The 144,179-nt window shown below is 27.2% G+C and overlaps 5 protein-coding genes across 8 annotated transcripts; 2 read left to right on the forward strand and 3 right to left on the reverse strand.

Moving 5' to 3' along the window:
• Positions 1-18,157: 18,157 nt before the first annotated feature.
• LOC135926493 (uncharacterized) lies at positions 18,158-68,188 on the reverse strand. Of its 2 annotated transcripts, XM_065462382.1 has the most exons (29): positions 68,061-68,188; positions 66,753-67,790; positions 56,082-56,246; positions 53,657-53,785; positions 52,738-52,969; positions 52,493-52,608; positions 52,142-52,296; positions 50,104-50,314; positions 49,580-49,700; positions 48,894-49,132; positions 47,497-47,986; positions 46,193-46,378; positions 45,845-45,918; positions 45,574-45,673; positions 45,168-45,490; positions 44,759-45,050; positions 43,351-43,493; positions 43,037-43,161; positions 42,564-42,741; positions 41,744-42,481; positions 40,622-40,915; positions 39,840-40,037; positions 38,807-39,455; positions 35,025-35,130; positions 34,302-34,487; positions 20,864-20,998; positions 20,475-20,600; positions 19,519-19,667; positions 18,158-19,137 (listed from the first exon to the last, which is right to left on the reverse strand). In XM_065462382.1, exons 1-29 carry the CDS (start codon positions 68,146-68,148, stop codon positions 18,393-18,395), a joined length of 7,731 nt encoding a protein of 2,576 aa, XP_065318454.1. In that variant the 5' UTR covers positions 68,149-68,188; the 3' UTR covers positions 18,158-18,392. The 2 variants fall into 2 exon arrangements, with proteins under 2 accessions (XP_065318454.1, XP_065318455.1); XM_065462383.1 differs by lacking the exons at positions 18,158-19,137; positions 19,519-19,667; positions 20,475-20,600; positions 20,864-20,998; positions 35,025-35,130 and having other exon boundaries at positions 34,382-34,487.
• A 5,961-nt stretch (positions 68,189-74,149) lies between these two features.
• Positions 74,150-104,117, forward strand: LOC135927190 (tyrosine 3-monooxygenase-like). 3 transcript variants are annotated; one of them, XM_065463141.1, is made up of 14 exons: positions 74,150-74,348; positions 90,615-90,710; positions 91,485-91,704; positions 93,516-93,643; positions 94,198-94,507; positions 96,110-96,201; positions 96,964-97,031; positions 97,248-97,301; positions 97,393-97,538; positions 97,664-97,799; positions 97,955-98,081; positions 98,164-98,259; positions 100,462-100,595; positions 103,630-104,116. In XM_065463141.1, exons 2-14 carry the CDS (start codon positions 90,615-90,617, stop codon positions 103,805-103,807), a joined length of 1,785 nt encoding a protein of 594 aa, XP_065319213.1. In that variant the 5' UTR covers positions 74,150-74,348; the 3' UTR covers positions 103,808-104,116. The 3 variants fall into 3 exon arrangements, with proteins under 3 accessions (XP_065319213.1, XP_065319215.1, XP_065319214.1); XM_065463142.1 differs by lacking the exon at positions 74,150-74,348 and adding an exon at positions 90,350-90,451; XM_065463143.1 differs by lacking the exon at positions 90,615-90,710 and having other exon boundaries at positions 103,630-104,117.
• LOC135926691 (uncharacterized) lies at positions 81,209-81,880 on the reverse strand. Its single transcript, XM_065462623.1, has one exon. It carries the CDS (start codon positions 81,878-81,880, stop codon positions 81,209-81,211), a length of 672 nt encoding a protein of 223 aa, XP_065318695.1.
• A 3,137-nt stretch (positions 104,118-107,254) lies between the features above and the next one.
• Positions 107,255-112,731, forward strand: LOC135926692 (tyrosine 3-monooxygenase-like). Its single transcript, XM_065462624.1, has 10 exons — positions 107,255-107,279; positions 107,724-107,815; positions 108,159-108,226; positions 109,985-110,038; positions 110,159-110,304; positions 110,506-110,641; positions 110,735-110,861; positions 110,939-111,034; positions 112,231-112,364; positions 112,484-112,731. Exons 1-10 carry the CDS (start codon positions 107,255-107,257, stop codon positions 112,620-112,622), a joined length of 1,017 nt encoding a protein of 338 aa, XP_065318696.1. The 3' UTR covers positions 112,623-112,731.
• A 2,044-nt stretch (positions 112,732-114,775) lies between these two features.
• On the reverse strand, positions 114,776-119,555 carry LOC135926693 (CUB and peptidase domain-containing protein 2-like). Its single transcript, XM_065462625.1, has 6 exons — positions 119,471-119,555; positions 118,123-118,322; positions 117,658-117,755; positions 116,671-116,939; positions 115,758-115,927; positions 114,776-114,925 (listed from the first exon to the last, which is right to left on the reverse strand). The coding sequence occupies exons 1-6, from the start codon at positions 119,553-119,555 to the stop codon at positions 114,776-114,778; spliced, it is 972 nt and encodes a 323-aa protein (XP_065318697.1).
• Positions 119,556-144,179: the final 24,624 nt, after the last annotated feature.

Raw genomic sequence — 144,179 nt, forward strand, 5'->3', positions numbered from 1 at the left:
CCCACCACTCTAACAAATTATCCACCTTAAATGTTTCATCTATTTTTTTATTTATGTAATTATAATATTCATCATCGGGTATTGACATTTTACCAGAATTACCATCGCCCCATTTGTCATAAAACGATTCAGTTTGTTTAACAACAGTCCTAATTTGACTGGTCGATGGTATTTCATTTACTTCCTGAGCCTCTTGTAATTTAATATAATCTTTTATATAGTTTTCCGTCATTTTGCGATCTGTCCCTGACTACATACGTAATTGCTTGAATTTGGGACAGAGAAAAAGAGAAATAAAATGATACTTGTGTACGGGTTTAGGGCCGGGCCTGCAGGTCTCTGATATATTCAATCAGAAATGGATAATCACGTAAGAAAATATTTATATTACATGGGTAGGTTCTTAAGAATCTAGATACAGATGTGAAAAAATTAATCTTAGATACAGATACTAGTATTTTTTTCAAAATATCAAAATAAAATTAGAATAGTTTATAAAATATAGTTTTTACTATTTATTTGTGAAGAACATAACATATTCATTTAGTAAGAATGAATATTTACAATAATTAATAAAATATTTAATGATGAGTTAATATATCAGGTATTTTAATATCAGTAATAGCCCATTCTTATAGATAGGGAAGGGAGACTAATATTTTTAAGTTGAAATATTAATTTGTAAAAGAGTATTTATAATAGATATATTATTTTATAAGATAATCAAAATTTTCAAATAATTTATTAGACCTTTGCCATTTTGGCATACATAGCATGTACCAAAACCAAATAACCTTCCAATTGAATTTGATGAAGATATTACAGTATATTTATAAAAAAATGTTATTTGTATTATTGAAATCAGCAACACTTATTTCACCAAAAAAATAATTTTCTTTATTAGATATTAAATCTATTGATATTATAGTTTTGATTATATACTATGATACTACATTTAGGGCTTTTTGAAAGTATTCTTTAATTCATATCTTAAAATATTGGTGTGATATTCATATCAAAAAAAAGCCTCATTATATTCAAATTATTGGAAAATATTTTCTTAAATTTTGTACATACCATCTAAAGCATGAATTTTTAAGAAAACCTATGCTCCTTATAGCCACATATAAATAATATATTTTAAATATGTTTAACAAAATTTGTGTTTAGCCCTTTATCATTTTTATGTTTATACAGATTTTATATCCAGCCTTTTTAACTTTTATTTAAAAAAAATTTCCATTTAAAATTTTAAGATTAGGATTTGATTCATGGGAACTTATTTCCATAACTTAAAGTTCACAACCTTCTTCTTCACTACCATCCTGCAAATTAAAATATATTACATAAAATTGGTAATGATATTCTGTCGAGTTACATTTATACAGAGATCCAAACCGAAAAGAATATCGGTTCGGATAAATATAAAGGTTCAGGTTCAATTAAAAATAACGCTTCAGGTTCAGTTTTAATCCCTGCATTTATATATAAAATGTATTCTTTACTAATTTCGTTTGGGTTATTTTATATCCATTTATTATCTTAATATAAGTTTTAAATTTTTCAGTTAATTTTGGTCGTCGATATATTTAAAATATGGCGGAAAAGAATAAGGAAATTGATACAATATTCTTGAAGAAAATAAGATATATGCTGTGATATGTAAAATTTTAAATATGAATATTAAAAAGAATCTGTATCTTTTGCCAAGAAAATTAAAATGAAAAAGATGCAAGATTTTTTTCAGAATAAAGGATCTTAGATACAGATACTAGTATCTTATTAAAAATGTCAAATGTATCTTGTATTTTAGATACAAATATTTGTGGTACTGCACAACTCTGATTACAATTGATATTATGATCAATGATTGAGCAGTATAAAACAAATAATTATAAAGTGTTAACAGTCTAATTTTGTTGACCTTTATCTTTAAATGATCAGAAAGAATAAATATATTTAATTTTAATTATTAATCTTATTTCAAAAAGGCAATGATGGAGAAGATAGATGTGAAGCCATGCTCTTCATTGCTTAGATTACAGAATAATTTTTCAGTTAATTCAGCAGTAAATGAATTGAGCCTTATCAGTTAGATTACAATTTATCAACTATAATGATAATTTTTTAGTTGGGGAGGAAGACCTTATTTCTCAAAGGTTGTTAAAATCATTTCAGGGGCATCTTTTAGAAGATTATTCGCCTAGAAAAGTTATTGGGGATGGCAATTGTTTTTATCGTTTGTCTCTAGCAATTTTTGGTCATGAGGAGGAACATCTCTACATGAGACTCTTGACAGCAATTGAAATAATAATTAATAGAAAGTATTATGATATAGATGATAAATTTTACAGTAGTAATAAAACAATAAGTGATGAAAGAATTTCCACTACTGATTACAATCATATTTTAAATGATTCATTGATGGTAGGAGGCTGGGCACAAATAATGCATCTTTATGCATCAAGTGCAGCTTTGAAAAAGCATTTCAATCTTATTGTCCACCTTCTAATCGTGGGATGTATAGCGCCTATACCACACCAGTATATGGGCGGGCCGTAAGAAGAACAAGTTCAATTAACTTAGTTTTTATGTGGTCGAGTTTAAATTACCCCGATAAATTGGCGAATTTTAAACCAAATCATTTCTGTTACCTACAATCATTACCATCGAGTCCTCCACCAACTATTAGTCATTTGTTACCTAGAATTGATGTAGCACCATTTATATTTCCATTAATTGAAAATAATTCCCAACATATTTTTCCACCACCAATCGAATATCCGCCTATTATTAGCTATTTACCAACTATTTTATCTGATGATGATTTACTATTCGATTCTCCAATTTCTGTTGACAACGATTCTCCACCTATCTCACCTTCAATCAAATCCCTGTCTAGTATGAGTCATTTATCACATATTTCATCATTAGCAGACCATAATCCTCCACATATTTTTCAACCTCTAATCAATTCCCCATCTAGTATCGCTTGTTTATCACCCGTTTTGATGCCAGCTATCCTTAATGATTCACCATTCATATTTCCATCTTCAGTTAACAATAATTCTCCAACTATTACTAATTTATCATCAATTGTTAGTAGCAGCTTACCTTTTCTAGACACCGATATTATTATGAATATGTTATTGAATCCCATAAATATTCTAGAATCAATATCAACCGGTATCAAAAACAATGTTATATTTACAATAAGTAATAAAGAGAATATGATTTTGAAAGAAAGGGGTAAAAAAATTAGTATATAGCGATGATTGTGGCGCGTGGACTGGTACATCCACAGGTACAACAAAAAATTATTATAGTATAAATATCAATGATAATACAATTAGCAGTGGTCCTATGGTTACTAAGGATGGCTTATTTGGCAAGTCCACCACAAAACGATATAATCATATATTTATTGAAGCAAAACCACAACCAAATCCTCAGGATTTGGTAATTTTAAATCGTTATTATACAAAATTGAAAAATTGTGAAACGTATAAAAGAAGAATATGCCATTTAGTTAAATATTTAAACAGCTCAGTTCATCTTATTCAATCTATATTTATAGTTAAATACATAGGAACATATCCAGGGTTGTTTCCACATGGAAACAGCAGAAACTACTTAGGGGTTTTACCTACAATCATTACCATCGAGTCCTCCACCAATTATTAGTCATTTGTTACCTAGAATTGATGTAGCACCATTTATATTTCCATTAGTTGAAAATAATTCCCAACATATTTTTCCACCACCAATCGAATATCCGCCTATTATTAGCTATTTACCAACTATTTTATCTGATGATGATTTACTATTCGATTCTCCAATTTCTGTTGACAACGATTCTCCACCTATCTCACCTTCAATCAAATCCCTGTCTAGTATGAGTCATTTATCACATATTTCATCATCAGCAGACCATAATCCTCCACATATTTTTCAACCTCTAATCAATTCCCCATCTAGTATCGCTTGTTTATCACCCGTTTTGATGCCAGCTATCCTTAATGATTCACCATTCATATTTCCATCTTCAGTTAACAATAATTCTCCAACTATTACTAATTTATCATCAATTGTTAGTAGCAGCTTACCTTTTCTAGACACCGATATTATTATGAATATGTTATTGAATCCCATAAATATTCTAGAATCAATATCAACCGGTATCAAAAACAATGTTATATTTACAATAAGTAATAAAGAGAATATGATTTTGAAAGAAAGGGGTAAAAAAATTAGTATATAGCGATGATTGTGGCGCGTGGACTGGTACATCCACAGGTACAACAAAAAATTATTATAGTATAAATATCAATGATAATACAATTAGCAGTGGTCCTATGGTTACTAAGGATGGCTTATTTGGCAAGTCCACCACAAAACGATATAATCATATATTTATTGAAGCAAAACCACAACCAAATCCTCAGGATTTGGTAATTTTAAATCGTTATTATACAAAATTGAAAAATTGTGAAACGTATAAAAGAAGAATAAGCCATTTAGATAAATATTAAAACAGCTCAGTTCATCTTATTCAATCTATATTTATAGTTAAATACATAGGAACATATCCAGGGTTGTTTCCACATGGAAACAGCAGAAACTACTTAGGGGTTTATAGTGGTACCCTAGTATGTATAATGCGACAAATTAAGGAAAAGGTAGTGCATCAGCCTTCAAAAGACGAGTACCAAGATTTAATAGCTAATGAAGAAAATTATTTTACTCCCAGAGATATCAAACAAATTCGTAATATAAAATTTAACGAATTGCATAAAAATGATTCTTGTTATTTGAAAAATTTTTCTGACCAGATAAATGAATTACTAAAAAATATTCATAAATGTCCAATATTAAAAAAAATAGATATAAGCCCAGACAGAGTATGTTCGCTAATATTATATACTAGTTTAATGTTAGATAATATTAAATATATTTGTTCTCAAGATTTTCCTAGTATTATAGGTGTTGATAAAACTTTTAATTTAGGTCCCTTGTTTGTGACGACAACAGTTTTCAAGAATCGAGTGCTCATGTCTAAATATTCACAGGATCATCCTATATTATTTGGTCCTATATTTTTGCATGGCAGCTCTGATTATGAAACTTTTAACATTTTCTTTTCGCACTTGTAAGGCGTCTTCAAAAAATATAAAATAAATGTTGAAAATCTTATATTCGGCAGCGATGAGGAGCTAGGTTTAATAACTTCGTTAAGAAAGAATTTTAGTAATTCTACACATATATTTTGCACCTATCATATGAAAAAGAATCTAAACTTATTTTTACAGGATAAAGAGGGAATGGATTCAAGGACAAGGGAAGATATTGTAACTAAAATTTTTGGCAAAGGACATGTATTTTTATTAAGCGATAAAATCTTTGGAGAAAAGGTTGAAAAACTGCGAGATTATTGTAGAGATAAACAGTTTATGCCAGTTTAAAAAATATTTTATTTTTATATGTATATTTACCTTTAAAAAATAAGGTGATATCGTATTTTTATACTAACAATAACTGCGAATCTTTAAATAATGTGTTAAAAATAAAGTTTAACCGAGATTCTACAACACCTATGCATATGATGGTCAATAAAATTTATGAATTAAGTTTAGCACAAAAAAAAGATTTTGAAAGAGCCCTTCTTGGTATGGGAAATTAACAAAAAAGTATGATGTGACAAAAATTAGTCATGAATGGGACCAGATAAGTGACGATCAACGTAAAAAATGCTTAAATCACTTAGTACAAATAAACGAAAAAAAATTACCTCGACATGTGGTGGATTGACATTAATTCAACCTACAGGATCTAAAAAACCGTGTCAATCTAAAAGATCTAGATCAGATAGAATTAGAGCCTAGTTATTATAGTTCCTACATAAAAATTAACCAGTAGGCACTAATTTATTTCAGAATTAATTTATCCAAAGGCCCTTTTTAGGGCCATAACACTCAAAGGCCCTTTTTAGAGCCATAAAACCCAAAGGCCATTTTTAGGGCCATAACACCCAAAGGCCCTTTTTAGGGCCACTCAACCAAAAGTTAACTACAAAATCCAAAGACCCTTTTCATGGTCATTTAAACAATCAAATTATATTACTTTAACGATTAACTTAACAAAACAAAATTTGTAGAAAAAGAAATACATGGACGCTTAACCCACCAACAATTCTCATTAGATATTAGCCTACGTTAAAACCCCAAGTTATTATATCTCAGAATAGCAAACAAAGTCTTTCGAAATCAACTGAAAATTCGAACAAATACACCAATCCCCCCCCCCTCTCCATTCTTTAATTAAAACCAATATATCATTTTACAAATAAAATATAACGACATTTATAAAATTACCGGAATCCCTTATCTAAATTATATATTTCCCCTAAAAATGGTAAATCTTTATACATTATATACATTTTTATGCTAGGTGTAAAATAATCTTTTATAAACATTATATTTGCGATAAAATTTTTCTGTGATATCTTATTTATTAGAATGATATTATTGTATGTTAATATTGTAATTGGCAATAAAAACAAGGTGGCTATTTATAAAAAAGATCAATATCAAGAGTGTTGTAAACGAACGCGTTCATTGTTCGTTTTTGAAAAAAGGTGATGAACGGCGTTCCTTTTTTTTTGACGAACTTTGAACGTGAACGCGTTCCTTTTCTTTGATGAACGCGTTCAATTTTACGTTTGTTCAATTTTAAAAACACTTTTTATTTTTATTTATTTGAAAAATTAATATTAATCCGCATTTTTTTATATTTTTATTTATTTGAAAAATTAATATTAAAAAAGTCTTATATTTTTTAATCAGCTGTTTTTACTTTTTCCTCTTTCATATTGCAATTAACATACCATAACGTGCTACTGCTAGAGAAGATAAGATTAAAGTTTATTAATTACATGGATATAAATATTTCATCATCAAATTCTGAAAATCAAAATTCAATATTAGATGAATTAGAATTACCATGGCCCAAATATCAAAAATATTTCACTGTTTTAAAATCAAAAGGTAATTCAATAGTTTTTAGTATAGCTAACGCTGTATTAACTGCCAAGCGTTCATGCCTATCAGATGAAAATTTTGAAAAGCAATTATTATTAAAAATTAATAAGAAAAATTTTTTATAAATTTATTTTTTTATCGCTCTATTATATTGTATTTATAATTATATTATCAAAATAAAAATATTATTTTTTATCATGGCTAATATATTGTGTTGAAAAATATAAGGCATTTATTTATATTAAATTAAATTTAAAAAAAAATTTATCATAAAATTTTGAACGCATGAACGCGTTCATGAACTTGAACGCGTTCCTTTTTTTGAATTTGAACGTGAACGTGTTCGATTTTTGTCAATGAACGTTGAACGCGAACGCGTTCGATTTTTTTAAAAATGTTTACAGCACTAATATCAAGTATGCAAAAATTATTTAAAAAAATTAATTTATCTTACTTTAACTATTAAAATGTGATCATATGTAATTTATAAAAACCTATATTTGTTCTTGCAATTTTTCTAATGATAGATAATATATGGAATTTAGCCTACTTTTTATTTTAAGTAATAATACAATATTAGAATATAATAAAACAAAAAATAATTTTAAATTTTTTTATAAAATAATAATACGCAATCTTGCGGATTTAATATTATTAAAATTTATAATTTAATTATTAATATTTTTAATATAATTATATTAAAAGATTTAAACGATTTATTATGAGATAAAAGATAATTCAACTATTAATGTATATTTCTTTATTATTGAATATATCTAAAAATTTAATTTTTTATAAGTTATTTATATCATAGGAAAATGGATCTCACTAAAAATAAAAGATAATATATAAAAAATTTTACCTATGCAATCGCAGTTTGCTCAAACCCAAAAAATTATCATAAAAAAATAACATAAAAAAAATAACAAATTTTTAAAAATTGATTACTTTTAAAAATTATGGATCAGGATGACATTATTTTCATTCTTGGATGATTCCACAAACTTTGAATCATCACTATTGAATAGTCAATCTCAATTTGGTGAAGATCTTCAGGTAAATTAATATTTCTGTTAGCTAGGTTATAAAATCATATAAATGATAATTTTTTAAAGATATTAGATGAAAGTTTGATCCCGTTGAAATCTAGCAATGATCTTTGCAAAAAAATATTTGTGGAAACACCGAAGAAAGGGCATAGGAAAGGCTCCCTGTGTAATAGAACATATTGCATAAGTACATCAACAAGTAATTTTATTTTAATTTATAAAAGACGTAAAATTATTAGGCCGAAAATTTGTAACGAACGATGATTATAATTAATATATTTTTTTTACCTTGTTTAACCTTCGTTTTTAAGTAATAAGATTAGTATTGTTAAATAGCTGGGCCAAACCAACTTAGCCCTAAACTAGTCAGTTTTTGAGTCGAAAAATCGACTCAGACTCAAGTCAGCTCAGTAGTTGGCTCAAGCCGACTTTTGAGCAGAAATTTATTTATTTGTGAATAAGAATTTTAATATTATAATTATGTAGAAATAGTGTGCCATCTCTATTTTGAGGGAAAATTTAAGCTAGCTCGATAAGCAACATGAGTGAGCTAGGTAAATTTGTCCCATAACTCTTAGATAGCACTATACCCCTGGCCCGAACCCTATTTTTTAAAAAATAATTTCGATTAGGGCCTAATATATTTTTTTCGAACAGGGTCGGGCTTAAATTTTTATCTTGCGATATCATTAAATTTTGTCAAATAAATTGATATATTTAATTCTTGTTAGAAGCCAGGCGCTATTATTCTTTATAGAATATATTTTTTATTTTAAATATGGATATAACAAAAATTTAGAGAATATTTCATCATATATTTTTATTATTTAAAATAAATTTCAAAATGTAGATATTTTATACAGATTATAATATTAAAAATTTTTACTGTACTCTAAAAAAAAGTAATTTAACAATTACATAAAATATAAGTGATTCTTATGCAAATAATGATAAATATAAGACGATATTTTCAAATATAAATATACTCAGTACTTTGTATTTACCGGTCAAATGCGAAAATTCAAATAAATGTTTTTTTAAGTTAATATTAACTTTATTTTGAATATAATAGTAGAATGAATCGATATTATCAATTTTTTAAATTCATTGTAATTCAATAACTAACGTTTAGCTCTCGGTAGTGTTTTGATTCATATTCAATATTATCATTTTCTTTAATATTTTTAACGATTTTCCTGATGTCAAGATCTTCAATCGATTTCTATTTTAGTAAGAATATCCCAAATTAACCTATTTCTTTCTAAAAAAAAATAAAACTAGGAATTGGTAGTCTCTTAATTGGGCATGGTTGGCAAATGGAATTGATTATTTCTTACGGAAATTACTGATTACTATATAACTAATAAACATGTCGTTTATACTTCTGAAATTAATTATATCACTTAAAATAATTTAGTCACCACCACCTTCGGGGACCTAAAAATAATACATTATGATAATATGTATTTATATCATTTTTCTCTTTTTAAACATATTTTTAATATTTTTTTCTTCAGATTTTTTTTAGAGGGTTTGACCAGGTCAATTGATTGAATATGACTTGTCAATTGACCGACTTGCCAACCCTGATTAATTGCATAAATTTTATGAATTAATACAAAAATTATATAAATGTTATAATTAAGAATTCATTTTATGAAAAAATTTGATTATGAGGTTACTTTTCTTTGAGATTTGGATAATTCATTTAGAATCAAATTTTTATCTATAATAATCTCCTTATAAATATTTAATAGGGTTACATTTAAATGTTTTTTACCGGTGGTATCTCTAAAATAAGTTTTTAACCTTTTTAAAGTTGAAAAAGATCTTTCATTAGTGAAGATACGAATTGGTAGGGAAGCTAAAATAATTAATAATGTTTTGATATTTTAGGCAGGGAATCTAAAATGCAATTACACATGGAAAGAAGTTGCATAACATTTTTTGGTTTTAAAGAATACTCTATTCTGTCAAGATTTTTTTACCAAAATTCGATATCACAAAGTAACTATCATATGTGAGACTACTGAATCAGCGTAAAAGATTTTCTTACTATCCTCTCGTGTTTCAAATGTAATCAACAGTTAGACTCGACCGGCAAAAGAAAATAAAACTTTTTAATATAAAATTATGAATAGTATTCTTTTCTTTTCTTTAATTGAAATAAAAATTTATCAATAAGGGGAATGTTAATATGACCGACTAATACTAACCTTTAAATTGTTTTTTTTATGTTGATATAAATTGATTTTTTTTTATAAATTGATAGATTCATTTTTTTATATAAATTTTGATATACTAATATGAAAATTGTTATATAAAGCAGATTCTTTTTTAGTTTAAGAAAAATGTAAATTTTGTCGTTCCTGGTCTCCATATCTCATCAATTGTTTATTTTCTTCTGTTTTCCTGCCTCTTTGCCTTTCTACATGTTTCACGGTTGTATCATCTTCTGTTTTTTTCGTTTAAAGAAATATTTTCAACTTTAGCAATTATATTTTCTTTCAATTCTAATTCTTCAAAATCATCTCTTAAAGTAAGAACTTCTTCTAATGTAATGTTTTCTTTTAACGTAATTTTCTGCCTAATATTTTTGCTGATTGACGAAATTTTTACTTTTTCAATAACTCTACTATCACTTAGCAAACATTCATTTTTTAAAATGCATAATCTACTTACCCAATCGATGTAACTTTCGTTTTTACCTTGTACAGCTGCGTTAAATAATAATAAGTTGGAACTTGTAGATTTCCTCGGGTGTAATAACCTGAATTTTTCAATCAATATCGATGGATTGATGAAGTCGGTAGGTGAACATATCGATTTAAGCTTGATATATACCTCATCTGGTAGTCTTCTTGTAAAGGAACCTGCTTTTTCAATGTCCGAGATCTGAGTGTCCTTGAAGATGTCTTCGAATCCACTCAAAAAAAAGATCGCCATTGCCTGCGTATATTGGAAATTCAATATTTATATTAACATTATTATTGGGAATCTGTTTCATATTTATTTACGATTTCCTCGAATATGTAGCGGAGCTGCCACCATAAAGTATTTTAGAAAACTCGTATCATTACATCAAATATTCTAAAATACTTTAGGGAATAAAAATGTTTATTTTATAAAAATCCTTAATCGCAGATGCATCAATATTTAGGCGATTGGATTGTCTAGAAACTACTGTTTATATTTTAATTTCTATATTAAAAAATAAATTATTATGTAAAAAAAAATTTTAAAGCAAAAAAAATATATATGAGGCAGCTTGCATGGTACACAAATTCTAGATTATTTTATTATATTCTTTCTAAATAGTAAATATAAATATAAACTTTGGCTCAAAATGGCACTCGAGAAGTTCCAGTGCATGCTTGATCCAACTCCTGAGTGGACTTGAGCCTGAGCCAATTTTTACGACTCTAACTCAAGGTCTGAGCAGTAAAAACTCACCTTTTAACAACACTATCTAAAATTTTAGTTTTTTTGCAATTTCAAAAAATTTTAGTATTTTATTGTGTCATAATTAACATTTATTTCAAATAGGGTGTTAATTTTTTAAATATTTTTTATTTCAAAATATACAGAAATATCATAATACATTACTAATAAGCAGAGTTGTTAATGCTCCTTTTTAAAAGTAGCTAACTCCCGCTCCCGCTTCTACCTTCTCAAGAGGAGCTAGCTCCCGCTACCGCTACTACATTTTTAAAAGGAGCTAGCTCCCGCTTCAAGTAATGGAGTGCCACTCCATAACCGCTCCTTTGATTTTTATTTTTTTTAGAAGATATACGAAACAAAATCATATTATTTTATCAAAAATTTTTATTTATATTAAAATCTATCAAAATATTTATAACCTTTTATTAGCATTTAAAAGTAATAAATTTTTTAAATTAGAATCTAACAAACATTCATGCCTCTCCCCTAAGACCTCTTTTGCAATGCTAAATAGGCCCTCCTCAAGAGCACTAGAGGGAAGCGAGTTATTATATTTTATAAAGATATTTTTTAATTAAGGGAATTTTTCAAAAATAGTAATTTTGGTATCATTATTTAAAAAAATTTGTCCAATATATTAACTTCCTGATGGTCAATTTCATGGAATCCAAAAAAATCTTCTAAATCATTTTGTTAAAAGAAAGATTTTTTACTTTTAGATGCTTTTTTAGATTGAAGCTGCTCACTTTTGAAAATTAAATAGTTTTCAAACACAAAAGACATTTTGCCCTTATACCTGTTTGATCATTTTGGATTAAAAACTTTTAGAAGTTTAAAATATTTTTTGTATGATGGAAATGGAAATTCGATTTCTTCATTTATGTTCTCTAAATCCATAATATCTAAAATTATTTTTTGTTGAATATCTATAAAATAAATATTGACTTATAAGATTTTCCAAAAAATTTTCAATATAAAGAGGAAAAACTTGATATATAATATTTAAAATGATTAGATGATAAATCAATATAAAACTCGGCTAAACATTTAATAATGGATAAATTTAAATTAAATAAAATTTTATTTTTATTGAATTTTAATTAACAAATATTATTAATATTTATAAAATAATTTAATTTATACATTAAATTTAAAGGAGCGGTGGATCCATTCTATAAAATAACGTGCGAAGTAAGTTCTGCGTCAACATCTACAATTGGGATGTCAGCATTGTATCTGGATAATATTGTGAATTCGTTATCGCTTGCGGAATCACATAAAAATAGCATAATAAAAAATGCTGCAAATAAAATGAAGGATAAATGTTATATTTATACGAATATTTAACCACATTTGCAAATTATCTCATTTCTTGATCCAAGAATCAAAAAAACCTTTTTACCAATTTTCCTAAAGAACCTTGGCTATTATGAAAAATTTAAAAGAATATTTTATGACTACAATATATCGAAATCAATATATGAATTCGAAAAAGAGGAAAATAACGAATCAAATTTAATGTCTGTTAGTATTTTGAACGAGCTAAGAAGGTAAATATAAACACTTAATTTAGAATACTCATTATAAAACCTCCTAAATAACATTTTTAAAACTTAATAGGAGAGACTAAATTTAAATATTATGCTTACATTTAACAAAATTTATAACAGTTATTGGAGTTAATAAAAATATTTATTTAAAAAAATAAAGTCCTAAGAATTTATAAAATTAATAAAAACATATCGTTGCAAAATAGGCATTTTTAAAATAGGTTTGTTACAAGGTTTTACAAAAGATTCGACGATATAATAATTAGTTAATTTAAATATTTTATATTAAGGAATGCGTACATTATACCAAATCTAGCTATAGAATAAATCGAAGAATACCTAGCAGATCCGGTAGCTCAAACGCCGTTGATATAGTGGATTGGTGGTGTAGAAACTCGAAACGTTTTCCAAAGCTCTCGACAATGGCCAAAGATTACTTATCCCAACAATCTACGTCCGTAGCCAGCGAACGTATTTTTTCTAGGGCCGGCGCCACTATTACTAAGAAAAGGAATCGAATGTCAGCGACAACTTTGAAACAATGACTATGTGTGAATTCGTGGGATGTTAACATTTTAAATTTGCGCGAAGAATATTTTATGTAATTTATTTTATGAATATAAAATTTTTATTTTTTATTTATGAAAATAATAAAGATATTGAAAATGTGGCGTATTATATATTTTGTATTTGCAAATTTTTTGCTTATAAAATGTAAAATAGCCTATTTACGATAAATAAATAATTCTAAAGATATCTTATAAATTAAAAATTGTTATTATAATTTCCAAAAAGAAAGGGAGAGGGGTTCATAAATAAAAATAATTTAATTCCTAATTAGTAGCATCTCTTAAGATCTAAATGTTTCAAAATTTTGTCTATGATAATATTTTTAAGCACGAATATTATGCTTTTGGATAAGTCATTCACACAATTACCAAAGAAAAAAAAATCAATTTAAAATTATAATTTATAATGAAGCAGTGGTAGATAGTATTTATGGGGTAAGGACTGTAGTAATAGGAATTTATTATGATTTATGATTACATATTATAGATATTGATGATAAGTTTTTTATTGATTATATATATAGATATTTATGAATATAATAATTTGTAAGGTTCAATGCCTAACAGATATAAGGGAAACATTGTTATTTTTATGATGTAACTTCATATGAATGAATAATGGACGTCCGAGAATTGCATGTATGTAATTTAAATACACTAATATTACGAATGAATGGAACATATAAATTGGCGTATTATGGCTGAATCAACTCGTTATTTAAATAATATGTAAATATAATAAATGTTTGTAAAACTCATAAATTATAAAAAATAGTTCAAAATTTGTAATTATTTCCAAGATCTTAAATCAAATAATTATAATCTTGCGTTTCAAATTTCCCAAATTTGATGTAAAATATGTCAAGTAATTATATAAAAGAAATTTATCATATTTTAAAATTAGGGAAAATTCATTTATCCGAATGCCGTAAATTTAAAAATGGGATCCTTGCTGAACTTGTCCCGTCTTTTCTTATTAACTACCAATCTCCTGAATAGTTTCAAATGATATACTCATATTTTATACCCTCAACCCCAAGTTAAAAAAAAGAATAAAATAATAGCAGTATTAAAATTTTACGAGACCCTAAGGCTTAGAATATTTTTCTAATATCAAAAACTTTTTGCATGGCTCAAAACAAGTATATAATATTTTATTTATAGATTTTTATGCATGAAGTTAAAAAGTAATGAAATTAGAAATTACTTAATGAACCCAAAAGTTTTAAAACATCTTTCCAATATCAAATTTATATAAATAAACTTAAAACAAAGATCTAAAATATAATTTTTCGTCGTCGAATAAATTATAATGGCAGTGACACCATATTAATGTTCCAAAGGTTTAAAAAAATCTTTATAATATCATAAACTTTTTATTGGGTTCTAACATAAAGAAATAGTTTTTTTTATCATTTTACAATTCACACATAAAGTTTAGAAAAATGGCACTATAAATTTATATATAAACATAAAAGTTTTGAACATCTTTTCAATATTAAAAACTATTAACTAGGATAAAAACAAAGTTTTATAAAATTTTCATAATTTTTTCCTCGTGGACTAAATTATAATAACAGTGATAATTTCTTACTAAACCCAAAAGTTTTAGATCATTTTTTGGTATTAAAATTTTTACTAGGCTTAAGACAAATTTTTTTTTTTATAATTTTGTTCCTCGTGGTAAAATATAGTGGAAGTGACAATTTATTACTATATTCAAAATTTTTAGAACATCTCAGTGTTAATAACTTTAAACTACGCTTAAAATAAATTTAAAAAAAATTTTAACATTAATTTTTCCTAGTGGAGTAAAATATAATTGCCGTGCCCATTCATTACTAGACCGAAAGGTTCTTAAACATCTTTTAATACATAATATTCAAAGGTTTAAAACAACATCTTAAAAAAATGCATAATTTTTTCCCTCGTGGTAAAATATAGTGGAAGTGCCAATTTATTACTAGACTTAATAGAACATCTCTTTAGTATGAAAAACTTTAAACTACCCTTAAAATAAATTTTTTAAAAATTTTAACATATTTTTTCCTCTTGGAGTAAAATATAATGGCAGTGCCAATTTATTACTAGACTCAGAGGTATTAAAACATCTTTTTAGTATCAAAAACGCTTAACTTAACTTAAAACAACGTTTTAAAAAATTTCCTTCTTTCCTTGAGGAACACAATAAAATGGCAGTCCCAATTTATTATTAGACTTGATATTTTATAACATGTTTTTACCATAAATAAAAAACTTTTAACAAGTATTAAAACAACATTTAAAAAAAAATCATAAATTTTTTCCTCGTGGAGTAAAATATGATAGTGGCAACTTATTACTAGACCCAAAAGTTTATGGATATCTTTCCAGTATCAAAAACTTTTAATTAGGCTTTAATAAAATTTTAAAAAATTTTCATAATTATTTTTCCTCGTGGGGTAAAATATAATAATAGTGCCAATTTATTACTAACCCAAAAGTTTTAGGACATCTTTCTAATATCAAAAACCATAAATTAGGCCTAAATATTTTTTTAAATTTTCACATTTATTGTTTCCTCGTGGAGTATAATATAATGGCAGTGTTCATTTATTACTAGTCCCAAAGGTTTTAGAACATTATACTAGTATCTAAAACTTTTAACTAGGCTTAAGATATGATTTTATTTACAATTTATTTTTTCCTCATGGAATAAGATATAATAACAGTGACAATTTATTACTAGAACCAAAGATTTTTGAACATCTTTCTAATATCAAAAACATTGAACCCGGATTAAAACAAACTGGTTTAATTAATATATATTTTTTTGACCCAGTTAGCCAACCCAACAGGACGACCCAGCACGCGAACCCAGCATGCCGACCAGATGGGTCGGCTCATGAGACCTTATGGCGGGTCGGGTCTGATCTATGGCTAAATTGGTTTGCTCGGGTTAAGGGTCGTTTTTCTCGGCTCAAACCTTGCTGGGTTTTCGGCCAAGCCGACCCGATCGGGCAATTTAACAACACTAGATTTGGAGAATGCATATGTACTGTCCAGAAATTATTAAATATTTTAATGATTTACATAATACATTTTATCAATGTTTTATCTTTTAAAATAAATAAATATTTAATATGACTATTTATGTTTTTACTGGAGCCTCTATCTGACAAAATATTTTCTTCGGGGCAAATTCCCCCCCCCCTCTCCAACTTATATCTACCCGTCTAAATAAAAATCCACCGTCATCGGCTAATATTCTTCCGCTAATAATCACAAGTTTTTTCATTAAGTGCCGTATTTTCTTCATAATTATAAAAAAAATTACTTAAATTATCAAACTGCAAACTATAAAAAATTGTGAATCTAAAATAGTTTTAGATTATGAATTAAAAACCCTTTTCTCATCAACAATGCATTTATATATGTTTTTATCATATTCTAATAATAAGTTTAACATGCGCTAAAATAGAGAAATTACCCAGCAGAAGACATATATTATTTAATAATTAATGCACTTATGTATTTTAGCTTCCGACATTTAATTTCTCCATTTTCATAATAGGAAATATATATCATATAAATATATACATAAAATATTAGGAAGTTTATCGTACATAATTATTATACTCATCATACATTATAAAACATATAATAAAATATCCATATATATAATCATTAGTAACTGACAAATATAACACATAATATGTAAATAAAATATTACAATAAATTACTCTTTTACTACATGCACCACTTAAATATATATATATAAGGCTTCACCCTCTACCCCAGTTCAGGATTTTTTTAAAACTCAGCCAACTTCGGCCATACATGTAGGGTTCTATCTCCTAAAAATAATCCTAGATGAAATGGCTTATTAACAGATTTTAATTTAGATATTAATGTCCAAGCAGCGCTTTTAATAATTTAATATTGGGAACACTCAAGTAATTCAGCTGTAAATATAACTTTTTTCCGAGGATATGAGTAGATATTTGATTTAATAACTCTTAAAATCGCAGATTGATGAACAAGTCTATTCTAAATAATATTTTTGATTGATAATAACAATTATACTCGATTATAAATTAATTAAAAAGGATTAAAACTTGGATTATAGTAAAAATATTTATCTAATTCCAAAGGAATTTAATCAACTTAATAAATTTTAAAAAAATCAAACACATTGTCAACTTGCAGTAGTTGATTAGAATGGAAGATATATTTAAAAAATAATTATTAAATGTTAAAACACATGTCATAATACAAATGTGACACAAACAAGTTTTCCATTTTATTAATTAATTCCAAAAGTCACCTCGTAACGATTCATTCTTAGAAAATTTGAGCAAATATAAAATAAAAAAAAATCTATAAATGCAGTGCAGTTTATATGTATAATATTTTGAATATAAATTTTAAAAAATAATCTAAAAAGCAAATAAATAATTTTTTTCATGAGGCTGAGATTCGATAATCAACGTAGATTTGATATACTAATTTTTAAAAATGTATATAATTTTTATAAAAAATTATTTAAACGCGTATATAAAATTTCGCTTCAATCATAATTTTTAAAATATCGTATAATAAATAAGACTCACGCAAAAATGCAAAAGTTTCAATTCAAAAATATTTCTTTTTTTTTCGCGAAACTAAAATAATATGTACATACTATTATTTATCATCTTATTAATATCTAACATCAATAATAAAATGCAATAAACATAAAATGGTAAAAATAAATTACTTAGAAAATTATAAGATAACATGATTATCATGACTGTCGACGACGACTTCAATCAATCCAATATCTTTCGAATAAATAACATTCTCTCCCATAATATCTTCTATAACATCCAAATCCTGTCGCCTTAAATGCGTGTCTGAAGTGATAAAGTTATGGTCCGTTTTGTCGAAATTATTGACTAATTTGCCCAAGTTTTCACCTGTGTGGTGAAGTTGTTCTTCTTTGGGAGAATCTTTATAACGATTCGCGGTACATGTTTGAGGCGTGGACAGGTAGTTGTTAGCTTCGCCGCCATCTTCAATAAAACTGACGTCGGTAATGTTAACACTAGGTGTGTCATCTTGTTGGCCGTCACTCATTTTGACGTTACCCTGAACGTTTTCTTTATCGCTATGACAATTATCGTATGTATTAGTCCTATTACGATGAATTCCCTTTTTTGGGAGAGATAATCGAAATGATTTGGGAGTGCGAAGCGAATTTCCGGCATAAAACGTCTCCACAAAAGATTTTTTGTCGTCGTTGATATTTTTATCATCCGAAATTATGGGCAAAGCGAGATATTTTTGCAAATATCTCCCCAGGCACCTATACAAAAAGGCGTATTGATGCTCGTTTTGAATCATACCGGGCCGGAAGCGTCTCATTTCCTTGACGGATTCGAATATATCGATCTTGTTACAATCGGAATGAGATATCAATTGAATCATACGATCCAAGCAGATGAAAGCCCCGCTTCTACCCACTCCGGCACTATAGAAAGAGAAATGAAGAAAAAAAAACATATATGACTATATAATTTTAATATAAAGTGACTTTGTGAGGACGATTATGTTGAGGGAAAAGAAGGTTTACTCGGCATTTTATCTTTTCGTATTTATCAAGTTAGCCTTAAACTCCTCATAAATATATAATAAATTAAAAAATCAGTTAATATTGTGGGCTCAGACAATTTTAGAATGTAATTTGAACAAACTATATAAGCAGGTACCATGATATTGTATATCCTCATAAAGATGAGTTTCTCTGTTAAGTACCTATAAGGTTTTGCAATCTTTATCATCACAATATATAAGCTAGTGGTTGGAGATTCTCATTTCTTTAAAAAAAATTTTAAAAATATTTTATTAAAACCTGCAATGAACAGTAATCGGTCTTTTTCCGTATGGTATTTGACGGCGAAAACTAAGAATAAAATCTAAGACAGTGTCTGGGTCTTGAGGAATCCCAAAATCTGGCCAAGCTTTATAATAGAAATGTTTTACCAGTCTGAATTGCGAACCCTTCAATTTTGTATTTAAAAAAAAAAGGATTTTATATAGAAAAAATATATTTTATTCGTCATATATCTTCTAAAACTTCTTTAAAACGCCCGGAACAGAATATATGGAGTTGAGAAACAATAGATTTTGAATTTTAAACACAAAACAAAGATTATAACAAAAAAACTTAACCTTTTTTAATTTAATTAAAAAGAGGAAGTTAGTTCACAACGTCCTGCAAAACCGGCCCAAATTTTTTAAGATAGTTTTTTAAACTATAAATTTTTGGGTACGGTTTTTTTTGTAGGAGATACAGTTACAAGAATACCAAAATAAATCTAGATTATTTAGATAATATAATTATTTTAATTTTTTAAATCCAAAAATAGTACATGCAAAAAAATATTTCTTCAGGACTTTTCTATTTTTTGCCATAATTTACAGCCGGAAACGATCATTACAGCCTCGGGTTTTTACTTATTAGATAATATAGCCATACTTTGAAAAGGGTATATAAAATTAACTCGCGTCTACGCGTAGAGGATTTTCTTTGGCACGCGTCTATAGAATGAGGTACAGCACCAATTCATATTTAAATACATACCCTATCTGTCTTTTCCAGGAACCCCCAACAAAAAATTCAACAGATTTGAAACTAATAAATATCAAAAAAAAATATGAGACTGAGGAACCAGAGATAGCTTAATGCGGAAATCTTTAAATGTACAACTCAGGATTAGGAAAGAGAGAGAGAGTAAAAAAATAAATCATTTATATACAACCAAATTTAATGGATAAGGTAAAATTTAAGAAATCGTTCTATCTTACCAAAGTTATTTTGATATCAGTCTCGATCCAATGTTCGAAATGAATTTCATTTGAGATATCGACAAGTATATCGCCATACAACTTTTCTTCGCTATCACTAGTAGGCCAATACCTTACGCATTTGTCCTAAATCACAAATTTAATAAATATATATTTTTTTAAAATCTTCAGTTAAACTCGTTTGAATTCCGAAACAAAAAATCAACAGAATTGATCAAATAATTACTGTATGAGTGTTCCGATATTTTAATAAATAAAATCTATACCTCTAAAAAAAGAAACCAATAAATCTCTAACAAATCATCATCCTTTAAATAATGTCTGCGCAAGAATTATAGAATCCTACTCAAAAATTCAATTTTTTGGGGAAAAAATTTAATAAATCTCACCTTTCCGGATTCGTTGAAGCGAGTCAACATGAGTATCACGCGACAATTCTGTTCCCAAATCATTCGCCAAAAGTCGACTATAGTTCGGATGAGTGGGCCCTGAGTAGCGATATACTCTTGCTTCGAATTGAGACCCTTTTAGAATTTATAGTAATGTATATATCTTGTAAATGATATTTATATCCGAATTTTCGCATTTATTCATGCATTATACACAATACATTTTTTTTTTAAAAAAAAAACAGATCTTAATAGATCAGAAAATGGTCCTTTCAGAAGGTCCGTGAAGTTGGCCGAACAATTGAAGCACTAACGATGAATCATATGTCATTTTTTAGTGCTTGTTAGTGCTTCAATCCGTATAGTAGCTGAATTTAATGAAAAAAAGTTATAAGCAAAAATAAAAATTTGTGCCAACTTCACGCTTAAAAGTCGATTGGAAGCACTAACGATGAAACTAATATCATTCTTTAGTGCTTCGTTAGTAGAGGTTAGTGCTTCAATCAGTTCCGAAGCCGAATTTAAGAATAAAAAGTTATTAGCAATATAAAAACTATGACGTCACGATTTAGGCGTGAAGTTGGCCAAACTTTTGGAAGCACTAACGATGAAATTTATATCATTCTTTAGTGCTTCGTTAGTAGAGGTTAGTGCTTCAATCAGTTCCGTAGCCGAATTTAAGAATAAAAAGTTATTCACGAAAAAAACAAAAATAAACAAATAATGGCGACGTGCCAAAACAAAAACTAGAGTAGTACTAAACATCCGGTTTTCGCTATTATTTAGTGCTTATTTAGTATATTTAAATTCCGTAATTTATTTTATTAACCGTCATATGAAAAAATTGTAACACGCTAAATAAATTTTTAGAGGTCAAATTTCGGCTAGAAAATTATGAAAGCACTAACGATGAAACATATATCAATTTTTAGTGCTTGTTAGTGCTTCAATCCGTATAGTAGCCGAATTAAAGAAAAAAAAGTTATAAGCAGAAATAAAAATTTGTGCCAACTTCACGCTTAAAAGTCGATTGGAAGCACTAACGATGAAACTAATATCATTCTTTAGTGCTTCGTTAGTAGAGGTTAGTGTTTCAATCTATTTTGTAGCCGAATTTATGAATAAAAAGTTATTCACGAAAAAAACAAAAATAAACAAATATTGGCGACGTGCCAAAACAAAAACTATAGGTGTACTAAACATCCGGTTTTCGCCATTATTTAGTGCTTAATTAATGTATTTATATTCCATTATTAATTTACTTAACCGCCTTATAAAAAAAGTTATAAGGTAAATAAAAACTATGACGTCACGATTTAGGCGTGAAGTTGGCCGAACTTTTGGAAGCACTAACGATGAAACTTATATCATTCTTTAGTGCTTCGTTAGTAGAGGTTAGTGCTTCAATCAGTTCCGTAGCCGAATTTAAGAATAAAGTTATTCACGAAATAAACAAATAATGGCGACGTGCCAAAACAAACACAAACACTATAGGAGTTCTAAACATCCGGTTTTGGCCATTATTTAGTGCTTAATTAGTATTTTTAAATTCTGTAATTTATTTTGTTAACCGTCATATGAAAAAATTGTAACACGCAAAAGAAATTTTTAGAGGTCAAATTTCGGCTAGAAAATTATGAAAGCACTAACGATGAAACATATATCATTCTTTAGTGCTTCGTTAGTAGAGGTTAGTGCTTCAATCAGTTTTGTAGCTGAATTTAAGAATAAAAAGTTATTTGCGAAAAAAAAAATAATGGCGACGTGCCAAAACAAATAATGGCGACGTGCCAAAACAAAAACTATGATAGTACTAAACATCCGGTTTTCGCCATTATTTAGTGCTTAATTAGTATATTTATTATCCGTAATTTATTTTGTTAACCGTTATGAAAAAATTGTAACAAGCTTAAATAATTTTTAGAGGTCAAATTTCGGCTAGAAAATTATGAAATTTTTTAAATTTAGAAAATATAAATTTAAAATTTTTTTTTCTTCAAATATAGTTGAATATTTTATTTTGTGTATATAATAATCTATAATGACAAGTAAAAACACAATACATATAATAATAATTATAACATACATAATGTTAATTTTGTGAGAAAATATTATATTTTAAAATTGTATTCTCGTTTTAGTTTTGAGTATGAGTGTTCGGAAATTGGCATCTTTTATTTTTATATAAATAGAGAAAAGATAAAAATATATTTAAATTAATCCCGACAACCAAGTTCCAAAAAATCATGCATATGATTATAAAAGTTTGTAAAATTGTACGTATGTACCGATTTAATATCGAAGCAGTGGCGTATCAAGGATTTTCCTGTAGGGGGAGGGGGAATTTTTTCCTAATCTCCCTTAGCTGTACCTAGGCCAGCTTTCCCCCGGCCTTAGGCCGGGTCATATGTTTTAGCTATTTTATTAAATGATTTATAATTGTTTTACCTTTTTATTTATAATTTAAAGCCAAGATATAATAATGTGCTGTAACCATCTTGATGGATGATGCTAAGGTGAATTTATAAATTGCTTCAGTTTGTAATGCCAACTAAATTCAATTTTAAGGTTGGGATGGTAAGGTGGATTTATAATTGGGGAGATGTTACTTCTGATGTGTATAAAAAAAGATGGAGTTGCTTGATTAAGGTTATTTCAATTGGTCATTGATATAATAGATGAATAGTCAAATAGGTTTTGTTAGTTGGTATTATCTATTTAGTCTGTTGTTTTCTACTTAGAGAATATGAGGTCACATTATATTGGTAATTATAATTTGATTTTTAACTTTCATGAAAAATTTGCCAATTCTTCCAGAATATTTTGTTTTAATTGGTCAAGATGATTATACAGGAGAATAGAAATTAATACTTATTTTTAAAGCCATTTATGAACTGTTCATGAATATGGTAATTTTTCTGTTATATTGCTGGATTCAATTTTATGAGGTTGGGTGACATAATGATGATGTTAAGGTGAATTTGTGGTTGCTGTAGAAGATGTTACTTTATATCTCTATTGTTTCTCTTTAAAAAGAGTGTCAAATGTCATAAATGCTTGAAGATATAATAATGTGCTGTAACCATCTTGATGGATGATGCTAAGGTAAATTTATAAATTGCTTCAATTTGCAATGCCAACTAAATTCAATTTTAAGGTTGGGATGTTAAGGTGGATTTATAATTGGGGAGATGTTACTTTTTACTATATTAGGATTTCTTTAATTTTTGAATATCACTTACACTTTATTCTACTGCAGAATGTATGACTTATAAAGTAATGAAAAATTATAGTCAATTTAATATTAATAAAATAGTTTCTTGACTTTATAACGACTTTTGTTTTAAACTTTACATAGAAATGAATCAATAATATTCTTTGTTTTTTCGATTTTCAAAACCGTTAGGTGTTCTAAACGGTTAATCTTATTTTGAGGTAACAGAGGTAATTTATATATTTTTTCTTTGAGTAACGGTTAAATTTTTTTATGACATTTGACACTCTTTTTAAAGAGAAACAATAGAGATATAAAGTAACATCTTCTACAGCAACCACAAATTCACCTTAACATCATCATTATGTCACCCAACCTCATAAAATTGAATCCAGCAATATAACAGAATGTTGTAAAGGAAAACTAATTGGAATCTTAACAACAATTATGTACCAACAATAAATCCGGTCTATTTTCTCTATTAAATCAAACATGTCTATTCTTCAAGAGGATTCAATTCCAAAGAAAGGGATAATTTAACTTCAAACATTAATATTCAAAAGTCTTCTCAATCCACCCAATTTAGACTCAAGGATTGCCTCCCTTTTTTTTCACCAGAAGTTATCTTACTTTCTTCTTTTTTTTCAATACTTATTTTTAAAACTTATTAAACAACTTGTTTTTAAAAATAACTTTTAATCTTCAATTAGTTCAACACTTATAATATATCAATAAATTTACATATAGACTTTTTAATATTTAACATTATAACCAATTTAACACTTATTTTATACATTCACGAATTTCCATATTGATTCATCTTATAACATTTAAATATTCAATAAATTCACATATTTTTTTAAACAACATTTAGCTTTCAATTAATTTAACACTTATATATATATTTATTCTTTCTTTCATTCACAACTATAATCACATATTCTCTTTTTACATGCACATTTTTTCTTTGTACACATTTATTCCTCACAATTGAACCAAATTAATTTTTTTTTTCTTTTTACTTTTTCATTTATATACTCTTCAAGACTCAAATTCTCTCACATTCCTTTTTATATCCCCATTAATACAAAATAATATTTCTTCTCCCTTTCATAAACATACCCAAAATAATTTTTTTTTCTCCCCTTTTATATATTGTTTCTTTTTAACAACATTCAACATTTCAACTAATTTAACATTTACATATATATATATATTTTTATTCTTTCATAATCACAACTCTCTTTTTACATGCATAATATTTTTTTTTTTATTTGTACACATTTATTCCTCACAATTGAGCCAAATCTTTTCTTTTTTTTACTTTCTTATATATATATTCTTCAGGACTCAAATTATCTTACGTTCTTTGTAATATCCCCATAAATACAACATAATTTTTCTTTTCCATTTCATAAACATACCCTAAATAATTATCTTTTTTTCTCCCTTTTATATATGTTCCTCAGTCTTTCAATCTTTTATTTACTTTAACCATTACATTTATTAAAACAAATAACCAACCTCTATCAAACACCAACCAACCCCAACAACCTTTATGCCCATTCTTTCCTCTCATATTTAATAACCTTATTTTTACAACATCATTATTCTCTGCAGATTATTTCTTCCTAGTCTCTGTCACATCGCCATTCTCAACACAATTATTCACAACCTTTCTTTATCCACACAATGGAACGCTGCCCCACGTGTTCCAAAAACATAAAAATCACCAAATCCGGCCTTTTCACCAAGCACAAATCCAAAGGCAGTGCTTGTCCTGAGCCTGGAAAGCGTCCTTCCCCTCCTTTCCAAAATCCCCTCTCCATTTTTTCTACTCACAGTTATACTTCCACCTCATCCAATAACGCCCACATACCAACCACATCAGACACATTCATTTCCCTCCCACCTACCACTCACGTCGACATCATTAACTTTCTAAAATCCGACAAACCTCCCATTATTTCTAGAATTCCCAAAGGCTCTAGAATACAAGTAGCCAAAGCTCTCTCTACCTGTCTTCATTCACTATTAAATAACTTTTCCTCTCTAGATCATTGGCTCAAACTTTTTTCATTTTCTTTCACGACTCTCCAACCTCCCAATCCTGAGATTCACAAATCTTTAACCCAACAAATTAAAGACGCAACCATACACCCCCTCACCCTCACATCCACTTTTTCTCCTCATAATTCTAAAAAACTTTCCAGCCTCCAATTAAAGGCTAAGATAATTTCTAACAAAATAAACAATCTAAACATCAAATCTGCTCTCCGCTTACTAGCATCTGACGACTCAATTGCAACCAGTAATGAGGAGAGCTACAACAAACTTAAACTTAAGCACCCTCCTGGAGGTGACCTCATACCTCTCCTCCGCCCAACATATTTCCCACTAATTTCACCCCCGTCGAGGTGCGCAAAAATATCCTATCCTTTCATCACGACTCCTCGCCCAGGTATGATGGGCTTCGCCCCATCTTCCTCCAGGACCTTACATCCCCCCTCATAGTCAGCCAGGTCCCTATTTTACAGAATCTAACAACATTCTGCAACAAAATTGCACATGGACCTGTTCCCGAATCCATCAGGCCACTCCTGTTCGGCGCTAAATTAATCGCACTCGAAAAGCCGAACAAGGACATCCGGCCGATAGCGATCGGGACCGTATTCCGTCGCCTCGTTGCTAAACTCATAGCTTCCAAAATTAAGGACAACGCAGCCTTAATTTTAGCACCCCATCAACTCGGTATTGGCATCCAGGGAGGTTGCGAAATAGCCACACACGCTACTCGCATCCATCTCCAAACCAACCCTAGTGACGAAATCCTCGTCAAAATTGATTTTTCTAACGCCTTCAACTCCATTCGCCGTTCCCACTTTCTTCCACAAATATACCACTCATTTCCCACCTTCTCCCAATTTTTCCACTCCTGCTATTCCAAGCCATCTCATCTCCAATTCAACAACTACTTACTTTCATCATCTGAAGGGATCCAGCAAGGCGATCCTCTAGGCTCGATACTTTTCTGCATTGGAATCAACGAAATGGTCAAAAACATTTCTACCAACTGCAATCTTCCACTCCACACTTGGTACATCAACGACGGAATGTTCTGCGGCTCCCCTCACGAGGTCGCCAAGGCCCTCGCCATCATTAATACACATTCCGCCGCAATTGGACTTTCACTTAATGAACAAAAAACCGAGATCTGTCCACTTCATTGTTCCATCCCACCCATAACTTCCTTACAACCGAGCTATCATCCCTCACTCATCTCGGCTCACCTGTCGGTGGCTTGCAATCCATTAATCACTTCTTCTCTAACGCATCATCTAGCTTACTTCATTTCAAAAACATCTCTAAATTTCTCCCTCGCCATCAAGCATTTTTTCTCCTCAAAAACTTTTACTACATTCCTAAAATTCTTTACGCTCTTCGATCCACCTCAATCTTTAAATTTGCCGACTCACTAAAATCATTTGAAACTTCCGTCAAATCTCTTGCCGCAGAGATCCTTAATCTTCGCTTCAACCATAATTCATGGCTACAAGCATCACTTCCATGCAAGCTCGGGGGCATCGGCTTACGCTCACCTTTAACTCTTTCCATCAGTGGATTCGTCGCCTCCCGCCATCTCATCTGACTCACACATTAGCCAGCTTTCTCACTTTCCTGACCCATTATTAGCTGAAGCCCAGACCATTTGGGACAATTCCGTTGTCCCAAACACTCCTCGACCCTCCTCCTGTTTACAGAGAGACTGGGATACTCCACTCAACGAAGGCTCCGTCGCTTACCTAAAATCGAGCCTTCATGACGACGATCTCACAGTCTTTCACCAATTAAACCAAGGATCGGGTTACGAGTTTCTGGAAACTATACCCTCCAACAACCTCGACTTATTGCTGACCGCTGACGAGCTAAGATTTGCCATTGGATTACGGCTCAATTGCGAAATTGTTCTACCATACCAATGCAAACACTGCGAAACCAGCGTCGATCGCAAGGGCAGACATTGCCTCCATTGCCGCTTTTGCCGAGGCCGTTTTCCACGGCATACCAATTGCAATGACATCATATTGCGCGCTCTCAAATCCGCAGGCATTCCATCAAGACTTGAACCGACCGGCATTTTTAGATCCGACGGAAAACGTCCTGATGGAATGTCCTTGATTCCTTGGTCAAGGGGCCAGCTGCTAGTCTGGACTTCACCTGCATAGACCCAAATGCACCATCCAACCACAACGTCGATGCCCTCGCTCTAGCAGAAACTCGTAAAACTATCAAATATAGTTCCATAGACCCCTCTTTCTTATTCATACCTATCGCCTGCTCTACTCTTACCACCTTCGGTAGCAAAGCTCTAAGTTTTTTTAAAGAATTAGGCAAACGGATTCGGGAAAAAACCGATCAGCCTAAAGAGTCCCTTTTCTTACGACAAAGACTTGCTACCGCCATCATTCGCTCTAACTACCTAAGTTTCATCTCTTCCATTGAATAATCTCCTATGTCTATGCTCTCTCTCTCCCTTCTCTTTCCTAGTTTCCATTCTTTTATCCCTTACCCTCTTTCGCAAATTATATTTTTATATTTTTTTTACCTTTATTAATTTTACCATATAAAAAAATTTATTATTTACTATAAACTTTTGATAACATATTATATCAGCAACTATTGAAATAAAGAGAGAATTTACCCGTCAAAAAAAAAAATTAAGTTATTATTGTTAGATGAGAGTTTTTAATACCGACCTTATTTACCCCATTAACTAATCACATTCACTCCCCATATTTATTACACTTTTGATATAGATTTCGTATTTCAATTTTTTTAGAAAATTCACGAAATAAAAAAAAGAACACAAATAAATATTCTTAAATATAATTTAAATGGTATTTAGAATTTTCATTTTATTACTAAAATAATTAACCACACATGTGATTAATTAATCTAATCTATTATAAATATTTTATAATTTTTTTTACTGCCATTAAAATAATTTAAAAAAAATTTGTATTCTGAAATGTAACAAGTAAATTTATAAAATTTTGTTAATTATTATATAATGTTTTTTATTCATTTAATGACCATCAAGCCAATCGGCATTTAATAAAGAAATGATTTAAAATAATCTTCCATAATTTTTATATATTTAGGACGGTAGGGAAGGTAACATCTTGCAAATAACGGGGATAAATAAATGGTGGGGAATCAGGGATAGCAATATCTTAAAAAATGATTAGGAAAAAAAAATACAAGGTTTACCTCGAGAAATAATTGTTAGAGAAATATTTTAAATTTTAATATGTAGCTTAATAATAGTTCTTTAATATGACATACAAAGTAAAAATCGAAATCCCCGCAAATTCTTAATGTTTTATCAAATAAATATGATATAAATTGAGAACTGCTTATTGATATTGGGCAAGATTTGATCACACGCTTATTCCTTTTATTTTATTAATAATTTTTTTTTAATTAACATTTTTAATTTATTATAATCGACAATTCCAAAAATATTTTCAATATACAAACATGAAATTAATAATAACAAGGTTTAAAAAAAATCATAATCATTACTTCTAATCCTTTCCCAAAGGATGATCGGAATTTTTATTTTCATCATCGCTCTGCCCTAGCATGAGCTCTTCCATTCTTTGGACTTCCGATGATGTCCTTGAATGAGCTTGCTGTCTTATCCCACTTGTCGAGGCTTTATCACCTGTTTCCGACAAAGGAATCCTGATTGTGTTAGCCACCGACTCTTTTGGTAATCCCGCGAGGGCATTATCGGTTCTCCTAAATCTTCTTCTTGGCAAAGATGCATTTTCTCGACAATTGAATATTTTATGTCCCAGACGACCACACAAGAAGCACGTTGGAAGAGTACGTTCTTGTTGCCTAAATACCGCATTTCGTTCTAAATGAATACCTCCGGTACGAATAAACGGGGCACTGTAGAGTCGGGACACATTAGGTACATTTCGACTAGTGATAATCGGTTGAATAATAGGTATGTTAGGAATCTCTTGCTGTGACATCCACATTTCTAACCAGGAGTCTGCTAGTGGGTTACCTAGATTCGACTGGTTTACCTACATCGAGGCATAAAATATTACTATAAAAATGTTTCCCGCTATTAGATATTTTTTCACGATCCCCCCCCCCCCTTTAAAAAATCAAAATCTACTCTTAATAAAGTAGATTTATCCATCTTTCATTTTATACAAAACAATCGACTTTTAAGCGTGAAGTTAGCACAAATTTTTATTTTTGCTTATAACTTTTTTTACTTAAATTCGGCTACTATACGGATTGAAGCACTAACAAGCACTAACGAAGCACTAAAAAATGACATATGATTCATCGTTAGTGCTTCCAATTGTTCGGCCAACTAAGAGTAATTTGTGTGAAAAGAATTGATTTTTTTTGTATAAAATGAAAGATGGATAAATCTACTTTATTAAGAGTAGATTTTGATTTTTTAAAGGGGGGGGGGGGATCGTGAAAAAATATCTAATAGCGGGAAACATTTTTATAGTAATATTTTATGCCTCGATGTAGGTAAACCAGTCGAATCTAGGTAACCCACTAGCAGACTCCTGGTTAGAAATGTGGATGTCACAGCAAGAGATTCCTAACATACCTATTGTTCAACCAATTATCACTAGTCGAAATGTACCTAATGTGTCCCGACTCTACAGTGCCCCGTTTATTCGTACCGGAGGTATTCATTTAGAACGAAATGCGGTATTTAGGCAACAAGAACGTACTCTTCCAACGTGCTTCTTGTGTGGTCGTCTGGGACATAAAATATTCAATTGTCGAGAAAATGCATCTTTGCCAAGAAGAAGATTTAGAAGAACCGATAATGCCCTCGCGGGATTACCAAAAGAGTCGGTGGCTAACACAATCAGGATTCCTTTGTCGGAAACAGGTGATAAAGCCTCGACAAGTGGGATAAGACAGCAAGCTCATTCAAGGACATCATCGGAAGTCCAAAGAATGGAAGAGCTCATGCTAGGGCAGAGCGATGATGAAAATAAAAATTCCAATCATCCTTTGGGAAAGGATTAGAAGTAATGATTATGATTTTTTTTAAACCTTGTTATTATTAATTTCATGTTTGTATATTGAAAATATTTTTGGAATTGTCGATTATAATAAATTAAAAATGTTAATTAAAAAAAAATTATTAATAAAATAAAAGGAATAAGCGTGTGATCAAATCTTGCCCAATATCAATAAGCAGTTCTCAATTTATATCATATTTATTTGATAAAACATTAAGAATTTGCGGGGATTTCGATTTTTACTTTGTATGTCATATTAAAGAACTATTATTAAGCTACATATTAAAATTTAAAATATTTCTCTAACAATTATTTCTCGAGGTAAACCTTGTATTTTTTTTTCCTAATCATTTTTTAAGATATTGCTATCCCTGATTCCCCACCATTTATTTATCCCCGTTATTTGCAAGATGTTACCTTCCCTACCGTCCTAAATATATAAAAATTATGGAAGATTATTTTAAATCATTTCTTTATTAAATGCCGATTGGCTTGATGGTCATTAAATGAATAAAAAACATTATATAATAATTAACAAAATTTTATAAATTTACTTGTTACATTTCAGAATACAAATTTTTTTAAAATTATTTTAATGGCAGTAAAAAAAATTATAAAATAGTTATAATAGATTAGATTAATTAATCACATGTGTGGTTAATTATTTTAGTAATAAAATGAAAATTCTAAATACCATTTAAATTATATTTAAGAATATTTATTTGTGTTCTTTTTTTTATTTCGTGAATTTTCTAAAAAAATTGAAATACGAAATCTATATCAAAAGTGTAATAAATATGGGGAGTGATTGTGATTAGTTAATGGGGTAAATAATGTCGGTATTAAAAACTCTCATCTAACAATAATAACTTAATTTGGCTTTAAATTATAAATAAAAAGGTAAAACAATTATAAATCATTTAATAAAATAGCTAAAACATATGACCCGGCCGAAGGCCGGGTGAAAGCTGGCCTAGGTACAGCTAAGGGAGATTAGGAAAAAATTCTCCCTCCCCCTACAGGAAATACCTTGATACGCCATTGCTTCGATATTAAATCGGTACATACGTACAATTTTACAAACTTTTATAATCATATGCATGATTTTTTGGAACTTGGTTGTCGGGATTAATTTAAATATATTTTTATCTTTTCTCTATTTATATAAAAATAAAAGATGCCAATTTCCGAACACTCATACTCAAAACTAAAACGAAAATACAATTTTAAAATATAATATTTTCTCACAAAATTAACATTATGTATGTTATAATTATTATTATATGTATTGTGTTTTTACTTGTCATTATAGATTATTATATACACAAAATAAAATATTCAACTATATTTGAAGAAAAAAAAATTTTAAATTTATATTTTCTAAATTTAAAAAAAAAAAATTTTATTAATTGGTTTGGGATTTGTAAACTAAATTTTTTTATTGGGTTGTTGCTATTAAGTATTGATATGGCACTGCTGAATCAGGGTAACTGAATTCCTGCTGAATCAGGGTAACTGAATTCCTGCATATATTATGAATAATGAGATCTAAATGTAACTGAAATTTTTGGTAAAAATATTAAAATTTTTTCGAATAAAATAAAAATTTGTAAAAGGAAAAATTTGTATTTTGTTTATTTTGATAATAACTATATTCTTAAATTCGGCTACAAAACTGATTGAAGCACTAACCTTTACTAACGAAGCATTAAAGAATGATATAAGTTTCATCGTTAGTGCTTTCATAATTTTCTAGCCGAAATTTGACCTCTAAAAATTATTTTAGCGTGTTACAATTTTTTCATAACGGTTAACAAAATAAATTACGGATAATAAATATACTAATTAAGCACTAAATAATGGCGAAAACCGGATGTTTATTACTATCATAGTTTTTGTTTTGGCACGTCGCCATTATTTGTTTTTTTAGCAAATAAATTTTTATTCTTAAATTCGGCTTCGGAACTGATTGAAGCACTAACCTCTACTAACGAAGCACTAAAGAATGATATAAGTTTCATCGTTAGTGCTTCCAAAAGTTCGGCCAACTTCACGCCTAAATCGTGACGTCATAGTTTTTATTTTGCTAATAACTTTTTATTCTTAAATTCGGCTACGGAACTGATTGAAGCACTAACCTCTACTAACGAAGCACTAAAGAATGATATAAGTTTCATCGTTAGTGCTTTCATAATTTTCCAGCCGAAATTTGACCTCTAAAAATTTCTTTAGCGTGTTACAATTTTTTCATATGACGGTTAACAAAATAAATTACGGAATTTAAATACACTAATTAAGCACTAAATAATGGCGAAAACCGGATATTTAGTACTACTCTAGTTTTTGTATTGGCACGTCGCCATTATTTGTTTATTTTTGTTTTTTTCGTAAATAACTTTTTATTCTTAAATTCGGCTATGGAACTGATTGAAGCACTAACCTCTACTAACGAAGCACTAAAGAATGATATAAGTTTCATCGTTAGTGCTTTCAAAAGTTCGGCCAACTTCACGCTTAAATCGTGATGTCATAATTTTTATTTACCTTATAACTTTTTTTTATAAGGCTAAAGTAAATTAATAATGGAATTTAAATACATTAATTAAGCACTAAATAATGGCGAAAACCGGATGTTTAGTACTCCTATAGTTTTTGTTTTGGCACGTCGCCAATATTTGTTTATTTTTGTTTTTTTCGTGAATAACTTTTTTTCATAAATTCGGCTACATGAAGCACTAACCTCTACTAACGAAGCACTAAAGAATGATAAGTTTCATCGTTAGTGCTTCCAATCGACTTTTAAGCGTGAAGTTGGCACAAATTTTTATTTTTGCTTATAACTTTTTTCCCTTAAATTCGGCTACTATACGGATTGAAGCACTAACAAGCACTAACGAAGCACTAAAAAATGACATATGATTCATCGTTAGTGCTTCCAATTGTTCGGCCAACTCCACGGACCTCCTTTCAGAATATGTTGCGCTTAAAATGCGATATATAGTGGGAGAAAAATTATTACTTTAAAAGGCACATATTACTATAACGAATTCCTGAAAAAGACTAGCTTATACGGGCTGGAACACATTTTAATCGTTAAAAAAAATATATATGTAAACGGAAAAAAAGAAAGAAGTTGATTTGATACCGGAATGTAATTGGAGTTGATATAATCGGAATCTTGACCTGTATCGGTGCTTTGTTTGAGCATGAGCGGAAGCAACTTGACGCGGGAATGGTCGTAAGGAAGTATGTTGGTGAACCTATTTTTGTTGGCGTTACATTTCAGGCTCGCGGCTATACAACTTTGGCCTTTTCCCACGTATCTCAACTCCTTAAAATTAAAAAAAATTTTTTGTGTGAATAAAATATACGATCATAATGTGTATTCAGTTTAAGTTAGTTACAGGGGATTCTCATTCTCATTCGCTAAAGCTAAATAAATAAATACTATGTCAAACTTCCTTAGAAAATTATGGTGTTCTTACATAAAAATTAATCTGAAGAGGAATGTATTCAAAAAATTGAGTGGCAAAATAAATTTTTATGGGTATTATTACAAAAAAAAATTGAAGGTTGGGGGGGGGATATAAAAATTTTGCTTTCCTTACAGAGGGCGACACTGCCAAACAACTTGCAAAAATTATTTTATATGTCTGCCCAATAAACCTCATGCGGCGATTCAGGCCACGCCGAACTCTTCGGCTGATCCCCGCAATACCTATTTGGTATGGCGGAAACGTAAATAAATTAAATTACCTCCTCCAAATTGAGACTCAAAATTAATAAATAATTATTGCAAATATAACAACTTCAATAATATCATTAGCGCGCAAAAATTATTATTGATTAAAAATATATAATACGAAACCTCGAATTCTTCAGCAAAACCGATATCTCCATCGGCAGAGAGTTCTTTTATTTTGGCCATAAAATCCTGGATTTTTATAGGTTCGTGTGTTGGCGATTGTCCGTTGCTAATAATAATTTTAAAAAAATATACATTATTGATTAATTATTATTAGTAATATAACCAAACGATTTTTTTTCAAAATTCAATGGAAAGAATTGATTTATAAAAAGTATGATATTAAATGGGCTTCGCAAAAGTACCCCGCTGACGTCCTCACTGCTTACGACAAAAAAGGAAAAATGTATTACTTTTATTAACGTAGTTAAACTGGTCAACTGAGTTGACTTAACCGAAACTCGAGTCAAGTTCGGCTACTATATTTTTTTTGCATTACAAGGAAAAGACATGTAAGAAAGTTTCAACTACTATATTTTGGACGATGTGGTAATGGAAAGAAATTCTAAGAACTCTAGGGCCTTTTACTCTAGAAATAAAATTTTTAAAAAAATTAAACGATTTTGTTTTGGCTTTATTTCTCTATTTTAATTCAAAATTGCCAGTATTTTTAAATAATACTTTTTCTCAGGATAAGAAAATCAGTATTTTATTAATTTTACCAGTATAAATATTAATATGTCAGTATAAGATTTTCAGTAAATATCAGAATTTTTATAGATTAACCAATAAATATATTTTTTAGCACTATTTAAATTGATTTGTCAGTGAACATATTTATTTTTTTCTTCATTATTTTAATTATATTCCTAGAAATATAAGATCATTATTTCAGTCATGCAAACAATTATTATCATGCTGAAAACAATAATAATCAATAATCATTGTTAATATCATAATAAAATATTGTTAAATTCCCCCTTTAAAAAAATGCTGATTTTATCTTTATCATTTTTAAAATAATTCTCAAAAGTTTTCGCATAAAAACCATAAGGTCCTCATCTTCATAAAATTCAAAATTCATGTCCTGTCGATTGCGCTAAGTTTTAATGGCCGAATATATTGCTAATATATAATATAGCGTTGTTAAACGGCTCGATTTCAACTGATTTTTAAAAACGGCTAACTCAAAATATTGCCTATGCCTCAAGATTTTGATAATAGATGCTCAAACGTGCCATCTACGAACAAAATTTTAAAACTCGAATGATAATTTTCTGTGTAAAATATTGAGTTAGCCGTTTTTAAAAATAAGCTCAAAACGAGTCGTTTTAACAATACCATGCTAAAATAACATAATTAACATTTCAGACGTACGCAGGAGTTCGTTGTGTGGAGAGGGTGGGGAGATTAAATTTATTTATAAAAATTATTCTAGGGGTCATTTAAGAATATTTTAAGCTTTATGTATTTGTCAAGATTAGTGACAAGTGTTGTTAATCGATTTGAGCCGATTTTTAAAATGGCTAACTCAATATTTTATCAAAAAAAATATAACGCATGCCAGGAGATTTTGCTCATATATGGAGCAAAGGATTGAGCATCTATTAGTGAAATCTCAAGGCTTAGGCAATATTTTCATGGCTAAAAATCTTGGGTTAGCCGTTTTTAAAAATCGAGCCATTTAACATCAACTACTAGTGACGTTAAAATATTGAAAATATCTAATAAACAAATTCAAATTAATTATAAAGTATTAAATGAATCGGCATAATAATCATAAAATTAATGTCTCGATAAAGAACTTTGTAAAAAAGTATTAAATTTTTTAGGCATATAAAATTTGATTTATATATTTTAAATTATATTTAAAAAAAAAATATTCTTAAGAATGATTGTATTTATATAAATTTCCAAAATATTCATCAAAAAAAAATACGGTGTATCTAAAAATTGCAAAAAATATATTTAAGAAGCATATTTATAAATTTATAATTTCAATATTCTTGGAATGAGCTAATTTTTCAGTAATTCCATCAGTACTTTGTGTTAACTAATTATGCATATTAAAAAGGGCTAACACACATCCAACTTATTTCTAGAGGTCTGTATTACTTATGAAGATTTTGCTCATAGATGACACAAAGGTTTGGACATCTATTAGCGAAATCTCGAGAATTAGACAATATTTGGTTCTTATAAATAGACTCAAATCGAACCATTTAATAAAGTAATATCTAAGGTATGTTTTAATTCTTGTTAAAGAAGGAAATATTCTTTCATTGGTAGAAAGTTATAAATTAATTTTTATGCATTAGGAAAATAGTCTTAGATATGTTATAAATTATCCAAAGCATTTATAGCATTTTTTGGAATATTTTTATCAACCATATTTAACCTTTTATACCATAGTTTGCAATAAGCTAGTAAAGCATCAGGGGATACTTTAACATCCCTCACAATAAAAATATACCATATATTTAATTTTTTTCTCTAACAAAGTTTGAAATAAGGATTCTGCGGTATTAATATTTTCAGATTTGTAAGTGTTGTCTGATTAATTAAGAACCTTTCATTCATTTTAGTTATAAAAATATCAATGAGAGGAAGAGATTTATTCTATGGCATTCTTCAACTGATCCTATAAATAGTGGAACGATGAGATTGCCTTGTTGCGAGTCGAGATAGATGAATATTCTTTTCATAGAGCTCTGCTTGACTCATCAACGACATTATAAAAATCGCCATCTACATTTGCCCTAATTTCCTTAAGTTACAATATAATGTTTTCAGCTATTCTCATAATTTCAATCACATCGATTTCATTTTTTTGAAATATTTTACTTAAGTTTTGCAGTGAAAAAGTTTCGAATGATTTGAGAAATTTTAAAATGATAGATAAATATAATGCCAAGGGAAAATTCGAAATCGATATTAATTCAAAGAATTAATTAGTAATTATTTATGCTGTGAATTTGATAAATAAATATAAATTGGAATATATATGCAATAAGAGGTAGTAATCAGTAATATTTTTGAAAGATATTTTAGCTAGAGATCTGCAAAGTTAGGCCCGACCCGCCAAGCTCGGGCCTAATTTTATTTAAAATAATCGGGTTCGGGCCGGGCCTAATATTTTTTTATAAAAATTCGGGCCGGGTTGGGTCGGATCTTGAAATTTTTTTTAAATATATCTAAATTTATCAATTTTATATTGAATTTTTTATGTAAAATAAAAATATTTTATTTTATTTATTGAAACTAAACGACATATAACATATGTCTTTTATTTTGAGTAATTACAAAAATTAATTTATATATTTAAATAAATTAGAACCGGGCCGGGCCGATAAAAAATTCGGGTTCGGGCCGGGCCGACAAAACTTTTATAAAAAAAATTTCGGGCCGGGCCGGGCTTGAAAAATTAGGCCAGATGCTGGTCACTAATTTTAACCGCTATCTAGATTTTTTGGCTTTGGGATGGGATTTGCCCCCCCCCCCGCTGCGTTTGCGCTTGACAAGATTATAATAGTCATAATAATATTAATACATATGAGTTATTGACAAGTAATCAGGCTTGGACATAGCTTCAAATAAATTTTACAAGAGTTTGGTGATAGAACAATATAAGAATCAAGCTCGAAAGCTAGGGTAATAAAAAATTTGTGAGATTTAAGAAATATATATATAGAGCAGAATAAAAATTGCTGAGTAAGTGTTAACAAAATGGACTTACAATTTTTTTTAAAGATGTTTTATCAAAAGAAGAAAAAAATATTAAGTAAGTCATTCCTTTTCTAGTATAAATGTTTCAAATTTTTATGATATTTCCTCATATCAAGCTCATTTCACTCCCTTAAAATCTTTTTACGGGGAAAAATAACTCAAAAGCAAATTGTATTTACAAAAAGTAGCTTTCAGCAGATTCGAAGCACAGAGTCGTGGGCGCTACAGAACACACAGGTTTGGCCCACATATGGTTTCCCGTTGTACCTCGATCATCCACATCCTCGTTATCGAGTCGGCTCTCACCGCAGAAATTATGGCTCTCCGAGGAAAAAGAGGTGTTGGTTCCTAGGTTAGAAAAGCCGACCCCATTATTTTTACGATCGTTGGCGAGGACTTTTGTTCGCCGGTTCATAGAGGTAGTTAACGATAAAAAACGATTTTTTATTTTAGCCAAGCATTTATTTCCGCTCCCTCCGCCCACTTCTTTATTATCATTAATGCAACACCTATTTCCGGAAATATTATCATTGGCGTGAGGAACCCTTCCGTTATTTGAATAAGGGGAAGTTAAATCGTCGAAGCCGCTACCGTTTTGCGCGTCAAATTCGAAGGAAGGGTTTTCGATATGATAGGAAATCCTTTCTTGTCGGCTGTTTCTGTTCAAGAAAGAACGTCGGACCGAATTCATATTTTGGCTGAGAAAGTTGTTGAGCCCGTTTTTACATTGAGCCGTAGAGCGAAAAGGTTCACCATCTTTCCCGTTTAAAAAGCAGCTGTTATTCTTGTTCTTGGAGTTAGAGATAAAATTCGTTTTGAAACTTAGTTCTGATTTTTTTTTTTAATATTAAATAAGTAAAATAAAATTAACGAAAATATGATTTTTTTTTTTAACTCCCCTATCAAAATTTGATTTACTTTTCATAAGCAATAATGTATTACTTACGAAAATTAGATGTAACATAAAATTGGAAATTGAAATAGTTGTAGCGCCCTTCCCATTAATAGGGATGAGTCACTTAGTTTAATTTAAAGCAACTCTAAGGAGGGTACATTCAAAGTTAAAAAAATTTTCAAGAAAAAATGTTTCTCTATTAATTTTTATTAAAATAAAATTTTGACAAAAGAAAAAGAGAGAAAAAAGATAAGTGATAACAACGAATAAATAGATAATACACAAAAAAAATAAAGAGAAAATTAAAAGTATGAAACCATTGATATCCCATTTTTTGAGAGCGATATAAGTCAGACCAACTGATATTAGAATCAAAATACCGGCGATCGTGCTAACGATAACAGTGATAGTTATCGATTGGCGGGCATTGACTTGATTGACAGGAGAAGAATACTTGACAGCTGAGAGAAGCAATTCTTGCTTTTTGATTTCTGAGGCTTTTTTAGTAGGGATATCTGGTGGTGAGCACATGGTAAAATTTATTAAAGTCTTTGAATTACATATATATATATATTATATAATAAGAAAAATAATTAATGATAAAGTTGGCGAAAATTTTAGGGTAAAGATATATAACTCAAAGCAAACAACGCCCCACTATACAATAACACCTCTCTCCAATTATATAATGATAACTATTTCTAGATTTTGATCGTCATAAAGGAAATAGCTTGGACTAATTTATGGTTTTTTTTCCTTTATAATTTCTATTTTGCAAGCTTGAGTCTAAAAATCTGTATCAAAATATTTAATGGATCCGAGTTATCACGCTTAAAGCGCTAAATATCCTAATTTTACAATCTATATTTTTTTTATTAGGCTGAAAAAGAAATATTATAAAGCGGGTTAAACTACAATGCATATGAGAGACCTGAAGGGCGAGCAGCGCAAATGGTACCTCTCTGATGTATATATAAAAAATTCTCTTTAAAAAATAGATATTATACAAAAAATTTAAATAACAAACGGAATAATTTATAAGAGCTCAAATTTGATTTTTAAAAAAAATGTTTAAAAATGGTTTAATGTGTAATTTTACCTCGAGGAGTAAATAAAATTGGGTCAGAATAGACGGTATCGGTATATAGATCAGGAGTGGTAAAAGCTCTAAGCTTGAATCGGTATTCGAAAACTAATTCATCGTCGCTATCAACATCGTGGTTATCGGGAATCATGTAAGGCGGTAACCCGTCACAATCGAATTCATTATCGAATTTTTCGTGCGAAGTGACGTCACTGTCACGAGACCTTGATAGCGTATTAAGTTTCCGATAATCGGTATGGTTTGTAGCTAATATGGAATACGAGGACGAATTGCATCGACTATACGGTCCTATATTACAAAATGAACGGGTTTTTGTTTGAAAATATAATCGTGAATATTGATTGGCCTCATAAAGCAAAGAACGAACTAAAATAGGTAGCCTAGCCGTTCCACTAGGTTCCAATTTTTTATAATCGGTTTCCGATACTTATTAATTCAAATATTTTTTTATTCTAAACGTTCCGAGAAAGCTATTTCATGAGAACCCGGAAGCTTCCAGAAGGTACTCTTTAAAAAAAAAATCATTTCTAGTTCAATTCCCCCGTTTTTCTAAAATATGACACTCTTTGGTTCTTAAAACTTTCAGCGTCCCTGAATACATCAAGGAATAACGTAAGACATCATATAAACTTTATATAAAATAATTTAATTTTCCCGATTTTTCTAATAAAAGAAGAATAAAAAGTTTAAACGTATTAACATTATCTGTCCAATGGAACAGGTAAGGCGTGTAATACGTAAACTTTTTATTTATTTTTTGAGTTTGGGCGTGCGCTCAGAATATTTTCTTAAAAGTCAAATCGCTTGATGAGATGAAAGGAACAAATTTATACATCTTTTTTCATAATGACAGTTACGACGACATTAATAAGTAACGTAACGGCGTTTACTTATTTTAAAAGCAACGTAACTACATTACTTATTTTAAAAGTAACGTGAGACCAAAATGTAATGACGTTACTATTTGAGTAACGACAAAAGCTCTACCTTATTTTATTCTTTCATTAGTTAAGATGACCATTTCTACATTTTTTTTATTGAACAAAAAAGTGCACAGAGTTAAAATATAAATTTATGTTTTATTATTTATTTATTATTATAATAAAAAGGTCTCACCTATAACGTAAAAGATCCAAATAGTCTCGGCCGACTTAAATGAATAATATGGTTCATCTCTCGAGATAACCTTTGGCGAAACTTTATCGTAAGATTTGATGACGGAAGATAAACTTATTATTTTGCGTTTAGTTCGATCTTTGAACCCATAAATCCTACCATTGTTTTTCAAATACCTCGTCAAATCGCCGATAGAGTTCAGCCTATACTCGAATCCAGAAGAGGTGGTCACATTTGAATCGTTAATTTGAGACGGAAAACTTTGAAAGCGAAGCAAGACAGCTATATCGATGATAGGACCGTGGATCTGAGAAAACCCGTGGGGCTTAAGCAAAGGGTGCTTGAAGGCAATCAGAAAGGTAGGTCCGCGAGACATGTCTTTCCAAGAGGATGTCAAGTCGTTACCGTGCACTCCACTTTTGGAACAAACTTCGCTGATATTCACAAAATCGAACGCGATAAGGTAAGCCAATAAACCGAGTGGCGTCAAATCTTTTTTAGAATTTTTAGGGGGAGTATCGAGGGATTCCCGAATTCCGCGTTGGTTTAGAGTATTATTATTTTGGAATCCAATTTCATTGGACAAAGGGGTGGTGATGATCGAATAATTATTCATATTATCCCCGCAAAAATGATTGTTGATTGAAAGGCCGATATGTTTGATATCAAATATTTCGGCCAAATGACGTATTGATTTTATAACGATGGGAGACGCATCGGATTGGGGGATTGGAGGTGCTAATATTAAAATACGATATAAATTTAAACCACCCAATTTTTTTCTAAGAAAAAAAAAATAGATAACGAAGTTTAAATTTACCCCATATGGGTGTAACTACATTCAAAGGGTTAAGTAAATAAGGTCCATCCCCCTTAGCAGTTTCCGCCTGAATATTTATCTCGTAATTAGTATTGGGAGAAATCAAATTTTCCAACACGAGCGGATATAAGTGAGTCGATGTAAACCGGTATGTTACAACCTCGGATTCGCCGGTTTTCTATAAATATTTTTTTTACACAATTTATATCAAACTTTTATGTTACATTTTAAAAAATAGTTAAACTTATAAGTGTGTAGAAGAAGTCGATTTTGAAAATTTATTGTATTTGAAAAAAATAACTTTAAAATTAAAACATGGGATACAAATTATAAAAAATTTGTGAATGGATAAAAAGAGAAAGGATACATTAATTTGATAGATATGACATTTTTCCGTGCATTATTATACTTTTATCAATAAATTTTTGGGTAGTAGATGGTACAAATAAATTATTTTTAAAAATATAACAAACCTTTTGGACGATTTTAATTCTGTAGCCGAGAATATTGCCCCCTAAAGGGTTGGGTGGATTCCAGGCCAGAGTCAATTCGTATGGTTTCACGTTGGTTATCTTTAGATCTGTCACTCGACCTGGTACTAAATATTAAATTCGGATTACAATTAATTATCCACCGGATTTATTCATGAATGCTTACCATCCTTCTTTCTATAACTCTCTCAGATGTTATAGTTTTATATTTCTTTCTTTTTTTTGTTTTTTTCCTTCTTTCTTTCTCTCCTTTCTTTAATATTATCATGACTCGAGATGTAATGTGGTATACAAACTAGAATCAAGCGTTTTCGCCTTGAGCACCAGAGGTTGGCTCATGAGACCGGCCTGACTTACGGTAACTATCTCTATAACGTAATTCGTGTAAGATTTCAAATGTTTCGCTCTGACTTCCAAAACCTCCTCGTTTTCTGCTTCCCTTGTAGTTATTATTTATATTGTGAATATTTATATTGTGAATATTTATATTCTATTTTTGTTGATTATAGATTAAAAAAAATATTTTCCTTAAAACTTCAGTAATAAATTATAAGTGTCTTAAGAATCTAGCAGATCAGAGCAGTGCTTCGTTTGCCCGGATCTTTATCACACTTTTTTAAATAGTAGTTGTGCAGGACAAAGACCGAACCCGTTTATTTCTATTGAGCTTTTCGGCTTGGCCCGTAATATTTTTTTATGAAAGGAAAGCGGCATGAATTTCGCTCAATTTTTCAGCTTTATATGTTTTTAAAGCTTCAGTTCGGCCTATCCTGCCGGACCGTCTCGCGGGTCACGCCGACCTCTTGTAGATAGTACTTATCTTTCTAATTCCAGAAAATTTATGATACATTTAGAGATAATTTATAAGAAAAGGCCATATATATATTTATAAAATGAAAGTTCAAAAGTTAGCGGTAAAATTGTCGTTCAAGGACAGTTAGTATATTTTTAAATATAAAATAAATTTACGTTATAAATATTTTAAATTTTAAAAATTTACTAAAATCTTAGATTTGCTAAATCCTACTGCACATATAGTAATAATATGATTTCTTGTAAAAATATTTTATATATTTGTAACAGGTTTCTTATAAAATTGTAGATATTTATCAAAATGCTATTTTTACTACGGTAGCTGAACAGCCTTATAAGAAAGTTGTTACAAATATATGTTTATATAGGAGACAATAAGATGTATACAAACCTTGATAATTATTGATCATATATTATTTTCCTTTTTATATTTTATTTTTAAGCTTATTGATTGTAGAAATTGTTAAAGATAACATAAAATATTGATAAACTATTTATTCCATTAATATTTTAGAAAAAAAAGTTACAATATAAATATAAAGGTGTTGTAAACTAACCTAAACCCCATTCCCCTATATAAATGGCCCCGATGTATTAATACGGGAAAAATTATTGGAATGGTTAAAAAAGTTTCAAAAAAGAAGGAAAAACAAGTTGTGAAAAAAAAACATTATGAAATGAATCATAGTATTACTGTACTTACGTTTTATAATAATTATGTTCAAATGCCCTCTGCTTATTATTTACCTAGCGATTCTATATTTTGTCTATAAAAGACACTTCCCTCTCCCCTACCCTTGTGAATAATTTTTAGAATTTAAAAAAAAAATTATACTTCAAAATAATATTAATTTTTAAAAAAATCTTTTATTTGCATCCTAAATATTTTACTGATAGGTTTCATGGGCGGAATCATCAATGTCATACCCGCTATCGTATTCGTTGTAAGTCCGGGAATAGACCGTGTACATCATAGTTCCGGTTATTCGGTTTTCGTGTGTACGGTTATAGCCAGATACAGGATTAATAACTGGTATCGATGTTGGTTTTTGGGTGGATGGTGACGGATAGATGTAAACGACAAAATACTCAAAATGGCCAGAATCAGGGATGAGCCATTTGATGACTAAACTGTTTTCTGAAGGATCTATAACGACTCGAGATGAATCTACCATTTGTGGCTCTAATATAATAAATAATATTTTTTTTAGACTTATCAAATTATGAGATTGCGGTTAAAAAAATTCAAAAGCTCAAATTCATGTATACCAATATTTTAAAAAAAAATTCAAATATTAACTAATATTAAAGCTCGTTTGAGAACATGTCGCTATTTTCCCGTTCGAAGCAACAACGGTTAAAACTGCGTTATAGCCCGAGCCCGAAATCAAACTATGCACCACTTTTTGAAACTCTAGTTTAGGGTCATTCTTTTTATCGGCAGTGTAATTCCTTTCAAGTTTCCTTATCACATCGACCTTGAGTATACCGGATGGATGTTTAGAGATGATTTTAATCTCGGATCTGAAAGATGAGGACTTGGGGTTTCTGGGAATCTTGCGAGAAGATTGAAATTTGTTAGTGGAATCACTGTAGGAGGTATCGATTGGAGTCAGTGTTATACTATTTATATAAATGATCATTACACAATACCCAAATTATTATGAGGAAATGTTATATTCGTTATTTTAAATTAAATGATATACCGATAGTATCGAAAATACCCCGAAACATTTTGAGCGATGGAGAAGGTAACTTGATCGGTTGTTGTTTTGAGAACAGTCAAGTTGGAGGAGCAAATAGGGGCTTGTATATTTTTGTAGAAATCAAATTATTTGGTGCAATATGCGAAAACCTACAAAATGATTACTTATCACTACTTTAATGTTAGTTTTAAAGTTTAAATTTAGTTAAAATAAAGTATTAAGTATACTAAATAATTTTATTAGATACTCTTTTGTAAAAAAAAAATATTACTAGTGATAATGTAGGTTGGCTGACTAAACGAAAGTACATTGGTATAGCCATGCGAAACCGAATACAACGAAATTCTGAAGATTTTAAAAATATATTATAAGTTAGTATTTCATTCTTGGCAATATTTATTATTATATTTTTTCTCAAATTATATCACCGAAATTGCGTCCATTTTGTTAATCTTTAAACCATAACTTATTAAACTCTAAATATAGATAACAAAAAAAATCGTTTTGTAAAGCGTGTTATATACTCATTTAATATTGGACATTTTTTTTAATGTTTAAAAAAAAATGCGAAATTATGAAATGTTAAATAAAAAAAACAATATTTTGAAAATATAATTACTTGTATTTAAGCCCGTTATAAAAATTAGGCAACAATGCCCCGATTCTTCGATTTTCGTTTGTCGAAAAATATAATGAAGGATTTACGATTAGAATATACAATTCGGTGTCGACAGTTTCGAAAACGAATTTCTCGGTCTCGAACGCTCCGTAAATGGCGGTGGACGTATCAACCGCGTGGTCGTGGCTTCGAACGAAAAAATTTATTTATTAGTTAAAATTAATCAGTTCATGATGTACGGTCAAATACCATAGATAATTAATAATAAATCTAGCTTTTTTTTAAAAAAAATAAAATCATTCCTTACTCATATATTATAAGATAAATTTGAGTAGTGACAAACAGTCAATCAAATTTTAAATTATATTTATTATAAAATGATAATAATAAGCGTGATATAAATAGTATTACGCTAACCCTTAGAGGAAATTATTGATCCTCTTACATTCATCCCCATTTTATTTTTATGGCAAGGATATCATTTTAAAAAAAAAGAATATCATATCGATTTTATGATCTCGAACCAACTCACAATTCCATATAGGACTATATAAATTTTCATTATTTAATATCTTATTATTATAGCTATCAGTGTAAAATGCCTATAATTTTTAATCTAATATTTATATAAAATTTTAAACTATTACCCCTAAACATTCAAATTTATTTTTGATAACAAATCCCCACTTTCCCTACTGCTATTTTATATTTCGTCCATCTAAGCGTTATCTCAAAAATCCCCCCCCCCCCCGTAAATACAAAATTTATTGCTGGTTTTACCCATAATTTGAGGTGTCCTTATAATATAAAAATTTGTTTAGAAAAAAAAGAAAAAAAAACATAAAAATAAAATATGTCCAAAACATAATTTTGAAAAATTATATAAAATTTAACATAAACAATTTCATTAAATTTTAAAATTTGCGAAAGTTATAAAACTTTATTTCCCGCTTTCCTTAAAATGTGAAAACTTTTTCATTAAATTTTAAAATTTGCGAAAGTTTTAAAACTTTCTTTCCCTCTTTCCTTAAAATGTCAAAACTCAGGCTATAATCCTTTCGGATTCAACTTCCAAAAAATAGTTCGGAATCGTTGAACAATCATATCCTATCGGTTATATAAAAAAAAATTTTTTCGGATCGCCAGGCCTAATGGTTCAATAGAGAGCTCTATTTTTCAAAAATGCATTCTTATTTTGCAAACAAAAATCTTTAGAGTATATTTTATCTATATCGATATTCACGAGAGCAAATAAACATTATAACATTCGATTATTAACAATCTTTGTTTTCAGTAAGATTTACCTAACATTAGACTTAGGAGCCGTCGGAAAGAGAGCTTGTTTGACTATCAAAAATCTATCAATTCTTGATTGTTGTTTTTTCAACTCCGGGTGACCTTTCATGTAATCGTCCTGGTCTATTTTCCAATTGAGAGATATATCGCTGAATGAATGATCCACTTCAAGAGATGATGAATTCTTAAGGCAACTTTCTTGTTGACTAACATCCGTAACCAATGAATCAAAATCGGTACATGAATAATGGTCTTTATTCCCTTCCGCGAGTGATGAAAAATCGATTAATCGAGCCGGGCCGATTTCAGACTCCGCATCAAATCGTGATTGAGAATAGAGGCAGGATAATGACGTTGTATAGTTAAAATCAGTATTGGATAAGGGAAAACATGTCGGATAATAAATCGGATCGGCTATATTTAAAACCGGGTTGATGTTAGATGAATCGAGGTTGGAGGGATTTATTGAGTAGAGGTTGTTTGAAGTGGGGATAGGGGCTGTATATATAAATATAAAAATACTAGTTGATATCAGAATTGTTGAAGTTTCTAGATACATAATATTGTATCTATATATTACCCAGATACATTTTAAGCTGTATTTGTATCTATTTGTAGATATAATTTGCCAGTCTTTATTATCTTAAAATTCTTTTTAATCCTTTTGTATTGAATTTATTAAATATCTCTGAGTTTATTTCTATCTAACCCTAGATAAACTTTGATAACGAAAATATTGTATAATTTTTATAAATATTAAAAAAATTTATATGCGGCAAATTTCAAACTTGATTGGACTGGCTTCAAATTTCAGAAAATTCAATGGAGTGGCACAGCTATTAATATGAATTTTTAAAGTTTCCAAATGAAATTAATGGCAAAAAAATATAGAAAGATTTAATATTACATGCTATTCAACAAAGATATGGATAATGGTATAAATTTTAACACCCATTTAACTTTGACAGATTATCCTAAAAATGGGTGTGGTGATTTTATTATACTTAATATTATCCTATTATTTTTATTAGTGCGACTGAAAATATGTTTAGGGATGCCTTTGTGATAAAAACTATGAGAATATTTTATTAATAAAAGCTAACAATAATATTTTATAATCATTAAGTGGTATATTTTATAATATAAACAAAATATCAAACTGAATAAAAAATGTTTTGTTCAACAAAATTAAGTTTTAATAATAGATTTTCAATTTTGGCGTTATGCACCTTAATTTATTATGATAAAAAATATCTTTATATCTTTGGTGGAAATGCATCTGCATCAAGATAAAATTTTCAGGCCATGTATTTGTATCTAAACTTATATTTAGGCCATGTATATGTATTTGTATATTAGAAAATTTGAAAAGCATTAGGTAGGATATGAAAATATGTATTTTTACCTATAACGAAAGACTTCAAATGAGATGGGGAGTAAACAATTCGCTGGTTCACCTGGACACCAGAACGGATATTGAGTTCATATCGAAATCCGGGTCTTAAATCGGTAATATCAACCGTGAAGGGGTGATTGGCATACAATGATGATTCATTGACATGATGACTAGCTATGTTAAATTCAAAAACTTTGAAGAAAAGCGGGTTCGACGAAAGAAACGAATAATTTGAATTGCATTCAATACTTTAAAATTGAAAATATAAAAATAAATAACTTACATTTGAAAATAAAAGTCACTTTAAAATATTATACACACTTTAGAGAACTTTAATAACCAAAATTAAATATTATTATCATAAAAAAAATATGTCGAAATCAACAAAAATTTGGAAATAATAACATTATAAAAATTTAAGACTAACAAAAAACAATAAAAATGTTGTTTGGTAAAAAATATTTTTATCATTTACGGTTAGGCCTTTATATTTCTTCATATTCATCCTCCTCAAAATATGAATTTCTTGATTATAATATAAGATGACTATCTTTCTTAGCCGTCTTTCTTTTTCTTCCTTCCTTTATTATTTTTTTTCTTTCTTTCTACATGAAAGGGACGAAGAGGAGAGGGAAGATGATGGTCCAATTCTCACAATAATAAATCGATAATTTCATTTTTTTTCTTATTCAAACCTAATATACAGCGTATCGTTGGAGGTAAATGGGCAACTGTCCGCAAAATACTGATTCAATAGAGCCCTGTAACTGGTTGGACCTATTTGAAACAAGGTTACATTGCTGGGTTTGATAGGAGCTTCATTTTACATAAAGTATATTAATATATATATTATTTTATTTTTTTTAGCAATATTGAAATTATATTTTCTCCCGCGTTTGATTGGGGAGGAGGTACTGTGGTGATTTTATAGATGTGAGGGCATATTATACTACCCTATCTTACCCTGAATTCATAATTAACGCGAATTCGCGGCGAGGTATATAAAAATTAATTTTTTCAAAAAATAAATAAAGGGGGTGTTGGTATATGAGAATATACTGATTAAAGAAGTCATTCTTAAATAAATGACGACAAAATATAAAATAAAGAAAGAAAGAAAAAAGGAAGATCTGTGATATCAAGAATATAATCTTTATTCCATTTCTAATCTAAATTTAGAAGAAATTCATTAATAGATAATTAAAATTTTTTTACAAACCAATGGCAAATGTGACGTATGGATCATGGAGGCTTTTGATCGTTTCATTCATCTCAGATCTAAATACGGTACTTAATGTGGCGTTGTATGAGCACGCGCTATCAAAAATAGAACCTACGGATAGAATGGTATAATTTCGAACATTTCTGGGAATTTTGAAGATATGGATGGGAACTGCAGTTGTTTGGCCATTCATGTACCATATTTTCAGCTAAATTAAAAAAAATTTAAAGATGGGTAAGAAAATATTATATATGAATTTAGTAATTTTATTAATAGGATTTTTAAAATAAATTATTTAAAAGGGGTTATAAAAAATAATTATAATAAAATGAGTTATTAATTACTTTATCCTATTATAAAAACCACTCTATCCAGTAAAAAAAATAAAATAACATCCTAGAATTTTCTGAAATAACAAATATTGTAAAAATTTTATAAAGTAAAGAATCGCTAAATCCAGACCGGGCTCAAAAGCCTCTTGAGATATTTTGAATTTTTTCAAAGATATTTTTGCAAATTTTAGATGAAATTACTCCTTTTTTGCCAAATGAACGTTTTCAAGTTTATAAAAGTTAACACAGCCTAACAAAATCCTCTTTTTTTACTTTCCATCATTGAAACAATTTTAATCTTCGAATTTTCCAAAGTTGTTAAAGTATTTAGATACAAAAATATGGTATCTATTTAGATGCTTTGTAAGATACATTTTGATATATTTTTATTTAACGCTTTTTATTAAAAATAAAAAAATACTTAAATGTAATATTCATTTTATTTCATATGAACATATAATTTAGATAGATATGTATTAAAAAATATTAAGACTAATATAAATAGAAAAATTTATATTATAAAACTTGTATATAAAAAAATATATATAAATTAAATATTTTTTTTTTCCTTTTGAATTTATTTATCTCAATTCAAGATTGTAAGTAAAGAATATTTCTCTCATGTAAAGGAATATATAAATTTTTGCTTAGCCATGTCCCCCATTAATTATTTTAAAACAATACCATTGATGCATACATAAAATTATTTAATGCAAAATAGCTATTCAGCTGACTTTTAATGAATAAATTATAAATTCAAGTAAAAAAAATTTTTTTTTTAAATAAATACTAGTGTTAAATGAGAATTAGTTCGAAAGAACGATATAAATGGGGATATTGATATTTCATTATTTTTTTTAAACTATTATTTTCTAATTAAATATGAACAAAATATAAATATGTTTGTTTAGGTATATTTTCTGCTCTCATAATAAGAGTTTCTGCAAAAAAACATCGAACCCTGTATATAAGTGTCCTAGTTTTATTGTAATTTTTATAATATTAATTCATTTGTTAATGTAAAATGTTAATCATGAAGATTGCAATTATAGAGAAAAAAAAGGATTTTATGATTATTATTTTTTTTCTCGGGAAAATTTCTTACAATATTATATTTTTATGCTTTTAGAATAAATAAAGAATTTGTATTAAAGTTTCAGAATATTATTCAGATCCGTTTATCAATTTCAGAATATTATTCAGATCTATTTATCAATTTCAGAGTATTATTCAGATCCGTTTATTCAGTTTTTTTTAATAAGTAAAATAAAAATTGTAACTGTCGTTTTTAGACGATGTATCTGTATCTAGATCAATTTGAAAAGTATGTTAACAACTCTGGAATTATTCACTAAAAAAATTAATTGAAAAAAGCATAAAATAGTAAAAGAAAGATTTTACCCCCTAGCTCCATTTCAATCAAAAAAAGGACTTTAATTAAATAATAAATAATAGAAAATGACATAATTTTGAATATAAATCTTGAAATAATAAAATGATTTTAAAAACAAAAAAATTCGCAAGATATATTCCCCCATCCCTTCCATAATGGAACTAATCTAAGACTTTATTTCCAATTTGTTGATGGGGGTTGGGGGGGGGGGGTTATTTCAAACCCTCACTCATCTAAGTGGCAATCAATTCTGAAAATAATATGAATCATCGTAAAAAAAATTTTTTAATGGATAAGTTATCATTATTACTTCGTAATAAGTGGAATTGGAGCAAGAATATTTTTTCTTATCGTAACTAAGTTGATGTAAGGCGCTAGGAATCCAAAAAAAAGTGAGACTCGCTGGCGCCATAGAGGATACGTCGGCCGGATCCCCGAGAGTCAACGAATCGACGCTAAATGGAGCTGATAATTATTATTATATTATATTATAATTTAAATTTAATATTATCAAGGTCATCTATTGACTTTAATTTGTAGGGAGAAAATAAATGGAATTTGAAAACATATTTTTAGAATAAAAAATTACAATTAGAACATTCATCAATCATCATCAATCCATTTTTAAAATCATCATAATACATTAAAAATATATAATTACGAGTGTAAATGGAAGTTGAATGAGCCTGAGTCAGGCTATTATTTTGATACACGTCGATATTTACGATGTATTTTGTACAGGCGTCCAATTCGTGCAACCGATATGATGTCTCTTGACTTTCAAAGAATAAATATAAAATATATATAATATAACTTGAAAATTACTATATTTTATTTTATTTAACTTTCTTTCTTTTAAGTTACTTTGAGTACGAAATGAATAATATCATTAAAATTATTATGAACTTTTTAAAGAAGCGGTTCTCAAGGTTTTTCCCGTCAGATGAAACGTTCAAGAAATAAAATAGCGACGTTGGATAATAGAACTGAGTGGTAGTTCCATTCCAATCCACGAGGAATGAAGTAGAGCTCAAATCACGAATTAATAAAGGGTCCGACGATGGGCGTTTATTATCGGTAATAGTGTCGAGAGTCATATTATCTGGTTTGGCCATTGGCCAATTGATTTTGTTCAGAACTTTCGAAAAGGAGTAAAATATAGGAAATAGAAAACGTTAAAATAATATGTTATTTATACTAAAGCTAATCACTCTTAATTCTTAATTTATTTTATTTCCTTTCTTTGTTTAATCCCTAACCCGGTAGCACAAATTCTTGAATTAAATATAATGAGTCAGACAATTAGTAGAAATTTTGTCAATTATTTTTGGGCTATAAATAGTAGTCTTTCGTAATCAATTGTTTCGATTTTTTAATTTGTAAGGGTGAAAATATTCAAATGGGAGTGATAGGAAAACATGGCGGCAAATATTTTAATCAAAAGGGGAGGGCAATTAATGTATAATTTTTGAACGGGCCAAATCGGATTCTAACTATAATTTTAAAGGTGCGGGTGTATTTTCCCTAACTCAATCAAGCTGTTGTCCTATGTATTAAAGACAATGTTTGATGATAATAAATATCAAAACGATGACATTCTTATTTAAAATTTCGGGTAAGATGCCTAATGATTGATAATAATAAAAAATAAATTAAATTGTGATTCTGAGAATTAGATAAAATTGGGAATAAATATTGGTTGGTGCGAGGTTTAGTGCAACGGGAAAATTTTTATTCCAAAATTTAATTTGATAAATTTTTTTAAAAAAAAAGAATAAAATGAATGAATGGCGAAACAAATAAAATAAAACGTAATATTAAAAACTTTTTCCAATATCGATATATGCCGTTTTAAGACTCGATTTGGTTTCCATTTTATCCCAAAACCCACTAACGGTTTGAACGATTATTTTATTTTCACTAGCGTTCCATTTTTCCCGAAATGATGTGAGATCTATTTAAAAAATAAACATCCATAGTTTTACATAATTGGCGAAAATCGGTTCATAAATGCGTGCGCAGAAAAAAAATCTACTAGGCCTTAAGGAATCACCACCCCCCCCCCCCGGTTTTCCCCATGGTTGAACTAACTTTTGTAATAAACCCTCGAAGCTCAGGTTTAGGCAAAAAATTCGCTTACACCGGTTGTAATCGGATAAAAATCGTTAGATTTTTCAACACTTATTATCAGAAGATAGCTGTTTGTAAATTCATTATTAACTAAACATAGATTTTTGGTTTTATTAATCTAAGACTAAATTCATGGTTGGACACAATTTCAGTCGATCAATTTACAAGATCTTTTAAATTGAGTAAATTTATATTGCTGCATATCGTGATTGGAGTTAAAGATTGAATATCATTAATAACTAAATATTGATCTCATCAAAAGATTTAATAAACTCGATTAGCTGTTAAAATCGCTCTGCATCGTGTCCACAACTAATAAAGCCTGAAAAGAATAATCGTCCAATAGAAAATTAGATAAATCAAGTGATTGTATCTACTTCCCTTCCCGGCATTTTAAAGTTCAAGGGTACTTTCCTTTAATTCAAAAGAAAGGAAATGAAACGTATACACAATCTATTCTATATCCTGGTAAAAAAAACCAAATGAAATTTATACCGTTATAAATATTTTAAAAATTTCGAAATAAAAATTAATAAAATCGTCGCTCGAAGCACAGTAAAACTTGTCTAATTTGAGCTTTTGCTAATTAGGGTAAAACTCCCTTAATTTGAAGAAAATTTTGAGTTCCAATCAAATTCCTATTAACTATTCTAAATCCTGATAAATTGGGCAACTGTATAAGTCAGGAATCTTAATCCCAATGGTGCCCAAATAGGTTTTACTGAATATTTAAAATAAAATAAAACTATAAGTACGAATGATCATAAAAAATATTTTTCGGTTGGAAACATCCATTTTAGATGATTAAATAAACACCATGATCACTAATCGAAAATAGAACCTCAAAAAATGATCAAATATTTCAACATTCGATTCGATCCAATCGAAATGAACAATAGAACGATATTAACAAAAGATCAAATCCCAATTTAAATAACCATAAAATTTAAAGGTTTTGTTGATTAAAAAAAATAATTAAAGAAAAATATACGATTATTTAAAATTCGATTCGAATAATCAATTATTCGCATTTAACGAATACCGGTTGGCAGCTGATTCCATTCCTAAGGTATGTTTGGATAACCGATTATTTGAAAGTTTATTTAAAAAAATAAAATCTTTTATCTCTAAAGTCAAAATGAGAGTTTGAAAAAAAAATTTTCAAAAATTTTTTACCTAAAAAAATGACAAATATTTTTCTATAATTTTTATGCATTAGAAAATCTTTCAAAACGAAACTAACAATAATAATTTTTCAAACTCTACACAAAATCAAATTTATATTTAAAATAAATTTTATTGGTCGACTCAAAATAGCATTAATTGTACAATGCAAGTAAATGTAATTTCGTGAACCATCTTTAGTGTGCCCATCATATATCTAAACCAGCGCGAAAATATTAAACACTTATTAATTATTTTCTAATTCTAACATGGCAAGTTAGGCTAACTATTAAAATAAATTAGAATCGGTTTTACCCTGCATTCACGGTTAGCGCGAAATTCGCGGCAAAGTATGCAAAATATGTTATATATAATAATTTTAACAGTCATTTTTGTAACTTAGCCGTGAATTTAACTATGAATGCAGGGTTACCGGTAAAAAATCATTAATAGAAATCCCCCCTTCTTCTTTTTTGTTAAAATTAGTGATCTGTATTGGGCCTAATTTTTCAAGCCCGGCCCGGCCCGAAACTTTTTTTAAAAAATTTTGCCGGCCAGGCCCGAACCCGAATTTTTTTTAAAAAAGTTTTGCCGGCCCGGCCCGTTTATTTAAATAGAGAAATTAATTTTTATGATTACTCAAAATAAAAGACATATGTTATATGTCGTTTAGTTTCAATAAATAAATTCAAATATTTTTATTTTACATAAAAAACTCAATAAAAAAATTGATAAATTTAGATATATTTAAAAAAATTTCCAAGGTCCTACCCGACCCGGCCCGAATTTTTTTAAAAAATATTAGGCCCGGCCCGGCCCAAACCCGATTATTTTTTAAAAAAATAGGCCCGAGCCCGGCCCGAAGCCAGTCCGGCCCGGCCTAACTTTGCAGATCTCTAGTTAAAATATCAATTGCCCGATTACTCGAACGATGACATTATTATGGCGCAACTAACCTATGTTGTGAGACAGGAGATGAGTGTCAGCTATAAAAGGAGGCCTCCCGGGAATCGTAATTTTAAAGGCATCAAAGAGGGACGGTTGTAACGGTGGCTCCCAATTAATAAGGAGATTTGAATCGTTGGTCAAGTTGTATGACGAGATCGTAGGTGCGATGGGCCCTAAATTCCGATTAATTTTTTAGGAAAAAAATTAAAAAATATTATTCATTCATTCATTTCCTCAAAATAACATTTATAGAAATCAAAGACCTGCATGGCCTACCGTAGCGGACCTTAAAATAATGCTAAATCAGGGTAGGGCTTAAAAATAAAATTCTAAACCTAAATTTCCTCTTCCTTTTATTTTTTTTTACAAAATACGTGGAACATTTATAATTCATTTACTGCTTTCATATCTTCAATTTCCACCCTTTGAAATAATTTACGAAATACGGAAAAGAATCATCTGAAATTCGACCTTTGCAAGATCTTTGATATAAATATTTTAAACTTAAACGAGACTCGAATACTATTAATTTATCTATTTCTCCATTTCCCGTTCCCTTTAAGGATTAAGGTTTCCGATAAAGATTACAAATTAAAATCAGATAAAATTTATTTATATTAAACATGTGTTAGGGATTATGGTACATTACTAAGAAAGAGATCATTATCATTTTAATTTAATAAATAATTTAAAGATAAATACAAAATTTTCATTTTTTTTAATTTAAGTTTATAAATTAAAATATATAAAATTCTAGAGTTATCACGTTAAATCTGCAGGCGTAACATTTCAAAAATAAATAAAATAATACAAAATGCATTAAGGATCTTATCTTTCTGACCTCTTCCTAAAACCCCGATTTTAGGTCACTCGCTTTGATTATTATATTGATCCATCTACATTTTAATGGGAAGGAATTTAGGTATATTTTTATATGACAGGGGAATTTTTTAAATAAACACATTTACCAACTTGTAGTTCACCTTAGGAGCCACAAATGAATTGGGTTACCCTCTGAAGTAGAGAGATATGCCGGTATTCTATTTATTCAGTCACCCCCCCCCTACTAATTGAAGGCGCTTATAAATACCCCGACTAAATCACAGCGAATATTGAAGAAAGGGCAATCAATCTATAAACAAAAAAGTGTTCTCGCTGTTGTGTTTTTATAAATCTATATTCATTTATAAGATTAAGCCTGCCATTTTATTAATTGTATTTTGTTTATATTTAATTAATTATTTGATTTTTGAAAAAAAAGGAGGGAGATTTCATTACATAAAATTCCTCGCTATATTTAATGAATAAGATGACCATCATGAAGTGTTATATTAATAATATTATGATCGTATAACCAATATCCATTACATTGTAATTTATAGCATTCATAATGAACATTGAAAATTGTATGATTATTATATTATTCGCGATCAGAAGACTTGAAATTAAAAAGATACTCGAAGTAATTTAGATTCTAAATTAAGGGTATCGCCATTAGCGGCAATCTACACTTATATATTTTTTTAAAAAAATAAATCTGTAATACAGTTAAAAACGGCATTAGCGTTTATGAAAATGTTACAGCGAAGGAAGGATTGAAAAATTTGGAATTATGTGAAAATATCGCAATGTTATCACTGCTACGAAATTATCACTGTTCATGATGCTATATACTGCTCTTTAGGATCAAAATGGTGGAGAAGAAGCCGCTATATTAGGCAGATATTTTTGGGAAGAAATTAAATTTCTGTAAAAATTATTTATCCGTGACTACTATATTATATATATGCTGCTTCACTGGTATTCTCCGGATAAAAAAAAATTAAATTTATAATATTATTCAACTTAGTAAATCTTTTTTTTTGAAGGAATTATTCCATTTCCATGTTATCTGCATGATAATTTTTATATAAATTATTATTATATTCTAATAGGAGAAATATAAAATTTGAGGTATTACAAGCGAATTGTAATAGCCGATGGAAATTACGATAAAATATTAAAATAATATTTTCTATTTTTATGCATTAAAAATGAAAATAAGCCAAAAAAAATCATTTTCGCCACTTTATTTTAGTCAAATTAAAATATTTTACTATAGGTGCCAAATTGTGATATCACATTTTTTAGTGTTGTTAAACGGGTAACCTTAATCAAAAATATTACTCAAGCATCAAGATTTTGTTAATAGATGTAGATGTTCAAACCTTTCTGCTATCTATGAGCAAAATCTCTAGGCTTTGTAATATTTTTTGGGCAAAATATTAAGTTATACGTTTTTTAGAAATCGAGCTGTTTAAGAACACTACACATAACCTAATAATTATTAATATAAAAAAATTGAGATTGTTGAGAATGTAAAGTTGATTTCTAATTCTAACGAATCGTTTTATATATATATATATATTAATCTTTGCAATAATAAAGATAATGTGAAAACTTTTATTTTATTTACCCTAGTAGAAACAAAAAAAAGTTGTGATAACGAATACTGCTTCTTTTAAAATCATTGCGTTTAGTATAGTAATAATGTGACACTCCTCGCCCTCCCCTATCTCACCTATTGAATATTTAAACTAAAAATTTCATAATAATTTAGATAATTTTTTACAAAAAAAACAATGAAACTTGTCATTTATATTTAAAAATCGCAAAAAAACATTTTTTTTTTTTAAAAATTTAAAAAACACAATTCATTTGTAATGTAATAGTATAACTAACAATAAATAAAAAGTGATTTCTTTCTCTTAACAATATCAAATTTAATAATTAATGATTCATTGTCAATGAGACAAGTGTCATCCATCCATTAGCACACGTTTTAATAAAATAAAACTAGTAAGTAAAAAAAATTTTTTAAATACGTCCTTGGAAAAGTGAAGTATAATATATATTTTTGCATTAGTGAAAATTGAATATATTCGGCTCTTTTGTTCACTAAAAACATCATAAGGAAAGTTCTGCTATTAAATCAATTGACAATGGTTAATGGAGGTTGCAGTCAATGACATTAATACTAACCTAAAGCGATGAATCATTTATTAAAAGCGTAGTATATGAAGCCAGCCAGTGGATGGACATATATTTGCCAAATCTCTTTACATAATATTATTTTTGTTAATCGGGTCGTTTATAGAAATTAACCCAAATCAGCGCTTTTTAACAACACTAAGCCTAACACTGCATTCAAAGTTAGCGCTATAGTTGTAAGCAAGAATAACGAATTATTTTATTCGATCCCTATACCCATATTCAATAAAAAATAGTATCTCGTGAAAGTCGTGGGATAAATTTTGAATCAAACCCCGTTTTAGATATAAAAAAAAATTAATATATTTAGGTTAATTACAATGGGCAATAAAACCATAATAATAATTATTTTATCTGACCAAAATAGGATTGGGAATTGTTCTTTAAGGCTAATTAATATATTTGGTATGAAATGTATCGAAAAGTTTTACCCTACCTTCCTCAAATCTTACCCCATACTATTTTTTTTTGTTTGAAATGGGGAAGGGGGGATGGATAATTCGTATTTAATAAAAAGCAGTATGATCAATTATTGTGATTATCATAAAAAGATTCTTCATTTCCCTTTCTAAAAAGAAGAAAATTAAAACTTTCAATTTCTATCTCTTTTATCCTAAGATACATAAAAACAAAAAACTTCAAATAAAGTTTACATTACTATATAAAATATAAAAAATTTATTAAAATATTTATTGTTAATTAGTTTTTATTAAAATTATCTATTATCTATCTATATATTTTTTTTTCTAAAATATTTAGGTCAACAAATATTTTCTTTTACAAAAAAATATTAAATATTATAAGTTTTCTTCCTTTACAATATATATTTTTTTTAGAAAATGAAATTAATATAGATAAAGTTCAAAAAGTATCTTTGTATAAGGTTTATTAGAAGGTGTGCTTCATCGGGTGGTAAAATTTCAAGATCTCCATTTTTTAGTGTGTCATGGTTGAAAGATAATATTATTCATATTAACCCCCTCTCCCACCACCACCCCCCTTGTTATCTAAGAAAAAAATGACTCGATTTCTTCAATTTCTGAGTGTATATTTATGAAAAATGTCCGTATTGGAATATGGAGTCTCTTTCGCGATATTTATATTTTCAAAAATCTGATTTGACCGGAAATGTATTCCAGCGCGTTCTAATTTTTAAATCATATCGATTTTTTATGTAAAATTAAAAATATATATGGCTAAAATTTTTAGGGGTATGTAACTCGACGCTAGTGTTGTTAAACGTCCGATTTTTTTTAAAAAAAACGACCCGAATAAGATTTCAGCCCAAAATAATACTAAGTAAACCTCGAAATTTGGTAAAATAGAAGTCTCCAAACCTTCCTGCAATCTATGAGGAGAATCTCCAGGATTACGTAATAATAAATCTGGCAGTTTATCGGATTTGTTTAAAATAGCCATCAGTAAATGGCTACCTCAATACGAACATGTATAATGCATCTCGAGAAATTTTGTTTTTTTATAAAAAAAACAAGAAACATTTTTATTGACCTATTAAATTATGTCTTCTAATTTAAATGTATCATTTCATTTAATCGTAATTCAATGGTGGCGCGTGGAAACAGGATATATTTCGTGTAGTACATTGTAAATTTTTTTTTTTACAAATCAATAATTTGAATAATAAATACAATATAATATGGCATTGCAATTCACCCGTAATGATCGCCTTACATAATATATTTTATATTGATTATATCATCATCATATCTATTATGAATTTGCGTAAATTATCTATGGTCTTTTAAATTAAGATTAATTTTTTAGGGACATTCTCCCATTTTTTTTAATAAAGGAAGATTATTCTTATCTTTAAGAATATGGTTACCTACTTATCACGTTGTGTTGGGCGATCCTATATATACCAAAAAATATTTGTAATTAAATTATTGAATCTTGCAAATTTTTTTAAGACATAATTAATAATTTCCTTCCAAATTGTGAATCTCACATTTACTTGTATAATATTTATTTAATCTATGGTTTATTTTATATTCCTGTAAACATTTTCACCCATAATTTTAATTATTAAAAAGTAGAATCAGATTCTGCTAGTCTTATAGTGCTTACAAGACGTTCGTTTTGCAGTATTTTTAATCATTTCAAATGTTATCCATATTATTGATAAATGTTTTAATTATGCGTTTTTTTTAATATTTGAAAATTACTACACCCATTTAATCAACGAAGCCATTTATAGAAGAAAAAAAAAGAACGTTAAACGCTTCTACTATCTAAACATTATTAAGGTAATTACTACCGATAGGTTTATTGTAATAAATTACCCATTCTCACCTTAACTCTAGCTAGCCGCTATTCCGAGGAAAACATTAAACATGTAAGTTTGATCATCCTTGGCTTAAGCCGCTCCTCCGAATAAGAAAGAAAGAAAGAAAGAAAGAAAGAAAGAAAGAAAGAAGAGAAAGAAAGAAAGAAAGAAGAAGAAAGAAAGAAAGAAAGTTTTTATTCTGCGGTAACTTATATTTTGACCAATCAAAGTTCATTTTTGCGAATTTTTAAAAAAAAGAGCTGTCTGAGCATTCGTACTTTCATAAACCTCTCCTTATAGTTTGTAGGTATCAGCAACTCGTCATTAAAATAGGGTGGGGGGAGGGAGTAACACAGGGTGGCACACATTTAGTCAAAATACATATTCCGTATCTATTAGAAAAAATTATAATTTTTTTATAAAACACTAAATTTTGGGATTTTTTATATAAAATGTTCATATAGCTTTTAATATGAGATTAATAACCTTTCTTAAAAAAATTGATAAAAGAAAAAATTATCCTTATCTTTTTTTTATTCTAATATTGAGTTTGTTTTTTATTTTTCAAAATATATTTTTAAATTTAAATAAAGATAAAAAGCTTTATCGTCTATTTAGTTTTGATTTATAAAATAAAAAGGCTTATCCCCCAGAATTAAATAATGTTCGAGTGTTTTAATCCATTCCGCCCATTTCATTTTTTTTAGAAAATTTTCCAGCTTTTAACTTTTCACCGGTCTTAACTTTAAGTGAGTTTATATAATGTAATCATATTATTTAATCATATTCACGACTAATTGAAGATTTTAGCCAAAAGTAAAATCATACTTGGAGATTTTTGTAACATATGATAGAAAGGTTTTGACATCTATTGGCAAAATTTCGAGGTTTCTAAAAATCGGATAAATAGAGCAATTTAGCAACACTATATAGGAGTTATTAAAAAATAAGTGCGATAGACATAACAACATTTTGGCCCAGTCGGTTCGGTTCAGATTCGGATAAAAATAACGGTTCAAGGTTAAGGTTCGGTTCGCCAAAAATAAAAATATCGATTAGGTTCGAACCTCTAAAAACCGGTTTGAACACTTTTGTATTCAAATCTACATTCGAATTATGTATTTTTTTTATTTCTTAATTAAAATAAAAAAACACATACATATAAAAACCTTCATTTTTATTAATTGCACATTATAAAATAATATTTAATATAAATATATATATATATATATATATATAAATAAATATCAATGATTAATTTTAATAAGAACAATTACTTAAAATTTTTTATTAAGCCGCACAATAATATATTTTCAAAATTCGTCTAACTCAAATTACATAAGGAGATAATATAAATTTAATTATTGAAAAACATCTTTCCACACTAGCTTGGGTAGCCGGCACTACCAGTATGATATCAGATTTGATGTGTCATTTCATTTATAATATTATATGTAAATAATTTATATATTAGATTTAATCTTTCTCTAGGCTTTATAATTTATAAGCTTAAAATATTTAAAAAATGTTGTAAAATGACAATATACTAAAATTTTTATGAAGTAAAAATTTTGCAATATACTAGTAATAACTTACACATAATTTTATAAGCATATGAGACTCAAACCGGTTCAAAGGCAGTTAGGTTCAGGTTTTCTAGAAATTCTTTTAGCGGTTTAAGTTCAATAAAAAATACCGGTTTTTATAGGTTTAATGGTTAGGTTCAGGATCCCTGTTAGCCTATGTCTAAATCTGATTTTTGATTCATATTCCTTAATATTACGAAATAGGTGTGTACAATCCTGTTTTTCAGATATCCCCCCCCCCTTTAAATTTATAGAAGTAAATAAATTAAGGGGTAATAAAAAAAATAAATTATTCACAATTATAATTACTTTTAAATTTTATTATAATCAGTTTTGGAAATAATTTTCAAGTTTTAAAAAAAATCAGGTTCGAGCTTAGACCTACGTGAATCCACGTTTAGAAATGAAACCCATTAAGAATGGTATCTGATAGGTTTTTTTTTGTAAATATATCCCACGTTTTCTTCAAATCCCTAATATAATCGACAATGTTTCGATATTAAAATAGATACAGTAATAAAGATAATAAATAATATATATTCATGGAAACTATAAAAAAAAATTAATAACATAATCGTTTTAATTTTTGATATATTATCAGAAGATGTAGAATAGAATAAAATAAAATAAGGGTCACTCAGAATAGGTAAAAAACTTGAAAACCAATTTTATAAATATATTTTATCGGCAAATCAAATTAAAAAGTTTATTTAAAATCGTATTATATTTAATATGTCGTATTAATATTTAATAGACATGAATCCATTAAAAAAAATTTAATATCCTTCAACCGAGAAATTTAAAATTACTGGTAAAATTAAAATATAAATAGTTTGATATATAATATTTAGGATAATAATTTTTTTTTTTAAAAAAAGTCGCCTGGCATTCCCAATTGTCACGTGATGTTTAGTAATTAGTTAAAGATCATTTTACGCCGATCTTAAAGTTAGGGAACCGAAGCTCGGTACGCCCCTAGCTTCGTGAAATAATATCATTATAAATATGCGGGATCGGAAACCTGGGGTTCTCTCACCTATCGAAACGTAGTGCCTAACAATTGCACCGGAAGGAAATGGGAAAAAATTAACTAAAGATTGATAAAGATGACGGTTAAAGTAAGAGGAGAAAAAAGGAGAAAAGTAAACAAAGAAAATGATATATTAATTTTATTAATTATAATAAAATGTTTAATTAAAATAATAATAAATATTACCAACACACGCTTATATTTTAGGGGAAAGATGAAAGGAAAAGAAAATTCTCAACAACAACAAAAAGGAAAATTGTTTTATAATTCATCTATTTCTATATTTTACAAAATATTTTAAAAAATTTGCCTTTTCAAATTTTATTATGTATTTTAATTATTATTATTTTTTTTTCAAGTAATTTTTTTTAAAAATCTCTCATTTCATTATTTTTTAAATTTGTAATTAATAAATTTTTAAAATTATTTTAGATCATTTTTATATATTTTTTTAAATTCATATTTTAATGCCTTATCTAGATCCAGAGTTCAGAGACCGTTGGCAATATTTAATTTTAAATGTTGATAATAGTTAAAGCTTAGCTCTTGCATATTCTATCAAGTAGCTAACGCTAATCCTTTTTTTTTATATATCAAAAGCCTGCTTTGGGCTCCGCTGACCCCAATAAATTAAAAATTACTATGAGTCGGAATTTTTAACATGATTCAAATGTATTATTTGTTAATAAAACGAACGTCATTTTTAACAAATTGAGCTTGAAAATGCATAAATTAAACAAAAGAGCAAATGAAGAACACATAGCGACGAATCAAAATTTGATCTAAGTTTTGGATCTGTACGATATAGGGTTATAATATAATACCCCAGGCAGAAAGTTTCATCCTGATAAATTTTCAAATATCATAAAGGTATAGGGTTGCATGAATGCAAAAGGTTTAGAATATATTTTCTTTATAAATAATATAATAGCTGGTATTTTAAATATCAAGATATCATCAACTACGTATACTGTTTCCACCTATTTAGTTATTAGGGCATGAAGCAAATTATATCTTACAGAAAGATGGAGCTCCTTGTCACATGCTAAATCTAGAAAACCTTACATGGATTATATACCATCATTCTCCAAATTCCAATCCTCTTGAAAATATAAGGGGTATACTCAAAAGAGAGTTTAGAAGACAGCAATTTAGAACAAAGGATTTGAAGAATAAATTAAAATTTAGAAATGAACCTAATTAATTCAATGCAGCAGCAATTATAAAGGCAAAAGTAGATATAACATTATTTTTATAGCTGAAATAGCGATACTTTAACCTCCTAGCAAGCCGTTAATTTTGAAAAGAGTTAAACATATTTTAATAATTTAAATATAATAATGTTTTGTATTATTGTTCATTATCATATCGCTAATTGTTTCATGATTATTTTTTGAATATAAGAATGTTAAAAAATAAGATTAGTCGTATATCAATGGACTATTATATAAACGATTGTGATGAGCGTATTTAACTTGCATTCATAGTTAGCGCAAATTCGTGGCGTACACAACGTATTTTGTATAATTCGCCGCGAACTATGAATGAGGGTTTAAGCTTTAGTAAACATTATTAGCTAAGTAAGACAAAGATCAGATTGCCATAATATGTAAGTAGTAAAAATTTTAATTATCAATGTAATTGAATATTGAACAAATAATATTTAAAAGAATTTTTTTTTAAATGTATGGATGAATCGCAAAGCAGATAAAATGCAAAAAAAAATCATAACAAATTAGAAAATATTTTTATTTATTATATAATATTATAGACAATCGATTTTTCGGTTTAGTAACATGACAATAATATAGTCGAGCTCTCAGAGCATTCATATTTTTTACAATTAGGAGATTTACATAATATAAAAAATTTTAACAGGCCAAAACCCATAGTTTTTAGACTAATATTCAACTTGGTCAATTTCGACGATCATTTTGAATATAACAATAAGCAAAATAATTAATTATTTTTTAATTACAATTTTTAAAAAAAATTTTTTTTTAAATATTTTATGGTATACAATATACATATTTAGATTTAATAATTTTATAGAAATCAATTATAGGTGTAGCCAAAAGGGGAAATAGCTTAAGAGTAAAAAAAATGTTCATAAAGAAATTTTTTTTTAATTGAACAAATTATATTTTTAAATCAATTTTAACTTCTAACGTATGAAAGAAAATATAGGGCTAGGGTTAGCCATAATGGTTAGTTTTTATACTAACAAAAATGAGTCTATACTTCTATTTAACAAAATTTCATTGTTTTTTAGTGAGTTATGACATAATTTTTAGACTTAAAACAGGTAATACAAATTATTTCCTTATTCAGGTGATCCAATTTTTTTGTTAAAACACATTTCAAATGTTAAAAAGTTTGTATAAAATTTAATATATTAAAAAATTACCTACATATAAATATTTGTACTTTCAATCTAAATTAGATAAAAATAATTGTGGGGGGGGGGGGGAGTGAGTAGGAGGCATTTCCCTTCCTTAAAAAATTACTAAATAAGTCTTTATTAACAATATTGTTTTTATATTTATCAGAAAATATAAGATTTGTTATATTAAAAAGAGAGCTGCAGGCATGGTCCTAAGCCCAACCTAAGTATATGGGTCAGGTTTTATTTTAATCCAGACCAGTCCATATAAAAAAATCTAGGCTGGGCTGTGCAAATGGTACCTTTTGCAGATCTTTGATAGTGAATAAAAAATAAATTAAAAAGAAAAATTAAACTCTTAACTTGTTCTAAAGGTAAATGGAGAAAAGGATTGAGGATAATCATAAAATGAGGATGGATGTGACTCTGTTTGAGAATTTTTTCCATCGTCTATAATAGTATAAGATGAAGTATGAGGAAGAGTTCTTTTAAGGCAAACTTTTCTGTAACAAGGATAAACAGCCATTTTATAAATTTGACCTGGAACTAAAGAGCTCAAATTTAGTTTCCAATGTCTTGTATCATCATTCTTGTAATCATTTTTGCTAATATTATCAAACATAGTTAATGAGATTGAACTATTTGGATAGTTATGTTCATTATTAAGGTGGCCCAATGATTTACTATAAAGGAATGAATGAAATGTAGGTTGATGCTGAGCATGATCATGATCAAGAGAAACATCAGGCACCCACCATTCAATAAGAAAAGACACGTGCTGCAAAATATTGGTTAGCAAAGATGATTTTAATTGTTCACCTTTATTCCTAGTCAATTGCAAGGAAACTATAATTTCCCAGCTATCATTTAAGCATTGATAATATGCTGCCAAGCCTTGCCAGGAACCATAATCCTTAAAAGATGTCATCGATGATATGATTAAGTGTTTTGAATCGATTTTCCATTGAGTTTCATTGAAAATTAATTGGTTAGAATAATTGAATACAGAATTTAAGGTTGTAGGAATTAGATCAAATATGTAAGTGAGATTAGGAGAATCAACTAGCTTTTCTCTAATTTGATGAGATGTGTGGTAAAACTTCATAAATGTTGGAGCAAAATAAGAGTTTAACAGAGAAAAAGCTTGTTTGCTCCCAGGGACTGGATAAAAATCAGTACGTAAATCACCAATCACTTGCACATTAGTTTCTGATAAATTATTATGTGAAACAGATTGGTTTAATAGCAAAAATGGAAGATTATATTTGATAGTAGTCATTTTCAAGTTGTAAATTGAATTTTTGGTAAAAGGTGGGTGATACCATTTTAGCTTGAGTGAGGGATTTAAGGAGTCCACCTCTAAATGCAAATCATAATTGTGATTCTGATGAGGCGTATTTTCTAGAGTATTAAATATTTAAAAATATTACTTGGAATATAAAAAATTTTTATAATTTTATTAATGTGAATTTAGTAATTAACTATTGGTGCTTGATTTATCTGGTAAGGATATAAACTCATGCATCATAAAAATTTTTAGAATATCAAATAATAATAATATTTTGCCAATGAAGGGAGTTATAAATTGTAAAAAAATTAAACATTGAAAAATTATTATAGTAGACAACAAAAAGTGGAAAATTGATGATTAATATTTTTTATTATATATACCTGTGTTATAAGAATAAATATATAATAAGAGGAATATATGTATATGTATACAGCTATATAATGTTTTAATTCTATCAATTAAAATCATAATGTAAAAAAATTTAAAATTTAATTTTCACATGTTTTAATGGATAAATGTTTTACTCGATGATTGCATCTGTATGGTTTTATAATAATTTATATTTTTATTTAATTTATCCTTTATGAAAATAAAATAATTACATAATTTAAAATTAAATTAGGAGACATTATTATTAAATATTATATTTTGATACATCTATATGATTAAAAAATGAGAATAAATAACTGATCTGATCTCATAGAAAATATCATCTGAAATTAGAACTTTATGAGATGTGATAGTGATTAGTGATTGCTAGATATTTATACATCTATTCACTATTTAGCCACTATGTTAGCTCTTAATTACAAATTTTTTAAATCACCTGTTTCAAGTCAGTTTTAAATTTTATCATAATCCATTTTATTTAAGGTAAACACATACCTATCATAATAATACCATTAAGAAGATATGGAGAAGCTTATTGATATAAAAACTAACATTATATTATGGGAAAAATACATCCTAATGCTAATAGGAAGTTAACTCTGTCCCATATTTTGAACCTATAAATGATGTTTCATAATAATTGGAAGATGTGGACAAGTTTATTAATACTATACTTTATCTTAGGTAAATTAATCTTAACGTTAGTGTGAGGTTAAGTATACTTTTACACTATAATGTGTATTTAGTTAAAATAGGAGTTCGTTTATAATACATATATGCTAAAATTTTTGTTTAATTAAATAATAAGTTATCTTTATTGTATCTCTAAACCATATAAAGGATATTTTTCTTTATAATCAAAAGATATGAAGCATAATATTTATTCTTTATTTCCATTGTTTTAAGAATACATATGGTTAGATGCAGTGACGTAGTGTCCATAGAAGCTAGGGAAGCATTGCTTCCCTTGAAATTTTTCTTACAAAATTTTTAAATAAACTTAATATAATCTTTGTACTATGCTAAATAAACTAAACTGACATTAAAAAAATTAATATAATTTTTATAACGTTAAAAAGATTAATATAATTTTTATAACGTTAAAAAATTAATATTATTTTTACTATATTAAGAAATACTATTATTTTTACTACTTTAAAAAAGTTACTATTATTGTTAAAAAATTTACTATCTTTTATACTATGTTTAAAAAAATATACATGAGGGAAGCAAATTTAATATTGCTTATTTTTTTTAATAAATAAAGAGAAAATCATGCCATGGTATTGTGTAATTTTACTATTAAAAAATAAGCATTGGGGAAGCAAATAAAAAAATGCTTATTTTTTTAATAAAAAAAAGAGAAGGAAATTATTTTATATAATATTTTTTTACTTAATTTTTTAAAATAAAAAATTTTTCGTTTTTAAAATCCAATTAATGTTTAATAATTGTAATTGTAATATTGAAAATTTATTAACATTATCATTTAGCTCAAGAAATTTTGATGCGAAAAATTGTTTTACAAAACAAAAAAATCAAAACTTGCATCCATAATTTTTCTATCGATAAATATGAAAAATATGAATGGCTCACTGGATGTGAATTTTCTAATTCTCTATATTGTTGATCATGCCTATTATTCCCAAAGGAAAATATTGTTTGGAATGATAAAGGATTTTTAAATATGAATGATTTTTCAAAGGCAATTAAACGGCAAAGAATCAACCGCTCATTAGCAGTCGATGTTTCAATTAAAAACATTTGGCCAAAATTGCATTAAAAATATGATAGATTCGATGCGCAAAATATCAATCGAACAACATAATTCTAAAGTCAAATCAAATAGAGAAATATTGAAAATATTTATCAACTTTATATGTTTTCTTGGAATTCAGGAGCTCGTTCCGTGGTGATGATGAATCTTCTAATTCAGTAAATAGAGGAAAATATATTGTAATAATTTATTTGCTCGCGGAAGAAAATTTACTATTGAAACATCATTTAGAAATAGTGCAGTTTTTATACTATCAAGCAATATTCAAAATGATTTGATTAATTCTATTTGATATGTCTTACACCAAAAAATATATTCGTCGATTGGTTAGATATTAGTAAATTCCAAATAATCATTTTCCAAAAATATTTATTAGATAATTTAAACGACACTTATTCTCAATTTTTTGACTTACACAAGCTGGAAACCGAATTAAAGGTAGTGTTTCGGGATGTTAAATTTAGAAAGAAAAAGAATGTTAATGAAATACTTGAATTTTTAATATGCACCGTTTGATGAAAAGTTTTGTTTTTTAAATTATGTGAATTCATCTTAACTTTGGCTTCGACAACAGCAAGTGCAGAATGGAGTTTTTCATATTTAAAAAGAATCAAATCTTATTGCAGAAACAGGATGAGCCAAAATCGTTATCGAATCTATCTTTGATTTCGATTGAAAAAAATTATTAAAAAATTTAAAATCTAGCGATAACCTTTATAATGCAGTACTTGATCATTTTACTCAAAAACAAAGACGAATACCACTTATTTATAAATCTTAATATTTTTATGGTTTGAGTTTGACTAAAATATAAATATTTTTTTGATTGCTTTCCTAGTAGTAAACTTGACGCTTCGTCACTGGTTAGAAGCATAACGGCAGGTTGTCTAAGAAAGTCTTTATTATTATTAAAAAAACATTATATTAAAATTATATAAAATTTTATATGCTGAAATATAATAAGGTATTATAATATTATTCAAAATAAAATATAACAAAATAAAATTATATTTTATAATGCGATATAACATTATAATGTTAAGTTATAAAATTATCTAAGGTTAATAAAGATACCATTTTTTATAAGAGAAAAATTAATTTTAAAAAATTTAAATAAAATTGAATCTTCAATTAGGTAATTTATTTATATATTTATATATCTTCAATTTCAATATCTTTGTTAAAATCAACGTTTAATTATTGAGTTTTAAATTCTTAGATGAAACACGGCAAAATATAATGCTGTAAAAAAAATTCTTACACTTTTATTAAAGACCTATTAAATACAATGTTACTAAACATTGACCATATCTATATATTGCATACAATCATAGTCATTATTTTTCAAATAAAAACTTACTTCTGGAAAGTATTTTGCTATCTTCTTAAATATAATTTAAAGGTCTATCAGTAAACTCATATTCATGCCATAAAATATACAATAATAACGCATTCATTTAAAATGAGTATTTTTGAAAATTTAATTTATCTTCTGTAAAATAACTATTTTACATTCACAATATAGTTGGTAGTATAGTGATAATTTAAATTATTCCATTTAAAATATAATAAGGGAGTACCATAAAAACGTGTAATTAATAATGTGTAAATATCGCCGCCGAAGGCGGATAAAATTTTTTAGGGGTGCAGGTAGGTTTTTGAGGGGTGGGGTGGGGCGGGTTTTGCTTCCATTACATATCCTGTCATGTAAAGGTTGGGGTTATATTATCATATGTATAGCTTATCAGCTTAATTATCAGAATTATTTCTTTATCATAATTTTTGCCCTTCACATATTTTACATATTATCATCATTTTTTTTTATATATTATATATCATAATCATATATTTTGCTCCTCGGCATATTTATTTGCTTATCGGCATGTTTTTTAGATTATATGATTTGATGCTGAAGTCATATCTCTTCTTCTTATGGTTAATTTGCAGTTGTCAAAAGTATCCATACCCATGTCAATTTCTCCAACGTTAGCCTTTACTCATTCCAAACATTAAAATCTTTGTTACTTTTGTTTTTAGCTTGCCATCTAAGTGTCCGTGTGTTTGAAAAGAAGGATTCCCTTTCACCTTGAATCCCCTTCACCCAAATTTAAAAAAACAGTTTTATAGTAACTAATCATCACCAATATAATTAATTAAAGATAATTTATAAGATTTAAGTTGTTACTTATTATTAAAATTTTATTTTATTTTCATAAATTCACTTTATTTTTTATATCAATTATGTTATAAATTACATAATTTAATGCTTTTTTAATATTAATATAGGTTTTTATATAAATGGTTTAATTTTTTTTTTTTTCAGCATATGTATAGTCACCATAAATAGCTATAGAAGCTTTCTGCCAGCATTTTTTATATCTATCTATTGGCTACTATATAATCCCTTAAAATATATATATTTAGTTTAAATAAGAATATTATACAGTTGGATAAAGGCATAATGTGGGTTATTGGGAAAAAAATACATTGAATATGAACTAAATTCGATAGTAGTATTAACATTTCAGCTCAAAATTCAAAAGTATTAACTTCATAGTTTTTTGATTGTTTTAAGCAAATATAGGTTTATATATTAAATACTGTTTCCACATTAGCCATTTACCTACACCAGTTGCATGTAACATGAGTATGCCCTATTGGCTAAAGTAACATTATTAAAATATATTTAAAAGATGTTCTCCGACATAAGGGTCTAAAATTAAGTTTTTTAATAAGGTTATATCTAAATTCTTAAGATATTTATTTTTAAATATAGGAAGCCTAATACTAAATCATCATTTAAAACATTTCGTGAATTATAATACAAATGGTTTATCAATAATTAAAATATACATCATAAACTTAATTATTCAATTATTGTATTTTTGTTTACAAATTATAATATATACCTGCATATCTGATCAATCTAAAGAAGATCCCATGTAAATCTCCTTGGTAAATAAATATAAAATGACTAGCCAATTTTGCGCTAAACAGGATCCATTTCATCAATTAAATTAAGTTTAGAAAGTCTATGCTCACCAGGCGCTATGGCATCGGAATTTTTTTTAGGGCGAGTGGCATATTCAAAAAGGCGTCAGCTACTTTATTAGTGTGGTTAGAGAATTAAATGTACATAGGATTGTGTTTAGTATATGTAGGTATCAGATGTACAAAATTGAGGGGGAGGGGAGAATAATTCCCCCACATCGCAAATTTCCTATTCTCATAAATATTATATTAAGCATATAAAAAATGTCCCCTCTCCTCTATCTCTTCTCCCTCAAGAATGTATAAAATATATTATTGTAAAAAAAAGAATTTGAAGGAAAAATCATTAAAAGTGACTTTTAAAAATAATGATTATAATTTAAAAATTCTAGAAAAAGCATTTTTATAAAAAAAAATAAGTGAAAACCCTACTTCTAAAATTATAATATAGCTAAAGACACCTACAATAAATGGACCTAACGACCTACAATAAAATTTATGGGGAAAAATACCCCCCCCCCCCCCCCTCCTAATTTAACATATCTTTGATACGCCTATGGTTGGCAATAGTTTATCAAATTTTTTAGTTAGGATGATAAATTTATCAAGGGCACTTTCCATTGAATTTTGCTACATAAGAAAAACATGTATATTGAACTAAAAATCAGTTTCAAGTGCCCTGAAATGTATTAGTCTAAGTTGACATAAGATTTCGCAGTCCTCAAAATTTGCTATCCAGTGTGCTATGCCATAAAAAAATAACAAAGAGAAATTAGGAAATATTGAAAACAAAATTTCCAATTAATATGCGAAATCGGCTGGACGCGACCAAAGTTTGATAAAATAAGAGCTGAGAGGTAAAATCTTATTCCTTTCTTCCATTGAGAAATCCTCACTCCATCACTTGTCAAATCTAAGATAGTTCTTACAAAGAAAAACTCACATATCTATACCTCAAAAATACTGGCAAATAATATTTAAAAAAAAAAAATTTATGCATAATGCTAAAAACCATAACAAAATTTTAGAGAGAAAATTTTAATTAACATCATTCAATTAGATAATGTAAAAAGCAATGTTACACCTGACTTTGAAATTTCAAATTGGCAAAAGAATATAATATATTTGTAAGTTTTCCTTTATTTTAAAAAGTATAAATTATTTTTTATTAATCTATAGCTATTATTTATTCCATAATGAATTTTATTACCTATATGATTACTGTCCAAATAATTTTAGCTGGTAAACCCGGATAAATATTTTCACATAAAATTGATAATTGAGAGCTTATTTTTTATTTTATATAAAATTGTTGGCTTTAGCTTTCTTAAAAAAAATTATTTTATGCCAAAAAATACTTTTTTTAAAAATACCATTTATATTGTATGATATGAATACTAATTTGCCTACCAAAAAAAAGATCCACCCAGTAAATCCACAGTGAAAATATTGCTTGTGGGATAGCAGACTTTGCAAGTCATCGAATCGGTCAGTTCTGGAGTCAAACAAGGTGAAACCAAATTATAAACTAAATATAAATTATGATTCACACTTTATTCATTAATTCATATTATTTTTTATCAATTATATAATTTTTTTGTCACAAACTTTAATTTACTGCTTTTTTAAATATTGATATAGGTTTGTAAAAAAATAGTTTAATTTAATTTTTTCACTAAGAAGTATAATCACCATAACTCGCTATGAAAGGTTTGCTACATCTATTTTAAAAATGTATAAATTGGCCACTATTTACTCTTCTAAAAATATATATATTTGGGTAAGGATAAAAATCTAATGTTGGTTATCGGGAAGAAAATATATATAATATGAACTTAAGTCTTATGGTAGTACTAACGTTTCGGCTCTAAATTCAAAAGTTTTAACTTTATAATTTTGTAATTGTTGACAAATTAATAGGCTAACATACGAAATACCTTTTCTACATTCGCTATTTACCTGTACCAGTTGCATATAGCATGCTTGTGCAATATTGGATAAAGTAACATTATTAAGATATATTTAGGAGGTAATCTACAACCAAATGATCTAAAATTGAGTTTTATTACTAAGGTTATATCTAAATTCTTCAGATATTTATTTTTAAAATACAGAAAGCCTAATATTAGAGCATTTAAAATCGTGAGTTATAATACAAATGGTTGTTTAACAAATATGAATAGTTAAAATATAAATCATAAACTTTACTAGGGCAACGTATAAAATCATAAGCAAATTATTTAATTATTGTTTTTTTCTTTACAAATTATAATATATACCTTCATACCTGAACAATCTAGAGAAGATTTCATGTAAATCTCCTTGGGAATAAAAGATAAAATGACTAGCCATATTTGCGCTAAACAGGATCCCAGTTCCTCTATTAAATTAAGTTTAGAAAGGCTATGCTCACCAGAAATCAAGGCATCGGAATTGTTTCTGTAGGGCTAATGGCATATTTATAAGGGCATCAGCTACTCTAATATTGTGGTTATAGTATAAAACATATATAGTGTTTTTAGCATAAATTGACAACAGGCGTACAATAAAGGGGGGAGGATAATAATTCCCCCACATCTAAAATTTGCTTGTTTTCGTAAATATCATTTTAAGCTAATAAAAATACCCTCCCCTACACCCCCTTCTCTCTCATTTCCTCTCCCTCAAATATGTATTCAATATATTACTGCAAAATCAGTAAAGGTTAATGACTATTTAATGACTATAATTTAAAATTTTTAGAAAAAGTATTTTTATAAAAAAATAAGCGAAAACCCTAAATTATTCTTATAAAAATATTATGTAGTCAAAGATCTACAATAAGTTGATCTTAAGACCAACAATAAAATTTTTGGAGAAAAAGAAATTCTACCCCCTTAGCAAATCCTGGATACGCCTATGGTGGACAATAAATTTGTCAAAATTTTTGGCGGTAGATAGATTTAACCTAACAAGGAACTTTCTATTGAATTTCGCTACATAAGCAAGTAGTTTATTGCACTAGTGCGCTGAAATTTATTAGTCTACATTGATATAACATTTAACGTCCCTCAAAATTAGCTATCCAGTGTGCTATACCAATAAATAAAATAACAAAGAGAAAATAAGAAATACTGAAAACAAAATTTCTAATTAAAATGCGCAATCGGCAAGACCCGATCAAAGTCCAGTCAAATAAAGGCTGAGAGGCAAAACCTTATCTTCTTCTCATTTAAATCCTCACTCAGCCTTGTTAAATCTAAGTTAGTTCTTACAAAGAAAAGCACATATCTATACTATACCTGAAAAACAAATAATATTTTTTATAAAAAATAAATTTATCCATAATGCTAAAAACTATTAACAAAATTTTAAAGGGAAAATTTTACTATTGTCAATCAAATATATAATGTAAAAAGCAACTTTTTACCTGTTATACTTTGAAATTTAAATTTGCCAAAAGGATATAATATATTTGTAAATTTTCCCTTATTTTAAAAATTTTAGATTTTTCTTGTTAATTTATAACAATTTATTATTTATTCCTTGATTTTAAGTTATTAAACCCGGAAAAAATATTTTCACATATTATAAATTGATAATTGATGGCTTATTTTATATTTTATTTAAAATTTTAACCTTAGCCTTCTTTAAAAAAAGTCATAGTTGCCAAAAAATAACTTTTGCCAAAAATACCATTTATATTGTATGAATACTAATTTGCTTAACATAAAAATAAGCCACTCTGTCCACCACCGTGAAAATTTATTTGGGATAGTCTTAGAAGTTACAAGCCATTGAATAGGTCAGTTCAAGTGGCGTTATAGAAGTTGCAACCAAATTATTAGCCAAATAATAACTATTCACACCTTAAGCATGAAGTCATCTAAACTTCTAGATTATATGAGATGAGTAATAGATTAGGATAAATTATAGCGGCTTAAACTACATTTATATCTACAGCTTGCAAAATTGATATACAAAAAGAATTCTAGAATAATTGATAAAATTGGCGAAAATATTTTGTTTAATATACAACAATTATTTTAGCGACAATTAAAGGTAAACGTTCATGATTTTTTAAATTGAAATAACTATCCTATTATAATTATTTAATTTGTGTAAAAAAAATACTTTATTATCAAGGCTAACCTTCCCCCCCCCCCTTCGTATATTTATCGAGGTTTTAGGTAAGGGCTAGTATATAAAATATTTTTTATCTTTCGTTCTGTTAGGATTTGCTAGAGGCATATATCAGAATTTGCCCATGATGGTAAAATAATTTACTATTTTTTTGCAAGAAAATTAAAATGTTTTTTATCATTATTTTTATCTGTTTCGTATTATATATCAGAGACCTGCAAGCCCTGTTCGGCCCAGCCCGCTTCGAGTTTTTTAAAAATACCCAGTCCCTAGGTAAAAAAAATTCTTTAAAAAAAATACCCGGGTTGGGCCTATTTTAAAACCAAATATTTTAAATCGTCTATTAGCTATAAAAATTAAAAATAAATAAATTATATTTTAAAAAATCTGGGCCGGGCAATGCAAATGGCACCTCTGCAGGTCTCTGATATATATATATTGCAAGGGAAAAAAGTTATTATAAAAATAAAAATGAAAATATAGAACTAAATATCTTGTTATTTAGTTTAAGGTTAACTCCATTTGATATAGGGAATCTAGGGGATCTTTAAAAATAATATATATTTTTTAAAATTAAAATTGGAGTAAAAAAAATTCATAAATATATCATCCATGTAATAGAATTCCCCGAATAAAATTTAAAAATTTTGAGAAAATCAACTAAATAAAAAAAATTTCCTGGAAAATATATTTTCGAAAAAGATTTCTCAAATAAAATTGCTAACCAAAATTATAAACACAAAAAGTAGTTAAAGTTAAACTAAATTTAACTTAATTTTTAAAACATTATCGATTAACTCTAAACCATATAATGTTTACCATTATGGTTTTATCCCGAATCAGTGAAATTTAAAAGCAACTGTTCATACCCCCTATCCTAAATTAAGAAAGGAAGGAAGAAAGTAAGGAAGGAAAGACAGACAGAAAAAAGAAAGAAGTTTCTGTGATATTAAACAAAATACTATCATAATTTTACAGTTATGCTGGATTTTTCATTTTTAAAGTATACTATTTTTTGAGACAGGCAGGCCTCCTTTTAAATAATCTAAATCTGAAATTCGCTCTAAAAATTCACCCCTCAAAGTTTCGAGGTTTCAAGTAATTAATAGAAAATTAAATAAACTTTTGTTTGCCTTTAAACATTTTTCTCAACTTTTTGATATTTATGGGAGAGAATTTAAAAAAACTTTTTCTCAATTAGCTGGAAAATAATTAGGATTCGTTTAATATGAATTTACTCATATTCTCAATTCCCTTTCATAAAATAGTTATCAATATGATTTTTTATATCACTATTGTATAAATAATATAAGGTAATCGTTTCATTTTCAACGTAGTCACTCATTAAGTTAGTGTCACATTTTCTTTCCAAAATGTCAAAAATCTAAATAACATTGCGAATGTGGATTAGCCGCAAAAGTTTATCTATGAAAGCAATTAGCTTTAATAAACATTCGTGGTAAAAGTTTCGCGAAAATCTGTTTTCTTTATGGTTTGCCAAATTTAAAATTGTATTAGAATTTGAACAAAAATCTTCAGAAATTTTTTGAGCAAATATTTTGAAGATTAATTTTAAAAATAAATTGTAATTTCAAACGAGAAATATTTTTTATGTATAGAAATTATAAAAGATTTAATTATATATTAAAAACTATTATAAAAAATATTTGAAACTTTTAGGTAAAATTTGATCAATTTATCCTTTAAAAAAATTTTTGCTCTTTAAAGATTAAAACAATGGAAATTTTAATAAATAAATAATTTATTTTTTGACCAATAAATTCATTGCAGTCGCCTACCCCACCCTTTTGTAATCATGAAATCATAATATACAATGAATTTTAAAATAATAATTATGACGGTTCCACGTCATTACAGTGAAATCATTACAGAGAATGTTACAGAGAAACCTTTATAGAGAAAACAATAATAGAGAATGCACTTATAGAGAAAACAATTATAGAGAAAGTCGTTTATAGAGAATTATTTTATAGAGAAAACAATTATAGAGAACGTCGTTTACAGAGAATGATTTTATAGAGAATGATTTTACAGAGAATATTTTTATAGAGAATGATTTTATAGAGAATGATTTTACAGAGAATGATTTTACAGAGAATGATTTTATAGAGAATGTATTTTATAGAGAATTATTTTATAAAAAATTTTATTTAAAGAATATGATTATTTTATAAAAAAAAATTATTTAAGAATATGATTATTTTATAAAAAAAAATAAATATGATTAATTTATAAAAAATGTTATAAATTTTTTTGTAAATTTATGTGCTCTGCATAGTCAAAGGGGAAAAAAATTATATGAAATATTATTAAATATTAAAATTACCTTATATAAGCGAATTATTGGGCAGTTTTTATTGTAAGGAAATTATTACAATCGGCAAAATATTAAGAGTTAAAATATAAAATTATAAAAACACTATTTTCGAATTTTAGAAAGTTTTTTTATAATCTTATATCGTGTTTAAATAAAATTTTAGAAGGTTACAATTATATTAGTATCAAGTGGATAGTAAATTCAGGGCAATCAGCTCTGTATAATATTATAATGTAAAAAAATATAAATTTATTATTTAAATATATTTATTAAGAGTAACTAGTTACTTTGGACAGTTACTTTGTATAAAATGTAGTCAGCTACAGTTAGGATTTTTGTAAATGTAACTAGTTATAGTTATCTTTTATCAAATCTACTTAATTTAACAACACTTATGTTATTTTAATTCTTCTTATAATATTATTTTTCCTAAAAATTTTAAATTATAGTTGTGAAACACGGATAATTCTTTCTTTAGTTAAAATATATTTGTCACCTTAATCGTACAATCAATGTGCTATATCATAATATTTTTATGGCATAATTGTTTGGTTATCAATTAAAAACAATCTATGTTATTTTATATAAACGGCTCTCTATCATTGTTTTTTCTATAAAAATTTTTCTATATAATTGTCTTTTTCTGTAAATTTTTTCACTTTTTTTTAAAAAATTATGGCTGAATTTATTTTAAGTAGTCGAAACAATCAGTTACTACTTCTTGATTTTTACCTCTTTCAAAAGGAAAAAACATCAAATCAAACAACCTATTGGAGATGTATTCAATTCCATGTGGATGAATGCAGTGGGCGCGCTCGAACTAAGAACGGAATACCTATATTCCACAATAAAAAACATAATCATGTACCAGACATTGCTGATATTGAAGCAAGAAAAGAGATGAATAAAATCAAACAAGAGGTTTCTAGTACCCAATCTCTGCCCAATAATATAATGGCCGATATATCTAGCAATATATCTATAGCCGCCATTGGGAAAATGCCTAGTTGTTCCTTAATTAAAAGGACAATTCAAAGAAAAAGACGCCAAGTAGGAAGAGCGCCTGCCGTTCCCTTAAGCCTGATTGACTTGGTCATACCTATTGAATATCAATTATCCAATAATGATGAACAATTTTTGTTATATGATAGTGGTCATCATGATCACCGATGCCTCATATTTTCGACCATAAAAAATTTAAAATTTTTATCAACATGTGATAAATGGTATGCAGATGGCACATTCAAGACATGTCCTCCTCTCTTCCAGCAAATATACACCATCCACGGGATGAAACATAAAACCATTATCCCAGCTATTTATGTCCTGATGACATCACGTCGCCAACAAGATTACCTTAATATTTTCAATCAAATAAATTTCCAAATTTTTTTAAATCCTAAATTCATCATGATCGACTTTGAAGCAGCCTTATCTGCTTTTAAACAGTCGTTTTTACTGACTGCTATCAGCGGGTGCCTCTTTCATATGTCGCAATGCATATGGCGCACTGTTCAAAAAAATTCATTAATTTGCAATGCATATAAAACGCAAACAAATTTTGCTATGTACATAAAAATGTTAATGTCACTGGCATATGTAACAGTGGAGGATGTAATTCATGGATTCGAGGAATTATGTACATCTGAATTCTATCAAGAAAATAGGGATATTCTCGCCCCCTTGATAGAATACTTTGAAGAGACTGGGATAAAGCCCTTAAATAATCCAGCATAGTTCTTGAATAAAAATCTTCAACAATTAGAAAAATCCTATTGGATCTTTCACGATATTGTTTCTTTGACAGCGGGGCCATTAATCCTAAAGAGTATTGTTCCAATTAGTAACAATTCGGACTATCTTCGTCTTTGAGAGCTAAAAATGGAAAAGTTTTTAATATAATATAATTACTAACTCTTTATAAATTTCAAGATCGTTGGATGATGGGAACTTATATGAGACGAAAAACTTTGATGCCAGCCTTCTACTGAATTATTGGTATTCGGTTCACCAGCTAGTGTTGATTCGTAGCAATTCCATAGAGAAATGCTAAATATTGGCGACCTCCTCTCCATAGCTATCATTTTTCCAATCCACGTCTCTTCAAAGTATTCTATCAAGGGGGCGAGAATATTTCTATTTTCTTGATAGAATTCAGAGGCACATAATTCCTCGAATCCATGAATTACATCCTCCACTGGTACATATGCCAGTGACATTAACATTTTTATGAACATAGCAAAATTTGTTTGCGTTTTATATGCATTGCAAATTAATGAATTTTTTTGAACAGTGCGCCATATGCATTGCGACATATGAAACAGGCACCCGCGGATCGCAGTCAGTAAAAACGACTGTATAAAAGCAGATAAGGCTGCTAATTCAAAGTCGATCATGATGAATTTAGGATTTAAAAAAATTTGGAAATTTATTTGATTAAAAATATTAAGGTAATCTTGTTGGCGACGTGATGCCATCAGGACATAAATAGCTGGGATAATGGTTTTATGTTTCATCCCGTGGATGGTGTATATTTGCTGGAAGAGAGGAGGACATGTCTTGAATGTGCCATCTGATACCATTTATCCAGGCGCGTACGCAGGAATTTGATCTGGGGGGGGGGGATAATAAATTTTTTTGAGAAATATTATTGTTTTTTAAAAATATCAAGCATAAATTTATTAGGACTAATAACTATTCCTAATACACAATTTTAAATTAATGTGAATTATAAAAAAATTATATGTAAAGAATCACTTAAATGACCCAAAATAGAAATTTGAATTTTTTGAGCCTTTACACAAAAAGTTTCTTAGGAATAATTGTATTTTGTATGTTATATATTTACAATGTAAAATCCAATCTTCGTTGGGATTGAGCTAATTTTTCAATTATCTCATCCTTGCTTGTCGCCAAATGCCTATGAATATTCAAAAGATCCAAACCTTTCAATCTACTTTCACATGTTGTACTTCTTGGTATGTTTTTCAGAGACCTGCTGGCCCGGCCCCTGGGCCGGACAATATTTAAATTTTTAAAATATACCCGGGCCGGGCCCGAAATTTTTTTAAAAAAACACCCTGGCCGGACCTGAATTTTTTTAAAAAAACACCCAAGCCGGGCCTAAATTATTTTTTTAAAGACACCCAGGCCGGGCTGTATTTTTTAAAACAGCCTATATTAGAAATCGTTATTATTAGCTATAAAAATCAAAAATAAATATAATTTATTTTTTTTTTAAACCGGGCCGGGCCTGAAAATTTTATTTTAAAAAAAGCATGGCCGAGCCTGAAAATTTTTAAAAATTGGGAATTTAATCTAAAATGTGTTTGAAATAATGCAGAGCATCCATAGCATTTTTTGGGACTATATCAACTATAGTTAATCTTATAAACATAGTTATTCAGCTAGTAGGGCATCATAAGATACTTTATCAATTTCATAATAAAAATCTAACAAATATTTTTTTTTCTATCACCATCTGAAAAAGGTTGGGAAGGCTTTTGTGGAAGTAATATTTGCAGATGTAAGTGCTGCATGATGAATTAAAAATTCATTTATTTGGGTTATAAATGTATCTGCATCTAAGATATACTCTTCTACAGATCATATATTAATGTTGTAACGATGAGCTTGCCTTGCTACAAGTCGAGGGAGACAAATATTAAACACGTATAGCTCTGCTTTTGACTCAACAATAAAATATGAAAATCTTCATCAACGCCCTAATTTCCTTTGTCATGTTTTTGAAAAGTAATACTTAAAATAGTTAAATAATACATTCTAATGAGAAATAAAATTTGGAATAAGCATTGAATCCAATAATTTTCTTGCTTCTGAGGAAATATTTCTTTCAGGCCATTGTGATATTTCAGTAATAACAAATAATTGGCCTAACTCCTTAATAGCTGTTAGTGCTTGATAGAAGAGGCTCTATCTCGTTGAGGTTGCAATTTCTTTTTCCCTGTTGGACCAGAAGTTTCAGAAATAATTATTATTTGACTAGAAATTTGAAAATGGTAGATAAATATTACGCCACTAAAAATTTGAAAATAATAAGTAAATATTAAGGCGGAAAATTTGAAATCGAAATTAATTGATAAAATAACTTATGAATGTGATAATAAATGTAATAAAATATATATTTAATATGAGATACGAATAAATATTAACAAATATAAATTAATATAAACAATAATATTTTTGAAAAATATATCGGCATCTGCATTTTTTGGCTTTGGGGGGGCGGGATTTGTCCCCCTCACCACCCCCCCCCCCGCTTCGTACGCCAATGCATTTATCACATGTTGATAAAAATTTTAAATTTTTTATGATCGAAAATATGAGGCATCGGTGATCATGATGACCACTATCATATAACAAAAATTGTTCATCATTATTGGATAATTGATATTCAATAGGTATGACCAAGTCAATCAGGCTTAAGGGAACGGCAGGCGCTCTTCCTACTTGGCGTCTTTTTCTTTGAATTGTCCTTTTAATTAAGGAACAATTAGGCATTTTCCCAATGGCGGCTATAGATATATTGCTAGATATATCGGCCATTATATTATTGGGCAGAGATTGGGTACTAGAAGCCTCTTGTTTGATTTTATTCATCTCTTTCTTGCTTCAATATCAGCAATGTCTGGTACATGATTATGTTTTTTATTGTGGAATATAGGTATTCCGTTCTTAGTTCGGGCACGCCCACTGCATTCATCCACATGGAATTGAATACAACTCCAATAGGTTGTTTGATTTGATGTTTTTTCCTTTTGAAAGAGGTAAAAATCAAGAAGTAGTAACTGATTGTTTCGACTACTTAAAATAAATTCAGCCATAATTTTTTAAAAAAAAGTGAAAAAATTTACAGAAAAAGACAATTATATAGAAAAAAATTTATAGAAAAAACAATGATAGAGAGCCGTTTATATAAAATAACATAGATTGTTTTCAATTGATAACCAAACAATTATGCCATAAAAATATTTTGATATAGCACATTGATTGTACGATTAAGGTGAAAAATATATTTTAACTAAAGAAAGAATTATCCGTGTTTCACAACTATAATTTAAAATTTTTAGGAAAAATAATATTATAAGAAGAATTAAAATAACATAAGTGTTGTTAAATTAAGTAGATTTGATACAAGATAACTATAACTAGTTACATTTACAAAAATCCTAACTATAGCTGACTACATTTTATACAAAGTAACTGTCCAAAGTAACTAGTTACTCTTAATAAATATATTTAAATAATAAATTTATATTTTTTTACATTATAATATTATACAGAGCTGATTGCCCTGAATTTACTATCCACTTGATACTAATATAATTGTAACCTTCTAAAATTTTATTTAAACACGATATAAGATTATAAAAAAACTTTCTAAAATTCGAAAATAGTGTTTTTATAATTTTATATTTTAACTCTTAATATTTTGCCGATTGTAATAATTTCCTTACAATAAAAACTGCCCAATAATTCGCTTATATAAGGTAATTTTAATATTTAATAATATTTCATATAATTTTTTTCCCCCTTTGACTATGCAGAGCACATAAATTTACAAAAAAATTTAAAACATTTTTAATAAATTAATCATATTTAAAAAAAAATTTTTATAAAATAATCATATTCTTTAAATAATTTTTTTTTATAAAATAATTCTCTTTTTATAAAATAATCATATTCTTTAAATAAAATTTATAAAATAATTCTCTATAAAATACATTCTCTATAAAATCATTCTCTATAAAATCATTCTCTATAAAAACATTCTCTGTAAAATCATTCTCTATAAAATCATTCTCTGTAAACGACATTCTCTATAATTGTTTTCTCTATAAAAATTTCTCTGTAAAATACATTCTCTATAAAATAATTCTCTATAAAATAATTCTCTATAAAATAATTCTCTATAAAATAATTCTCTATAAAATAATTCTCTATAAAATAATTCTCTATAAAATAATTCTCTATAAAATAATTCTCTATAAAATAATTCTCTATAAAATAATTCTCTATAAAATAATTCTCTATAAAATAATTCTCTATAAAATAATTCTCTATAAAATAATTCTCTATAAAATAATTCTCTATAAAATAATTCTCTATAAAATAATTCTCTATAAAATAATTCTCTATAAAATAATTCTCTATAAAATAATTCTCTATAAAATAATTCTCTATAAACGACATTCTCTATAATGATTTTCTCTGTAAAAGTTTCTCTATAATTGTTTTCTCTGTAAAAGTTTCTCTGTAATGACGCGATACCAATTATGACAATTATCTTATATTTCATCTTCACTGATTATATTATAACATGTTTAAATTATATGTATATTTAAAATAAACCCTATAATTGGACTGTGGTAGCAGTAAATAAAAAAACGGCGTCTACTAAATATAAAAGGTATTTTACTTATAATTAGACCCCCCCCTACCCCCCACCATTAGCCTACATGTACTAGCGGCTGAAGCTCTGACTTTTATAATTTAGTAGCGTTAGCAACAAAGTAGTCAATTAGGTTAGTGGCCTTTTTGGAACAAGTGAACACCAAAATAATATGGATTGGTTTACGTTAAATTTGGTAAACTTATAATTGAATATTTTTTTACCCTCAGGCGCTTAGGTTGCGCCATTGTTTTAGTAAATTAATAACTAATATTAACGTCATTTTTATACTTGAAAATAGAGAATGCCAAATGATATTATGAATTATAGCGTATTTCGGATGTATTCTGTATTTTAATTTTTTTGATATAATTTTGTTTGTTGTTCATTTCAAAAATGGGTTATTATAAGATTTTTAATTTATATTATGCTAATTTTATAAAAAAAATTAGTATCGAAAATGTATCTTGGATCTTTTATATATATTTTACTTTTTTAGTGAATCTATATCGGAATTTAAATTCCTGCTTAAGCCACCATATCAGTTACATGTCATAATTAGTTAGAAATGACTTATAATAAAGAGAATCTAATCGGAAACTTGAGAACAATAAGAGAGAGTCGACCCAAGGAGAATTTAAGACAAGAAACTATAAAACTATAACTAAATAATTTCTAAACCAAATATTGGCAAAATCCGTTTACTAAACACTTTGGTAAATATCTAATTAGTATAAAAGAAAATAGATTTTGATCAATTTTTTAAAAGAAATATATTTTTATAATATATACCAAAATTACCTTCTTTCTCAGGTATAAGCGATTTAAACTATTGTGAGCTTTTATTATCATAAACCGTTTCGGAAATATAAAAACTAACAAATTATAAGCACTTATAAGAAATTTGCAACATAAACAGGGAAAAAAATTAATAGCAAAATAAATCAGAATCAATTTTTTTTATAATTTCATTGTATAATATTTTAAAAAACACTTTATGTTATGGTAATAACCTTTTAATATTTATTGTTTTATATTTAAAAGTTTAATTTTTTTTTTAGAAATGCTTTATCAGGTTTCATAAACTCTCTTTTAAAATATCTATTACGTTAAAAGTCGATTTGCGTAATCAGATTTATTAGCCATGCAATATCACATCTTGCAAGATTTCCTTGAAAATAAATAAGGATAGATATTCTACACATGATTAAATATATTTTCCTAAAAACAAATAATACAAAAATTTCGAAAAAATATATGATTTAAAGTTGGAAATAACAGAAATGCTTTAAGAGTTTTTTTTTTAATCTTTAAAAATTTGATTTTGCAGGGCAGAATAATACATATTCTATAACTTACAGAAAATTCAAGTCTTTAGGTCAGATGCCTAAATGGTTCCAAAAATGTTTCACCAAAAAAATATGTTTATTTTTTTGGATATATACTACTAAATTTGGTTATGATATATATAATAGAAACCTGCAAAGGTAGGGCCGGGTCCTGCCTAGATTTTTTTATAGGAAAATTTTTGGCCAAGCCCGATTTTTAAAATATATTACACTTATTTTTAATTTTTATAGCTATTAATGGCTTTTTAAAATATTCGATTTTAAAATATGCAACACTACCCAGGTATTTTAGGTATTTTTAAAAAAATAATTTTAGGCCCGACACGGGTATTTTAAAAAAAAAATTTTTAAGCTCGGCCCGGGTATATTTAAATTTTTAAAAAATAAACAGAGCCGGGTCTGCAGGCCTCTGATATATTTAAGAAATCGTGAATTTCGAAAAGAATCTGTGACCGTCGAAAAGATTCCCTTGTCAATCCGATGGTTCTGAGTGTAAATTCAGGATTAATAATCCGTTTCATCTTTTAGGGGATGATATATAATAGATTCGATTCGACGAGATTAATATTTATTAAAAGTCTATTTAGAAAATTGATATACGTTGACTTGGCAACCAAAAATATGCTCTTGAGAATTTTTAAATGCAAATTCAAATTTTAGCACCTCAAATGTAACTTCTAAATTTTTTACATTTCTAGTAAATATTTTATATTATAAAAGTTGCTCTGAGATTAATATCAATTTTATCATTTATAAATACATTGCCAATATTTATGTCAATTTATTACCTTAAAATTGACTTTTGAATAAATGTGAAGATCCCAGGTAAGTTTTAACGTGGTGCGTATTAACCGTCCATTTTTAAGCAAGGATTTATTTTTAATGAAAACAATCCAGCTATATTTATAAGAAACCCAGAATTCGCGAGGTTATCTAGGGTCATAAATGATAATATAAAGATGTTAGTAAATTATATGATAATCTTAAGTGACAACAAGATAAAATAATATGGATGAAGTTGGGTTTTCAATTATTTACTTAGATTAACATTTTTATATAATTTTTTTTTAGAAAGGCTAAAAAGTAACCGTTTAATTGATAATTCTTTAAAAAAATTTTAATTAATTAAAAAAATTTGATAATTATACCTTAAATAAATATTTTGAAAATTTTACTTTGATAACTTCAGTTACTGGTTCCGGTTGCCAAACCCCAAAAAATTTTAATTTATTTACCTTTCTTTCTTTTTCCTTGATTACTTAAATAAAAATATGTGTGAAATAATCATGAAATTAATATCGGTTTCTTTAGTAAACAATGAACAAAGTGGATCTGCAGGAAATTTTGTTAAAATATTTATTTTGCTTATAATTTTAGTGATTAAATGATCTTCTACTATGATCATATTCATTCATAAATACGATTTTTTTCAAACTAAATTTTGTGGTTATTGATTTAATAAGAAGATAATGAAACCTAAATCCTCCATTATTGGCTATTTTTCCATAGGATATACTTCTGGTTTAAAAAACGGGGTCAGGTCTAGCCGGACAACTTTAGTGTAGAAATTATATGTATTTTAAAATGAATTTTTTTTTGAATGCACTAAAAATAAAAATTCTTCATAAATTTTTTTAAAAAAATCTTCAATTAAAGCATGTTTTTCCTTTTGTATTATTAGAATAATATTGTATGATTCTTCTTAAATCTCATTCATGATTCAAAATAAAAATCCGATCTCAAATTGAGCTCGATTGCGGCATTAAAGTTATATTCTAATCTTATTCACCGAATTTTTTAATTATTATATCTCAGCAACCTATTAGTTAAATATTAACTTTCGCAATTTATGTTTCTATTTCTTTGTCAAAGTTATTTCTAGTGATCACTTGATAATAATTCTAAAATCTAAAATATCATAGTCTTTATTAGTTTCAAAATTCCATTGGTTTTTAGTTTACCAGTAACTTCTAAATATAAAATTCCTAATTATCACCTTTAAATAACTAAACACAATTATCTCTATCTACCATGACTGTTACCTTTGTCTTTAATTTTAGATTTTATATCCTACATAAACATAATCTTAACAACATAATATTTCCTTTTCATCTTTATTTATATATTTTTCTTACGTTCTTCTGGAATTTTTTTTTTTGTATTAGAATACAGTTTGACCCATCTCCTTGTTGTCCCACCGGTCACAGACTGCAGGTTGTTAAGGGCCGATCTCCTCCGCTCTTCGGCACCATTGTCACAACGACATGGTTGTCATTGTGCATCAAAACCTAAATATAAAAATAGAAAACAAATATATATATATATAAAAGGAAATTAATAATAATTAGGAATTACGAAATCATAAAATCAACTTTAATTCTTTATTCAAAATTATAATAGTAAACATCATAAAAAAATAAAATAAAATTAAATTAAAAAATTAAAAGTAAATTTTAGTTAAAATAATAATCCTCTTTTTCGCATCATAATTTCTCCATTATATATCCTTTTTCTTTAATCAACATTTACATAGTCTCACTAGCGAAGAATAAAAAGTTCTACATCCCACTTGTTAAAACTGTTAAAGTATGAAAAAATCTACAAATCTCACGCGTTTTTTTCTCATTTACATAGACGGGGATATTTTAATAAAACATTATTTTTGTTTACGATTTGCATAATGCATTTTTTTGTAAAGTAAAACTGCAACATAAAATAGTTCTGGTTTCGGTTCCATACATTAAAAATTTTTACAAAACCATTAAACTATATTTCATAAAAATATCAATTATCCTAAATTCAATATATCAAATTAATAAATTCCCACAAAACAAATCTTTCTTTCTTTCTTTCTCTCTCTTTCTCATTTTCTTTCTTTATTCCTTAAGCCCGCCCACCCGTTCTATAAATTTAAAATTATCATCAAAAATAAATGAATGTCGAGATCATTCATTATTTGGAGGATTGCGTCGCATATTCAAAGAAATCTATTTGTTTATAATCTTTTTTAATACATATGTCCTTAATTAAATATTCAAAGATAAATGTTTATTATGTTATTAAAATAAATCATGATATTTTGAAACAATATAAAAAAATTTTAAGAAAATCAAATTAACCTTTAAAAAAAACCCAAATAATTTTTATTATTATTATTATTTAAAAGAAAATATAAAATTTAAATATTTTTTTTTCATTACCTGTAAACAACACTAAATGTTATTTATGAATAATAATAACATAAACTAAAGATTAAAATTAATTTTCATAATCAATAAAAGTAAATAATTTTTACCTATTCTACAAAAATATATATTATTTTGACTTATAGAATAATCTGTAAAATTTTTTATCAGATTTAATACCTATTTCGATTCCCAAATAAAATTCAAGTAAATCATATTGATTTTTAGAATCCACTCAAAATGGAAAAAAAATTATCTAGATTTTCTAATGTAAAATTTAATAGAATTTTCCTTATTTGAAACAATTATTTAATATCGATCAATTTTTTGGTATTAATTATCAATCTCGCCTATTATATTGTTTATCAAGATGAGCAAGGTTCTGTTGAATGGATTCAATGAGGGATCGGATAAGACGTTTAATGACAGTCATAACCAATCATTAACTAAAAGTTATAGTGTTGATGTTAGTATTTTACTACTATTTTATATCTTTTTTATGGTTGCTTTTTTTTTATTAAACAATATCATATTTTAATTTTACTGATTATTTTATAATGCAAATATTTGACTGACTAATCGTGGTATTAATTAAAATTTTTCGAAATGACTCTAATTTTTTTAAAAAAATATGAATTAATCATAATTGAGATCTGTAAAATCAACTGCTCCGATCTCCACCCGTAACCTGATAGAATTTTTCTTCTTAGGTCCAAGCGCGGGCTCTTACAATTTAATGAGGATCATCTATTTTATTTCTATTTATTATATAATGTGATATTAATATTAATATATAAAAAATTTTCTACATCATGATATTTTAAAAAAAAATTTTTTAAATTTATTTTATAATTGTTAGAGGCCGGCGTAGTCCGATCTGCCCCATATTCTGAAAATCCGAACCGCAAAATTTATTGGATAAATTGTTCAAGATATTTTTGCTGGGCAGGCCGGTCCGTTTTCCTTTATTAAAAAAAGTACTACATGTCACGCAGGGAAACTTGTACAATTCATACGAACTGGCAAAAATAATTACGGGTTCAGTCGATAAACTCGGCTGTGGTGCGCATGGACCTAATTTGCAATATTCAACCAGGCAAAAAAAAGGAAGAATATGATAAATATATATCTAATTTAATAGGTCACGGGCTCGGCCTAATTTTATTGATCCGACCGGGCTAACAGGCCGATTCAGCGGCTCTAAATCATATTATATGTAACAAATTTATACTCAACATAGTGCGGATATTCTAGTCACATTCGAACCCTAATAGGGGATGCGCTGTTTGAAGAGACATTTCATAAAGGGGACGATATATTTTCCTCCAATTCTCCACCCACTTCTCCCGAGGAAGATAATATAGACAATATAAATAGTGCTGCATTTGAGATGGTTCACCAGATAATTGAGGGCAAGCTTAAAAATGGCGATATTCCGAATGATCACAATTATTCAGATAGTAAATAATAAATGACTTTAATCTATTGCGTTAATATTTATTTTCCTAACATATTTTAAGCCGCATTTGATTTCAGCCCCGGCTGTACCAAATAGCCATTTTTTATTTTGGGGTAATTAAAACCGCTAGCGAAATTCTTAGTATTCCATTATCACTATTAATATTTTTTTTTGTACCATTATAAAATATTTGATTTGCTTAATATAAATGAATTTCGTTTTAGATTCAAAATTTCTTCATTAGTTTTTGATCGGTAAAAATAAAAAAATTGTACAGTAAAATAAAAAATAATGTTTTTTTTATTACTAATAATGAATCTTGTGTAATGATAAAGGTCGTGGAGATTCAACGACTGAAAAAATTTTTTGCATATTTCTCATACTGATTGAAAATCTGTCTTCCTCATGAGACATTCCCTAAACTAACCTTTGTAAGGAGAGTTTTATCCCGCGAAAATTTAAAGTACAATTTCTTACATTTTTTTTAAACCTTAATAAACATTGATGGTAAAAGAAAATTTTATAAGTCAAAAGAATTCGATTTAATTTATCTCTATACTAATAACTATGATTAGAACTAGAGTGTTTGAAATGTTTAGATATCCAAAGAATTTGATAATTATTTCTGATAATGACTGCTTTAGAAAAATGAGATTATTATAAATTTTTCATATAACTCCTTATAAAACCTTCTTGTGCTACAGGAAAAAAGAAATTCCAAATAGCTTGTATTATAAGATGAAGCCTTCGACATAAAGCTATTACAGAATTTTTTGTATCTATAATATCCTATTTTGTATACCCTTAATATCAGATTCTCCTAAAACACATTTATCTGAAGCTGATACATTATTAGATTTAATATGACTGCCGATTTCTTTCATTGTATTAATACACAACAATTTTATGCAATATTTTTCAAAAAATGATTTGCTTGAAGTTATGAGGATCACGAATATTATTATATTACAACTTAGAAGACTATGAGATAATATCGAGGAATTTTCGAGATTTATATGATTGTTGAGGTAATCGCGAAATTATATAATTTTGAGCTTCACAAGCTCGACTTTACCGACAAACAAATATTTCCAATATTAATGTGGACTCAATTGAGGTTTATTATAAAATAAGCATTTTTATTCCACTTGGATTAATTTTCACTCAAATCAAAGAATGATTTGTGATTTATTAAATGGCTCTATAAAACTCTCTGATCTGAGGACATATCAAATCTTGATATTGAAAAAAATATTGAGCTATGTTTTATTCAGAGGATATAAATTCATTTGAACGTCAATTATATCAGAATTTAAATGGTATGAAAGATTCATTTTTATAGATAATTCTCCAGGAAATACAATGGAAGCATTGCATACTTTAGAATATATTATATAGGTTTTCTAAATATATTAATAATAAACAAATGAAAATTATCCTGATTTATGTAATTTTGTAATAGAGTTATAAATAAATATTCTACTATAATTTTCTTTAAAGGTAAAATGAATTATCTTGTAAGAATTCAATATTTTTAAGATTTTCTATTGATATTTCGAATATTATGAATTATAAATTTCCGGGATTTAGTGAGCGTTCTAAATTTTGTTCCCAGGAATGTTTCCGAATAAATGTCTAAAATGATGAAAATTTTTGGTCTCTACATTGTTAGAGTTAACATCCCAAAAATGTAAGACTCTATTTTAAATCTCACGACATAAGGGTTTATTTAAGTTTGAAAACAAACATTTAGACTGAATCATTAAAAAATATATATTAAAAAAATTACACATTATATTTGACTATTAATAGGTAATCAAGGTAAAAAGTTGCATAATCAAGAGATCTATGATGACGAAGGAAGTAACATAACTTTCATAATACTTGGCATCCAAAATGAACTAACTCACGCCTTAAACGAATTGCTAACGGCTTCTAAGGTTAATTTTCACGAACCTTTCGTTATCAATATAAATATATATACCTTTAATGTGCTTGATCCTGCAAAATATCTATTACCTGATTAATATTTTTGGCCAATCCTTGTAATTAGTATATAAATAGTAAATAACTCAAAAGTTTCTGATTTCAGACCAAATTAAATTTAATGGATATATGTATTTTACACAACACACACTGGATCTTTTAGGCATAATCAAATTTTTCTAAGTTTTGAAAAAGGGCTCAGCGAAATAATTTGCTAATTTATAACTTAAAATTATTTATTTTGTTAATTTTTTTTAAATCTCGAATATTTGATTTAGAAGGAAATGCATTAGAGTTTGTATAAAATACTTACACTATAAAATTCTGACAATTTTTTTAAAATATTACAGATATTGAATGATTACACACTTTGCCGGTGACATATAAACAGGAATCAATTAATGAGAAATAGTTTTTATATAGTTCAAAATTACTATCATTATTCAATGGGTGCTAAATTTTAATTAAGTTATCTTATATATATTTTTTTTGATATATGTAATAATAGAAATACAAATACAATATAGTTCATGTTGACACTAGACTTAATAAAAGAGATGAAGATTTATTAGATGTAAAAGCTAATGGGAAAGGGAATGTAGATTACGATGATAACAGAAATATAAATTTAACTATGGATATCTTGGTAAAAATCAGATTTGGAGTAAAAGACAGAAGGCTATTAACTAGCGTCACAAAATTTTTAAAGGAAAAGTTTGAAGGCAAGATAAAGTTCATAGCTAGTATCGGTCAAAAAAATATAGTCAGAAAAAAATTAGCAGCGCCACTAGATGTATCAGATGAAATGGATTCAAAAAGTTTTTTTTTATAACATTTTTTTTTTATTATGTTACATATTTGTGGTTCACATTTTTTTTTTGATTACTCTCATTTTTAAAAAAATAAATTTAAATTTCTGTTATTTAAGAGGGAATTGAGGTGTTCGAGTAGATAGTATTGTGAATCAAATCTCTTTGAATCATAATCATATATTTTTTTATAAAATTTATTCGTATCAAAGTACTATCATAAAATATCTTAAGTATTATAAATAACATTTTTTCAAAATATATATATCTATCTCAAATTCAAAAACATCTTTTTAATCGATACAATAATAATGAGTAGAAAATAATAATCGATTATCGAAGTTGCGCAATATAAAATAAAATAAAATGTAATTTAAATTATGATATAAAATGAATTTAAGTTAAATAATAAAATAATTAAAGCAAAACTAAATTAAATATAAATCGTATAATATTTTTGTTATTGCCGTAAAACATTAAAACTAAAACAAAATCATTTAAATAAAACTAACACTTAAATTGAGACTTAAATTCGTCAAGGCCTCGACTTTTTGATATATACTTTCGGGTGGGTTATAAAAATTGCTTTATTGCTATCGCTTAACTTATTCATCTATCATTAATTTTTAAAATCGAATGTATATCGCGAGTTATCTCGATATCACCCTTGGTGCTAGACATAATCATATAGAGGAAATTTTAAATTAATTTTCTTTTTATAAAAATTTTTTTTACTAAATTTAATATATTTATATAATCTTTAAATAATTTATTTTATTATCCATTTTAGTATCTTTATCAAACAAAAATATTGTAACAAAACATTTATTTTTATTTTTTATAGATATCCTTTTACTTTATATTTCCTTTATTGATAAGTAAGAATCAGCTATTATTTATGTTCACCTTCAAAGAAAAAAGGAAGAAATCCGCTGCCATGATAATTAATATTTAATTTAAAGTATCGATGATATATTAAACAAGAGATACCATCTTCTCCTCGGAGCTGCCAAGGCAGCCACCATGTTATAGATAGGGGATTGAGGTGTTCGAATGGATAGTAAAACAAATTTTTTTAAATCATAATCAAATATTTTTCTATAAATTTATTAGTATCATAAAATATCATAAGTATCATAAATCACATTTCAAAATATATATCTATCTCAAATTCAAAAACATTTTTCTTTTATATTTATCAATAATTAGATATAAAAATAATAAGTAAATAATAATCAATCTAAGTTACGCAATAATAAAAAAAATGCGATTTAATAAACAATGATATTTAAGTCAATAAAATAATAAAAACAAAACTAAATATAATTATAAATATAAATATAAATCGTATAAAATTTTTGTTATTGCCGAAATACATTAAAATTAAAACAAATATCATTAAAATAAAACTAAAAACTTAATATAAACATATATAACACTTTTTTTCTTTATTCCATAACTATCTTTGATAAAATATCAATCGAATAACCAATAATTCGTTCATGGGCTTAGATTCATTTATATTAACGGTTAAACATGATATAAGCTAGAAAGAGGATACTTTATTTTTAATTATATGTTTATTATCTTTTTATAAATAAATAAAAAAAGAGGATATATGGGTACCGAAACATATATCGGATTTAGACTTGTGCAATCACATCTTAGTAAAATTCGAGCCTGAATTGCATTGCTCACATCCGGTTGGTTTCTAAACAATATTTTATTTTTATCATATAATTATTCTTATTATTGTATAGGAATATAATAATAAATAAGATAATATTAACCACATAAATTTATATGATAAAATTATCGTTTCCTTCCCTATGTTATAAAATTGTGATCATAATGATTTTTTAAAATAAATAAAAATCTTGATTATTTTGCAATATCTTTGCCATAAATGTATACAATTAACAAAAATAATAAAAAAATATTAAACTATTTAAAATTTAATTTAAGGTTAAATATATTTCACAAAAATTAGTTAAAAAGGTGTATTAAAATTTACAAATGAACTTAACAGTAATTGAAGTTAATTAATAAGATCTCAAGAGCTATGATAAAGTATCATGTGGATAGGAAAACCATTTAGTTTAATACTGTATTCATCAGCGTATTTAGGGGAAAAGATCAAACAAAATTTTTTATATTTATAAATATTATTAAAAAATATATGTAATTATAAGCATATCAAATATTGAAATAAAGTAGAAAAAATTTAAAATTATTTATATGTAAACATTTTCTCTAAATGCTTGATTGAACTAATAAATAGAAATATTTAAAAAAATAGAGATGTTGAGAATTGTCCTTCTGAAAAGTAATTATATAATAATATATTAGTATTGTTACAAATAAATTTCAATAGTTGTAGTTTATTATACTTTTACCTAGCAACATATGTCAATATTTAATAATTAATCTTTAAATCTTATATCGCCTAATTGCACATATTACAGGGCTTTGCTGATAAAGAATACAGAAACAGAAGGGGGAGTATCGTTAAAATGGCATTCGATTATAAATTGTAAATACTCGAATATTTTATTATAAAATATAAGATATTTTATATATTAAAATAATAGGAAATTAAGACTACTAATATCAAAGATGGTAAAACTAAAAGTATCAGTACAGTTTTAGGTCAGCTTTTGTTCATATCGATGTAAAATCTATTTAATATATTATTTAAAGTTTCTATTAATAATAACACTTATGTTTACTGATTAATTATATTTTATAGCACGGATGGCCCTATACCTAGGGTAAACTATACTCCGGGAGAAATCAAAACATGGTAAAAACATTCTCATTTAATTCAAATCAAACATATCGAAAATTCTATAAGTTCATTTAATCCTTTATGATTTTTTTTACAATTTTTATAGGTCGCTCATATACAAAAAATGCAAAGATTTGCACATGCACCACGCTTGCGAAGAATATAATAGAGTGTTTGAATTATTGGAAAACGAAGGTATTTTTCGGCCAACAGTTGTCCCACAATTAGAGGATCTATCCAATTTTTTGAAAAGTATACATTTTAGAAAATAACTTAATAATTTTTAATGGCATTTAATCCTAATCTATTAATTTATTTCCTATAAGACTTATAGTATACATTAAAATTTTTGTAAATTGAAACAAATATTAACCTAGAGAAATCGGGATTTCAATTGCGGCCAGCGGCTGGTTTACTTACGGCCAGAGATTTTCTAGCTAGTTTAGCTTTCAGAGTGTTTCAAGCCACTCAGTACATGAGACACACTTCTGCACCATGGCATACACCCGAACCGTTATTTATTACTTCTATTAATTTTCATTTTTCTTCTTCACTTTCCTTCATAAAATTAATAACTTTTTTAATTTTTATTTAAAGTTTAATCTAATTTATAATAATTTGTGGCCCTTTTTTTTATGCGAAACAAAATATTAATTTATCATCAAAAGTGACGTAATTCATGAAATTCTTGGTCACATACCTATGTTAGCAGATCCCGAATTTGCCCAACTATCGCAAGAAATAGGATTAGCATCTTTAGGTGCTAGTGATGAGGAAATCGTTAAATTGGCTACTGTAATTATATTTATAAGAATATATATATATCAATCATTGGATATTCTTCGAATACAAAAATTTTCTTTAAAAAAAAATTAAGCTCTATTGGTTTTCAGTGGAATTTGGTTTGTGCAAAGAGAATGGACAAATAAAAGCTTACGGAGCTGGACTGATGTCATCTTTCGGAGAATTAGAAGTTTGTTTACTTTTTTCCTAGAACAAAATAAATTTATCTTATATAGTTGTATTCGTTGATAAGTTGTATGTTAACTTTTTGATCGGTCAAATGCGACCATTCAAATACTGGTCAAATTAAAAATAATTATTTTCACCTTAGTTAGCAATGTTGGATATTATATTTTAATATATATAATAGATGTTAGGATTCGATTCCTTCTATTATTGATAATTTATTTTCGTTTAGTAAGAATCGCCAACGGAAACAACGGAGCTAATATACTTTCCATGTATATTTTTTTAAAATAATTCTGGAGATTGTTGTATAATCGATATCTATTTTTTGTGACAATGTTACCTCAAACAGATCACTTTATTTCTAAAGAAGGGATTTAAGGTACTAATTTTTTTTAAATGGCACCTTCTTTCAGGATCATATAAGTTAAAATAGAAGTTCCTAGTAATGGGCTTTATCAAAAATACACTATTTTTAAGATGATATATATTTTGTATCTAGTAAATGGCAGTATTGTAAGCAGCACTCACAATTGTATAATAGCGAATAATGCAATATTTGGACTGACAATCCTAATGCTAAATATTATCCATAGGCAAAAACTACAAAACCTAGGATAGAAAGATATTAAAATGGACTAGATAAAATTTACATTTCTCTCCTATACAATATATATTTTTCTCTTCTATAAGGTGTGAATTTAAAGGAAGAAAATATTATAGCCAAATGTTTATTAAGTATAAAAGAGACAATATTATTCTCAAAAATTAGCTTTTTCAATTTAAGAAAAATTTGCTAATGCAATTGCTCATTTATTATTAAATTTGGCTTGGTCCTTTGGCTTTCAAGCGAAACGGCATTTTGCTAGTATATTTTGCTTTTTCATTATTAAATTTTTTAACATTTGCCCATTTGTTATATTATTTAGCTATTTGCTATTAAATTTGATTCCATTTTGGGCTTTTAAGCGAAATGCCATTTTTCTAATTAGCAAGTACTTTTGCTCATTTACTATTAATTTTTCTAATTTACTATTACATTTGCTCATTCACGGGGTCTCGTTCATTGAATTGTAAAGCTGAGAATTATTATCTTTATAGAATCAGCTTCTTACGCAGGTAGTAACCCTTATTGGGATCCTCGATCCTAGAAATTCGAATTCCAACTATTTAAAAAGGTTAAGGTGTGAGAGCCGGACAACGTTGTCGTGACGATTATGGGCAGAGTTGGTAGGTATTGACGGCGAATATCTAGCGAGTTTATTAGCCTCAATATAAGAGCATTCCTATTTATATAGGAAGGGCCAGGAGGATCAATACACGAGGAGTTCCAGATTAAGAATTTCCCCTTTTGAAAGCGATTTGGTAGAACCATCAGAACGTTTACCATTGGAACTGTAAAGACCTATGTCTCGTGATGGAATGCCAGCAGATTTTAAGGCCCTGACTTAAGTATTATTGCAATTTGAATTGAATCTGCGTCTACAACGCTTATAGTTAAAAGAGTAATGTTTCACAGAGAATAAAATAGGGTATTACCATTTCAGAATTGAGTCTCAGACCACGGCATGACGTATCTCATTGTTTCTTAGTAGTTGATTAAGTTTTCTCAATGAGAAAGTTTCGAGAAATTCGTACCACTACCTGCAGAAATGGAGAAGAATAGAGATTGGTCCTCGTGTTGGCTCCTCGATTTAGGTATACAACGGAGTATAGGGTTATCCCAGCCCTTATGTCATGCTGATGAGGGAGGATCGACTCATGAGAGAGATTTGAAGAGATCTTACCCGCAGAAGCAAGGGGTCAGGATGTTTGTAACTGTGTGTATGATAGGCTCGCAGCAGGTGAGAGGATATGAAGGCGCTTATGGAAAGTAGCGAGGGCGATCTTATGTCAATATTGCCGGATTTAGTTGGTAAGGTAGCCTGTAACCAAGATAGATGCCCAAATTTAAGATTGAGTATTTCTTCTGTAAGGCATTTAATTCAAGCTAATGCGCAGTGAGGATGACATCATATTGAAAGATTTATGAGGATTGGAGTATATATTCTCGGAATTAGAAGGTAGTTCTTCAATATTAAATGTTTATTTGTAAAATAGTTTATTTAAGAGGTCAATTGACCTCTTGCCACACCGATGTTAGATCTCTATCCTTTCACATTTTGTAAATATATATTTCAATATTTAAAAAAAATATATATTTTAGCATTCTTTATCAAATAAGCCCAAGCTGCTTCCCTTTGAACCAGAAAAAACCGCTATTCAACCATATCAAGATGAAACATATCAAGACGTTTATTTTGTCACAGAAAGTTTTAAAGATGCTAAAGACCAATTATTGTAAGAATGAAAAATATTTGTTTACACCTATATTAGCTTTTTATTTATATACTAGAAGATAGACCTTCAAAAATGACGGGGAATGAGAATATTCTTCTTACTTTTATGATAGTTGTTACCTCTTATTTGAAAATAATATCCAATTATTATTCTTTTAATCCCCCCCCCCCTTCAGGCTAGGTTTAATCCATTAAAACTATGTGTAAATAGTATGGTTTGGTAAAATTAAATTTAAAGCTTTTACTTGACAATACCAATATTATTTGTTAAATATTACTGATCATTTATACCTAATATTTAATATTAAAAAAATTCCCAGGCAAAGTACAAAGCCATAATAATTTTGAAAAATTCTTCCAAGCCCAATGAATATAATAATTTTGGTAATTGAGAACTGAAATAAAATATTTAAATAATCATAATGTTAAAAATACAATCAAAATCAGATTTTCATTGGCATAGGTTTTTTTATCAGGCCGAGCCCAGGCTTGCAAAAAATTTTTTTTAGCCCAATGTCTGACTCATAGATAATAATAAAAAAATTCTCAAGCATTCTAGCTCATAATATTTTTCAAAAATTTTCCCCAAACCCAGCCTAATATAATTTATAAAATTATTTTTCAAACCCAGCCCAACCTATAAAAATTTTATAAAAAAATTTTCCCAAGCCTGGCCAACCCATAGTAATTTTCAAAATTTTCTACCAATCCGGGAGATAGGTAAATCTCTAAAAACCATATCTATTTTTTATTCTATTTTAACCCAGCTCACCCCTACTTCAGACAAAGGCCAACCCATTAAGACTGAGAATGAATACTATTTTTGAATAAAAATATATTTAAACTAGCTTTTACTTGAGGGCCATATAAATATTCTGTGTTAAATATTACACCTATGCCTAATATCAAAAAAATTCACAGGCCAGGTCCACGCACTTGGGAAAATTTTCTCAAAAAGCCATAATAATTTTGATAGTTGAGAACTGAAATAAAATATATAAAAAGTCACAATGCATTTAAAAATACAATCAGAATATAACAGTTGCATGGGCCTGGGTTATTGATCAAACCTGGCCATGTCTCCAAAAGAAAATTTCAGGCCTATTTCTAACCCATATTTAAAATTAAAAAATTTTCAGGAATCTAAGACTATATTAATTTTAAAAAATGTTTCTTAAGCTACTTCCAAGTATATATTAATGTGAAAAATATTTCCCAAACCCAGGAAAACCCAGAATAATTTATTTTTTCCTTGGATCCAGAAAAATAGGTGTTATGTAGGGGTTTATACGAATTAAATCTGTCTAATATGTATATATTTTTTTTGCCATTTATATTATTGGGAAAATTTTTCAAAATTAGGATCAAATGAAGGGGAAATATCTGATTTACCTATCATTCTACTGGTTAGCTCCTGGTATTTATATGAAAATCAAGAATACATATTAAAGTACCATGCTAAAAATATGTTCATCCTAATTTAAATTTTAAACAAACCACCACCCTTCCAAATGATTTATTACTTAGTTACAAAATATAAATTTAAGACATTGTTATTAAATTACAATAGAAAAAATAAAATGATATTCTAAGTTAACAAATAATAGGAGGTTAACTTTAATCATAGTTAAATTATATATAAGTAAAACAAAAAAGTTATACATTTAATCAAAAATGTTATAATAAGTTATGAAAAATCTACATTCTACTATTAAATTATGAAGTTATGAGAAAATATACAAAACTATGGAATGCATGTAGAGAGGCCAATTTCAGAAAAGATAAGAGAGATGCAAATATTTACTTATGCATAAAAATTACCTAATTAAGAGATATAAAGTTGTATAAAATTCAATGTGGAATGGATCCTTCTTAAAGGTTTTAACACAAAACTCTTATCTAGTAAGAATAAATTTTTAGATTATAAAATACAAATGAATAAAATACACATAAATTAAAATTACTAAATATATACTTTATTAACATATTTTATAAAAATAATGGAAAATTTTAGAACAACCCCAAATAATATAAATTTTTAAATAACACCTCATAAGATAGGAAAATTTCTGATTCATCCCTCATCAAATAAAAAGAAAATTCTGATTCCCAATATAATGGTTTATTTTAAATTATACATAAATTCAAGAATTAAAAAAGTATTTAAATAAATCTCGTACTTGAATTGGTACTTGATGCATATAAAGTTCTAATGATCCCTAAATATTCAGGAATAGGTATAATATTAGGTGTGTAATCAATGTATTAAATTATCTTGTGCAGGATAGTTTGAATTTTAAAGTTGCTAAAAACTTTGAATCGTATCTATTTGATTAATTTTGTCAGATTAAGAAAAATATATATTTTACCAGATTAAGAAAAAAGAATATTTACCGGGATTCGAACCCAACAATAATATATCTATTTGTAAGCGTAGTTCTTGCCCGTGGGTCACATATTATGCAAGTCTGAAGTTTTTGGTCATAGGTGGCACAAAGGCTTGGACATCTATTAGCAAAATCTCGAGGCTTATGCAATATTTTTCTGGCTAATATATTGAGCTAGCCGTTTTAAAAAATCCGCTCAAACTAACCGCTTAACAAAACAAGTGTATTCTTTTAATATTACAACTAAAATTTTATATAATCATTAATACACATTAAAAGAATTAAAAGGTTCACATAAAAATTATTTAAAAAAAGTATAAGTTTTAAGTAGGTTGGCTGCTTGTTAAACATATTTTTTTAATAAATGGGCGTGGGAATTTAGAAAAAACAACCATGAGTGGGTGGGCAAACGGATTAATTTTTTAGAAGGTAGGTGAGCAGGGTTAAAAACGCAATCATTGCATAACTATAGTGTAGGTACTTAATCAAAAGGGAATACATTTCAGGTCAAATCCGAGTATTCTAACCCTCTCATGAAATGCTTTTGAAATCCCTTCGGATTTCATATCCCTTTACGGCATATAATACAATTCTTGTTATTGAAAAATGTATATATTTATATATATATATTTATACATTTTTAAATAGGAAATATACAACGAAATTGCAAAGACCTTTCGAAATTGCTTATAACCCGTTCACTCAATGCATCATAAACTTGAATTCGGTGCGCAACATAAAATTATTATCCGATAGGTTGAATTACGATTCAAATAAGCTTGCCTCAGGGCTTAATAAATTACACACCAGTAACTATCTAAAATAAAACCCCACCACACCTCCCATAATCTCATTTTTTTTTGTCTTAAAAAATCTTAAATTTATTCAGATTTTTTTTCTATGCATCCTTTATTTATTACTAAGTAGGTAAAAAAATAATGACATTTTATAATACAGAATATTTTTTCTACAAATATGAAACTTATCAATGTTGTTTATTTCATGTAATATTGATGCGCTTTAAATGTAAAATATTAACAGTTGTTTTGGAAATAGCAAGTACATTATATAACTGAATTAATCGGTGATTTGATATTCTAGTCATTATGTAATCATTACATATATATTATTCAAAAAATATTATTAAACGGAAACTGCGTATTTTTTTATAAATAATTCTTAAAATATTTATAAATAGATTATATTATTATATCTATTTCTATCAACATAATTATAATAAATATTATATATAATATGTTAATTTCATTGAGGTTTAACTCGAAACCAATCTTATTCAATTAATTTATAGTTACCTTGCATTTTAACCAATAACTTAAGTTATAGTTCTTACTAAGTTTCAAAAATTATTGTTAATTATAAACAAGTTGTTATTAGATTATTGTTATTTTTTTAAAAAAATTTAGTTTTAAGTCCAGTAATTTCGTCCTAATAGGATTCATCCGATAAAGTTTTGAGCTGAGATTTGGGATATTACCATGGCACAACTTATAATTCTACGAATTTTTTTATATTATGCTTCTTTTTTTAAAAAAATGTACAAACAAATATTATAAGATATTTTAAAATTCGAATCTAGTCATCATTAACCCTCTTAAAGGTTAGTTGAGTAACTTCTGGAGACATTTTTGCACAAAAAAATATTATAATTTCTTGAATAAAAATAATGATTTATTATAAAAAAGTTGTTAATTTTTTCGGATCATTTTTTATTTAATAAAATAATTTTTTTTAAAATTTATTTCATAATATTATATATTTAGTAAATAAATTATTGATGATGTTTAAAATTATTTTTTATGTTTATATAGGATATTTTTCATAATCGGTTCCAGTCGGCTAGAAAACCCGAAATATCGGAGTATCAGCTAGGAAACCCTAAGTGTCGGGATATCGACCTTGATATCGTTATCTGCAAAAAAGGTTGTATCAGTGTATCTTATAAATTTAAACTGAATCTTTTACTAGCCTTAGTATTTATTTTAGTATAGAAACTTGAAAAGCTCTGAATTTTTCCATAATTTCTATAGGAATTCAAAATTTTGGATGAAGCTAAGAATTTTTATTGATTTTTTTCAGAATTTTTTGCTAGGACAATTTCGATTTTGATAAGTAAATTTTTTTTAATTTCAGAAGTTATTTTTGAAATAATCAGTAGGAGAACGAAATCACTCACAAATTATTTTTTGTTATTTTTTTAAAAAAATTCTCTATACGTGCCTTTTAGCCTATTTTTTGATAAGCCAGGAGCTTTAGGGATGGGGGTCAGATTTGTTTAACATATATATTACCTTGGGCATCAAACAAAAGTTAATGAAAAGGTTTTTAAACTGTTTAAACAATTATAATTCTTCCTGTAGGCCATATGGTGAGGGAAGAGGATTAAAACCCTTTGAAACCTAATATTTCGAATAAAGTCCAAAAATAAAAGCTAAAAAAGTATTCAATGACGGAATTGATAATAATTTGAGCCTTCAAATTAAGTCTAGATGGAGAGGGTGGGGGCCTGAAAACCTTTTCTAACATTAATATATTGACAGTTGTATAAAAGTTAATGGAAAAATTATTTTGAATGTTCTGTTAATCATCCCTTCAAGTCCTCGTTAATCTACTTTATTGAAATCGTGGGGGGGGGGGGGGGGGGGGGATAATAATTATAAAGACGTTTTTTGAAAAATATTATTAATATTAGAAACATAATTTACATATTTAGATTTCCAAATATCTTTATATATTATATAATATATTGTGTAGATCTAAAAAAAAGACTTTTTAAAAATAGACGACAAAAGACTAAAAAATTAAAAAAATTTACCGCAAAAAAAAATATTCGATAAAATATGTTTTAATTAAATCAAACATTTTTTTTTAATACAAATTTAATTATGTAAAAAAATTTTTTTTGTTATACCGCTATTTTTTTCTCCCTTTGATGTGGAAAATTTAGATATTTCAGTTCTACTTTTAGAGCTACCTAGCTAACGCTTCAAAATTCTTTTTATGTCTGATCTATTTTTAATACTTTTGATTTGACCTTGATTAAATATTCAGAATTTATTTGTTTACACTAAAAAGTTAATCAAGATCTTATACCATGTCCAAAAATTTAAACATATACCTTTTTTTTAAAAAAAGAAAAAACTCCATGTTATGATTTTAAAAAGGAAAAACTGTAAAAATTGACATTTATGACATTTATCTGTAAACACCAATCAATAAATGCATTTAATAAATAATTGCTTCTATATAATAATTAAATAAGGGTTAAAATTTATATTTAAAATTAATTCAAATTTAATTATTTACCTATTCCAGGAAAAATATTTTCTATTTTAGTAATCTCGCTGTAAGGACCTTTTCAAATAAGTATTATTTGTTAAAATAAAATTTAATACATACTATATATATATACTATTCCACGATAAAATTGAAGTAAATCCTTGAATTTAATCTAACTTTTCTCTAACACGGTGGAAAGAGTGGGCGGGTGTAATTCATGCGTCAATAACAAGTCAACCAAGTAGTCATCATACATAGCAGTATCCATTTTGTAGTTGAATCCCTTTATATTTTAATCAGAAGGGCTTAATAGTTTGGGGGGAGTCTAGAGAATTCTGAACTATATATCTATTTGAACTAAGCAACACTAAAGTTAAAATACCTGGAATAAAAAAATTTATTGAAAATGCAATTTCAATTATAAATACTATATTTAATTATTACTAAATTTTTCTGTAAAATTATTCTCTTTTTTAATTACCTGTTCAGTTTTTTTTTATTCCTTTTCTCAAGATGAGCATAGATCTATTAAATGAATTTAATGACGAATCGAAAAGGACATATAATGGCAAACAAAATCTAGCATTAGAAAAGGATAGTCTTGATGTTAGTAATTTACTTTTATGTTATCTCTCTTACGTTTCTTTTTTTTTACTATTCATACAGTTATATATATTTTTAGTGAATTTCGGATCATTTAATTATCATTAAATCAACGATAATAAATATTTGACTGATTTTGACAAATAATACCAACCCTTTTTGTTTTAAAATTATTTGACTTATTTTCCCTCTGTTAAACAATGCTTTTTGAAATTAATATTCATATTACATAACAATATCCTACTTTAATTAGAACGGTAATTCTAGACCCATTGGGGCCCTAGTAGGTGAGGTGCTGCTCAACGAAACATTTTTCTCCAACTCTCAACTTACTTTGCCCGAGAAAGTTGCATCTGAGATAGGTCACAAAAAAATGGTTAAAAGGCTCAAAATTAATGGTAAAACTTTAAAAAAAATGATCTACTTTATTACCTTCTTACTAGTTATTTGGCACAAATACATATAAGCAGCAGAATATAGTGTCATATTCTTGAAACTGAATATATAATAAGAATTTTTAGTCCATTTCATCCACCTGAAATAAGTTTATAAAATGTTATTTTTAAACTTGGTTTTTTTTTTATATATACTTTCTGATAGTTTTACATTTTTGAAAAAATTGAATTTTCAAATTTAAAATATATTTTTTTGAAACCCTTAAATTTTCTCCAGATACATTTTTTTATAATGAAACTGTGAAGAAACAATAATCCAAATTTGTTGCATTTGTTTATAGTTAATAAAATTTGTCTTAAAATTTATTAATTAATTATAAACCTAGTAGTTTACTTGGCAATCAAATTTCTTTCTTTCTTTTTATAATAAAATCTTTTTTTTTAAAGAAGATATATGGATACCGAAGCATATATCGGATTTAGACTTGTGCAATCACATCTTGGTAAAATTCGAGCCAGAACTACATTGCTCACATCCGGTTGGTTAACATTCTGAATTGCGATAATTTGTCATTTTTATATGAATATATATATATGTAAGTTGTAAAATCATGTCAATAAAACAATGTACATCAAAATATAAAAAATAAGCTTTATATTATTAGAGACTTAATAAACCAACTGACTTTTAGAATTATCCTGTAAATACTGCTACGATTATTAAATTAAGTTTTGCAGATTTGTTCACTGAATAGATCTGGTCTTTCTGCGACTCTAAATTTTAAAAGATAGTATTAGTTTAGTTACTTTTTAAAATCAAACATTCATTTTGTTCAATATTATAAGTGATTAAATTTTATATTGTCAAATAACACATCACAGGGCTTTGCTGATAAAGAATACAGAAAAAGGAGGGCCAGTATCGTTAAAATGGCATTCGATTATAAATTGTAAAAATTTGAATATTAAATTTCCATGATAATAAGATTTTCAGAATTGTTAAAAAATATTATTCAAATGAATCCAAATAGAGTTGCAGATGTATCTGCTTGGTGATAGAGTTTTTTTATAAATTATTTAAGTATAGACACAATTTTCCGCAAGATACATTTTTATTATTATTATGTAAGATTCTATTATTAAAATTAAAATTTGGAGTGAGCTAAAAAAAATTGTTAAATTGATGTCTTATCTACATAACAAATATATAATTAAATAATAATTGTCAAACTTTAATAACACATATACAAAATATGTAATTAAATGATATAGATTTCTTAGGCGTTCAGTATTTTTCCGCAAGATGCATTTTTTATTATAATTATGTAAGGTGAGCATAAATCTTAATTTAGGATTCTATTGTTAAATTTGAGGTTAGCTAAAAAGAATTTTGAATTGATTTCTCATCTACATACAAAATATATTATTAAATGATAAATAATGGTTAGATTTCATAGGCATTCGCTTGAAAACTTTAATTGATCATCAACTAATATTAAGAATTTACTATTGTTGTCATTAATTGAGTAAAATTGATTTTTTCTAGTTTGTTTTTGAAATGAATTAACTAGGACATAACATAGAATGAATTTATTTCAAATATTATTATTTATAATATAAAAAAAACGTAAAATAATGTTATATCAAAATATAACTAAAAAGTATCTGAAAATAGATACAGATAAATAATATCTAGAATTAGTTTCTTTATATAATGTATCTATATATTATTACATTTTTGTTCTAGATACTTTAACAACTCTGTTATTTTTAAATAAATTCCAGAATACACTATATACTTACTATGTTATTAAATGAATAATAAATATTTGTATCGAACCCAGCCGAACCATGTAACTAAATCTAACAGTTATGATTTAACATAAGAATTTTTTTGAAACGAAAAGACTGATCAGTTTACTTTCGAACCGGGTTAAAATGGTTCATAACATTTTTGAAATTATATCTATATATTTTAAATAAATGACATAATTTAAATTATTATTTTTTAATTAAATTAGTATAAATTTATAGGTGATAAGGTTTCTTTTTAAAAATATTTTTTTATTAGATATTAGGTATCAACAAAATAATATGAGCAATTATTATTTTTTTTTAAATTTAAAAACATATAAAATCGGAGTGAATCGAAAAGAAATGGTGAAAATGAACGAACCTACGAAAATTCCTTTAGAAATAACTGGAATGAAACTAATCCATTTAAATATATCTAACTAAGAATCGGAATCAAACTGAAGAATTAAACTGTCGGTTCGAACCCCGATACCCTGATTTTAAACGTGGGAGTTAAAAATTTGCATAGTTTTGCAAATTTTTGTTTTAACAAATAAAATTAATATCCCACCGCCGTCACCTCCTTCTCCCAATGAATAAAACTTTTTGAAATAATAAGATGGTTTAAAATTCAATTTTTCTAAGAAATTCCTTCCTAGGATCCATCTCTAAAAGAAAATGATGCCTCTAAAATTGAAGCCAATGGCTATTCATTCTGTATCCTCCTTTTTTTGTTTTAAGAAAATTTTATTTCGCTTTCAGTTATCTTGCATCATGAACCCCCCCCCCCCCCTTTTTGTATAAGAAATTATATAATATATTATTTATAGTGAAGAAATCTAGTTTATATATCATTTTAAAAGTTTTCTGATTGATAGTAATAAATGGATTATATGTTTACATAATTTTTCTAGCATGGATGGTCCCATACCTAGGATTCAATATACACCGGAAGAAACAAAAACATGGTTTATAAACTTATATATAAAAAATTTTAAGCATTCTTATAATTTAATTTCAAAAAATCTATTTAGAAGATCCATTCATTTAATTATTTATGATTTTTTTTTATTTGACAATTTTCGTAGGTCACTCATATACAAAAAATGCAAAGATTTACACATGCATTACGCTTGTGAAGAATACAATAGACTCTTTGAATTATTAGAAAATGAAGGCATTTTTCTACCAACAGTTGTCCCTCAATTAGAGGATCTCTCCAATTTTTTGAAAAGTAGTTTTTTTTTATTTAAAAAATGCTAAACCCTAAATTCATATTTTGTTGAAAAAGTAATAATCAAGTTAAATTTTAAAAAGTAAGGAACTTATTGCTTTTTAATTATATTTAACCCTAATCTATTAATTTGCATCCTATAATATAAACATACGTGTGTATATTTAGAATTTTTTTTAAATTCTAAACTTAATTAACTAGGAAAATCGGGATTTCAATTGCGGCCAGCGGCTGGCTTACTAACGGCCAGAGATTTTCTTGCTAGTTTAGCTTTCAGAGTCTTTCAGGCCACTCAATACATGAGGCACACCTCTATGCCATGGCACACTCCTGAACCGTAATTTATTGTTTATATTTATTTTTACTTTCATTGTTAAAATGAATAACTTAACAAGTTTTAAATAAAATTAATTTTCCTATACATTAAAAGTGACGTAATTCACGAAATTCTAGGCCATATTCCTATGTTAGCAGATCCTGAATTTGCCCAACTATCTCAGGAATTAGGATTAGCTTCTTTAGGTGCTAGCGAGGAAGAAATTGATAAATTGGCTACCGTAAAAAAATAATAATATTTATAATGAAATAATATTTTAATAGGATATTTATCTAATTTTCTAAAATAAATATAAAGCTTTATTGGTTTTCGGTGGAATATGGTTTATGCAAAGAAAATGGAAAAATTAAAGCTTACGGAGCTGGATTGATGTCATCTTTTGGAGAATTAGAAGTTTTCAAATTTAATCATATAATGCATTTGAGAAGTGGGTTAATTTTTTCTGGTTATATAAGATCTCTCAAATACCAATCAAATTAGAGCCCCTAAAAACTAAATTTTCTTGTTTTGAACCTATTTAATAATTTTTTAAAATTAAGTTTTGAACATGGCCATACCAGGTTATTTTTACGAAGTTAAATGAAGTATAAATCCTGATTGATTTGATCGATAAATTTGTTCTTGCTCTCTATAGATTTGCAATCGCCCAATTCAGCGTAGTTCGTTTATCAATTTTACTTTTGAAAAATTCTTGAAATCATGGTATATTAAATGTATTCTTACCAATTTTACTTTTGCACATAAATTTCAATCTTGATATTTTTGTATAAATTTTATCGCAATACCAACTATTTTTTAAGGGAGAAGGGGACTAATTAAAAAGTTTGATAACATATTGGATATATTGGCAGCTTTTGACATATTTCTATTCTTAGTTATCTCATTTTTACTATAGGATTTTATTATATTAACTAAAATATGACTTAATGACCCCATCCCTCCTACTTAAAACAGTATTAGTAATCATCTTTATCCAATTCACTTTCATCTTCATATTAGAGATCTTATAAATATGCGCAGCATGCTTGCATAAATTTATAAATTATTATTAATTTATATTCATCATATTGGATCTAGAAATAATATAACAATTAGGGTTTCTTCATTTGAAATAGACCATAACCCTAAAATAATCAATTCTGATTAGTTTGCTATAATGATGAGACCTAACAAGGTAGAAATCGGTCTATAGTCACGAAATTGATATCATATATATACTTAAAATATTCTAATATCTATAAATTTAATTTAAGTAATAATTTAACATTATAATTAGATTTAATTCCTGTATATGTTGGTCTGCCAAATTATAAATTATAAAATAACCATTGTTTTATATTTTTAGAATAAAAATTTATTTTGCCATCTATTGTTCATAGTTGAAAAAATTGATTAATAAACATATTTTAATATAATTTAGATATTTATATAAAAATATTTCATAAATAATAACATTTTTAATGTATTTAACGTATCAATTGACCTCTTGCTGACAATTATTAAAATACTAGCTTCTTTATCCCCTGATCTCGTTTTTTAACATTTTATATTAACCTATTATTTTATTTTATTTATTTTAAAAATGATAGCATTCCATATCTAATAATCCCAAACTGCTTCCCTTTGAACCAGAAAAAATTGCTATTCAACCATACCAGGACATAACTTATCAAGATATTTATTTTGTTGCGGAAAGTTTTAAAGATTCTATAGACCAAATATTGTAAACGAAAATATTTATTTATTAATGAGCCTATCATAACTATAATATAACTCATTTTTTAAAAAAATATATAATAATGTTATTGTGAAACATAAAATATATGACATGCATTTTTATAGGAAATATACAATGAAATTTCAAAGACCTTTCGAAGTTGCTTATAACCCGTTCACTCAGTGCATCATAAAGGTGGGCAACGTAAAGTTGTTATCCGATCGGTTAAATTACGAGTCAAACAAGTTTGGTTCCTGGGCTTAACAAATTGCCTCTGATATAAATCTCACCAAACATCTCTAAATTCATTATTTTGTATTCTTAAATTAAAATCCGTAGAATATGACATCAGAATATTTATTATAACCCTAAAATAGACACTCTTACTTTTATAAAGCTCTTGCATTTTTTACATGGATATTTTTTAATGCATTCTTTATTTAATATATGGTTCTCTGCAAAAAATAATTTTGGTATTTTATAATACCGAGTGTTTCTTTATATAATAGATTGAGATTTATAATGTGTTATTAACATTTCTATTTATATATAACAATGAAAAATATTATATTTTAGTCATATCATATATCATTTATTATTCAAATATTGTAGAACTGAAGAGCAGCGGTTGAATATATGTAAAAGTATCGTCGATATCTGTCGACAAAAAATATATCTGATATCATATAGCCGATACAGTATAGCGATGCTTTACTCTTAATTAACCGAACTTCTAGAATTTATTAATTTTTTAATCCGAACCTTAAAATTTATTAAGGAGCTAATTGAACCTATAGAAATTTTTATAAACTGGTATTTACAGGTTTTTATTTTTCAGGAAACAAAATTAATATTCTTATTGTTGTTGTCTTATCTCTCTAGTATATTTATTTCGGGCATTATTTTTATTTTAAATTGTTTCTATTATGTATTGTTTCAACATACTATTATAATTATAATACACTAATAATTTGTAATAAAATCTATTGGCGAATGTAATAAAATTTATTCAATTTATCATTATATTATATACTTAAGATAACAAATTCTGTCCGCTTAATTTCAATTTTCTAATAGATAAAAATAAATCTAATTTGTTTTAAAAATGAAAGAGCTTAAATTTCGAGCGACCTGTTGAGCGCTTTTTATTAGAGAATAATATATGATATTTAAGATTAAGATCTAGCCTTCATTAGAATTGGGCTTAAATTTTTACAAACTGAAATGATACAATATAGATTATAATGATTTTTAATATAACTTTCATCTTATAAAAAATCTAAAAATATAATAGTTATTATTCATTTTTTCGATGTTAAAACATAGCTAAGTTCTTGGTTATTTTTAATCCAAGATTTTTAGAGGGAATTACTTCCAGAAGCTTGGGTGCCGAGCCCTAGTTCAGCACAGCAACGGAAGATTTTCAAATAATATAGATAATCATTGCTACCTTACAATTATCGAGGCATCCCACTCTTCTGCTTTGTGGGAAATGTGTGAGGATCTTTTTAAATTTCCCCAAATTGATTGAGATTTTTCAAGCAAAAGATCTACACCTTATGGGTATCTATAATTCAAGAGCTACCAGCCTACGATATGAAATCACAAATTGAAAAAGAAATTGATATATAGATTGCGCCGTTAGAAGGGATAACATTGAGCCAGGAGAGGTAGATTCAGATTTTCAACTCTCTAAACTTTATTTGATTATGAGTTTATAGGATTTCTTTGTAAACTATTTAAAGTATGTTCAATTTTTTTGAAAAGAAAGTAGGATTTATGGGCTGGTAACGAGTTAAAAAATTTTATATTGTTTTGATGCTGTATTTGTCAATAGGAAAATGATGAAGGGTAGCAGCCTTGATATATTCGAAACCAAAATGGTTTTGAATCATTGGGTTATTTAAGACATTTTTATTGTTTATGAGTTCAAAGCATTTGGTCTAGATTTCATATTTTTGACAGATTTTATTTTGAATAGCGAATATATGTATATAATAAATAATTATAGTAGAAAATATAAAACTATGAGCATAAACCCGGCCGATAGCGCGGGCCGAAAACCCTTCAAAGGAGGACATAGGGGTAAATAATTCAAAAGTTCTATGTTAATAATACTTATCATTATTCTTATCATATTATTTAGGAATATATAAAAATAGACTTTCCTCTAAAATAAAATAATATATACAATTATAACCAATAACCAAAACGATTTTATGCTATATATTATATGTTTATTCTAAATTTTAAAATTATTAACAACAAATGATTTTGATTATGATTATTATGATAAAGTTTTAATTTACAATTATATTTTTATAGATAAATATTTTGACATTGAATTAATTATACTAGGTTATATACTTATGAGTAAATAATCTTATTCATAAAGACTTTAGGCATTTTGATAGTTACTAATTTTGATAGTTACTAATCCAGGCAATGTATTTTGAGACATCGGTAAAGATAGAGAGTTGACCACAGGTTGGAATGTACCAGCTAGAAATACCTCTCAATTTCCAGGTATTGCCCGATTTGCAGACGTATGGTCCTCCAATATCACCCTTAAAATTATACGAATTTTAGAGGTTGTTACCTTAATTCAAACCTTACAAAAAGTGTTTGAAGCAAAAAAATTATATCTGAGAGAGATCCGCAAAGCCTGGCCTGGCCCATCCAAAAATCCTGTTGGCAGACCGGGCTAAAAAATTTAACGGACCTCATAGATCAATTCGTATAAAGAAAATGTCGAACCGAGCCGGATAATTTATACATAAAAAATCAGGCAGGCCAAATATTACTAATTTTTCTTTAAATTTTAATATAGCACTCTGGGTATTACAATTTTTATTAAATGCTATTTAATAAATTCAATCTCATTTTTTTGTACTTTAAGAGCTGGCCTATCTAAAATACGAAATCTATAAATAATAGACAAATTCACAAATAATTAAACAACTTATAAATAATATGATACAATTATAAATACACAATACAGATATCAACAATTGAATTATATAACGGTTGTTGTAGAAATAAATAACCATAGAGATTGGGAAAAATTAGATAAAGATATTTAAAAATTGGATGACCATAAAATTCCTACAGAAATATTTAACGGGAAGAGCAGACTTTTAGTAAAAATTAGAACAGGTAGGGCAACTTGTGTAAAATTTTTAACGGTTCGAAATGGTTCGGACTGACTTTATAGATGTATAATTAGCCGGTTAAATTATCTGTTGTATTATTCCTGTTAGAATAATTAGTTGTCAAATTTAATATAAGTTAATAATATTAGAAGAAAATAAATTGTCAACTGATAGTAATTGTTCCCAATTAAACAATATTTTTAAGGAAGCGGGGAGATTAAAATATTATTTAAAAATGTAAAATTACGTTGCAAATGCCTTTGTTTAGTCCTAGATCGGCAGAGTAACCGGCACAAAATGTATTGTTGGTTAGTGTTAGATTCGTAGATTGTAATCTGTCATCCATTACACATTCGGGTTCCGATATCGATGGAAGGCAAATTTCTTGAAGAGTTTGTCTAGGTGCTATGGAGGCATCTTCAATTACATTTTAATTGGTATTTTTTTTTAAAAAATAGCTTATATTATTAAAATAATTTTTCATGAGTATTGAATGGGGAAAAAATGCTTTTTTAAAGTAGAATGTTACTCCGTTGACTATTTTTTTTCTTCAATATTTGGAAAAAAACTTTTTTAAAATACAATCCTTACATACCTGCCCCGTTTACAAAAATAACTCCCGAAAAATTGCGGGATTATTTTGGAGTGATAACAGAGAATTGTTTAATATTTACTAAGTTAATTTTAGTTAGCACGAAAATGATGAGACAAGAGCAAAGTCCCAAGCATGAAGATCTTGGTCTGCTCATCAACCAATCCTCTTGGTTTAATTATTATTTTTTTTATTTAAAAAAAATTAGAAAAAGTTAAGGAATTTCGAAATATTTTAGATGCAATTTATGGTTCATCAATTTGCAATTTATAAATAAAATATATATATTTTTTTAATAAGAACATAAGAGATGTAATATCGTCGTGGGCTTGTAAATTGTTAATTAAGAAAAAATCGCAAATAATAATCAAAAGGTGAGAATAGCGAAAAGATACACTTTTTGAAGTATTTAAATAAAGGGATCGTAAAACCAAATTTAAGAAAAAAAAATTAATGAAAGTCGACTTACGACTTAAACCTTTCAAAAACCTCTCTACCAATTTATGGAGGAAAAAAACTCGCCTTCCAGACCCTTGATATTTGTTAAAAATGTATTTGATATATAAACTTCTAGTTATTCCCCAGCCAGTGGCATAGCATGGTTCTCCTGATATAACAGTTTCGTTGACCCTAGGTAGGCACACTGCTCTAATTTTATGGGAATATGTGAACGTATTATTCAAAACTAGAAGGGCTATGTTGGCATTAAGGGAAACATTTATTCCTAATCCACCTTGATAAGCAGGATGTATAATGACTTGATAGACATTCATTCGTATTCCTTCAAGTTCTGACACGTTTTGTGTACCTGCTCTCACAGTTAATTCATTAGGGGCACTGATATTGATTTTTTTTTCAAATATATTTATATATGAAAATTAAGAATCAGCTATTTTAAATATAAATAATTTTTTTTATAAATCTCTAGGCCTAAACCGGTTTTTTTTTCCAGTAGAAAAAAGTAGAGTATAAAAGTCTTTAGTGATTGTCCTCGTTAAATTTATTTTTGATAGATACAGTTTAGCGAGGCTAACCAGTTTTTTAATTAGGACACCCTATTTTGGTTTTCTTTTCAATATTTGGTAGCATTTTTATTTCACTTTTTTTTCCATTTATTTTTTTATTTTTTATTTTTTATTTTTTATTTTTTATTTTTTATTTTTTATTTTTTATTTTGTTTTTTTTATTTTATTTTGTTTTTTGTTTTTTTTTTCATTATTATTTTTTGTATTTTTCATATTTTTATTCGTTTTTTTTTATCTTTTATAGCCGTAGAACCAAGACGCACCCTTTAGACTTAGGTTGTATTAGCAAGCAGTTAAAATAGACTTTAAAAAATTTGAACAAAAATGGGTTTGTTGTGAAATAAAAATGATTTGTAATGTAAATTGGGCAATTATTTTGCTTTTCTAATTGCGGTAACTTCAAAGACTCCTTTTTTTCTTTAACGAATAAAATCGCCAATTTTAATTGCTTGCTAGAGGGACGTAAGCTTAGATCATTGTACTTATATTATGTATATAAAATATCTAAAATATTTTTATTGTTTATTTACCTTCCGAAAACACAGTTGGCACTTGTAAGTATAAGCCTAGGTCCAATTATGCTACCTCCACAAAATAAGTTAATATGCCTACTCGATTTGATATATACCTAGTAGGAACAATTACAAAATATTAACAACTTTATATATAAATATTCGATTTAACGGTCACCTTAATTCTTAATATGCGTAACTTTAAAGAGAAAAAAAAATTAAATTGACTTAAAAGATCTTTGCTGGAATTTGAAATTAAAGGGACAAAATTATAATGGTAAATGAACAAAGGAGAAAGAAGTACAGAATTCGAAAAAAGAATGTATTGTATGTAGTCTTGATAGAAGGAAAAATGATTAAATTTTGTTTTTTCTTTAATACGAATGCTTTGTTTTTAATAATAGAAATGCTTACAAATCAATTTTTTAAAAAGAGGATAGTTTCTTTTTTTCCAAATAATTTTGGATCCAAAAAAAATTATACCTGCCAAGGCCATGATTCAATTTTAGCTACAGAACTTCCAACAATTGATTGCGAAGAGGAGGTGCAGCTGGGTGCACTGGGATTGGCAAAAGAAGTTCCACATGAGGTTGTATTCCTAGGGTCACCTCCGGATCCAAATGAGCAGTAACAAGTAAAGGTATCATACCTGGAATCGTTTCCCATATTCTCATAAGCGTAGTCTTAATGGCATAAAAGGGGCATTAAATTTTATTATTAACTTTATGCTGTGACCTAAATATCAAAAAATATAATTAAACTTTCATAACTTTAAACGAAAAAAAAAACAAAAATAATCTATTTTTAATGTAAAAATAGTAACAAAATTCATTTTTCGGGATTTAAGAGAGTTTATTCCTTTTTTAAATTAGAGAAATTATAAAAATTTTATTAATTTTAGCTTTTTAATTTTTTTTAAAGTTGTAAAATTTTACGAAAATAAAAGTAAGATAAAAATAATTTATATTTTTCAAATTATTAATAGAAATTGACAGTTATATTTGGGAAGTATAAAAATAATTTGGTTAATTATAAATTTACAAATTTACAAAACTTATAAGATTTTTAAATGAAAGATTTTGGAACCCTTAAACTAATTTTATAAAGTTACGAAAGTTTTAAAATTTTGAGGTTTTTTCAAAAATGTTTTTTTTTATTTTGGGTGCGGTGCTTTAAAGATTTTTATTTTTCACACCATGAAATAAAATTATTATTTTGCCTAAAGTTATAACTTTAAAAATTATTGCCTAAATTTTTTTTTCTAAAAAGTCTAAGCAAAAATGTTGGATAATTTAGATAATTGGCTCGTTAAATATTCTCCCATTATATGTCGAGTAGAGAGTCAAAATCTTTCAATTATGAATCATTTATTTGTGACAACTTTTATAAAATGATTATTGAATTACGGTTAATAATATGAATTTAATTTTTAAAAAAAATTAAAATATAATACACTTAGCGTTATTAATTCTAATAACGTCCCCGTTTAGTAAGGTTTTTTCGTTTTAGTCATTTTAATTAGTTTCTAGTGTTGTTAAATAGATCGATTTGAGTAGAAATTTAAAAAATGCTAGCTCAATATTTTATCCAGAAAAATATTACGCAAACCTGAAGATTTTACTCAAAGGTTTCGACATCATTGGCAGAATCTCTAGGTTCAGGCAATATTTTATCTTTCTCGCTAAAATATTGAGTCAGCCGTTTTAAAAATACCATTTAACAAGACTAGTTTCTGGTCCCTTGAGGAACATTTATTAAACTCTATAAATAAATAAATATGATCATGTAGAATTTAATTTATTTTAAAATATATTTTTTTTAATCAATTAACTTCGGCTTGACTTCTTGAGTTCCATGAAACCATTGCTTCCAGTCATTTCGAATCCAGTTGCGATAGCCAACATTCCAAGATACATAAAGGAAAAAATTAGTGTCTTAAAATAAAACATTATACTTTATTTAAAATGATTTTAAAAAATGAAATTAATTTTTTTTTTGTAAAACTTAATAAAGATGTAGTCCCCTTATATACCTTTTAGATAATTTAAATCTTATTACATTCTGATAAATTTAATCTTTAATTTGGACGATAATACCCTAATACCAACTGATTAAATATCAATATATATATAGCAATTGAATAAAAATATATTTGGAGACAGTCCATTAAATTATATAAAGCTAAATTTGAAATATAAAAAAAAATATATGGTTTATAAAAAAAAAATATTGGCCTGATAAATAATTATAGATTATACCTCTTATAAACTTTGGTTATAAAAATAGAAACACCTGTTGGATTTCGTACAAAAAAAAATCAAAAAAATTATAAACATTTAACAATTTAACGAAATAGAATAATCTTGGCAAGGATTATCAAAATAAAATAGGAAGGCAAGAGGACGTTACTCTGGTTTTCACGTTAACGCGAATCCAAGTATATAAAAATACAACATATTTTGTAAACTTTGCCGCGAATTCGTGCTAGCTCTGAATGTAGGGTTATCAACGTTAAATATTAAATAGTTCAAAGAAAGATAATAGAAAAACAAAATTTAGTGTTGATGGCTTAATTATTTTATGATAAAACTTATTCTAATATTTAATTGCATGTTTATATTTCTTCTTTCTTTCTTTCTTTCTTTCTTTCTTTCTTTCTTTCTTTCTTTCTTTCTTTCTTTCTTTCTTTCTTTCTTTCTTTCTTTCTTTCTTTCTTTCTTTCTTTCTTTCTTTCTTTCTTTCTTTCTTCTACTTTCTTTCTTTCTTATAATATTTGTCAGAGACCTGCAAGCCCGGTCAGGAATCTGGCCATGAATTCAACCCTGTGCGAGCTCGAAACGGAATATTTATTTAAAACCCCGGGTGGACAGCATAAAAAAAATCTAATAAAATACAAATCCAGGCCCTAGGTTTTTTTAATTTATTTTCTTTACAACTAAATAAAGCAGTCTGGAACAAAAATAATATTTTATCTGGACCGAGCTTAAAAAAGGGGTGGGGAGTAAATCTGGGTCGGGTTTATCAAAAATTTATACTGAATTAATTTTAAAAAGAGTGCGCATATAAATTTGACTTAATATAATTAGAGTTTTAAAATTTGCCGATAGTTTCGTCGGCCCACAGGTCTAAATTTTTCCATTTTTATTAATATAATTGCCCATTTCTTATTATATTTTTAAAAATATAAATTAGTTATTGCTTACTTTTTTTTGTAAAATTTATTAAATTTTTATAACTTCTCGAACTTTAAAAAATTAATAAACTTTCGTAAATACGAAAAAATTATTTAGGCCATTATTTTGATTTTACAGTAGCTTATTTCTCTTTTTTCGTTAAAATTACGAAAGTTTATTAAATTTTATTTTTGATATTTGAGACCCAGCCTAATATTAAAAAAAAATATTCCCCTTCTGCTCCTAAGTGAAAAGTATTTTTGATTATTTATCACTTAATATGCCTATCAACTTTATTGAGTGGTACATCTTCTTAAGTTTAATCCTAAATTTATATCAACAGGAAGAATATAATAGTTTAATTACTATGCTTTATATAAGTAATCTTAAAGTGCCCACTAATCTTTCTGTTTGATACTACTAAATACTATAATTGTAGACTCATTATCAAGCGGTTTTTGAAAACTTTAGGTAAATCATTCTCTTCCAAACATCCATCGATTTATGGTGATGCAACTTAAATGGGGGAAGGCGGGGGGAGGGGGGGGGGGGGGGGTATCTCTTTTCCAAAAATTTTTCTATCCCTCTAATAAAATTTCTAAGGCGAAAAGAGCTACATGATAATACCTCTCCCTTTAAGAAGATCCTGGCATCGCTCATGACTCACAACCATATATACACTGGTGAAATTTTCACCTTTCAGAGGCATGAAGCCGTATTCTATGTGTAAGATCGTTCGAGATCTGAATACTACTTTTAGTACCATAATCGTTCGAGATTTGCATACTAAGTACGATCTCCACTTAGTGTAAAAGTAACAGCTCTTATAGCATAAGCGCATACCTAAATTAAACGCAAATCATAGGAGAACGGATTTTTACAGCATAGTTTTTACTTTATTGATTATCTCATGCTCTTAGGTCTATACCGCTATTATACCCGCTAGTCATCTGACATATAAACCATAACAAACCCAAAAAACTCGTAATTGATGTATGTTTTATAAGTTTGGTAACCCCGGTTCCTCTATGGTTTCTCTAGAATCGAGGAATCATTATCATTCTTTCCTCATCATGATCACATTGTTTCGATATTCTCCAATTGTCAATCAGTCTTTTAGCACCCCAATATGTATTTGGAATATCATGGAAAACATGAAAGTTCCAATGACATTCTATGGTACCTAAATAGACCTTCATAAGCTGTAAGTCAGGTATTCCTGAGATGATAACTCTAACACCATTTAGAAGTAATCATTAAAATCAATAACTGTATATTTCTTATCGAATTTGTTTCATCAATCTTTTTAGTTTATAATTATATAAGGTTAAAAAATTAACTAAATTACTTTTAAAAGACTCTTTTACTCTGCTGTAGAACTTTTCCAAATTTTTAAAAATGTTTGATCATACATTATCTTAATTCAGCTAATTATTACCACATACACTGCCACTTTGATGGTTAAATTTTGGTGATAAATATATCATGATAACCATCTCATTCACACAAAAAAATAACAAATAAAATGCATATAGCAATAATTTGTAATATGCTAGCTGTCAATATATTGTCATTTAATAAGTCAATTAAAATATTTATAAAAATATCGGTTCGGACTAAAGACCAGATAAAGGATCAAAACAAATCTAAGATTTTCAGGCCCGGATACTTGCTTCTCTTCTCTAATATATATTTAAAAATAGGAGAAAAAATAAATCATGCTTATTGATGTTCATGCCATTAAAAAAAATTTATTTCCCTGGAATTGGTTAAGAATATAGGAATTTTCCTTAAATAAAAAAAAAGTTTCAAAGAAAGAAATGTCATTATTTAGAAGAGTATAATGATGCTCATCCATGACATTGATCATGATTCAAAATTAGTAACGAACTGTTTTCGAAAATCGAGTATAAATTTTCTTTAAATTTAGATACACATTTATTATTGAATCTATAATTTATATAATTGATATCTATATAAATTTTATTTTAAGCATAATATTTAATTGTTTTTTTTAACTACATAACTGCAATGTAGATGTAATCATTGATTTATAATTTGAAATAAGCTATAATATGATTCGAATATATTTAAATTCATCATAGTTTTCCCATATCCTACTTAATAAGATATTGGCATTGGCGCCCTCTCCAACCAGAAAAGCATACGCATGCATAATTTTGATAAGATTTCAAGCTTAGATTATCAGCTACTTTCCAAAATTTGTTATAAATTTGCGTCGATCTATTCAAGCTATCATAGTCTGTTAGAGGTTGATTTAAGAATAAACGGTTGATACATCTTCCATTTCCATTGCAAACGCTAGTGCTACAAGCTTTTTAGGTTTGAATTATAAAAATATATGTATCCACTACACTGAATTGAGAGGGGATGATATCTAACTATTTTATCAAAAATTTTACTTTTTATATTTAGATTTTTTTAAAAAATATGTTCATGATTTACAAAAAAAATTTATTTATTCTTACTGAGAAGAAGAAAGCTAAAATGTTATTGTTTAGATATTGATAACTTACAGTTTGCATATTGTAACATCTTTATAGCAGTTGGACCTAGCGTGGTATTAACATATTGCGCCAATTGGGAACAGTTTCCAAAATCACTAAAATCTCCCCAAATAACCTATTCAATTATAACGTTTAAAAATAAATCTTCCATAAATAGAATAATTTCAAGTTTAGTTCATATTATTTTATAATTAAAGATTATCTTAATATTATAATTATAAAAATAAATTCGACAATTTTCTTATCCTAAATTTTTAAGTCTGAAGAAAAATGCTTATTATATTTGTTTTGTCGTAACGGGATACGGAATCTGGAATCATAAATCTACAATTTTTTTCTCGGAATCTGTTACATAAAAATTAAGATTTGAAAATAGGATTTAAAAGCCACGTTTAGCTGTTCACCCATTAGTCGTTATTTGATTTATAATCTTATCCAAAATTTCCATATATTTATCTTAAACGATTTTATTTCCTTCTAATTCATTTCAAAAATAACTATATATCGGATCTGGCTTTAAAAGATATTAATAAAAAGAATATTAAAATATTTAGACCATCTGATATCAAAATATTTTCGACCAATCAAAATAATACTATTCTCTTTTTTTTAATATTTAGACATTGACTATCAATAAATAAATAATTATTATAAACTATTCCTGATAAGCCAGTGTCTATCGCTTGTCCAATGCTATTTTCCATGTCAACTTGAGATAAATATGACGGGATTGGTTGCTGTTCGTATTGATATCGAATATAAGGATAAATCGCCATATTGTTTGTAATAGCATATTGGCTCATTCTCATAGCTTCATTCATTCCTACAATTTAAATTTGATTCAGAAAAAATTTATATAACATAATGTATTTACTTCCAGGACAGTAAATTATTAATTTATTAATCAAAAAAAAATGAAGAAAGAAAGAAAATATTTAAACTTTAAAAGGGAATGCTTCATTTTGTTTTTTTTTTGTAAATATTTTAATCGGCAATATCATATCTCGAGACTTAGCCCCTAGTTATTTTTTATGAAATGAATCGGTATTATTATACTTTTCAAAATGTAAATAGCCCTTAGATCAGGATCAGGTAGGACTTGAGTGTTTAAGTATAAATTGGGATAATATCCTAAACTATTCACGAATATCCAATTCCTTTGTTCATTTAGTCTTTGTTGCTTTTCGTCGCAAAAATATCCAGTATTAATGTCTCTTAATGTTTTTAAAATATATATTACTTATGTTTGTAGAGTTTGACTCAAATAAAATATTGGAAGATCATAAAATAAAAGATCATTATAAAAAAAAATGTGATTTCATCATGAATGATTTCTTATCCATAAAAATCACAAAAGTTTTACCTGTAAAAGATTTGGAATTATAGGTAAAGATTGATCATAGACCCTATTTTCACATTCTCAAAAAAATCTCCATTAAAATCTTAGAAATTTTTACTTTGAACTCAAACTCTAATTTTTTTTATTTATTGGCAAGCTATACAAAATTTTATCTCATTTTTAAAATTCAGAAATTAGAAAGTTCCATAATTTTCTTTTGCTGAAGCGAAAATTTCATTATTTACATACAGTAAATGAGAAAATATTATACTATATTTTTATATCTTTAAAATTATTTTAAGGATATTATATTTTAACTATATGGCCCATATAGGTTAAAACGCCGCAAGTCGCGACCCCGACCCAAAGCTCGGGTCGTTTTATTCGACTCCGACTCAATGTTTGGGTCGTTTTTTTCGACTTCGACCCAAGTCCAAGCCGAAAAAAACGACCTCGACCCAAAATATGGGTCGTTTTTTACGAATCCGACTCAAAATTTGGGTTGTATTTTTCGACTCAAACTTGAAATTTGGGTCGTATTTTTCGACTCAAACTTGAAGTTTGGGTCGTATTTTTCGACTCAAACTTGAAGTTAGGGTCGTATTTTTCGACTCCAACTTGAAGTTTGGGTCGTATTTTTCAACTCCAACTCAAAGTTTGGGTCGTTTTTCTGACTCAGACTCAAACATCGGGTCGTTTTATTCAATCCGACCCAAAATATGGATCGTTTTTTTAAAGACGCCTTAAAGTTAGGGTTGCTTTTTTTCACCTAACCAAATATCTAGATCATTTTTTTCGACTAAAAGTCAAATAACATTTAGTAGATATTAATATTATAGGCGGGAAAGTTTCTTAAAGCTTCTTTAAATTATAACGCTCTGGATTAACTATTCCATCATAGTTATTTTTTAAAATTTTTAAGTAAAGATGTACCATAGAAAAGAGCTATATGTTATGATGGTTATTTTTGAACTATTTTAAATGAAATAGATAAAAATATATATTGTAGACATGTTAAATCAAAATTTCAGTGAAGATGTACCATAGATAAGTGACAATTGTCATAATCGCCATTTTTGAACTTTTTTGAGTTTTTTTAAAGCAAATTGCTAAAAATATATATTCTGAACATGTTAAATTAAAAATTCAGTGAGGATGTATCATAGATAGGTGACAATTGTCATAATCGTTATTTTTGAACTTTTTTCAATTTTTTTAAAGGAAATAGCTAAAAATATATATTCTAAACATGTTAAATTTAAAATTCAGTGAGGATGTATCATAGATAGGTGACAATTGTCATAATCGCTATTTTTGAACTTTTTCAAATTTTTTTAAAGGAAATAGCTAAAAATATATATTCTAAACATGTTAAATTTAAAATTCAGTGAGGATGTATCATAGATAGGTGACAATTGTCATAATCGTTATTTTTGAACTTTTTTCACATTTTTTAAAGGAAATAGCTAAAAATATATATTCTAAACATGTTAAATTTAAAATTCAGTGAGGATGTATCATAGATAGGTGACAATTGTCATAATTGTTATTTTTGAACTTTTTTTAATTTTTTTAAAGGAAATAGCTAAAAATATATATTCTAAACATGTTAAATTTAAAATTCAGTGAGGATGTATCATAGATAGGTGACAATTGTCATAATCGCTATTTTTGAACTTTTTCAAATTTTTTTAAAGGAAATAGCTAAAAATATATATTCTAAACATGTTAAATTTAAAATTCAGTGAGGATGTATCATAGATAGGTGACAATTGTCATAATCGTTATTTTTGAACTTTTTTCACATTTTTTAAAGGAAATAGCTAAAAATATATATTCTAAACTGTTAAATTTAAAATTCAATGAGGATGTATCATAGATAGGTGACAATTGTCATAATTGTTATTTTTGAACTTTTTTTAATTTTTTTAAAGGAAATAGCTAAAAATATATATTCTAAACATGTTAAATTTAAAATTCAGTGAGGATGTATCATAGATAGGTGACAATTGTCATAATCGCTATTTTTGAACTTTTTCAAATTTTTTTAAAGGAAATAGCTAAAAATATATATTCTAAACATGTTAAATTAAAAATTCAGTGAGGATGTATCATAGATAGGTGACAATTGTCATATTCGTTATTTTTGAACCTTTTTTAATTTTTTTAAAGGAAATAGATAAAAATATATATTCTAAACATGTTAAATTTAAAATTCAGTGAGGATGTATCATAGATAGGTGACAATTGTCATAATCGTTATTTTTGAACTTTTTTCAATTTTTTTAAAGGAAATAGCTAAAAATATATATTCTAAACATGTTAAATTTAAAATTCAGTGAGGATGTATCATAAATAGGTGACAATTGTCATAATCGCTATTTTTGAACTTTTTTCAATTTTTTTAAAGCAAATAGCTAAAATATATATCCTAAACATGTTAAATTAAAAAATAAGTGAGGATGTATCATAAATAAGGGACAAAAAATGGTTATTATATATACGAGTAGTTAGGTACATAATAATTTTTAAGTGATAAAATGAGATGCTAATATATTTCTTGTAATTTTAATTTATAATAAAATTCTTAAATATGTTATTGTCATAGACTGGGTTAGAAAATCAACTATCACATAAACTCCTATGTTTTATTCATATTATATTTTTAAGTTTGAGGATATTAAAATATTTCCTCTTTGAAGTTACTAGTTAGGATAAAATTTACTTGGCACATCTTACAATGATATTTATACCTTGTTTTCTTTTTCGAGAATAAATTTTATGCGATATCTCATGAAGGAAATTACATATCATTGTACAGAGAATTAACTTTGTATATATTATCTGCACCCATATCTTTTATATCAATCTCTATCGATGACATTTTAAATTATATTGGAAACTAGATTGTGTAGATTTCTAAATATTAATTTAAAATAAGATGCTAGAATTAATTATAGATATATCTTAATAATTTGTATATGCATTTATTATTTAAAATCTCTCGTTTTAACCCTATTTAGCAAGAAAAATATTTACTAATCCTGAAAATTGGACAACTTTTATTAATAAAATTTATGTTACTCTTTAAAATTGAATTATATATTTAAAAACAAAAAATGAATAAAAAAAAATTAAAATTTAATTTGGCTACCCTCAAAAATAATAAAAAAAATTTGGAAAGTTAAAAAAAATGATTATTAATCATATCCCTATCCCTAACAATGAAGAAAAGAAAAAATCTCAACAAATTTGCCGTCTAGCTGGCACCACGCCAAGTAAAATAAAATATCTTTTTTAATTTTAGAATTTAAATAGTCACTTCACTTCCATATGGAATTTTTAAACTAATAAAACAATAAATTTTTTTTATAAGTATTTGCGATTCCGGATGCATTTTTTTAATAAAAAATATGAATTTTTTTAAATATCATTTAATGTAGGCGAGCCATATTTTTCAAAAATTTAGTGTTAAGTCGAGTTTTTTTAAGTCGTACTGTAATTCTGAGCGTTTTCCGTACTTTTGCATGATGGCTAAAGATTTTTTGTCGCAGCAAAGTACATCCGTTGAGAGCGAGCGTGTCTTTTCAAGAGGGGTGGACACCGTAACAAAGAAAAGAAATCGCATGGCCTCCGAAACACTTAAACAGGTTTATGTTTAAATTCATGGGATATCAATATCATGAATAATAAATTTTATACATAATTTTTATATCTATATCTATTGTTAAATTAAATTTTTTGTACATTAATAAATATATATAATTTAAATAAAAATATTTAAACTATAAATGTATCAAATATTTAAGATGTTTTGAGCTTAGTGTTCTTGTTTCAGGCTGTTGTTTTTTATGAATACTGGAGAATATTAGTGTTTTAATATTATTTGACTTTAAATTGATAACTAAAATAGTTTTTGATATTAAGATTTAGAATTTTGAACACTTGAGAAAAATTACACATTAAAATTAATACTGGGATTAACTTTGAACCATGTTATAAAGCGCTTACTTTTTTTCAGGCGTTAATTATTCACTATTTTATTAAGTAGAATATTATGAGAGCAATTTTTCTCATAGATTATATAAAGGTATAGATATCTATTATCAATTACAGAATTAGTTAATATTTTTCTTGCTAAATAGTCTTAAAACGAGAGATTTTAAATAATAAATGCATATACAAATTATTAAGATATATCTATAATTAATTCTAGCATCTTAATCTTTTAAATTAATATTTAGAAATCTACACAATCTAGTTTCCAATATAATTTAAAATGTCATCGATAGAGATTGATATAAAAGATATGGGTGCAGATAATATATACAAAGTTATTTCTCTGTACAATGATATGTAATTTCCTTCATGAGATATCGCATAAAATTTATTCTCGAAAAAAAAACAAGTATAAATATCATTGTAAGATGTGCCAAGTAAATTTTATCCTAACTAGTAACTTCAAAGAGGAAATATTTTTATATCCTCAAACTTAAAAATATAATATGAATAAAACATAGATGAGTTTATGTGATAGTTGATTTTCTAACCCAGTCTATGACAATAACATATTTAAGAATTTTATTATAAATTAAAATTACAAGAAATATATTAGCATCTCATTTTATCACTTAAGGATTATTATGTACCTAACTACTCGTATATATAATAAGCATTTTTTGTCCCTTATCTGTGATACATCCTCACTGATATTTTAATTTAACATGTTTAGGATATATTTTTTTAGCTATTTCCTTTAAAAAAATTTGAAAAAGTTCAAAAACAGCGATTATGACAATTGTCACCTATCTATGATACATCCTCACTGAATTTTTAATTTAACATGTTTAGAATATATATTATTAGCTATTTCTTTTAAAAAATTGAAAAAAGTTGAAAAATAGCGATTATGACAATTGTCACCTATCTATGATATATCCTCATTGAATTTTTAATTTAACATGTTTAGAATATATATTTTTAGCTATTTCCTTTAAAAAAATTGAAAAAAGTTCAAAAATAAAGATTATGACAATTGTCACCTATCTGTGATACATCCTCACTGATATTTTAATTTAACATGTTTAGGATATATTTTTTTAGCTATTTCCTTTAAAAAAATTTGAAAAAGTTCAAAAATAGCGATTATGACAATTGTCACCTATCTATTATACATCCTCACTGAATTTTTAATTTAACATGTTTAGAATATTAATTTTTAGCTATTTCCTTTAAAAAAATTGAAAAAAGTTCAAAAATAGCGATTATGACAATTGTCACCTATCTATGATACATCCTCACTGAATTTTTAATTTAACATGTTTAGAATATATATTTTTAGCTATTTCCTTTAAAAAATATGAAAAAAGTTCAAAAATAACGATTATGACAATTGTCACCTATCTATGATACATCCTCACTGAATTTTTAATTTAACATGTTTAGAATATATATTTTTAGCTATTTCCTTTAAAAAAATTGAAAAAAGTTCAAAAATAAAGATTATGACAATTGTCACCTATCTATGATACATCCTCACTGAATTTTAAATTTAACATGTTTAGAATATATATTTTTAGCTATTTCCTTTAAAAAAATTGAAAAAAGTTCAAAAATAAAGATTATGACAATTGTCACCTATCTATGATACATCCTCACAGAATTTTAAATTTAACATGTTTAGAATATATATTTTTAGCTCTTTCCTTTAAAAAAATTGAAAAAAGTTCAAAAATAAAGATTATGACAATTGTCACCTATCTATGATACATCCTCACTGAATTTTAAATTTAACATGTTTAGAATATATATTTTTAGCTATTTCCTTTAAAAAATTTGAAAAAGTTCAAAAATAGCGATTATGACAATTGTCACCTATCTATGATACATCCTCACTGAATTTTTAATTTAACATGTTTAGAATATATATTTTTAGCTATTTCCTTTAAAAAAATTGAAAAAAGTTCAAAAATAAAGATTATGACAATTGTCACCTATCATACATCCTCACTGAATTTTAAATTTAACATGTTTAGAATATATATTTTTAGCTATTTCCTTTAAAAAAATTGAAAAAAGTTCAAAAATAAAGATTATGACAATTGTCACCTATCTATGATACATCCTCACTGAATTTAAAATTTAACATGTTTAGAATATATATTTTTAGCTATTTACTTTAAAAAAATTGAAAAAGTTCAAAAATAGCGATTATGACAATTGTCACCTATCTATGTTACATCCTCACTGAATTTAAAATTTAACATGTTTAGAATATATATTTTTAGCTATTTCCTAAAAATTGAAAGTTCAAAATAGCGATTATGACAATTGTCACCTTATGATACATCCTCACTGAATTTTTAATTTAACATGTTTAGAATATATATTTTTAGCTCCTTTAAAAAATTGAAAAGTTCAAAAATAAAGATTATGACAATTGTCACCTATCATACATCCTCACTGAATTTTAAATTTAACATGTTTAGAATATATATTTTTAGCTATTTCTAAAAAATTGAAACAAAAATAAAGATTATGACAATTGTCACCTATCTATGATACATCCTCACTGAATTTTAAATTTAACATGTTTAGAATATATATTTTTAGCTATTTCCTTAAAAAAATTTGAAAAAGTTCAAAAATAGCGATTATGACAATTGTCACCTATATATGATATATCCTCACTGAATTTTAAATTTAACATGTTTAGAATATATATTTTTAGCTATTTCCTTTAAAAAAATTGAAAAAAGTTCAAAAATAACGATTATGACAATTGTCACCTATCTATGATACATCCTCACTGAATTTTTAATTTAACATGTTCAGAATATATATTTTTAGCAATTTGCTATAAAAAAACTCAAAAAAGTTCAAAAATGTCGATTATGACAATTGTCACTTATCTATGATACATCTTCACTGAAAATTTGATTTAACATGTCTACAATATATATTTTTATCTATTTCATTTAAAAAAGTTCAAAAATAACCATCATATTTTCTATAGTACATCTTTACTTAAAAATTTTAAAAAATAACTATGATGGAATAGTTAAATCAGAGCGTTATAATTTAAAGAAGCTTTAAGAAACTTTCCCGCCTATAATATTAATATCTACTAAATGTTATTTGACTTTTGGTCGAAAAAAATGATCTAGATATTTGAAAAGCAACCCTAACTTTAAGGCGTCTTTAAAAAAAACGATCCATATTTTGGGTCGGATTGAATAAAACGACCCGATGTTTGAGTCTGAGTCAGAAAAACGACCCAAACTTTGAGTTGGAGTCAAAAAATACGATCTAAACTTCAAGTTGGAGTCGAAAAATACGACCCAAACTTCTAGTTTGAGTCGAAAAATACGACCCAAACTTCAAGTTGGAGTCGAAAAATACGACCCAAACTTCAAGTTTGAGTCGAAAAATACGACCCAAATTTCAAGTTTGAGTCGAAAAATACAACCCAAATTTTGAGTCGGAGTCGTAAAAACGACCCATATTTTGGGTCGAGGTCGTTTTTTTTTGGCTTGGACTTGGGTCGGAGTCGAAAAAAAACGACCCATATTTTGGGTCGAAGTCGTTTTTTCGGCTTGAACTCGGGTCGAAGTAGTAAAAAACGACCAAAACTTTGAGTTGGAGTCGAAAAAAACGACCCAAAATTTGGGTGAGCTCTGTTCGAGCCGACTCGGCTAAGCCGATTAACAACACTATATATGGGTCATTTTTTAGTAATTACATAAATTATAACTAATACCTAACATATAAAGAGCTTATAATAATGTCATCGATAAACAAATATACATTATAATGAAATTTATAAGAAAGTTAATACAAATATGTAACCGTATGTTACAATCCCTATCGAATTAAAATAACAGGAAAAATGTATCAATTAAAAATATGTCTTAAATAAATCAGTGGAATTTCTAAAATATCCAATTTAAAACAGGAAACTGAACTGATAGCCTATACAAAAAAAATTTAATATATCGATAAGTTTATCTTGCTAAAATAATAGGAAATTAGTGAATATATACTTTAAATTTTTATTTAGGCAGTGTTGAAAACACTTCAATAAATTAATGTCGAAAACTTAGACTTTTATTGAAAAAAACTCAAAATAAGTCTTCTTAAAAAAAAAACAATATGCCAAAACATATTTTTGTAAAATTTTCAAAACTTTTTCATTAGATTTCCCATAAAGTTTTAAAACTTTTTTAAGTTATAACAATTTTGGAGTGTTTCGAAACAGGTTTTTATAATATTTAAAAATACCAAATAGAGGAAAATTTAAATACCAAAGTCTTCTTCATTTTAAATATAATAATTTATGATTCAAACATTATACCTCGCACACGGAGGATAATCATAGTAACCCCATTTGGCATATGGTCGCAACACATTCGCCTTTTGAAGAGTGCTTTCCATAAAAAGTCTTGTACCATTTTCAAAAGCTGCTTGAGCTCCAATGTCTATCAAAGTGGCATTCGTTACAGATGGGTTCTGACTTTTGAAGTAAGCTACAGACGCGTCCTTCATGTTTAAAATATAATGTCCATCAAATTGGTTTTTATTATATTTTGGAATAATATCCTTTTTTCCTTAAATAAAAATTGCGCTATGTCTTTTTTTAATAACTAAAATATTATATAGCATTAAAAGAAGATATATATTGCACACATTATTAGAATTTCACAATTTACATTATTTTTTTAATTAAAAATAATATCATTAAATTAAAATTTAAATCGAAAATAAAAAATAATTATAAGAGACCCCCATTTTAATTTTTTTTAAAATATACTCAGGCCTGGCCGAGCATAAAAAAATTTTATACCCGCCGGACCTAAGAAATTTTTTTTGAATACCCGGACCGGTCCGGGCTCTATATTTTAAAAATAAATTCGCCATTGTTGTCTATAAAAATTAAAAAATAAATATAATACAAAAAACATCTAGGCCCGAGGCAAGTCTGAAAAAACCCGAGCCGGGCCGAAATTTTTTTTAAAAAAAATCGGGTCGATATCTTATGCTGAGTCCGGTCTGGGTTAAAAAAAATTTCAGTCTAGTTCCCTATTTTTGGACCTAGTTTTAGAAAGATAAATTTTATGCCGCAGTGAGGGAAGTATTCTAAAGAATTCCCCAAAATAAATGTTGATAAATTTGGAGGTAAGATATAATAATCCCTTAATCCAATCTTAAAATTCCCATAAAAACTTGTTTAGGAGAGATCTTAAACATTGAATTTTCTCCTTCATCATGGGTGTCATTCCTATCTCTAATATAAGGTGACATCTGCTTTCGATCCCCTATTTTCATATGACTAGTGATCTTTATATACTCACGTTATTAATCCGAAAATCTAGTAATCCAAATAACCACATGCTCTCAATCTCTAGAGAGCCATGACAATTTATTACCTACCTCCAAAAGAGATTGTAACATACCTATGATTGCACTTTTTTGAATTTCCCTTATCGGACCCGCAATCACAGAATCCAACAAATTTTCTCTTCATCAACAATAAAAATGGAAATGAAGGCTTTATGATATCATAAGTCAAAACTTATTCACATATCTAGCCCCTGAAGAACTACTTCGAATAGCAACACGCATCTGTAGCTTATGCAGCTCCCATGTGGACAATAGCAGATATTACCTTCGAACACAGTAAGTTTTCCAATGTAAACGCGTATATCACCGAGATGTAAACCTTTTTATTTCTTAAAGCTTTTTCTTCGGCTCAATTTTTGGTACATTAAAACCAATGGGTCTTAATAATAACAGATGCAGTATGACGCCTACGCCCTGTGCCAAGAGAAAGTCTTTGATATGGGATTCTAGGTGCATTTGTCAAACCGAATGCTACATATACATAAATCCTTAATGAGACATCTAAGCAAAATGCTCTAATTTAGAACACTTACAATTGTTAGCATATTACTAAAATAGGGAACTTTGGAGAAGAGGCGAACAGTTTTTTAAAGATAATAGGTAAAAAAAATAAAATATCTATACGGGGTACCAAGAAAACATAAAATACTCATTGGATAGTACGAATAGTTTGTGTGGCTCTTGATCAAATTCCACATCGTAAAAGAAGATATTGATATCAATTTGAGACATAACCCCGATCGTATACGAAGCCATGTTATTATAAAGGACTGGTTTGTTTCATGCTGGTTTTTTGTCAAATATTTTCCTCTTGATTGACAATCGTTTTCTCATTAGAACTCACCAATGCCTTAGAAAAAAAAGCTTTCCCATACTTTTTCCAGATCTGCTAATAGATTTCTATCCAATTTTGCGATCATTTTCTGACAATACATCAATAAATATAATAAAATTTCAATTTTAACGAGAAAACTTTCAAGAAAAGTAGAATTATAACACAAACAAAACACCAAATAAATTACTCTTGAGGGCCTGGGTAAAATTTTAACGCAGTATTAATGATAAATCTATATTAAAATTACCCGATATTTTTGATAAACTCCAAAGTTGGTTAGACTCCACCAGGGCAAATATTTTTCGAAATCGATCACACCGAGTCCCTAGTGGAATGATTTAAATAATATAAAATGCTATCTAATATAAAAAAATTTGTCTACTAACTGCCATTATTAAAGGAATTATTATCTCTTATGAATTAACCCCCTGATTTCCTTATTGCCTTTTTAAAAATAATATACTTCAAGAATATGTTGAAACTTTGAAATCAAAAATCAAATGTAAAAAATATTTTTCAAACATTAAAATTTAAATCTGGCATTAATGTGTTTATGTTCATCTCTAATTGAGCAAGATGGTTAGAAATATTGCCCTTCTGCGGTATTCCTCCATTTAATTCAACAGTCGTATTCGTAGTTGCATTTAGGACTATGCTGGGCCAAGCGCCTGACTGAGTATCAAAAAAGAGAGATATTATTTGGCCCCTTAGAGTTTCATTGGAATTCGTCAGTATGCCATATGATGCCAAACGTAGATCGTTATTATATCTAAACAAAGATGAAATGTTTAAGAAATTGAATTATTCTCAACTTTCGACACTATAAATGGATTATGTTTTTATTTATATCCAAATGAGACAGGAACTATCCTCGTAATGGGTGGGGACAATTCTAGGTATTTGATCTTGAATCTCTAGTCCTCTTTAAAAATTTATAGGAACCTGAATGACATATTTTAAAATTCCAGGTGAAGAACAGATTCTAAAAAGTGCTCTAGGAGGGTCGGAACAAGGATCTTGAATCCAATGCAAAAAAATTTTTTAGTACCGGGTGAAAACTTTGATTCTTTCTCTTATTTTCTTTCTTTCTTTCTTTCTTTCTTTCTTTCTTTCTTTCTTTCTTTCTTTCTTTCTTTCTTTCTTTCTTTCTTTCTTTCTTTCTTTCTTTCTTTCTTTCTTTCTTTCTTTCTTTCTTTCTTTCTTTCTTTCTTTCTTTCTTTCTTTCTTTCTTTCTTTCTTTCTTTCTTTCTTTCTCTTCTTATTATAATTTCTTTTTTAAATATTCTCTTACCTAAATTTGCAAACTTGAGTCGGAGAATTCCAAACAATTTGAAAGGCACTTTCACATAAGATCCCAGAGAAACATTTCAACACTATCAGGATCGATACCCATAAATACATCTATTTTTTGTTTATTAAATATATTAAAGAATATTTTTGGTGATTATTTAGGGAAAAGTATTTTAAGGTGAAAATTTGATGAAAATTACCTTTGTATTTATAGTTACAATGATAGCCCTGACTTTTAAAACATTTTAATTATTAAAATTATGTTGCTATACCCAAAAAAAAAGTTTGATAATATGCAAGTGTTAAAAGCAAAAATAAATCCAATTATTCTTTTTAATTAACGCACATTGCGATCATAAAACCTTTAACACTTCTCTCATTTCATTTCTCATAATTTGTAAGTTGATAAATAGGTGTTTTATTTTTTTTAAATACGGATAACATTATAAAATTAAGGTGTGTTAAATTATTATTTTTATTGGTTATTTGAAGGGTAATAAAGTTATGAGTTGTGCAATACCCTTAAAATCCATCATTTATATGCTGCTTGACTTTTGTTTTATACTTAGGTGAAGAAAAATTTTAATGATTTCAAAGTGGATCATGTAAATTTAATTTAATTAAAATACTAAGAAGAACAAATATATTCATTTATGATTTAATATGATAGACAGATGTATACAATATATGCTAAAAGAGTCCAATAATATCAATAAAAGATTTTGGATTCATATTAAGATAAAACGAGAAAGCAATGTTGGATAAGATTGACCATAGATGTAGTCAGGATTTTGCCGGGGCAGGGGACACTATTAGGTGGGATTTCCTCATAAATTTTATTGGCGGGCTTTAGAGTTTTCTTATTGTAGAGTAGGTATTTGTCTAGGTTTTCGCTACTTAATTTTCATTAAATTATTTTTTTTCCATTTTGAATTATAGTCATTTGATATTCTATAAAATTTATTAACTTATACTTATTTTCATTTCAATATTGCCTAAATTTTTTAGGTAGAGATTGGTGGGAAAGTGTGGAGGAGGGATTATAAACCTAGAATGATATTTATGTAAACAACCAAATTTCTGAAGGAGAAAACGTCCTCAACCCCCTCCCACCTCTTCTGGCTAACCACTATGATCTAAACTTGTCCAGCCCACTTCTTTTGACTCTTTAGAGGAATGAGATTAGAAAAAAAATTTTATCCCTTCTTCACTTACTAATTCATTTGACGGTCACAAACCCGAAAACCCAATCCATATACCCATAGTTTGGGTTGGGTCAGAAAATGCTTAAGCCCTATTTGAAATTTTTTTTGATAGGTGTTAACAATATATTATGATTTTGATCGTAAATTATTTTATATTTTTCCTACATTATTGGAATTAGTTTTATGTTCTGGTTGGGTCGGGAATTCGATTTTTCAAAAAAATAATTTCGAGTTTGCCAGGGTCGAAAAAGTTGACTTTTTGCTGTTTCTAATCAGAAATGAAATACTATAAATTAAATAAAAGATGCAGTTAAAAATAAAATACATAAGATAGGCTAAAAGAAAAATGGTTGTTCAAATGGGCTATTGAAAAGAGAAAATCATATAGGAGTTTTAAGAAATTAGATGAATATAATGTATTAGTTCTAATAGTGTGTTTATTATAGATCAAAGTTCTAGATAAATATTAAATATTCTGTTGCTGTCACTAAAGTGGATTTTTATTGATTGAAATCCCTTAGCTGTTTGTGTTTTAAATTAAACAATCAAGATTAAAATTTATTAGGGTTTATATTCTAATAAAATTTAAATAAATATTTGGTTGATTATAAGAAAAAATGTTTATGATTTGTAAAATTGTTATAATTTAATATACGAATAAACCTTGAATATTTACAATTTTATATACTTTCAAAATAAATATATAGTGTTGGTGTCAAACTTATCATCACTTTTTGTCACATAATTAACACCATATAAATATTATAATTGGGGGGAAAAATTGATTTGATAAAATATTCTTTTTTATATAAAATTATATCGTTTACATAATAAAAAGTAATAAAATTCATACATTAATAAGCTAATGGGAGATGTAATCCTTTAAATTATCTGAATCCAAAATTTTCCATATTAAGGGTTATTTTTTTTAAGAAAAAGGATATTTAAAAGATACGATTTGTGTTAGTCCCAAAACCGTATTGTTCGAACCATAATTTGTTTATCATTCAAAAATAATTTTTTAGAGATTTTTTTTAAAAAAATAATTTATCCAAATGATGTACTCATCAGCATCTACATGAGTGTGAGGGGGGGGGGGGTAGATACAGTTTGCATCCAATTTTTTTTTGTGGGGGGGAGGGGGGGGGTGGTTAAGAATGAGGGAAGGTAAGGGCTTTATATATTGCTGTAAAAAATTATTTAATACTTTTATTATAGACCTATTATAATAATGTATAGATATTGCTAAATATGGACCAAATTATATATTGCATATACACTCTGGTCATTATTTTTTAAATAAATCCTATTTCTGGACTATTATCTGCTATCTTTTGTGATTTAATAGAATTCTATCAGCAAGCTCATATTCACGCCAAATAATATACTATAATTATAATCAGTGTAAATCAGGGAGTTTATAAATATTATTCATCTTCTAAATATAGATTCATTCTTTTTATAGTTGGTAATAGAGTATTGATAATTTTAAAATATATGAAGAGGTAATACCTTTATAATTAAAAACGTGAAGTTCATAATATTAAAATATAGCTTTCCAAGACGGTGAATTTTTTTTAAGGGGGTAAGTATAAGTTTTTTAAGGGGATTTGCTTTCAATGAAATCCTGTTAAGTATGTGCACAATATCGAATATGCTCGCTTTAGCATTCAAATGTTTATTTACCAAAAAAAAAGATGAGTTAAAATCTGTCACCATTTAAACCGTTAAATTGTAAATTTTTATTTTGTATATAATATACAAAATGAGTGTATAAATATTATGATATTTTTCCCTTTGTGTTACTATTCATATCTTCTTCTTCGTTATATTATTTAGCCAATGTTTCAGTGCGAGGATTATCTAGTAATTACCTGAAGAAACTTTATTTAAATCCAAAAAGAAATTGTTAGCAAAAACTAGTAAAATTTGAATTCTGTCTCCAAACGCTTTACCAATTTGTGGATTTATTTTTTCTATGCTTGCAGAGCTGCTATCATTGCTTCTCATTTATTTTCAACAATCTATTTATAAGATGAAGCTGTCTCCTTATGGTGCAACACAAAGGCATTTGACACTCCTCTTCCCACTTTAACCAAAGAGAGTGAGCCTATGATTGCAACATTGATTATATTAACACCAATTTGCAATCTGTCGACCATTCTTCTTTTTCTGTGTTGTACATTGGTGTTCAGGTCATAAATTCTTAAAAACTATCTCCTCTAAAAACCGTTGACTCAATGAATAAGAATTTAGTTTTACACTTGCTACTTATCTAAACATCAACTTAATCATCTCACACATATGTGCTATATATCATAAACAGGCTGATTTAAGCAGACCTTTCCTTCAATGCATCTGAAATAGCGTGCGATCTTCCCAGCACATTATATGCAACTCCCTTATTTTGCGTTTAAATTCAGCTGGGATTTCTTTAACACTGAACCCATTGGTATGTTTCTTAAACCTGATGGAATCACTAGGTTACTTTAGGAAGATGACAAATAAGACCTAATGAAAAACTGTGCCAACGAATTACCGAAACATAAGACCCAATAGAGAGAATATATCCAGCAAGAGTCTGCAATTTAGATCATTATATCAAATCCATTAGCTTATTAACATTCCCCTCTTAATTTTATTGTATATTTGAAATTTTTTTTATCGTGTTTAGTCATTAAATTAAATTTCTATTGCCTTGTTAACTCATTCCGCTAATGGTTTTGTTTCGTTTATATTTAAATTTTATTTATCATTATTTTATATTTTTATTGCATTCAACAATCGATAAGTATATTAGTTATTAAATATATTCGTTATTTGATGTGATAGATTAACTTAATAAATGTCGAAAATTTAGTTAGAACAACAATAAAACATGATTTAATATATTATAATTTTTTTAAAAAAATAATCATCTTTCAAACTTTTTGCTTAATAAGAAAGAGAGCTTCTTAATTAAAGCGAAGTTAAAGTCACGTTTGAGATTAGTCAAGTTATGAACTAACATTAACTTGAACTCAGTGGGCGAGCCCCTGTCATTCGGTGGATGTATAAAAGTTAAAATAAAATTATTAAATTATATAATTAAAATTCACACAAGCCTCATAGTCTGCTTCCAGAGAACCATGAAATATAATTCCCACTCTCCCCTCCCTAATTTTTATTAAATCTTATCTATTTCCTCTGCTTGAATTTTTGGATTGATCACAATAAGATTAATATCAGGTACAACCTTCAATACTCTTAAAGAAACATGACATAGACACTCTGGCAGGGTCTAAGGATCCAAGTCTCAAAAAATAGATTTTTTTATTTTGAAGAATCAGCTTAGCACTATATTAAGAAATATTTTTACGACTCGAGTTAACATCTTAAGTTAATGACTCAGAGTTCGTATATAAATGTGACTAATATAATTAAATTATTCATAGAATTCTATTTTTTACGAAAAAATATCCCCTCTACTCCCCTTCTTACTAAATAAACTTTTTGATTATTCAATCGCTTGATAAACCTACCGACTTTATCTAGTGTCGAATGTTTTTAATTTCATATCCAAAATGCTAATCATGATTACTTGATTTATATAGATAATTTTAAAATATGCCAATTAATACCTTGTATTAATCTGTTTGATACTACAAATACTATAATTGTGGACTGCCATATTTTATCATTTAATCCAACGGCTATTAGAAATCATCCACCGGTTTATGATCCATTTATAATCGGGCCTTCCTATATGGGAGAGGGGGCTTTCAAAAATGCCTGTTTTCGCCATAAATAGACACATACTGCCTTTACTTTACTTATTTTTTATAAACAATAATTTAAAATAAAGCATATTTAAAAAGGTGATAAAACAAAAGTATTTTTTGACCTAGAGCCCTCTAATAACTTTTTTAAGCAGAAAAGCAGGATAAAATAGTTTTCCCTCCCTTTCCCTCTCAAGAAAACTCTACGCCTGTGTCCTATGACAATATACAAATATGGAACCTCCACTTTTCGAATGCCAATTGGAGTCGTTTTTTAAGTTTTAAGTCTAAGATTGTTCGAGATTTGTATACCTCTATTGGAATAGCACCCTCTCAGGACTCTTATCATGCCAATGCTAGTGTTGTTAAACGGCTCGTTTTGAGCTAATTCTTAAAAAGGGCTAACTCATTATTTCATCCAGAAAAATATTATGCAAGCCTGAAGATCTTGCTTATAGTAGAAACAAAGTTTTAGACATATATTATCGAAATCTCGAGGCTTAGTCAATATTTTTCTGGTTAAAATATTGAGTTAGCCGTTTAAAAAATTGGCTCAAAACGAGCCGTTTAACAACACTAGCCAATGCATCAAAGAAGCCCAGATAAGCCTATCATCGGAATACGGAAGCAACGTATTTTAGAGCAGCAGAGTTTTATCATTATTTAATGTCTCATGCTCAGTACCACTATTGTACCCGCTAGTTCCTAATATATCAACCGCTCGTGATAAAGCAATAATCCAAAAAACTATCGTAATAAATGATCTTTTATATTTTCCATAGAATCGGAAGATCGTTAGCATTCTTTTCTCGCTATAATCACATTGTATTGATATCTCCTATTTTCAATCAATCTTTTAGAAGTCTATGTCGACATTCTACAATATCTGAAGTTAGAGTTCCAATTGAGCTATTCTTATACCGAAATATATAATTATATCGATGAAAAAAATCTAAACCTGCTCGTTAGAAATTAGTTAGTTGAACAAGGTTTTAGGGGGCTAAGAAATATACATTTATAGCGTTGTCATCATCTATTTGAGTGATTAAAAAATGTTACAAAATTAAAATTACTTTAAAAAGACTCATTTACTCTTTTATACTATTCCAAATTTCTGAAATTGGTTGAGTAATATTAATTATCTCAATTCAGATAATTATTTCCTCATACTTAGAATTCACACTAATGCTTATATTGTGTGATATGCATCATGATAAACAGTGTTGTTAAAGTATCTAGATACAAAAATGTGATATCTATATCTAGATAAAATTTTATAAAAATTTCCTGTATTTGGACACTTATTTAGAGATATCTGTATTTGTTTTATAAACTTTTTAAGATACATGCTGTTATACTTTTATTTAACGCTTTTTTATATCAAAACTAAAAATATTTGAATAAATTTATTTTATTTCATATGAGCACATAATTTATATTAATATATATTAAAAAAATATTAAGACTAATATAATAAAAAAATATATATTAAAACTGATATATTAAAAAAAATCTATAAATATTCATAACATATTATTTTGGGTTTTCTTATATCTATAAATATTCATAAAATATTATTTTTGGTTTTTTTATATCCACAAATATAAGTTCAAGATCGTAAAAGATATTTTTCTCATGTAAAGGATATTTTTCTCATGTAAAGGAATTTACAAGTCCTTGCTAAGTCATGATGCTTATTAAAAAATTTATAATTTTTTAAAATAATTTTATAAATATTCCGCGACAGTAAATTAATAAATTAGCAGGTTAATATAAAAAAAATTTTTTTTAATTAATGTTCGTTTTATATGAGAATTGGTTCGAAAGAATCATAAGAATAGCAGTATTTACATTTTTATTTTATTATTTATATGATGTTCGAATTGAATGAATACAAAATAAAAATATGGTGTTTAAGTATTTTGTGCCCTCATAATAAGAGTTTCTGTTAAGGCCAAACCCTATTACATTTGGAAAATTTATCTATATCTAGATACGTTTTTATCGGATAGATTCATTTTTAGGCGATGTATCTTTAAATCAACCTAGCTCCGTTTGAAAAATATTTTTACAACTCTGATGATAACTTTCTCATTCACATATACTTTTTTCTTTTTTTTTAATTTAAATAGAAATATTTTTATTTAATATAGTTTTCTCACATCAAATATAAAATAAAATAAAACAATATTATATAAAAACGGAGGTGGGACTACAAATTCCCAAAAAACATGCGTAATTATATTTTAAAATTGTGATTTAAAGGTTTTGTTTTAAAAAATAAAATTCTTTCTAGTTGTTTTAAAAGTAAAAAACTAAATACAAATGTAAAAATTATACTGTTTATAATTAATGTTTTGAAAGTCAAATATGTTCTTACTTGATACCTTTGTTCTTATTCTTTAACTTTTTCTTTTTTGTTTTCAAGAAATCTCAAATAATATTTTATTTATTTTTTTCACAAGACAAAAAAAAATGGATGAATGAATTTATTTTTCTTTTCTTCAACTATTTATACTTGAAAAAAAATAAAATAATATATAAGAAAAATATAATTCGATTTTTCTTTAACATCTTTTTTATACTAGATTACAAGAATGAATGCGCAAAAAAATCAAAGAAAATATTAATCACAAAATAAAAATTTAATTAATGAATGCGAAAAAACATCAAAAATATTAATCACAAATAATAACCCACTTATTAAACAAAGTGACTCCACGCTAACACGATACACATAAGACTAGTGAAGGCCACTGTTCAATCTCTGGTTCTGAACTACCATTACTTAAGGCCCTATCCAGACCAAACACTATTAAAAAGACCGGCTTAGACCCGAACCGTAAGAAAACTGAACTGGCCTTTTTATTTGTATTCCCTTTTCCATAGATTTTTTACATATAAATTATAAATGGCTCAAAGGTTAACCGGCAAAATTGCCTAAAATTCAATATATGAATATTCTAATGCTGGAACATATTTCCCGAAAAATCAGATTTTTAAGATTTTAAAA

Source organism: Gordionus sp. m RMFG-2023, chromosome 3, assembly GCF_954871325.1.
Source record: "Gordionus sp. m RMFG-2023 chromosome 3, tfGorSpeb1-WG-v2, whole genome shotgun sequence".
NCBI lineage: Eukaryota > Metazoa > Nematomorpha > Gordioida > Chordodea > Parachordodidae > Gordionus > Gordionus sp. m RMFG-2023.

Coding starts and splice junctions, on each gene's coding strand:
- LOC135926493 (XM_065462382.1), bottom strand. CDS start 68,148: ATGATTTTAATTGATAGAATTAAAACATTATATAGCTGTATACATATA. Junction 45,051..45,167: donor TCAAACGAGCTTTAATATTA/GTTAATATTTGA, acceptor TTATTATATTAG/AGCCACAAATGGTAGATTCA. Junction 43,494..44,758: donor TCCGCCCATGAAACCTATCA/GTAAAATATTTA, acceptor AATAACTACAAG/GGAAGCAGAAAACGAGGAGG.
- LOC135927190 (XM_065463141.1), top strand. CDS start 90,615: ATGAGCAAGGTTCTGTTGAATGGATTCAATGAGGGATCGGATAAGACG. Junction 97,032..97,247: donor ATGGCATTCGATTATAAATT/GTAAATACTCGA, acceptor TATATTTTATAG/CACGGATGGCCCTATACCTA. Junction 100,596..103,629: donor GATGCTAAAGACCAATTATT/GTAAGAATGAAA, acceptor ATTTTTAAATAG/GAAATATACAACGAAATTGC.
- LOC135926692 (XM_065462624.1), top strand. CDS start 107,255: ATGGTTAAAAGGCTCAAAATTAATG. Junction 108,227..109,984: donor ATGGCATTCGATTATAAATT/GTAAAAATTTGA, acceptor TAATTTTTCTAG/CATGGATGGTCCCATACCTA. Junction 110,642..110,734: donor CCATGGCACACTCCTGAACC/GTAATTTATTGT, acceptor ATACATTAAAAG/TGACGTAATTCACGAAATTC.
- LOC135926693 (XM_065462625.1), bottom strand. CDS start 119,555: ATGTATCTTGGAATGTTGGCTATCGCAACTGGATTCGAAATGACTGGA. Junction 115,928..116,670: donor TGGCTGGGGAATAACTAGAA/GTTTATATATCA, acceptor ATGTAATTGAAG/ATGCCTCCATAGCACCTAGA. Junction 114,926..115,757: donor TAAACAAAGGCATTTGCAAC/GTAATTTTACAT, acceptor TATAATTTTAAG/GGTGATATTGGAGGACCATA.
- LOC135926691 (XM_065462623.1), bottom strand. CDS start 81,880: ATGGTATCAGATGGCACATTCAAGACATGTCCTCCTCTCTTCCAGCAA.